Source organism: Schistocerca americana, chromosome 3 (assembly GCF_021461395.2).
Source record: "Schistocerca americana isolate TAMUIC-IGC-003095 chromosome 3, iqSchAmer2.1, whole genome shotgun sequence".
Classification (NCBI taxonomy): domain Eukaryota; kingdom Metazoa; phylum Arthropoda; class Insecta; order Orthoptera; family Acrididae; genus Schistocerca; species Schistocerca americana.
The window spans coordinates 548,966,309-549,110,487 of NC_060121.1; the positions used below are offsets into that span (position 1 = coordinate 548,966,309).

General features: G+C 43.8%; 1 protein-coding gene across 1 annotated transcript; it reads left to right on the forward strand.

Annotated features, from left to right (window-relative positions):
* Positions 1-473: 473 nt before the first annotated feature.
* LOC124606663 (protein yellow-like) lies at positions 474-119,028 on the forward strand. The gene is made up of 7 exons (XM_047138674.1): positions 474-574; positions 25,941-26,123; positions 77,406-77,539; positions 84,091-84,372; positions 96,984-97,214; positions 110,070-110,258; positions 118,317-119,028. Exons 1-7 carry the CDS (start codon positions 502-504, stop codon positions 118,695-118,697), a joined length of 1,473 nt encoding a protein of 490 aa, XP_046994630.1. The 5' UTR covers positions 474-501; the 3' UTR covers positions 118,698-119,028.
* Positions 119,029-144,179: the final 25,151 nt, after the last annotated feature.

Genomic DNA, 144,179 nt, shown 5'->3' on the forward strand with positions numbered 1-144,179 from the left:
AACTGCTGCCAGCCCGCCCCCTTCGAGGGGGAATCGAAATTAAATAAAGAAAAAAAAACTTAATTCCACGACTGATTGCTGCTCTATTTAACCCAATGTGTAACTTACTTTTTGAGGTCCCACCGTGTTACAGGTTGCCTGTTTTAGGCACCTCTCCCTGTATTGCTCGGAGGTGTTCACTAGGAAACAGATACGTATGCGTTGCCACATAGCAGAGACGATTTGTCCCATCAGAGGTTTTGACAGCCTGCGGTCCAGCACCTGTGATTGGCCGGCCGCTTCCACTTCCGGCGGCTGCGGCCCGCGATCCTCGCCGGCGGCACAGCACACAGGGCACGGCGCGCTGCTGCCGCAGCCTCCGCCCCCTCCGTTTCGCAAGGCGTCGCTTTCCCGCGGGACGCCCGTCGCTGCCCGCCGGCCGCCTATTTAACGCCAGCCGCCGGCCGGCCGCCGCAGTTCGCAGCGCGCGCCCTCACACGCAGACCCACGACCGCCCCCGGGATGCTGCGCCACGCCACCTCCACGGCTGCCGCCGTGGCGCTAATGTTCTTCTGGGTCGTCGCAGTTTCCGACGGTAAGCGAGCGCCTCACTCACTACCGTATGAATAAAGATGCTGCTTCTTGACTCTCACGGAGATGTAGCTTTTTCGCTTACCTCTAGTAAGGGCTTCAGTGGGAGTTCTCTTGTTTGCCATACTCTTTCTACACCATGACAAACTTTTTCGTTGGTTGGTTGATTTGTGGGAGGGGACTAAACAGCGAAGTCATCGGTCCCATCGGCTTAGGGGAGGATGGAAAAGGAAGTCGGCCGTGCCCTTTCAAAGGAACCATCCCGGTGTTTGCCTGAAGCGATTTAGGGAACTCACGGCATACCCAAATCAGGATGGCCGGAAGCGGGTTTGAACCGTCCTCCCCCCGAATGCAAGTCCAGTGTGCTTACCGCTGCGCCACCACGCTTGGAATAAATTTCTTGAATGAAGTCAGTTCGCCACAATGACTCTTACTGTTAGTGCTGAACCACCCTATTTTGACGGCGAGCTGAAAAGTTATGCCTCCGAATTTTTTGTGTCAAAACCCTGACAGTTTTTTAAATAAAACGAACGTTTTTAACATTTTACATCTTCATTCTTCATGTCTAAATATTTATCATCCTAGCGACGAACACATTTCTGCCTACGAGAGACCAGTTTGTTTATACCGTCACTGTAGGATGTTTAACATTATTGGCGGAGCCACAGACTCACCTCAGCTTGCACCGCAACCTCACTGTCCAAGCGAAATCCTCGAAGGTGTTCTTAAGTTTTGGAAATAGATGAATATGACATGGGGCTAACTCGATGATTGTATGGAGCATGATCAGTTACAGTGGAACACAAGGCGTCGGATTGTTGCAGATGTCGCAGCGTTCGTGTGTGGTCTGGCATTGTTATGCTGCAGGAGAGGTTGCTTCATGTGTGGATGAACTCTTCACGTTCGAAACTCAATTACAGTACGTTGTTTATCACACACCGGCATAGTTAAGTTACACATCGATATTTTATACGCTGCAGTTCGGAGTCTTCTGTCCCCAGAGCGTGGCAAATATGTAGACATGAATGCTAAAGACGTAGAATGTTAATAACGTTTGTTTTATTTAAAAAAACCTGAAGAGTTCTGACACAAAAATTCCGAGGCACTACTTTTCAGCACGTCCTCCTATTTTATGTTGTTAACTAGTACGTTGTTTCGGCTGTGTAACCATTCTAAACTATCTGCAAGACGTATGAAGGATAGCAAAATAAAAAAAATTATAAAATTTTTAAATACTTTCTATAAAACATTTTCTATATATTATCTCAATCGCATTTAACATTAAAATTTTTTACAAAGTAATGACCAGTTTCCGTAGCTTAACTACTATCTTCAGATCAGACGTAGTATTATAAATGGAACTAGCAGTGTAAAACACCGTTGTGTCGTAAAAACTTTTATGTTCATCCACGCTATCAGTGACAGCAATTGAAACATAGAGCCTGTGCATCGTTCTAAAAACCTTTTATGCAGTGAAGCGTCTATGCAATTATTCCTTTGAATTAAAGTGCGGCTTACACAGCAAATCTCTATTTGCAGCTACTGATTGTAGCGTAAATAATTACATAAGCGCTTCGATATACACATTTTTGTTCAGCTGCTGTCACAGATAGCGTGGCTGTAGTAATAGATTTTAATCTGGCGGTTCTAAAATGAGATTGTCCTGGTGATGCAACAGTGTTGTACATTGCTACTGTATTTATAACACTACGTGTGACCTGAAGATTGTAGCTACGATACCGAAATTGATAATCAGTTTGTAAAAATGTTTAATGTTAAATACGATTGAGACAACCTATAGCACGAAAACTGCGAAAACATTCGCATGCCAAAATTCTTGTTGAAGAAAGCGGAATGACGACTGAGGCAGCTGGTTCCCCTCTTTTCTCTTAGTCTTTTAAGGAGTTACATATTCTCTCTTTTTTTAGCTCCAGCATGAGCATTTTTCCACTGTTTCCCTTCTTTTTCCTGTTACAACAGGGTGTGCTGCTTGTATGAAACGAATTCTATGAGTCAATACAGTATTCACGATTTATTTACGTACTTCGACCTATTTATATACTTTGACACATATAAACTATAAATATGAGGTCTACACAAAATCGTTTCCTTTATATTTTAGTTCTGCGTTCTTTCCACATAGTTTACACTTCACTGAAAACTCCCAGCTTAAGATTTGTGTCCTACAAGACTAAAAGTTTTACTAGAAATATTTCACTGAATTTGCAGTATTTCCAGTTTTGTATTAGCTTTTTCAGTCGTTTTACTTCTTTTTCAGGCATCTTAAGACCCCTTTTAGTCCATTTTTGTCATTGCATTATTAGGTGTATTTGCGTAGGCATACAGTGCCCATTAAAAGAGACGGCGCGTTACGAAGTTTTATTGGTGAAAAAATGGTGACTAAGGACATAGTTTGCGATGACCCTAGAACCCCTGTCATATGTTCACTACGTCAGCTAAAAATACATTTGTTCCTCGGACCGAGTACCATGTGCAAATTTTACGTGCAGAAGTACGGTTACTTTGAACTTCTGGATCTCGATAACGGATAATGATACAAAAAAAAATTTCAAAGTCCTCCCAGAATATTGTTTTAAGTAGTAAGTAGATATGGTAAAAATTTCGACAATTTGCCGTGAATAGAAATTATAGAAGTGGCTGTCCCCACTACTGGTAATTTTCGTACCCAAAACTCATGGTTTTTCAGATTTTCTAAAATGGGAAAATGGCTATTCTTGTTAAAGTCTAAAGAATGTACAGTTACAGCTTGAGCCATTTGCTCAGTTTAGTTATATAATTATTTGGTTATTTAGATAACTGCGGCCCACGGTATGAAAACGTCTGTTTTCTTCGTAAGTACGGTAACTTTGAGCCTCTGGATCTCTGTAACGGATAACGATATCGAAAACAGTTTAGAAGTTCACCAGGAACATCAGCTTAAGAACAAATGGTAAATATTTCGACAATATCCTACGAATAACAATTATACAAATGGCCATTACCACAATTGGGCCGGCCGGAGTGGCTGAGCGTTTCTAGGCGCTACAGTTTGAAACCGCGTGACCGCTACAGTCACAGGTTCGAATCCTGCCTCGGGCATGGATGTGTGTGATGTCCTTAGGTTAGTTAGGTTTAAGTAGTTCTATGTTCTAGGGGACTGACGACCTCAGAAATTAAGTCCTATAGTGCTCAGGGCCATTTGAACCCACAATTGGTGCTTTTCGTACCCAAACAACATGGTTTTTCGGGGTTTTCTCAGGAACCGCCCATGAGAAAATTGTGCTGTTAAAAGCCGCCGAAGGTCCATCCTAGACCACACCCACTGCAAAAGAACACCCGATTTGCTTATTTTCGTTTGATGGAGGAGGTGTTATGTTTAAATTTTGATCCTATGCAGTAGGATAGCTACAATATGCCAATTCTTCCGATACGTAGAGAAACGGTCGCCACGCCAAGGGCTGTTCTAAGCACTTGACCACTGTGATCAATAGGACCAGAGATATGCCTCCCTGAAAAATCACGTTATCTCGTGCGGCTTTTTGGAATATACAAGTACCGTGCACTGTTGTGCTCAGACCGATACAGCGTGAGCTGGAGCGTACGTAGTGTACCTAAACATTCTTTCTCTTCCTCAATTACTTTAGTAAAAAGGCTTGAGAATTTTTGACTCCCACGAGACGTTCGTCACAAACTATCTTGACTATGATTCTGCTGTCGTTGAAGCTATACTTTTTCATAGAAAGATTTCAAAAGCGGTGAGCCACGAGGGAATTACGTTGCCTACAAGAATGTATAGTACGAGCATATTCCCAGCCACTTTCCATCCAGCGCCAACATTCTTTGATGACACCCTAATTATAGGCTCATCTCTCTTAGTTAACTAACCTTTTTCTTTTCCTTTTGTTCTATCAATAGTGAGTAACTTCTGCCTGGCACTCCACTGACAACGACGAAGAAGCCTAGAGAGATTCAGGCTTCCAGAGCTTGATAAGGACCAGAGAAATATTACACGCTCCAATCACATCGAAGGGACCACAGCCTATGTTCGACGCTAATGTGCAATAACCAGTTACAGATGGCAGGTGGCAGCACAAGCAGTGGCAGATATAAGAAGCATGTCGGGGGTCGCGGAAAACAGTGCAGTCGATGTCATAATGCGGAAACCGACCGATTTATCTGACATCCAAAAGGGAATGATCACTGGCTTTCCAAGGGTGGAAGCGTTTCCGAAACGGCTAAGTTTGTAAACAGTTCGCGTGCCGCCGTGGTTAAAGCATGCATGGCAAAATGGCGCTATCGAAAATCGGAGCCGAGGCAACAGCGGTGCACTAATGGCCATAGATGACATTGATGAACGACAGCTGCGGAGTTGTGTACCAACGAATGGACGTGCAAATGTTGAGCAACTGACCGCCCAGATGAACCAAGGACTACCAACTACTACATGCAGTTTGTTTTTTCTCAGCACGTTGGCATCTACCATTAGGACAGTCCAACAGGTCCAACAGGTCACACAGCTCGCAGTGCACATCCGTGCCTCGAAGAGATTCAGGATCAGTTTGCAGTACTCCCTGGTCACCAAACTCCACAGTTTCAATCCAGTCAAGAATCTGTTGGACCGCTTCGATCGGACTGTTCGTTCCATGGACCTTCAACGGAAAAACTTAGTAAAGATGGCCACAGCACTGGAGACGGCATGTCACCGCATCCCTGTCGGCAGTCCGCAGCTCGTGGTCGTGCGGTAGCGTTCTCGCTTCCCGCGCCCGGGTTCCCGGGTTCGATTCCCGGCGGGGTCAGGGATTTTCTCTGCCTCGTGATGACTGGGTGTTGTGTGCTGTCCTTAGGTTAGTTCGGTTTAAGTAGTTCTAAGTTCTAGGGGACTGATGACCATAGATGTTAAGTCCCATAGTGCTCAGAGCCATTTGAACCACCCAACCTGTCGGCACCTTCCAGAACCTCACTGATTCTCTATCTGCACGGGTCTCAGCGGTCCGCCCTTCAAAAGGTTATTATTGAGGAAATTTAGAAATCTGTGGTAAGTTCCTATGGGACCAAACTGCTGAGGTCATCGGTCCCAAGATTATCGAGGCTTTTAACAGGTGGTCACACTAGTGTGACTGAACAGGTTGGAACCCACGGCTGGATCAGATCGCTGCCCCATCTGCTGAGTAGGTCCGCCCCATTTCAAATTTAATGAAGTAAGGAAAACCCCACTCTCTAAAATTAATCTTCTTGTAACCATTTTACAATATTTTAGTGGGACATCAGTTAGTTACGCCGATAGCTTTGTACAAGACGATTCTCTCAAATGCTCCTCATTTTCTTCAAGACATGCGTTCCTAATGAATGTTCAAAAAAGACAAAATGTTCAAATGTGTGTGAACTCTTATGGGACTTAACTGCTAAGGTCATCAGTCCCTAAGCTTACACACTACTTAACCTAAATCATCCTAAGGACAAACACATACACCCATGCCCGAGGGAGGACTCGAACCTCCTAATCAATGTTACGTATACAATGCGTATCTGTAACCAGTCCTGAAGACAGTGGAGCAGACGGAACTTGATTTGTAGGAACTATTATTTGTGATTACTATTACTAGGAACTATTATTTGTGATTACTTCACATAGGACGAATATGTTAAACGGTACAAAACGCTTCAGAGCTTAGTAGGTGTTCAGATGTTCCTACAAACACATGGGAGAAAAACTCGACGCTGTAGATTACCAAATCGCGAGGGAATCCATGGATGTATGCAAACTGATGGAGCAAGCATGGATAAATTTATTCCCCTTTGCATTCCATTTCTATGCCATTCAGGAGACCTGTTATGTGCAATTGAGAGAATATATGGACGGATAGGGCAAAAAGAAACACAATTTATCAAAAACACGGTGCTTATTATCGCTCTTCTCTTGAGAGTCTCGATAGACAGAGTTCTTAGAATGGAGCAGTGCACACTGAATTTTCTGTTCTCTGCCAGCCGGATTGCAGGGCTTGTGATGCTAAGATTCCGGCATGCGAAAGTTTAAGCGTATGCGTAGTAGATCTTCTAGAAGTGTGTCCATAGGATGAATGTTACATGTTTTTTTCAAAATTTATGTGTAGTTTCTGGTATCCTTCCTTATCTATTTGAAAGTAAGTTTTAGTCTCCTTTCCATTATTCGCTTTCTCCACAATTGTCATTATCTGACATATTAACTCAGATTTGTTCCCTGTGTGGTCATTTGGTGATATTTTTGCGGCATAATTAACATTCTACTTGTGTGTAACAGTTTGTATACGTGAAAGAGAGGTATTAGCAAGGTGACAGAACATTGCTCAGCGAGCAAGTGTGAATCAAGAGAAAAGTTGTAGAATATGTTTTATGTTAACATTTAGCGTTTTAACTGACTCAGTTGAGAAACTTCATGCTTAATCTACACCATTAGCTCACAGGCGCTAAAGGCTTCTTAGTTAAATGTCCAAACACAAAACCACCGTCACCATTTCAAATGTGCCAAAAATCCAGTAACGCTAGAAACTGAGTCTTTAATAATCTGAGGCAAGTGCAAGGAAGTAAAGTCGTTGTCAGTTTGGATGCTGCTTTTAATATTGCTGTCTTTCACTGCTCGTAGTCAGTGCCTGTGTCATACTTGCGAACAAATTTGACCAGACAGCAGTTGGATATTAGCGTTGAATACCAAGCACAGAACGACTAGCCAGTCCTTCACACATACCTATAGACAGAGGTTGAAGCCGTGTTAAGTACCAATAAAAATATAGGAAAACCTGAAGATTTCGATGAGTAACCTAGAAATATTACGCCAGAGAAAAAACTTAAAGAAATGTGTCTTTCTTTAATTACTCACTTGTTTGCACTATTGTAACTATTTATGAAAGATACATCTCTTGCGGCAATTCAGACCATGGGGTAGTGACTGCAAACAGCGGAACTACTTCGAATCTTCTGCCATAAATGTCGCTCTCGGTACCTGTAATGCCTAACAACGTTTTGCCAAGTTTAGCTAACTCGAATCGCTGTCACTTCGCCAATAGCTCTACGTATTCAGCTATATTCATTCAAAAAATATTAAACAACAACAACTACTACTCAAAATTAGACTTTTTTGTATTAATACAGAGTATAAATAAACTAACCATACACTAAAGTCATTGAGACTTGATGAGCATTCACCCGTATTAACCTGTGTTGAAAGATACTATCATAAATCGAGAAACTAATGAAGGATAATTAGGAAGAAAAGAGTTTTATGTTACAACTTGTTGATAGGACGCGTCGTGATGCATAAAGTAGTATCTAATTTGGTAATGGAAAGAAATACCGTGAAAAAAATCGTAGAGAGATCAAGGCCTGATTACAGTAAACAGAGTCAAGAGGACACAGGTTGCGTTAGTAATGAAATGAAGAATGAAGTGCTGCATCAAATCAGTCTTTCCAGTCTTCGAGTTGAAGATCACAGTGGCAACACAGTGGCACAACTTTGGTAATCAGATTCGGTGTACTTTATTTTTCTCCAGTTTCTCCTGTTATTTCAGTTTATCATTACTTGCACTATCGTAATTACTCGCACTGTACCAGGTCTTTTTTTAAGGAAGTAATCATCTGCAAACCTTTTTCGTTCTTCTACATCTCGGTAAGTCAAAGCTTTCTCGTGGAACCGTAAGGAACATAGTTCCAGCACCTCGAAGTTAACCACTTTACACACCTGGTTTAATTTTTTTTCCAAACAAGACGGTAGCAAGACGTATTTCTTACTGTCTCATCTTAATGCAGTTATTAATGTTCTTGTCAATTAAATGCAAATCATAGTTCAGTGCGCTTAGTAAGTTTATTGCTTTCGATTTGGAATGAATATTCTCTGCGGAGTAACATAAATCAAATCTTTAGAGATGCACTGAGGCATTTTTTTTCATTACTTTAGAGGTGCTTACAGACTTCCTAAAACTATGAAATACAAACGCCGGAAGCGTTATATAACGGATTTCTCCCAGAAAGCGCCTTGTTTGCACAACGTGCCGAACAGAACACGACTGTGAATTGAGATAAGATCTGGAGGCATCGCGTGGAAGCAGCGTTCGCGTCGCCAGGAACCCCGAAGTTCTTAATGAGTTTACGTGCGTGTGGGTCCTTGAGAGACAGCGGCGCTGTAACGACTGGCCGATACCATCCTCCGCGCGGCCGCCTTCCGGCTCCAGAACGTCAGCTGTTGGCAGCCACATTCCTCAACCTCAGCGCTCCTGATGCGTGCAGAACCTCAGGTCTGACAATGGTCTGGTTCTATCCTTTCTTGATGGCGCTTTCTTGTATAAAATATTCAGACTGATTTCATTATGCGTATTATACTCACCCTTTTCTCTAGTATTTATCAAGTTCGCCCTCTTTCCCTGGAAACCGACCCTGGACGTTACCCGCCATGGTTTTTATATCTGATATTATTAATTAAAAGCTAACGGATATTATGTATCATGAATAAGACATCGTTTGCAACTCATCTGACTTGAGTGAAATGGAATATGCGTGAAATTAAAAGAATGATGAAAATAAATTTAAATACAGACACATCCATCGTTGTATAAGCAACGATTGTGCATGAATTGGACAAGTAGCAGTCAGTCAATAAGACAAATATTAGCATAAGAGTCTGCCATAAACTCACGAACAGATTGGTCCAAAATGGAGGGATAATACGATGGAAACGTAAAATAACAGACCTTAGAATATTTTGTACAAGTTAACCGTAGCTCGTGGTTTTAAATATGTCATCGAGGATTTGCGTCCTTCCTATGGGGCAGTGATTCCAAGAGAATACCGATATATGGCATACACAAATCGTTACATAATCTTGGATCGTTGAAGAGAATCACAACATCTAGCACACAACAAAGGGAAATTTCAAAAATTTCAAGATAAAGTAAATGGTGTTTAGCTTTGTCACAACCAGAATAATTCACTTTCGGTTAATAGAGTGTTTCGGACAATATTCTAGTAGATTCCATCAGAAATACTATTTCATTTTCGGGAAAACGGCTATATAATGCACAGTTACCTGCCAAATTACGTACATGAAGGAATTTCTACAAAATCTGAATACCGTCGGCTTTTAAAATTTTAGTTTCCAGTGGATTTTCATTCGACAGTGTCGTCGCTTCTTCAAACAGTTTGCTGTTTTAGTCGTAAGACTATTATGTAAAAAGATACTTGATACATCTGTAAAAGTTTATATACCAACAAAATTTCCAAACTGTTACTGCCAATTTGAAACCAAGAAACAGATCAGCGGCCAACCAAACGATGTTATACAGGGGATGGACGAAAATTTGGAAACACGAAAAACAGAACACATTACCACGGACTATTCGGTGTAAGAAAACCGTTGGGATTGAATATAGCTTCCAGTCGTTTCGGACTAGATAAATATAGGTCCTATAGGGATGTCAAAGGATCTTGTACCATTCTTACTGTAAAATAGAGGCGAGTTTAGGTGACGATGGTGGAGGTGAATAGCGATCACGTCCTCTTCTTTCCACAGTAGACCACAAATACTCAATAATATTGAGATGGGGTGACTTTGATGGCAGGGGGAGATGCGACAGTTCATCGTTATGCTCACGAAACCAGTCCTAGGTCATACGAGCTGTGTGCGTAGCGTCTCTGTGGTCTTGGAACACAGCGTCACCAATGGGGGACAAATGTTGTACCACGTGGTGGACCTGACCAGCTAAAATAGTCACATAATCCTTTGCAGTAATTGCGACCTTTCAGAGTAAACATGGGACCCATAGGATATCACCAAATGGCTGTCCCAGTCATCACAAAACCGCCGGCAAGTTTCACTCTTGGCAACAAGCAATCCGCACTCTAGGCTTTGGACAGCACAAGCAGGATACAAACTCAGCCAGAAGTTAGAAAATGTATGAAATATGTCTCGTCCGACCAAATGCCTTTTTCCCACTGCTCTGTAGCCCAGGTCTTGTGGCTTCGACACCACGTTTTCCTATTGCAGGCATTGGCATCAAAGATGAGTGGTTTTGGAATCCCAGCGCGCCCTGCAGTTCCTTGCTTATGGAGCTCCCTTCGTGTTGTTTTGGTGCTGGTTCGAGAGTGCGACAGTCAGTTCTGCAGTGACTTCTGCCGCTGAAGTCTTCTTATTTTTCATCACAATCCTGTTCAATGACTTCCGTCAAATTCACTCAAAACAAACTTTCGTCCATGTTATGACTTAGCAAGGGAAGCTTTGCTGCTTTCGTTATATGTGGAATAAATCTTCGATAAGTTGCCTCTTGAAACGCCAGACATTTCGCCTATCTTGGTTACGGAAGCACCAAACATGCGAGCACCAACAATTTTTACACGTTCGAATTCACTTAGCTCCGACATAACGCACTCACATCTACACGGAACGCAGATTTGACCACAACTGACACTTGTAACGTATTGAGGAAATCCGTTCGTGGTCAAATAAAACAGTGCAACCTGCAGATTTGACTAGCTTCTACATTTATGATCAAGTATGCATTTCTTGCGTGTTTTCATCTATTTCTCCAATATCTGTAAGTGGTGGTGACGATACATTTTTTGTAACCCCTCCGAAGCTTTAAACAATTGTGTGAATCATAAAATTATACTACGGAAACTAAACCAATATAGCACTGAAGGCATTCACCTTGCATGGAAGGAATCGTATCAGTAGAAAACAGTGAACCAAATTCATAAATGATAACACAGGAATAAGGCTAAATTCCGCGTGTGGTAACATTAAATCTGGAGGTCCACAGGGCTCGGTGCTGTAGATACGCCTCTTCGTTACCCACATAAATAATTTACCAAAGACTTTGCAAGTTTCAAAAACTGTGATATTTACTAATAACATTAATATACTGATAAAATTCCCAAATACTATATTAAATGCGACCAGTTTTACAACTTCGTCATTTGAAATAATTCAACACTTCACCATACAAAAGCTCACGTTATTCAGTTCCAAACAAAACAACAGGTACCAGAATGAGGCGTCTAGGTGGATAATAAGCTTAGGTGGAACCAGGCATATGGATAATTTAATCTAAAAGCCCAGTCCTACCTACTATTTGTTCACAACGCTCTGAATCTGAGCTCCCTAGCTCTGCATCGGCATAAATCAATAGAAGTCGGTCGACTTTGTCCCACTGATGTTTTGTGTCAAGCCGCTGCCAACTGTGGCGATCGTACAATAAAGTATCCCAGTGTACCAGTTTTTTTTTTTTTTTTTGGGTCATCAGTCTACTGACTGGTTTGATGCGGCCCGCCACGAATTCCTTTCCTGTGCTAACCTCTTCATCTCAGAGTAGCATTTGCAACCTACGTCCTCAATTATTTGCTTGACGTATTCCAATCTCCGTCTTCCTCTACAGTTTTTGCCCTCTACAACTCCCTCTAGTACCATGGAAGTCATTCCCTCACGTCTTAGCAGATGTCCTATCATCCTGTCCCTTCTCCTTATCAGTGTTTTCCACATATTCCTTTCCTCTCCGATTCTGCGTAGAACCTCCTCATTCCTTACCTTATCAGTCCACCTAATTTTCAACATTCGTCTATAGCACCACATCTCAAATGCTTCGATTCTCTTCTGTTCCGGTTTTCCCACAGTCCATGTTTCACTACCATACAGTGCTGTACTCCAGACGTACATCCTCAGAAATTTCTTCCTCAAATTAAGGCCGGTATTTGATATTAGTAGACTTCTCTTGGCCAGAAATGCCTTTTTTGCCATAGCCATTAGGAAATGAATGTCATGACGTCCGGAACCAAACCAGTAAGCACATGTGTAGTGGCATGACGGTATCGCGGCTTGTGCCCCCCCCCCTCCACCCCCCCACCCCACCCCCGCCGCACTGCCTCGTCCTCCTAGGCTACCAGGTGGGCGGAGCTTGCATCGTCCGATCCCTGCACTCTCCCCGTCCTAAGAATCCGTTCAGGACGCTGTCAACATACTCAGTTTTTCACTTGGTAATATTTCTCATTGTGTCGACTTGCAGATGGAATCGCTAGCATACTTGGCAAACTTTTATTCAAAACTGCCCTATGACATAATCTTCTGGGGCAGATCAGTTAAGGTCAAAAAATTATTTATGGTGTAGATCTGTGCTTACACGTACGTCCCAATACACACGCTCCATAACGCGACTTGCTTTTACTCTGCTGGTCCTACAAACCGCAGTCGGTTTTTGATCTCCTGAAGTAACCTCCTAGTCAACGTTCTGTCCTTGGCATCGTCTTCCCTTCCTCAATGTATATGAAGAAACTTGACCGCTAGTCTCCCCATCTTATTTTTGTTCTACCCATAGGTTTCGTCCTTTGCGTCTTGATCCCTCCTCACGTCCATAGACGTGACTGGCCCATCTTAGCCTCCTCATCTTGGCTTCCGCAACAAGATTTGGTTCATTATATGTTTCTTTGAGCTCCCTGTTCTTTCTTCTTCGCCATTCTCCTCCCTTAAAAATAGGTCCAAAGATCTTCCACAGGATTTTATTTTCAAAAGCGATTGTCTTTCTCTCTGTATGCTTATCTATTCTCCATAATTCTGCCCTGTATAGCAATACTGAGATGATTTTAGCTTCACATGTCCTCCTCCTCTTGAAAAATATTTGGATGACGGAAATTCGTTGAATGAATATGACGCTCTGGATGCCGCTTTGATCTTTGTTTCTATTTCTTGTTTACCATGATTTCTGTTATTACTGCTCTCAGATATTTAAACTCTTCTGCTTCTCGAAACACGTCAATCTGCATGGATTCCAGTGTTTTGTCTTGTACCTTATATCCAAGCGCATGAATTTTTTTGTCGTCATTTACCTCTAATCCAACTTCCTCCGCTTCCTTGCAAGTATTTTCAGGTCATCTAGATTTTCAGTAGTTAATGTTACATCACCTGCAAAGGGCGGTACAATCGTTTTTATTTCGATGTTAATTCCTTCTTCTGCTTCGCTTGCTGCATCCAGTGCTTCTTTTATTATTATGTTGGAGTTGTGATAATCCATCCTCTTGCGTGAGTCACATTTCTATGCCAAAAGTCATGGAATATTCTCCATCAATTTCACTATCCCTTTCGAGGCTTCCAGGATAATATTCCTTGTTATTCCAAACTTCAACACTATTAGGTTTGCACTACCATGGTCGCTCTTAAAATCATGACACAATCGCCATGAATTTGTTGTATTCCCAATATTTTGACATGGCTTCTTTCAGTGCAAATATATGATATGTGGTGGTTCGATTCTTTATAAAACACGCTTGTCCTCATGCTATTTGTAGTTAAAAATAAGACTGAATTTTGGATGTACTGTGCAGTTCAGAACAATAACAGAAGCAAAAATAAATGTTATATATCTCATGTAGATTTCACAGCAGAGTATTTTATTCTGGTGCAAAAGGCTGTAACAGATCGCCAGAATAGTTAAGAACACAGAAAAATTTCGTATACTATTTTTTAAAAATATTTTTCCAGCTGAACATACTGTCTTCAACCACAAAAAAGTATCCCTGAGTTGTTAAGCAGACACTGGCCCGAGACAGATTTTATCCCTGCCGTATAAGCCACCAAAGTATAGTAATTGCGATGTCAGCTTGAAATGACAACTGCAATCAACAGATGTGCATTCGACCAGTTAGTTGAGAGCAGGCAGTGTTACGTCATGGACGTGCGGCCGTAGTGTGTCAGCGTTGTTATGTCACAAATCACAATAAAGCACCGAACTGAACATCTCTAAATCAAATGTCCTAGAGGTTCTTCGGATTACTTTGAAGAAGAGAACAGTGTGTGCAAAGTTTGTACCGCATACCTGGATCCCGACCAAACACAACGCATGGACGTCTGTCGCGACTTGATTGAAATGCAAGACGCAGACAATTCCTTTTTGAGTTTTCAATACGAGTCTAACACAATACGACAAAGTGTAGAGTTTCACATGTGTGTGAGTTGAACGACATTCTAAAGGAGAACTTTCCTGGGACAGACTACCTGAAGCATTAAAACACCATCTTAACATTTCTCTATTTTCTTATTAATCCCGTCTCTAAATTATTTGAATTGACTGGGTATGCATCAGACCGTATACGGGAGGTTCAAGGAATATTTTCCATCCTGTAACGAAATACATGTTTACTCGTTTACCGAAAATCAATTTACAGAAAAGCTTACATGCCGTTATAAACGAAGAACATCCTCGATCTCATTCTCTTTCTTTCTCCCCCCCCCCCCCCCCCCCCGTCTCTCTCCCTCTCCCTCGTGTGTGTGTGTGTGTGTGTGTGTGTGTTTGTGTGTGTGTGAATTTATGGGTATGTTTGGCATAAAAATACCACTGAGTCGGTATTTTCCATGGAGACACCTTAATCCTTTCCGTTTTTCTCATAACTGTTGCATCTGCGTCAACGCCCTTGCCGCAGCGGTAAAACCGGTTCCAATCAGATTATCCAAGTTGAGCACTGTCGGACTTGGCAGCACCTGGATGGCTAATCGTCCGGGACTGCCGAGAGCTTTTGTAATAGGGATGCATTCAGCCCTTGTGAGGCCAATAGAGGAGCTACTGGATTGAGAAGTAGCAGTTACGGTCACGAAGACCGACAACGGTCGGGAGAGCAGTGCGCAGATCTCACGCCCTTCGGTATCCGCAGCCACTTACACCTCTCGGCAGAGCTTGAAACTGCGGCCAGTCAGTACCGTTGGCCCTTCCGAGGCCTGTCCGGACAAAGTTTGAGTTACGTACGTCCTGCTATACGTGTAATTGATTCTTATGTTGACCACCTAAAACATAGCGATCAAGTGTTCAATAGAGTGTTGTGGCACAATACAGCAGTGATGCTATGTGACATTGATTCGAGAAGTTCTTGGTAGGTTTCCGCAAATTTGTGGCTCCAGACGTCTATGCACAGGTCATGCAGTTACCATTGATAGCGTTCCAGATGATTTCCGTCAAGTTAACATAAGCCGAGTTTGGTGGCCAAGGCATCACTATGACGCTCCTCGCACCACTGCAACACGATTCTGGCCTTGTCATATGGGCAGTTACCCCGCTGGAAGATGTCGTTACCGTCGGGGAAGGCATCAAGCATGAAGCGAAGCAGCTAGTACGCAATAATGTCCATCTAGTCCTTCGATTACGATGCCTCGTCCCATGGAAGTCTAGGTCAATGTCTACCACAGCATAACACGCTTCCACCGGTTTGCGTTCGTAGTGTGGCGCATATCCCGAGCAGCTATCTCCTGTACGACTGCGTATCTGGTAGGACCATCAACGTAGTATAACAAGCAACGTGATTGATCGAATCAGGCGACACGTTTCCATTCATCCCCGATTAAGTCTCGATGATCCTGTGCCACTCCAGTCGTAATCGACGATGTCTTTGGGTCAATACGGGAACGCGTAGGGGTCGTCATGTTCAACAATATGCTTCGAAAACGTAGGAAATCACTTTTACCTGTGCTCTATCGTCAGATCTATTGTATATCGCTGCCTATCCTCTTTTAAAGAGTGAGCAGATCTCCGAACTCCACGTTCTGTTGACGAGACGTGGACTTAATGCATCTAGTTGCTGACTTCATCATCCTTCATCGATTTTCCATAGATGCTCACTACAGTATCACTCGACAGCTGTTCAGCTACGCAGTTTTCAAGATGCTCGTTTTGAGGCGACGTGCCATAGCAAGGTGCACCTTGTCGAAGTCAACCATGTCAGAGGATTCTCCATTTGTGGCCAGTATCGTCGATAGAATAATTCCACATTCGTCTCTGCTGAGCTTATATAAACCTGTATACTTTACTATGTCATGTGGTCGCTACGCCACTATGTGGCGTTCGATCTTGCGCTGGGCTGGGGTTATAGAATACTGACTCACCAGTGTAAAATATATCTAATTTAATGTTGTCCAAATAATCGAAACCAAAACATCACTTTCTTATTTTCAGTAGTGCAAAATTTTTGTGGATCACAGCATTCATTAATTAACGCGATAATGAATAAAATATAGGCTTAATTATATGGCAGTAAGCAAAACACGGGTCCGTCCTCCGGAGATGGTCATTTGGTGACACATTTTATTCAACTTAATGGCTGCTAGCAGCCAGACTACTAGCGGATGTGACGCTCGCAACTATTATTTCGCTCGTGCAACGTTCTACTATGTATATGAAGCAAATCACTCAGACTGCGTTCCATTTGACTCGTTACAATTTACTTTCCTGCCCGTCAGTACTGCAGACATTTATGAATAACAGGATGCATTGGCACGAGAATGTGAGTTATAAAATGCAGTTTTAATAACACGAGACTAAACAAAATACTACATTAAGTCGTTGTACCCCGTGTATGTAGAATAAGTGGATAGTTTCCATTGGAGGAAATCTAAAAGAAAATTTCATTTTGTACGAAGGGCTTGGAGTCGATGAAGTAATGTCAGTACCAGTTAATGAGAATGGTGATCAGCTTATTAACTGGAAACACTACCGTTTTACATAACTGAACGCACATGTTAAAGCAGGAGTCGACCGTGCTACCTGCGCCTCATAAATCAACAACACTACCACTAGACTTCGGCGGTCTGCAGGGTTACTAGAGAGATGGTTATGCCAGGAGGTGAAATTGTTAAGATTTAGTTTGAGAATTCGTTGGGATAAATGTAAGGTCGGATGGACTGCAAGGAAAGCCGGATTCGTCAGCATACTGGACTAGCCATACAGGGATAGGTCTCGGGACGTCGGCTGTGCGTAGGAAATAAAACAATTTCTTTTGTTGATTTATGGTTCAAATGGCTCTGAGCACTATGGGACTTAACATCTGAGGTCATCAGTACCCTAGAACTTAGAACTACTTAAATCTAACCAACCTAAGGGCATCACACACATCCATGCCCGAGGCAGGATTCGAACCTGCGACCATAGCGGTCGCACGGTTCCAGACTAAAGCGCCTAGAAACGATCGCCACGTTGGCCGGCTGTTGATTTATTTTTGGCTTTGAGCAGCAAAGACCATACAGCCTACAGTAGTTATAAAAGTACCATGTTAACATAATTGAATTTTCAACACTTGAGCAAACAAAAGAGTTCGGCATACAAACGTAAGTTCTTAACATAAAGTAAAAACAATAAAAGACGAAGACCATACATCCAGCAGTAGTTACAACAGTACCATGTTAACATCAGCGCCATTTTCACAAAAGAATAATAGTAAGAGTTCGAAGTACAAAGACAAGTTCGTAATATAAATTAAAGAAACAAAATTACTACCCAGGTTTCGAACCGGGCCGGTTCCCGTAGAGGAATGACATCCACAGTAGTTCATAAAGCTGGAAACGCCGTGATTTACAAAAGTAAGTTCTCAATGCAAAGTAGAAACACAAAGAGACGTCCCAGGTTTCGAATCTGGATGATTCCATGGGAGTACAAGATCCACACAACTAATAGGTCAAAGCTGGATGCCGGCGTCTTTTCAATAGCCCACGGGCAAATAATATTTATTTGTATCGAACCGGTGAAGTAAAGCTGTTAGACTTGCAGATGGGGGGTAGCACCTCGAAAACAATTTCTTGTATAGGACCACGACAATATGAAGTGGTTCAAATCCGTCACCGTCGTTGTGTCCTGATCTCAGTGTCCAGAAGCGATGGTTTTCAAACGGTGTAGGTTGGCGGGGTAAAAACAGCATCCCAGCCGCATGCTGATGAGACGTCACACGACGCCTACTACGCCGCACCGAGATAAAACCATTGTCGATGAGAGGCGTTCGGTTGTAGGGCTGGCAGGTGGCCGCTTTTATCGTGCTGGGATACTTCACAGTTCCAGAGCGTCGAGTTGAAATCTATTTAAGGGATCGGTGTTGAGTGGAACGGTCCTTCCGTAGTACTCCTCTCTTAGCGAGGCGACTAACAGTCGCTTTATGCACAATGCTATGATGATCTTTTATCTAAAGTAAGCGTAAGTCAGTGCCCAATGTCCGCGCGTCTGTTATGACCTCTAATTTTTTGTTTATCAAACGCCTTATTTTGTAGTTCCTGCAAGACACTTTGGGAGACCGTAAGGATCAATACGAGCCGCGTACCACTATAAATAGCTCTCTGATGGTCATATAAAAGAAACTGTGATGACAACTAAATATTGGAGCACGCTTGCAGATGGATGGATAATTTGGAAGTACATGTTGGTGTGTTGTTCTTATACACTGAACAGCCAAAGAAACTGGTACACCTGTCTAATATCCGTGTAGGGGCCCCGCAACCTCGCAGAAGTTCCGCAACACGACGTGGCATGCACTAGACTAATGTCTGAAGTTGTGCTGGAGGAATGAGACCATGATTCCTGCAAGGCTGTCCATAAATCCGTAAGAGTATGAGGTGTTGGAAATCCCTTCTGAACAGCACGTTGCAAGACATCCCAGATATGCTCAATAATGTTCATGTCTGAGGAGTTTGGTGGCCAGCGGAAGTGTTTAAACTCAGAAGTGTGTTCCTGGAGCCACTATGTAGCAATACTGGAAGCGTCTGGTGTCGCATTGTCCTGCTGGAATTGCCGAAGTCCGTCGGAATGCAAAATGGACATGAATGGAACCAGGGGATCACATAGGATGCTTAAGTACGTGTCACGTGTCTGAGTCGTATCAAGATGTGTCAGGGGTGCCATATCACTCCAACTGCACACGCCCCACACCATTACAGTCTCTACAAGCCTGAACTGTCCCCTGCTGACATGCAAGGTCCATGGATTCATGAGGTTTTCTCCATACCAGTACGCATTCATCCGCTCGATATAATTTGAAACGAGACTCGTCCGACCAGGCAACATGTTTCTAGTCATCAACAGTCCAATGTCGGTGTTGACGAACCCAGGCGAGGCGTAAAGCTTCTTGTCGTGCAGTCATCAAGGGCACATGAGTGGGCCTTCGGCTCCGCAAGCCCATATCGATGATGTTTCGTTGAATGGTTCGCACGCTGACACTTATTGACGGGGCAGCTCTGAAATGTGCAGCAATTTGCGGAAGAGTTGCACTTCTGTCACGTTGAACGATTCTCTTCAGTTGTCGTTGGTCCTGTTCTTGCAGGATCTTTTGCCGGCAGCAGCGATGTCAGAGATTTGATGTTTTACCGGATGCCTGATATTGACGGTACACTCGTGAAATGATCGTACGGGGAAATCCGCACTGCATCGCTACTTCGGAGATGTTGTGTCCCATCACTCCTGCTCCGACTATAACACTACGCTCAAACTCACTTAAGTCTTGATGATTTGCCACTATAGCAACACTAACCAATCTAACAAGTGCGCCAGACATTTTTTGTCTTATATAGGCGTTATATTTGAATATGCATGCCTATACCAGTTTCTTTGGCACTTCAGTGTATAAGATGGACGGTTAGTCAGAAAGGAAGCAATTAGGTGAATGTAACTGACTGGAAGCGCATGCCAGTGGAGTTTCAACAAGTGATCAGAACGCCAACACGGTTGTAGGCGTTTCCTAAGTGAACCAGTCAAGGGCCTGCTACGTCTTATTGGCCTTCATCGGTAAAACATGGTGTTCACGCCAGATTTCGGAATGATGCTTGGTTTGAGTTACGAAACACACCCCGGTATCTAGAAACGGTTTGTAACGTACGTAATCGAAAAAATTTATTTGGCCTTCATAATATCAGAGCAGCTTTCTTTTGATTAAGCAACGTGCCCCGCTACGCAGCCCACCAATTGGTGGTGTAGCAGACGAGGAAAACTGCAGCAGACGAAAGTGACCTGCCTTGCCCTTATTTCGGCGGCAAACCACGCCCGCTTGCGTGTTTGTCGGAGAACCTGGTCCGCAGAGAAAGTTAACGTCCGGGCACCTGCTACACGTAAGGCACGCAGCGCTCCACTCTGCCGTCGCCACTGGTCTGATGTCACCGGCCGGAGGCTCATCTTTGTTCACACTTTTCGTGTGGGCTGGAGCCTACATAAGCACTGGCTTCTCTCTGACTGATGTTAAGTCCGGAAGCAGAAATCTCTAGTGATCTTTGTCTCAACTGGAGCTACCGTTCTTGGATTGTGTCAGCCGAAGTTCCTCGAACTTGGTTTCTTACCTAACAAGAAGATGGCGGCCACGATGTATCACAAGAACACAAAAGCAAATACTTCTCGATTCCAACAAGAGCGTATTACATCTTATGTTTTAGGTTTTTGGACAAGCACAAGATCAACTGCTTCAAAACTAGTGTAAGAAACGATGACAGTTCTGCTACATTATTACAAAAGTCTTGTGTGACCCAGGCATGGAATGTCTGATCACATAAACGCTTATGCTTCACTTCAATTATCCTTTACTCGTACATTTTGTTATGCAAAATAATGGCACGAGATATAGGACTAATTTATAAATTAGACAATGTATTAGCCAAACTCTTGAGTACGTGTAATTCGTAAAATCTCGTTTCGTAAGAAACGCAGACGCCTCTTCATCAAACTAAGGAGGAGGAGGAGATTAGTGTTTAACGTCAACGAGGTTATTAGAGACGGAGCACAAGGTCGGATTAGGGAAAGGAATCAGGGGAAGGAAATGGGCCGTGCCCTTTGAAATGAACCATCCCGGGCATTTGTCTGAAGCGATTTAGGGAAATCGCTGAAAACCTAAATCTGGATGGCCGGATGTAGGTGTTAATTGTCGTGCTCCGAAATGCTAGTAAAGTGTGCGATCAAAGTAAGCATTGTTTGCTTTGGCATGCGAATGCTGATAATAAAAATTGAAATTAAGAAAATAGTCAATAAGCGTAAATAACATTAAAATGTGCGAGGGCACGTACTTGAAATTCTAAAGCTAAATACAGTTTCACGTACTTTGGATCTGACGTGATACTTTGCCTACCAGCATTTATACTGCCGTTTAAAGTCTTCGAGACACGTGCTGAAAATACGGCAAAGCGTTTCTCTCAACAGTGCAGCAAAAGTCGACTTTTCAGGAAGATTACCTACAATTCTTATTTGTACAAGTGGCCTATTTTGACAGCAGGGACATGTACGAGAAGACGTACAACAAATTTTGACAACAATATTGCAAATGTTTGTGACTTTCCTGCAGATATATATTGTATACATGAAAAACACGAAATGTTGTGGAAGGAAAAAAATTTTCTATTGCAATTTTCAGGAATAAAATCTCGTAGCTTACGTGAAGAAAGATATGGTGCGCAAAACTTAAGGGCGAGAGTAACTTTCGCCTCAGTGTCACTGCCACGAAATATTGCTCGATGGAAGTTGGACCACACATACAAAGACCTGCAATAGCATAGTGCAGAAGGTAAACGAAGGAAATACGCAATGAAACAAACAGAAGTGACACTTTCTTTCAAGTACGTTAGTTACATTGAAGTCACCGCGATTTGTTTGGTCCTCTGGACATTACAAAAGACGGAACATGGTTCTTAACAGGGTGTGTAATCACCACGGTTGCGATGCATGCTGAAAACATTGCCGGCCACAAGGTTGTTACGAAGTTGTTGTGGCAGGGCGAATCATTCCTCCACCAGCGCTAGTGACAACTGCTGAATGCTCGATGGTGCATGTGGTCGTGCTGCAATGAGTCTCTACAATGCATCACACACGTGTCCGATAGGACTGAATTCGGGGGAATGATCAGGCCAGTCCATTCACCCAGTATTTTCTTGTTCCAAGAGCTCCTCTACCTGCTCAGTTTGATGCGGTCGCGTGTTGTCATCCACAAAAACGAAGTCATGGCGGAACGCACGTGGGGAAGCGGCACCGTATCACAGTGGCGATTACCGGTGACGGTATCGCGTTCAGAGGCATTGTGGCCAGTACGCCCTTGCAACATTATGCCTCCTCCCACCTAAACCACCAAAACGATCGTGTTAGATAATGTTCCTGGGAGAATTACGTGTCGCCACCTCTCTCCGTGTGAGAGCACATCCAGATTCACTGCTCAGACTGAATCTTCTCTCACCCGAGAAGCGACCACACTCCTCACTTATCCGGTCCCTATGCTCTTGGCCTTCACTGCAAAACGGTGCCACTGATGTGCAAGGTGTCAACAGAACACAGCGCACTGGTCACCGTGCAAAGAGACACAGTCATATAGTCGCCGTGTCGCTGTGCAGCGTGATTTGCAGTCCTGTTAAATGTGGTTATAACTGTATGATAAGGGTTCCTTCTTTGTTGTTGCACAATACAGTTGTAACCTGCTGATGTACTTGACCGTGGTCTGCCACCTCCTCTCCTCAGGGCAGCAGTGCCTGAGGTTCGCAACGCTGGCCATGCACGTGAAACAATGCTGTGAGCAATACCAAACTTCTGAGCTGCACTCGTCACCCTTCCTCCTTGTTCCAGTTTCCCGATGATTCTTCCTCATGTGAAGTCATCCGAATGTTGCCACCGAGCCATGTTGTAATGAAGAACACAACCACAGTGCATCCTAGCTGCTCGCTGACTGATACACACTATCTTCTCCCGTTCCTTCAACTGTCTCGTGTTGCCGAGCCAGCCCCATTTGGCACTATAGCCAAACTGACGTCACGCCAAGTGACATGCAACATACTGTGCGGCAGTGGGAGACCTCTGGCAATATGCTCCTGCACTTTCAATCGTTTCCACCGAATAGTTAATATGATATGTTCTTTTATCCATCTCATCCCTATGTTTCTCAAAACAGTGTAACTATTCTGGTTACATTGGCGTCTTCTAATGGAAATGAAAATGCCGTGTGGCTAGGGCCTCCCGTCGGTTAGACCATTCGCCTGGTGCAAGTCTTTCGAGTTGACGCCACTTCGGCGACTTGCGTGTCGATGGGGATGAAACGCCGATGATAAGGATAACACAACACCCAGTCCCTGAGCGGAGAAAATCTCCGACTCAGCAGGGAATCGAACCCGGGCCGTTAGGTATGACATTCCGCCGCGCTGACCACTCAGCTACCAGAGGCAGAAGGCATCTTCTAATGAGGTATTGCAATATTGTGGTCAGATAGTTCACTGCTTCAGACGCTGTTACAGTATATTCAATGAGGCTCTTAACAACAAGTAAGTAAACAATTCCTTATGACGTATCGACTGATGATGAATTTTCCATAACTACAATATAGCAGATTACACAGACGAAAGGAATCTGCAGGAAGCCTGCAGTTCAATGTTCATAGAGTTGCACATGGAGGTAATGTAGAGGTCATTACACACCTGTTACTTTCTCTCCAGCGGAAGATAATATTGGCGCTTATTTCGCGGGAACGTTATTTCTCATGAATGAATTGTGCGCTTTGGTCACTTGAGCTCGCCTTGGGGAGTTTACCAGGTATTCGGTTGTGTTTAAATGTGGAAATTAGGGAGCGTCTCGTCAAAGAAGTTGGCGCAAAGACAAAATGCTGAGTTCAGAGTATGGAGGAGTCCAATTTAAATTTCGATCCCGACATTCTTGCTTGACTTTTCCGTGGTTTCTCCGAGCCTAATAAGGGGTTTGCGATACTTCCTCCGCTAACGAGCTCGCCAACGACAGGATAAAACGAAAAGTGAAAGGTGCAGGTTGCGGTTACAGCGGCACCGACACCGACACCGGTGGATTCCGTCAACGAATAACATCGGCTGAAGAAGGACGATTTTCATATTAGTGCGCCAATTCGTGCGCGGTGACAATGCAGCCGATCTCATAGTCCCGACGCACAGAATTCGGTGGGAAATTCAAATCAGTTTGTTTTCCTTCGGCCGAATCGGCCAACTTTTTCACACACGAAACATAAACAGTCAGAAACCGGTAAGTTTACTCCAAGAAAGAAGGATTTTGCGGTACTTTGATCATGCAAAATGACAGAATAGGGATATAACTTGGAACCTATGGACTGGTCTCACAACTGCTATAGCAACAACAAGTAGGTTGAATCTCTGTCGGAAATTTTAGGCATAAACTATAATATCAAAAAAAAATCTGTTCAAGTGAGAATGGTGGGGTATCTTGTGCATAAGGTTACAGTAATGAATCTCTTTTGAGTTGCTGCACTTGGGCGTTAACTGTCTAGGATTTATTTGCACTCCTTACTAGCGTTTTTATGCTTGTTTGGTTAATGATTCTGTTACATGAAGTGGTTTTCAAATGAGGTTATTGGTTTCAGCTTTTCAGTGCTTTAGGTGTTCAGAGAATCTTATTCGAAAGTTAACGTTCGTCTTTCGTACTTACGCTGTTAAGTTTGATTGCTTTTATTTCACAATTTCGCAATCAACAGGTTATCTGTAGGTAAACGGTGTATAATTTTGGTACATTACTTCTAATTTTTCAGGTAATAATTAAATTGGTTGCATTATTATATAGCTACACTTTTACATACGTCTGATTTGTTTCGATAACCATGCGATATCGGTTATTGTGTAATTTGCTTGTTATTTACATTGTGTTGTTGTCAATATAGTAATAATACTTGGTTATCAGTACATCTGACCTACTACTTTATATTGATGTCAGGTTATATTCTTTTCACTGGTATTTTGGGGACTGCTTCTTGGACAGATAATTCAAAGGTATTGTATGGTTACAGGTAGTATTATTTATCATTGCTGTTGTGTAGGTGCATGTCCAGCATGTCCATATGGCATAGCTGGATGCTGTCATTGTAATCTATTTTCGTAGACGTATTTCGGTAGAGGCTATTTCTTACGGGCATGCAAAGATCAATACCTGCATAACAGTTCACTAGTTGCATTTGTGAAGCATTTTCTAATGACCGCCAGGAAGATATTTTGTGGTTTCATTATTATAGAGGTAAATGTGATTTTCATTTGGGTTTTATGGCTAAATATTTAACGTACCTCCACAGCACCATGTAACCAGGAAGTGTAAGTCAGTAATTTTCTTTTTTTTTACTTTTGCTTTATACCTATATTTTAACACGTATATAACGTTAACTATTTTAGATGTTAGTCATTGACCCTTCTGGAGATAAAGTTTTCAAACATGTCGAAACCTAGGTGGAGAAGTTTTAAGTAAACCTTGTGCTATTTCAGATGATTTGGCCGTTTATCACCTTTTTCTATACGAAGAGTGCATTATATTTGATGTCTCTACCCATTTTCAAGATTCTAAACTTATGTGAAGTAAAATGTTTTTACAGTACAGCAGCAATTTCATTTTGATTTACTTCAATGAAAAAGTACCGTTACCGGTTTCGAGTTTACACATTCGTCGTCACACAGCTCGCATACTTTTATGAAAACGCTGTCGATGTGACAATGTACAGCGGATGAGCGCCTCCTAAAGAATTTAGCACCCCTGTCGAAGCTGTACTCTTTCGAGAGTGTTTTTTCTTGCAGTGAAAGAAAGGCGCTGCAGCACTGACAACAAGGCAGCCATCCGCAGGTGAATGACGGCCAGGTGTTCACTGTGCAGGTACGGAGACGGGCAAGCTGGTGGAGCGGTTCGCGTGGCGGCAGCTCGACTTCGCCTACCCTGACGCGCAGTCGCGCCAGAACGCGCTGCGGACCGGCGACTTCATCCCAGAGAACAACCTGCCCGTCGGCATCGAGGTCTGGGGCGACAAACTCTTCGTCACGGTGCCGCGTTGGAGGCAGGGTGAGTCGCAGCGACAGCCAGCTGAAAAAAAAAAAATCACTTGACACATCCAGGGCTAGACCGGAAATGGACGTGACAGAAGTAGGAGCTACAGATCGCCGAGCGTTTACAAAAACATAACTTTTTTGGCATGAGTTAGGCAAGATATGAGCCATTTATGTTAGCGCAGCTTATAGACAGCGGATGAGAATAACAATCTGAGATTAGCATGATGAAGTCCTTATGCGAGAAATTTCTTTTATTTTCAACTTTTACATGTGGAAGGAGTATACAGAGGGTCTATACAAGGGCGATTTTCTTGAGGACAATATTATAGAAATGGGAGAGAATGGTAGATGAAGATGAAATAGGAGATATGATACTGCGTGAAGAGTTTGACAGAGCACTGAAAGGCCTAAGTCGAAACAAGGCCCCAGGAGTAGAGAACATTCCATTAGAACTACTGACAGCCTTGGGAGAGCCAGTCCTAACAAAACTCTACCATCTGGTGAGCAAAATGTATGAGACAGGCGAAATACCCTCAGACTTCAAGAAGGATATAATAATTCCAATCCCGAAGAAAGCAGGTGTTGGCAGATGTGAAAATTACCGAACAATCAGTTTAATAAGTCATGGCTGCAAAAAACTAACACGAATTCTTTACAGACGAATGGAAAAACTGGTAGAAGCCGACCTCGGGGAAGATCAGTTTGGGTTCCGTAGAAATGTTGAAACACGTGAGGCAATACTGACCCTACGACTTATCTTAGAAGACATATTAATGAAAGGCAAACCTACGTTTCTAGCATTTGTAGGCTTATAGACAGCTTTTGACAACTGTTGACTGTAATACTCTCTTTAAAATTCTGAAGGTGGCAGGGGTAAAATACAGGGAGCGAAAGGCTATTTACAATTTGTACAGAAACCAGATGGCAATTACAAGAGTCGAGGGGCAGGAAAGGGAAGCAGTGGTTGGGAAGGGAGTGAGACGGGGTTGTAGCCTATCCCCGATGTTATTCAATCTGTATATTGAGCAAGCAGTAAAGGAAACAAAAGAAAAATTCGGAGTAGGTATTAAAATCCATGGAGAAGAAATAAAAACTTTGAGGTTCGCCGGTGACATTGTAATTTTGTCAGAGACAGCAAAGGACTTGGAAGAGCAATTGAACGGAATGGATAGTGTCTTGAAAGGAGGATATAAGATGAACATCAACAAAAGCAATACGAGGATAATGGAATGTAGTCGAATTAAGTCGGGCGATGCTGAGGGAATTAGATTAGGAAATGAGAGACTTAAAGTAGTAAATGAATTTTGCTATATGGGGAGCAAAATAACTGATGATGGTCGAAGTAGAGAGGATATAAAATGTAGACTGGCAATGGCAATGAAAGCGTCTCTGAAGAAGAGAAATTTGTTAACATCGAGTGTAGATTTACGTGTCAGGGAGTCGTTTCTGAAAGTATTTGTATGGAGTGTAGCCATGTATGGAAGTGAAACGTGAACGATAAATAGTTTGGACAAGAAGAGAATAGAAGCTTTCGAAATGTGGTGCTACAGAAGAATGCTGAAGATTAGATGGGTAGATCACATAACTAATGAGGAGGTATTGAATAGAATTGGAGAGAAGAGAAATTTGTGGCACAACTTGACTAGGAGAAGGGATCGGTTGGTGGGGCATATTCTGAAGCATCAAGGGATCACCAATCTAGTATTGGAGGGCAGCGTGTAGGGTAAAAATCGTAGGGGGAGGCCAAGAGATGAATAAACTAAGCAGATTCAGAAGGATGTAGATTGCAGTAGATACTGGGAGATGAAGAAGCTTGCACAGAATAGAGTAGCATGGAGAGCAGCATCAAACCAGTCTCAGGACTGAAGACCACAACAACAACAACATTACTTACACTGAAAATAAACCGAAATAATGCTCAGTATATTGGGTTTTTTAATATTTTTATAAAGTGCATGAAAAGGAAACGCAAAGAAAAATATGAAATTGCAAACAAATTTCCAAGAAAGCTTCAGTTACTATGCTTTCTTGTAAATTTACTTGCACAGTCCTCGTGAACGCTTTAGGTGCAATCCAGTCTTGGAAATTTATTTGCAATCCCAAAATTTCCTTTGCCTTTCCTCTTAATGCCTTTTATTTCTTCTTTTTTTTGTGGTAAGGTCCTATGGAACCAAATTACTGAGACCATCGGTCCCTAGGCTTACACACTACTTAATCTGACTTAAACTAACATACGCTAAGGACAACACACGGAGGCCTCGAACTTCCGACGGGGAGAGCCGCGCGAACCGTGGCAAGGCGCCCTAGACCGCACGGCTACCCAGCGCCATGCCTTTTATGCAAGCATACTAACGCCACTCCACTATCCTCGGATTACCGTTCAGTACTCTTTCCGCTGCGCCACCTGCTGGCTGGAAACTACGCTAACCTAAGTGGCTAATGCCTTGCCCGATCAGCTCTAAAAATGCTATTTTTTTACGTTTGGCCATCTGTATCTCTCACTTCTGTCGCCTTAATTTCTGGCCAAACCCTGCATATACCATAAATTTGGACGAGATCGGTGACGACGAGTAGGAGCGGTCACCTTGTCAAGTGATCTGAACGGCTTCAACAACAAACAGGAAGTATGCTTAACGTTTGTTTATTATTTTTAGCCTACAGCACAATATAAAACTCACGTATCTGCTCAGATTCATTGTGTCCGCCACCAGTGTTGCCACCTCGCTATTACTCAGAAACGAATATACGCGGCCGTCAAGCCACCAGCTGTTACTGCAGTCACTCTGCTAGTGACAGCGAAAATTTACTGAAAATATGCCCAATTTAAGCTCAGAAACTGCTTTTACTAAAAAAGTGGTCCGCGAAGTCTTTCTTTATTGTGTCACCCCATTCAGAATAAAAAAAGGTGTATTTTAAACCAAATTCTCTGGTGGGAGGAATGGAACGGGGTCCATTGAACTTCATGGTCCAACTGAGGAGCTACCTGAATGAGAAGTAGCAGCTCCAACGTTCGCAAAACCGAGAACGGCAGCGAGAGCGGTGTGCTGACAACATGCCCTTTCATACAGCATGTGTATGACGCCAGATGGCAGAGGATGACACTGTGGACGATCGGCAGCGCAGAGTCCTCTGCGTCTGATGGCGGTGTTACAGCAGAACGAAACAGAATCTGGAGGCCCCCACAGATTGACGGTTTGTTCACATGTAAATAATGTTTCTAACATAAATCGTGTAACAGGAACAAGTACAGACATTTTTATATGTGGTATCGTAATGCGTACTCACCTCCATCTGTTGGTCGTTTTTTATTTGCATCGAACGGTCTTGCCACAAACACGTCACAAACTCTACGACCTGATGTTTTCAGCATGGCCGTAGGTGCTCCTCTAAGTCGACTACACTTGTCAATATAGACTAGCCATTTTGCGCCCACGTCTCCACACTTCAACACCTGACTTGCTGCCCAAGGGAAAATTAGCATTAATGGTTTGCTCTTGCCACATGCTCTTGGAGGTACCATCCAACCTATAAACATATGATTTGTAATGGCTATAATTACTGGTCCGTAAATGACGTAAATACTGATGTAACGTTGTTCAGTATACCGTCCTCAGTCACTAATGGAAATATCTGCTTTTATGCCGCCTGTATTGACTGGGCTACATGGGAATAGAAGGGCTAGAAGCAGACAGAAACTAAACTCATTACAAAAAAGAAAAATAAAGCAGAATAGTATCACATGCATACCAAATTATTGCATTTCATTATTACATTACATAGGTGGATTCCAATTTTGCTAAGGCTAAGAATTTCAAAAGAAATCAATGCATTTTTACTGTTTTAATTAGTTAATAGAGGAGAAAGTGTAAACATGGGCACAGGTGTAATTATGGGCATTCCTCTCCAAGGAAATATGCAATTAATGCATATTAGAGGATATGACTGTAAACAATGCCGCTTCTTGATAGAAGGTAGCAGTGAGAAGGTGGAACCTTTACGTATTTCAAGTAGTGTGACTGCAACGTCAGTTATTGTGTGAATAGGTGTTCGTTCTGTATTGCAAAGGTTTGACAGCTGTGTCAAATCATTTTCTTTTCTTGTCCTAATGCTAAGTTTAAAATAGTTTCCAGTGATACGCAGAAATCAGAATCCTTCGCTACTCTTAGAAGCATGTCTTTAGTCACTCATGCCTTTTAGGTTGCATGTGACAGTGGTCACATTGCTTAGGCCGGGTTGGCGGAAATGTGGCCTCTATCTACAGGAGGGAAGGGAGCATAATTACACCGTCTTCTAGTCAAGTTTACTTTAGTACTCAAAAAGCTGAGGTAGCAATAAATGTGTTCAAAGTAAGTGGGTTATACCCTACGAACCACTATATCTTCACCGAAGCTGGCTTTGTGCCTACTGAGTTGGTTACTCCACAGTAGAAAATTAAGTTTCTAAATAACTGGCTCCTGCCCTTGCTTTCCTGGACCGTCCAAATCATCTGCCTCTCCTTCAATTTTTCCTGAAAGACAAGCACTTCACGTTTTAGCTATGCCAGTTGATGAGGCTATTGGATCACTACAATGTTCCCCACAGACATCAAACATAGTTTTTCCATTTCCTGCCCCCAACATAAAGAAGAGAACCACGACTCGGGGACGCAAATCAGCAAGAGCCTGCCTCATCACTGGAGTGCCATGCACGGGTCAGTTAAGTCGCTTGAAAAAAGTGCTGTTAAGAAGAGACCGTTCAATTTCTCCGAGGCTGAAGGCCACTCAGTGATCAGCTGTGAGAAGACATGAGGCATGCAGATTTGATGTTCATTCAAAATAATCTGTAGACTAGTCTACCGTTGGTACTGTTTTGTCCAGTTTGTCAAAACATTTAAAAAGATTGAAGTTCCTCATAACGTTAACATGGCATGAGTAATAAATGAACACTGGAATATGACATCAAACCAAAGAAGTTTTCAAAGAACTAAAATGACAGTCTTACCTATGCAAGCTGGTCAGTAAAAACAGTTTTGAACTTGACCTTTGCTATAAAAAATTTATTTACATTTAAATACTTTTATTATTAGGGCCTCTATTTGCCCTCCCTTTTTGATAGTGCTGTTTCGTGAAGTTTTCGACTATTTCGTTGTAGAGTAGAAATAATTTATATTTATCACCGTTTTGCCGCCTATCATTTAGTAAACTTCTTATAATAGTTAACAAAGGCCAAAAACCTATAAATTCTCCAAAATAAATTATCTTTAAGTCAAAAACAAAAGATGGCGTCTATATTTCCATCTTTTTTCTCTACAAATCAAAACATTGTCTTTTAGATGAAACAAGCTAGCTGTATTGATGTAATTACCTCTTACATCGACTGCGAAGCCTCAATCGCTTTAGAATACTTTTTTAAAGAAATTGTCAAAAAGTAATCTGAGTAGTGCTGTCGTATGATCCTCGGTGTAATTAGTTCATAGGGGTTGTCCCCCTTGTCTATCACGTCTGTGAGAATGAGAGGTGGTTCTGAGCTTCATTAAATGTCAATAATGTTAGGGATCGTTTCGAAAAACGAAAGAAATTGCGGAAACCTGGCTCAAAGGATGCAAGCTGATAACGTAAACATAAATATAAAGACTAGTACGAAAAAAGATAGATAATTTCAAATAATTTTATGATGAACTCGTGTCTGTTATGTTCCATTCTAACTAACATTTGTTATGGTGAACCGAGAGCCTTCGATCTGAAGCAGTCGATTAGGTGTAAATAGAACAAATGAAAAAATCTCCTTTCATAAAAAGGAGAGAAAGAAAACGTATAGCTAGTGGCACTGCTACAACGCATTACATGGTACATGACGGCCGCCGATAGCAGAAACGAATTTTTTTCTCCATAAGGGAAAACTGTGTCCGATAGAAAAAAATAGAAGCAGCACACACCAGCCAAACTACAGTGACACATTTGGAAAAACTAATTATTTTGTCTTACATGTATCCATATATTTAGGCGCTAAATAACACTCATCTCGTGGATTTCACTGAGCCCGCAAACTAAAACTAATCATTCCTGAATGTCATCTTCGAAGCCTAGACATACCGCTGTAAACAGCCATAGGAATCTTTCATCTAATTCGCCACATGTCGTCCTTTCTAGATCTAAACAAGAAAACAATATGTAAGCCTGCTGACGAAAGAAATATTCGTTTGGGCCACAAATGGCAAAAAATTCAGATATTAAATTTAAATATGGCCGAAAAGATAACTTAAACAAAACATGCTTGTGACAAGTATTTACGAAACAAATTTATCCTTCGCTTGTAGAAAATTTATAGTAGGTGAACTAACAGTATCAGACTTCTCTCTGAAACTTTCCTTCTCTCGCCCCAGTCTTTCATTCTCTCAAACAACGCACAGTAACCTGGAACGAAGTGTCTGAACGTTGCGCTGGCGAAACGAAGTCGTCCCCAGTAAGAAGACACGGCACGTACTTCCGCATAGCACAGGTGTCTCAATATAGGTGCACGTAACACTTAGGTCCAAGGCTTCCGAACACTAAATGCTTCATGGAAAAAAGAAAGAGAAATACCCACCTAGCGCGTCACCGACTATGTACCACAATCTACGCACTGTGTGAATGTGTGTGTTTTTCACACTGTTTCCTTGAAGTGTGGTTGGAGGCAACTGTTTTACCGGGATAGGTTTCCTAGACGTGCCATTAACATTTTCTTTCAGGAACGGTTTGGGCACTGATATCTGATTTAGTGCCTTAAGTAAAAGCGGTATTGGTTAGTAATCATCTGACCCTACACCTCACTGAAATAATAGGAGGCGATCAAAGGATTCAGTTGAAGAAAATTACGTCACTGAACAAAACATTAGTTATAGCTTTAAACGAACACCCTCGTTGCTTTGTGTATCTTTTATACCTTGCGTAGGTGTCCGCCCCCGGTAGCTGAATGGTAGCCGGCACGGTAGCTCAGCGTGTTCGGTCAGAGGGTTAGCAGCTCTCTGTAATAAAAAAACTGAGTTAATCGTTCAACAACGAACTTAAACGGATGTCTCACGACGTCCGTCCCGAGCAGATACAACGAACGAAAGCGAACAAAATGAGATTTAAAAAAAAAAAAAAAGAAAAAAGAAAAAAAAAGAAAGGGGGTTCAGCGTGACGGAGTGTCAATCCTCTGGGCCCGGGTTCGATTCCGAGTTGGGTCGGGGAATTTTCTCCGCCCACGGACTAGGTGTTGTGCTGTCTTCATCATCATCCTTTCATCCTGATCGACTGCAGGTCGCCGAAGTGGCATCAGAGTGAAAGACCGGCACCCGGCGAACGGCCCGCCCGACGGGGGGTCCTATCCATACGATAAAATAACAAATAAGAAAATAAAATCATTGTGTATGCGATACTACAGCCTTCTGTTTATGTGCACATCGCTTTCTCGTGACGTTTGTCACCTCAGTCTAGAAGCGTACGGAATATCACGCCAACCTTGTGATTGGATTGAAGAATTCCTAGCAAACAGAATACAGGATGTTTTTCTGAACAGCAAGTGATCTTGAGACGTGAGACTGACTTTGTGTGTGCTCTAGGGGAGTATTCTAGAACTATTACTTTTCACAATATGTAGAAATGAACTGGTAGATAATATCGGAAGTTCCATGGCGGTTTTTCAGGGATGATGCTCTTTTATACAAGTAAGTCGTGACAATAGAAAATTGTAGCGAAATGCAGGAAGACCTACGTCTGGTGCAGAGAGTAGCCATTGACCCTCAGCACTAACAGATGTAATGTATTCCAAATACGTAGACAGGATCACCTGCTATTGTACGATTACACAATTGCAGGACGATTGCTGGAAGCAATTACTTCAGTAAAGTACCTATCAGTACGCGTACGGAGCGATCTGAAATAGAACGACCACATAAAATTAATCGCGAGTAAGGCAGATGATACACTAACATTCAATGGAATAATTCCCTGGAAATGTCGTCCATCAACAAAGTAAGTAGCTTACAAAACACTCGTTCCACCAATACGTAAGTACTGCTCGTCAGTATGTGATCCGTATCACATAGGACTGTAAGAGGAAATTGAAAAGATTCAAAGAAGAGCTGCACGTTGTCAGTATGTGATCCGTATCACATAGGCCTGTAAGAGGAAACTGAAAAGATTCAAAGAAGAGCTGCACGTTTCGTTACTGGTTCATTTAGTAAGCACAAAAGTGTCACAGAGATGATCAACTAACTCCAGTGGCAGACGCTGCGAGGTGACTTGCATAATATAAATGTCGATATAGATAGAAAGAAGTCACTAATAAGTGGCTTGATTTGGCTGTACCACACTTGAAAGAAGTTGTGAACTTTCTTCTTCGTCGGGGTGAGGCCATTACGTAGGGTGAGGGCGGTATTATACGACAGAATCCCGGTGTCTTCTAGGAGTACTAATTTTTTTGTCCAGTGTGCTATGAACATGCATTAAAGCAGTACTTATCCGAAGTATTACAATTATTTTACTACACGTGCTAAGCATAGACACAGAAATAATTCATTCCAGGAAGCAGAACCGATATTACAACGTTTCAAGTCCAGAGTGTTCTTTTCTTCTGGGTCGTCAGTCTTCTGACTGATCTGACGTAGCCCGCCACGAATTCTTTTCCCGTGCCAGTAGCACTTGTGTCTTGCCTCGTCAGTTATTCTCTGCATGTATAGCAACCAGCTGGATGTATTAGCTTTAACTATCAGAAAATGTATGATATCTGTAAAATCCATCACACACAACGAAAATATCACATTTACTTTAATAACGTGTGCGTAACAAGATGGCATTATTTCAGAGCTATGATAAACTGTGGACTAAACTCACGGCAAGTGTTCTGCCCACCTGAAGACGTTCGAGTATGTTGAAGCTAGACGTTGCCTGTGGTGCTAGTGTAGGCACGATATCTGAGCAGTCCCTTACACACAGCTGTATGCTGACCGTGGCAGCACATAGTGAGTGAATCGACTTTGAAAGTGGGGTGTTAGCCGTTCCATACACGTGGGTCATAGCATATCGGCGATTTCTAAATAATCTGTGTTCCTGAGGACAACAGTGTATAGGCTGGATCTGCAATACCGTAGAGACAACGCTTCCACACGCTTAAACGCCCGCGCAGGACGACCGGAAAGTGTTTGACGACCAGACGTTTCGTTACTTCCACATTGTCATACGAGGCGATCGACGATCTGATATGACTCAAGTCTGCCGCCGACTTGAATGGGCGTCGTCAGGAACCCACTTCTGACTGTACGGAGACGAATGCGCACGTAAACTGCTTTAGCCGACGACCGACTCGTGACCCACTCACTCTAAGGTTGTGAAGTGCATCATAAATGATCTTGGATGGCGCAGAAACTCACATGAACGACAAATTCTTACCGCTACTACGTCCAGCATCGACATCAACGTTGACTTATGACGAGGACAGCTACAACGAATTTCAACAACGCAAAACAACTCTCCTTAACTAACAAACAAAATATGGACAGGTATAGGTACTAACGGAGATATAGTCTACGGGCACAGTAGATATTCTAATAAGCGTTAATTGCATTCCATTCATTTATTTTCCTACAGCCCCGAATTGGTTCAAATGGCTCTAAGCACTATGGGACTTAACATCTGAGGTCATCTGTCCGATAGACTTAGAACTACTTAACCCTAACTAATCTGAAGACATCACACACATCCATGCTACAGCCCCGAGAATAGATTTAGAAACGCCCTTCGTAAAGGAAATGAGGAGACTGCAAATTGGCTTCCATATTATTTGCGATTGGGCATTTCTTCTGTATCACATATTGGAACAGTATTGTAGAAATTAACGTGTCTGCAAAACAGATTGCTCCACTCGTTGCTGGTATGGAACGAGAAGTACAAAAAGAATCAAAACATATTATAAAAATGTATGTACGTACGCATGTATATTCGGCATCTCCTCCTAAACCAGTGGACCTATTTCAGACAAACTTAGTAGACATATCACTTATCATCTGGAAATCTTCTATTAGGATGGGGATATTAAGGTGGAGGGGAAGGCGGAGGAAAAAGTGGCAGAGGGAGGAGCAGGAGGAGATGAACAGAGTGAGTGGGAGGAGGAGATGGACAGAAAGACGGGGAAGGACATGGACTGATAAAACTGGAATAAATATATACGCAGGCATCGCTGGATACTTAGCTAGTAAATTAATTAAAGAGAATTACCTGTACCAGTGTTCCTCCATCCTGTTTGTTGAAATTTATCCATCTCTGTACAGACATGATAATTACAGAAACGCTTAAAGTGATAAGAATCTTGTAAATCAAAGAGTTCCGCTCACGTTGTATGGTTAACAACGAGTCGGCACAACGAAAAGAAAAAACATTACACCTTTCTTACGGTCGAATCCTCGCATATATTCGTAGACATTACCAAATCAGGGAAGTGTATTAACATGTAAGTATAAAATTTCTGTCACCAAAACAACTTTTAAAAATGCAAGAACTTTACTGAGTATGCAGTGTTAAGCAGGACGCCTTCGACAAAATATCCTACGTTGTTCAGGGGTATTCCGTGAATATTTGCAATGGACGCACAGTCTCTAGTGCTCCGTCACATGGTAATGGTATAATCATGATGTATTCGGTTCATTACGCCAAATACTTTTGTTTCAGACTGCAGTATTTCATCGCCACAAAACTTAGGGAACCGGTGTTTCGCAGGCGCCTTCGTACAAGTACGAAAGTACCCAGATGTGGCTGCCGTCGATGCGGAAACAGCTCGGCAGAACGCCGTTGCGTCGCTCTTACGTTGCATTCAGTGATTCCATAGATGAACCCACAGATAAGATGCAGGTCGGCCAACCTATCCATAGCACTGCTGTGTATCATTGTTAACGTACAACTAACACCGTCGGAAAAACAAACGCTAGGCGGCACCGAGTAGTACTGTATGCAAGCTTGAGAGCGAAGAGTAATGTAGGAATTTCTGTTGACGACAGCAAGATCGTAAGTGATCGGAACATGTTTTCTCCTAAACAAGACATACAACGCATATCGTCGACATCTGCACACTTGTGGAGATATGTTTAAAGCAATAGAGATACTAAAGCAATTGTATATTAGAAATCAAACGGAATGCAGTTGTGCTCTAATGGTTCAAATGGCTCTGAGCACTATGGGACTCAACTGCTGTGGTCATAAGTCCCCTAGAACTTAGAACTACTTAAACCTAACTAACCTAAGGACAGCACACAACACCCAGCCATCACGAGGCAGAGAAAATCCCTGACCCCGCCGGGAATCGAACCCGGGAAGCGAGAACGCTACCGCACGACCACGAGATGCGGGCAGTTGTGCTCTATAGAGGCACCAAAGATCACGAGAAAAATTCCCTGAACAACCCCCGAAATTTTGTCGATGGAGGACAGGTACCCCCTATAGACCTTACCGTCTCAGGGCTCTACATGAGATTTCAACTGTTACGTCTTTGTTTTGACGTTAGCTAAGAATTTTTGTCCATATTTCTATCCCCTGATCCTACTAACGAGAGCAGGGCGAATTGTTGTAGAACTTGGACCTTTTCAAATGATCATAGCTTCAAGAAACTAGACGACTATGGTCATCGTTCTCTGTTCACCCTCCCCGCCCCCCTCTCTCTCCCCAAGGACGGAATCTGTGAACTTAAAATTTGAGTGCGTCTAGAGTAAATCTCTTTATGTTCAAGTGTGAAAGCGTTTCCTAAATGTTTGCGTGACGTGTATCTGAGGCAGGACGTGGTTGACAGCCCAGTATTTACCTAGGGGTGTGTGGGAAACCGCCTAAAACCCACATCCAGGCTGGCTGGCATACCGGCCATCGTCGTTAACCCGTGAGACGGATTCGACACTCATTAGGGATCTTTTTATCTCAAGTTGGGTCAGGGTGGGCTGTTTCAGGCTTGGTCCATTGTACATCTGCGTTCTTTTCAGACAAATGCCATAAATCCGGATAGTGTGGCATAGGGAGGTCTCAGATTGTAAAATTTGGGATTTTTTCTTATACTGTTCATTCTCTGCCCAGAACGGTGAAGTAGGCTATTTGTTATTAAGCCCGTTGTATACCTTGGCCCTTTTCGGCCAAATACCAGCTAAGTGAGCATGGGGCAGTGGCCTTCCAGTTGGGAATACTGGGAAGTTCCCGCTTTTGCCTTACCGCCCAGGGAAACTTCCCAAAAACCTTTACTTGAAGGGGATTTTCTCATTTACTACTCCAGAATTTTAACACGAAAATGCGAACTAAAGTATTGTGATTGTGCTAAACTGCTTTAATCCACTGTTGCTGTGCTGTACATAAGAACAGATTACAATCTCCTTACTACACGAGTAACAGTGAACTTTCGGTTCCATATGTTCTGATCCTTTCCGTCTTATAATAAGTTGAGTCGACAATAATGAAAGTAACACCGATTGCTGGAACCCTTAGGGCAAGCGCTACGTGAACGGGAAATCAGTAAATTCCTTCTCTGTTGAGGCAGTCTCAGCCGTAGCTGCCGTGGCGACCACAGTACTCCTTAATAACACACAGTTTGAGAGAAACGCTTCAAATTTTGTCGATTAATGTATGTTTTGCACAACTTCTGCCCTCCCCGCTTACCTGAGAACCTGTTCTGCTGCGGTTTCCGTGGAAACGGCACCGTTCTTCTGGTTTTAGAGGTGTCTGGAGAGCAAGAATCAGCCGTTGTCAGGTGCTCGGGAACGAGACTTTCAGAGCAATAGTCGCCACTCACTGAGAGAAAGGGAAGCGACGTCTACAGCTTTTACTCTAATGATTTCAAAAAGCCTGTGGTCTAGGGAGAGCAGAAGCGAGTGACGGACTTCCTGCCGCTTTCTATTACTTGGAAAGAAAATGGTTTAAAAAATTCTCGAACATGACTACTAGATAAATTAGATGCCACTACCAGACTAGTTCTTCATGAGATGGTATCTTGCAGTTGGTATATGACTCGTCCAACGTTCGCTCACTAATTACTACACTGAAGGGCAAAAGAAACTGGTATGGGCATGCGTATTCAAATACAGAGATACATAAACTGGCAGAATACGGCGCTGCGGTCGGTAACACCTGTTTAAGGCAGCAAGTGTTTGATGGACTTGTTAGATCGCTTACTGCTGCTACAATGGGAGGTTATCAAGATTTAATTAGTTAGAACGTGGTGTTGTAGTCGGCGCACGAGCGATGGGACACAGTATCTCCGAAGTAGCGATGAAGTGGGGATTTTACCGTACGATCAATTCACGAATGTGCCGTGAACATCAAGAATCCGGTAAAACATCATATCTCTGATATCGATGCGGCGGATAAAAGATCCTGCAAGAGCGGGACCTACGACGACAGAAAAGAATCGTTCAACGTGAGAAGTGCAACCCTTCCGCAAACTGCTGCAGATTTCAATTCTAAGCCATGAACAAGTGTCAGCGTGCGAACCATTCAATGAAACATCATCGGTGTGGGCTGTAGGAGCTGAAGGCCCCCTCGTGTACCATTAATGACTGCACGACACAAAGCCTTACGCCTCGCCTGGGCCCGTCAACAACGACATTGGACTGTTGATGACTGGAAACATGTTGCCAGATCGGGCGTGTCTCGTCTCGTGCATCGGGCGGATAGATGTGTACGTGTAATGACACACCCTCACGAATCCATGGACCTTGCATGTCAGCAGGGAACTGTTCAAGCTCGTGGAGGCTCCGCAGTGGTGTGGGGTGTGTGCAGTTGGAGTAATATGGGACCCCTGACACGTCTAGATGTGACTCTGACGGGTGACACGTATGTAAGAATCCTATATGATCAACTGCACCCGTTCATGTCCATTGCGCATTCCGACGGTCTTCGGCAATTGCAGCAGTACAGCGCGACACCCAACACGTCCAGAATTGCTGCAGAGTGGCTCCAGGAACACACTTCTGAGTTTAAACACTTCCGCCGGCCATCGAACCCCTAGACATGAGCATTATTGAGCACATCTGGGATGCCTTGCAATGTGCTATTCAGAAGAGATCTCCATCCCCTCGTACTCTTACGGATTTATGGACAGCCCTGCAGGATTCATTGTGTCAGTTCCTTCCAGCACTACTTCAGACATTAGTCGAGTCCATGCCACGTCGTGTTGCGGCACTTCTGCGTACTCGCGGGAGTCCTACACGATATTAAGCAGGTGTACCTGTTTCCTTGATTCTTCGGTGTATAACGGTGCTAGTGTTCCTATGGCATCTCACAGCATATCGCATTCTGTCCATCTTCCCCAGAATATTTTTTCTCCAGCTACATACGACAGCATCCCAGCTGATAATTTTATCTTTATAAATCATAGATATTAATGTCCACAGAATGTGCTCCCTAGGGTTAGGGAAATTCGATTCGCAAAGTTTTTAACTTAAAAACTGACTTTTTAAGTTAGTTTTCAATGAGTATAGAGGAATGGCGCTTATAGATAATAAAGAAGTTGTTGTGGTCACAATAGGCCTGCGTATTTTTTAAGTTTCTGTTTGACTGTTTTTCTTTCATTTTCTTGAAATGTTTGTACTTTTTGTTAAGGGATTAGTAATTTTGTTTGAGTGTACCCTAATATCGTATGGAGCACTTGGTGTTTCTCGGGTTTTCGCAAAACAGAGGACGCATGCAGTGCTTGTAATAAAGCGTAGACATCACTGCGCCATTTGGCAGAACTTGTATAATGTAGCTGTTGTATTTTGTGTCACAAGTAAATATTGTTTTTGAATGTCGAAAATAGTGAACGCTGTAATTTTCACCATCGGTTTATACTTTTAAAGATAAGAAGAAATATCATCGTACTGGTATTAATATTTAAGTAATCTAACATAGACTGTATCGTAATAAAGAAAATCGTCTCCTTCAAGCCGTATTCTGTTCCTACCATCTTCCAACGTGCAGTGTCAATCGCTGAGGCTCGGGAGTAATAGTTCGCTGAGGAATAACTCGATCTATAACGAAGCAAATTGTTTCCTGAGTTTTGGAAGGCAGAATGAGCAGAATAGCTGTTGCCGATCGTTTTAATGTTCCTAGAACTACACTACAAAGGAGATTAAAATCGTTATAAGGAATCAACAGACATCTGTGACACCTCAGATGGGGTTCCTCAAAGCAAGAAAATTCCGAAAAAAATGCTTGTAGAACACATGTGATATTTTGATACCAGGTTAATGCCGTTAGCTGAGACCGAGTTTCTAAAGATGGCTTACTTACAGAAAACGTCAGTCCTCAAGTTTAATGCGTTATGTCCGTTTCAGTCGACCAAAAGCTGAAAGATTTTTTAACTAACTGTTTTTTATCAGTTTGTAATTTGTTATATAAACAGATTAACTTGGTTTTGAACCACAAAAAACCTTTTTGTATTTAAAAACATATATTTTGTTTTGTGGCCCGCACTATCCGACACTTTTCTAAGCATCTCGATTCGTAACTATAAGAAAATCTGTGTCATTTTGGTTATAAATCTTCGTTTCACCATCTACGTCAAACGTTTTACGCAGTTTACCTTATTCAAAACAATAACAAAAGTTTTATACCAAATTTAGCTTAAGCCGCTCATACTAGCCTCCATTCCCCTATATAGCACAACTCTTTTTTTTTCATTTTTATGGGCTTCAAATGTGAACTAAAATATTCATGTTTCTTCTGACCTACAGATACCGATGCTAGGAACATAAACTCACTGATGAAAATAATGATAATAATTATAACTTCTTTTAGTAAGCACGAACGATTACTGTACTTTTACTCATATTGTACTACTACTGTAGAAGCAAAATTAACTACTCCAACAACATTTCTGACTTTTTTCGGGGATGTTTTCTGGTTACTGACGGAGCAGTGGTCTAAGGTGGCTCGTTACTTAGTAGTAACGTAATTATAATTTACTAGCAACCCAGCCGGGTTTCACACGGGTACTTCTAAGTATCTATGGCTTGACGAATTGTCTCGTGTAGCGGTAATTTTGTTTATGAGCCAATGTGTAGAGTCAGATGACTGAATATTAACTCCAATTTCTAGACTCACTTCGATTAATTAAGCAGCACACACCCCAAAAGCTCCCTGGAGGCACGACTTAATCACCAAACGTAATCATAGTTCAGCCAATTTACTTAAATAATTTATAAATTATACACACAAAGCTTTTTGCGAATCAGTCCGCCTACTACGAAAATCGTATCAAAATCCCTACTGTAGATCCTGTGACTAGCCTCCACCTACAGACGGAAAAACGCTGCGAGGTTCTTTAACTTTTAACATGCACATACATCAGTGTGTTGGTTGTTTTTCTTTCTTTACATCTAACTGTCTTCTAACAAACGCGTCACAAACTTTACGACCTAATGTTGTCTTCACAGTCGTAACTGCATCACTAAATGGTCTACGCCTGTCAGTATAGACTGACGGTTTTGCATCCATGTGTCTACACTGGAGCATCTTATCTGCTGCCCAGGGGAAAATAAACATTAATGTCTTACTCTTGCCAAATCTATGTGGAGGTACCATCCAACCTAAAACGTAAGATTGTAACAGGTATTATTAGTTTGCAAATGACATAAATACTGATGTAATGTTGTTCAGCACACCGTCCTCAGTCACCTACAGAAATAACTGCTCTTACACCTATTACACCCCGTACATTCCGTTCGTTAGCGCAGTTACCTTTGTTTCTGTGATAATTACTTCTCGGCAGTGACAAATCCCTGTACTGTGTACTCATCAAAAAGAGCAACACAGAGCACAGAGTAAAGCAACAACATTCAGGTGCTAAAGTACTGTGATGTGGTTGCCATTGTTGTGGTAACAGCTCAGTCGAGCGGCGTTGTGCAACTCTTTCATTGCATTGAATGGGCCCATAGAAGAACTGCATATCGGAAAACTCTTCACCAGAACCGAATTTTTTTAAAAGTAATACTGAATGCGAGCTTTAGGGCAAACACCAAAGTGGACATTACTGTCGTCAACAATGAGTACCAGGAGAGAAAGGAAAAAGTTTTTTTTTCTAAACACTACACACAGCACATACCGTCAACATAATGGGCTATTTTGCAGAAATTCTCAGTGCAAACCAGATACAAATCAAACTGGGGGGTGGGGGTGGGGGGGGTGGGGGGGGGGGGTGGGTTAGAAATCAAAAGAAATGCGTCTATTCGACAATGAGCCACGGGAGACCACGGGTCAAATTCTCACAAGATAAATTCACCAGGCAACAAATTAGTCACCCCAGTGCGCATGCAGAACGGCCTCGCCGCATTGGAATACGGGTTGTCGTCAGAAGTTAGGCGTTGTCGGGTCGGGCTATTTCTTGGATGGGAGACCATCCGGTCTGCCGAGCGCTGTTGGCAAGCAGGGTGCTCTCATTCCTTGTGAGGCAAATTGAGGAGCTACTTGATAGAGAAGCAGCGGCTCCGGTCTCGTAAACTGACATAAGGCTGGGAGAGCGATGTGCTGACCACATGCCCCTCCATATCCGCTTCCAGTGACGCATGTGGGCTGCGGATTACACGGCGGCCGGTCGGTGCCGTTGGGCCTGTCAGGGCGGAGTTTAATTTAGTTTTTAGTGCGCATACACTCATGAATCGTTAAGGCTCTATAGACGGTTTAGCGATCGAGTCACGTGCTCAACCGTGTGCGCACTACCACTACCTGAGCGTAAGGAAGTAGCGATCATTGAGAAATTTATTTTTCAAGTATAGGTTTGACATAAACATGGGTAATTGTAAGGACGTGAGAGAGTGGCAAAAGGGGGCAATCGTGTTTAGCCGTCTTCATGGCAACACGGTACGTGAAGTTGCTGGTATCTTTGTGTTTCGCGGAGGACAGTTCAATACGTCTTCACGCAGTGGTGTAACCCATGTGGCTACGAAACACGACGTTTGAATCGTGGTCGGAAAAAAGAAAGTAACTGAAAGGGATTGGAGACGCATTTCACTGCCTGTGTATCAAAATCACTTCAAAATCCGACAAGAATTGTTGCAGGCCGTGAAATAAAGTTTATCCGAACTTAGCGTGAGAATATTACGACGGGGACTACAAACAATAAACATTTGGAGTCGATCACTTCGCAGAGGGCCATTGCTCATGCAGGCACATAAAAATGTGCGTATATGATGAAATCATCGAACTTGGACAGTAACTGAATGATGGGAAGTAATGTAGTCTGACGAGTCACGTTTCAGCTCATATTCAAGAGACTCACGTCGTCGAGTGCATCGAGGTGCAAATGGAGCATTTCATCCTGAATGTGAGCAAGGCCAGCTTACAGCTGAAGACGGATCTGTGACGTTTTGGGTGTGTTTTTCTTAACATGAATTGGGTCCACTAAGGTGAGGTGACCAACAACATGAACCAGCATGTTTATTTAAACATTCTGAATAATCAGGTGACGTTTTGTGGATGTTTATCTTATCATGAAATGAGCCATCTAACTGAGGTGAACAGAGATGACTACCAACGTGTAACAGCAAGTTTATTTAAACATTCAAGTGTCAGTAAGTCGTTTCTGAAAGTATTTGTGTGGAGTGTAGCCATTTATAGAAGTGAAACATGGACGATAAATAGTTTAGACAAGAAGAGAATAGAAGCATACGAAATGTGGTGCTACAGAAGAATGCTGAAGATTAGATGGGTAGCTCACATAACTAATGAGGAGGTATTGAATAGAAATGGGGAGAAGCGGAATTTGTGGCACAACTGACTAGAAGAAGGGATCAGTTGCCAGGACGTGTTGTGAGGCATCAATGGATCACCAATTTAGTATTGGAGAGCAATGTGGAGGATAAAAATCGTAGAGGGAGACCAAGAGACGAATACACTAAACAGATTCAGAAGGATGTAGGTTGCAGTAGGTACTGGGAGATGAAGAAGTTTGCACAGGATAGAGTAGCATGAAGAGCTGCATCAAATCAGTCTTTGAACTGAAGACCACAACAACAAATAATGAATGATCAGTTGTTGCCCTTCAGTAAACATTTGCATACTGAGTATGAAACTGACACCGCTGCTTTTCAAAACTGCAGCGAAGTTCATAGGGCTGGAAGAATACATGACTGGTTTCCCACTCTATTACGTCTTGATTCCCGACCCACAGAAAATCTGTGGGACATTTTGCAACAGCGGGTGAAACGCCGACATCGGCATCCCCGCAATTTGGGTGAACTCCGCGACCAAATCCTCAGCAAGTGACTAAACTTGGATGCAACGTACTTGCACAACCTTGTGCCCTCAGTTCCTAATCGAACCCAAGTCCAGTAGTGAATTAAACGGTATTAAATGATGCTTGTAATGATTTTGTAAGGGAGACTAATTTTTTTTCAGTGAGTCTATTCCGGAACAGCCTTCGAAATTCTGTTGGTAGAGTTCGGCTTCACCGTGTACTTGTGTAAATACGGCTTGAGTGTTTCAGTTCTATTTTTTCAATGGCGTTGATCTCAACTTCAAAAATATGTGTAATTTTAAGAGCCGGCCGAAGTGGCCGTGCGGTTAAAGGCGCTGCAGTCTGGAACCGCAAGTCCGCTACAGTCGCAGGTTCGAATCCTGCCTCGGGCATGGATGTTTGTGATGTCCTTAGGTTAGTTATGTTTAACTAGTTCTAAGTTCTAGGGGACTAATGACCTCAGCAGTTGAGTCCCATAGTGCTCAGAGCCATTTTTTTGTAATTTTAAGCGAATGCTATAATAGAGTAATATTATATGAAAAGAATAGAGAGTATCCTGCGTGAATCTCCACTTTTCAGTGGAGTGTGCGCTGATATGAAACTCCTTGACAGATCAAAACTTTGAAACTTGGAAGGTGGGCGACGAGGTACTGATGGAGAGGGCGGTTCGTGAGTCGTGTTCGGGTAGCTCAGGTGGCACAGCACTTGCCCGCGAAAGGCGAAGGTTGCAGGTTAGATTCCCAGCCCAGAACACAGTTTTATCCTGCCGGAAAGTTTCAGTACAGAGTATTATAATAATTAAAGTACGCTGACGGAAAAAATCGCAACACCGAAGAATAATTAATGTAAAGTAATGACATTTCGGGAATACATTTCTCTAGGTAACATTTTTAAGTGATTGACATTGCAAGGTCTCAGGTTAATGTAAGCACAAGATAAGCCAGTGCAAAAATGAAATGCCGGTCATTAATCTGGCGTAACCGCCAGAATGTTGAATGCAGGCATGAAAACGTGCATGCATTGTGTGGTACATGTGTGGGAAGTCCGTTTGTGGTATGGAGTTCCATGCCTGTTGCACTTGGTCGGTCGACACGGGGGCGGTTAATGCTGTTTTTGGATGACATTGGATTTCTCGTCCGATGAGGTCCCATATGTGCTCTACTTGAGATATATCTGGTGACACTGTAGCCCAAGGCAACATGTCGACTCTTTGTAGTACACAATTAATTACAATAGCGTTACTGAGTGAGCGTTATCCTGTTGGAAAATACACCCCAGAATGCCCTTCATGAATGGCTGCACAAGTTGAACCATCAGACTGACGAACAATTTTGCAGTCAGGATGTGTGAACAATTTTGCAGTCAGGATGTGTGAGATAACCACGAGAGTGCTCTTGCTGTTGTCCAATTCGCACCCCAGATCATAACTCCGGTTGTAGGTTCCGTGTGTCAAGTACGCAGATAGGTTTGTTGCCAGCTTTCAGATGGCCTCCTTCTGGTCAACTCAAGGCCATCACTAGCACTGAGGCAGAGCCAGTTTTCATTAAAAGACACAACAGACCTCCAACCTGCCCTCCAATGATCTCTCACCTGGCGCTACCGAAGTCTCTAATGGTCGTGATTTGGGGTCAATGGTATGCACGCTACAGGGTGTCTGGCTCGGAGCTGTCCTTGATGTAACCGATTTGTAATAGATCGTTGTGTCAGTGTGGTGTCAACTGCTGCTCCGATTGCTGTTGAACATGCAGTACGATGCGCCAGAGTCATACACCGAACACGATGGTCTTCCCTTTCGGTAGTGCCACGTGGCCATTCGGAACCTTGACTTCTTACAACCGTACATACTCGTAACCACCGCAGCCAGCATTCATGTACAGTGGCTACATTTATGACAGTTCTTTCTGCATTATAGCTGAAGGAACATCCAGCTTTTCGTAGTCCTGTTACACGACCTCGCTCAAACTCAGTGAGGTGTTGATAATGGCATCTTTGTCACCTTCGTGAATTCGTGAGTAACGGCAACCCACGACGTCCAGTCTCAAAGCCAACTAACGTTCAAGACCATTACAGCGTGTGTTTATAGCAAACCTTTCATCCTTATAGAGGCGCCGTTAGTGCCACTCTTAGTGAGTGGTGCGAAGTTTGAAGAGACATCATCTTTCAGATGTAGAAGCAAGCCTATCAACTTTCGTTTATATTACACAACTCCTTCTTGGTTTACGATTTTTTCGTCAGTGTAGTTTCGTAGACTATATGCAAAAGTACACCTCCTGTAATGAGAATACAGAAGCTGCGAGTTCAATAGTCGGTAACTGAAATTATCAGTTCAGACTGCGAGAACCAAAACAAAACATCTTCTTCTGGGGGTTGCATAGGTGTATCTAATAAGTAACTAATTCTGGAACGTTTCTTGTGTTTACAGTCCGTTTCAATAATAAAGGCTTATGTTGGCCTACATCACAAACAACTTCGTACTGAATAGACTTGTGCTCCACCACATCAACTGACTGGGCTGTACCATATAAGACGATAAACATAAAAATTTTCGACAGTTCCTATAACGTCTTGAAAATGCTTCAATGACTATTGGAACTGAGTTATTACCATGCGTTTTTTCAAGACTATTAAAGCAATATGAGTTTGTATTTTCTACCAGAATGAAGCACTCACCTTCAATTCATCTGCCGTACCATACATCGTCTACAGGGCTAAGCATAAGGCGCACAAAATCACGGCAGAAACAACTGCGGGAACAGTCGTAGTTCTTTCATATCGCAGACTCGCAAGCACAGGTGAAAGGAACAGGAGTAATACAATAATGGAGGCACTGATACCTCGTTTAAACGACGAAAGAACAGGAAACGATCATGTCACGTACACGGCCATAAACTGTTTGCTGGTGACTGCTGCTTACGGACCGTGCAAAAACTGGAAACCGCTGGCTGCTACGTGCAGTTATTCCGAAGAAGTGCCGCGACGTACCAAGAATATGGAAAGCACGGAAGAGAGCGTCGAAGAGAGAGAGAGAGAGAGAGACTGAGGGGATAGATTGCTTCCTCTTTCCTATTCTGTAGTGGATTTCAACAATTGGTACCTTTAAAAGTTTGCATATTGTCTCTGATAAGGGAACAGCGCGTGACAAAGATCTGGACTTATGGCATGTGGACACACCGAAAATGATGTAGCACGTAGGTGCGTAACACATTCCACTATGTTTTAATCACTAATAAACCATTCAAGTTGTCTTGGTCACCAAAATATTTATTTTTCACTCCTTATAACGCGTTTCGGTAGCGCCATCATGATGCCTGTAATACAAAATGTAAGATATGGTAAAAAACATAGAAAACAATTTTCTGTACGATGACGCAATAGGGTGAGTTACATACTTCAATTTATTCACCATATCAAGGCAACTGTAAACATTCTTCCTTAACGTCAGTGCCCAAACTGTCTTATGACGTATGGAACGATACACAGTATGCATCGCTTGTCAGAAGGTGGATCAGAAGCACCCACATTACTAGAACAATAAATATCTTGTGACATGCGAATGTTTCTTTCAAATAATATGTAAGAAATTTTACTTACTGAGCTTGTGCAGCACAGTAGGAGGAATACATGAATGCATTCAGTGGCGGTTTTAGGACGTACAGGTTGCTACAATTAGTACACATTGCTCTAACCGGGCTGGGTATCGAGTCGATCTGTGCTTACATCATACATTGTCAAGTCACATTAGTGTGATTACCTGTCAAAAGCCTGAATAATCACCTTTTGCAACGCGGACTGCTGCGACATGTCCAGGAAGAGAGTCAGTGAGGTTCAGGAAGATATCGACAGGTATGCGGAGCCATGCTGACCGCTGAGCAGCGACCAGCGGTGCCTCATTTTTCGGTTGAGGATCCATGGCGCGATCAGCCTGCTCGAGGTGGTCTCGTAGATTCTCGACTGGGTTTAAAACAGGAGAGATTCGAGCTCAAGAGAGAACGGTAAACTCGCCCTGGAGGTCTTCAAACCAAGCTTGTACACTGCGAGTTGTGTGGCACGTTGCGCTGTCCTGGTGGCAGGTGCAATCAAGTCGACGAAAAACAAACTGCATGTAGTGGTGGACGTGGTCCCCAAGGATGGATACATCCTAATGTTGATTCGCTGCGCCTTCCAGAATGACAAGGTCACCCAGGGAACGCCCTCCAGAGTGGACACTTCTGAGTTCCGACGATTGTTATAGTGTGATTGCTTCCAGACGTTTCACGCTGTGCACGCCAATGGCCACCTGTCCGATGGAGCATAAGACGTGATTCTTCTGGAAAGGCTGCCTGTTGCCACTCAGTGGACGTCCAATTGCGGCACTAGCGTGCAAGATCCAACCTTCGTCGCCTATGACCAGCGGTCGGCATGAGTGGATGAACCAGCATCTGCTGCGGATGTCCATACGCAGCAAAGTTCGCTGATTGTTCCTTGAGAAGAAACTGCCGGTAGCCTCTTACTTCATCCGGGTGGTCAGATGAATAGTTGAACGTCTGTTCGCCCGTACACATCTCCGAAGCCGACGTCCACCCTTGTCCCGGTTTTGGATGGCGCCATTTTGCCACATACGGCACTCTTTAACCACGGCGGCTGGCGAACAGCTTAAAAACTTGTCCTTTTCGGAAATGCTTCCACCCACCGCTAGAAAGTCAGCGATCATGACTTTTTGGATGTCAGACACACCGCTCTGCTTCCGCATTACGGCAACGAGTGCATTGTTTTCCGCATCCCCCTCGACACGCTTTCTATACCCTCCACTGCTAGTGCTGCCACGTGCCGTCTGTGAGTGGTTATTGCACGTTGACGTCGAACATAGGCGGTTGTCATTAATGTGACTGCAGAAAAATAGCATAAGCGCACCTAGCCTGAGTATACAGTACTCTTCTTCATTCTGTCGTGTAGTGTTATGACAATAACTCTAATTAATATCATATTGATGCTCTACTGCTTTAGTCCGCATCTCGTGGTCTAATGGCTAGCGTTGCTACCTCTGGATCACGGGATCCCAGGTCCGAGCCACTGCTTTAGTCCGCAGCTCGTGGTCTAATGGCTAGCGTTGCTACCTCTGGATCACGGGATCCCAGGTCCGAGCCACTGCTTTAGTCCGCATCTCGTGGTCTAATGGCTAGTGTTGCTACCTCTGGATCACGGGATCCCAGGTCCGAGCCACTGCTTTAGTCCACAGCTCGTGGTCTAATGGCTAGCGTTGCTACCTCTGGATCACTGGATCCCAGGTTCGAGCCACTGCTTTAGTCCGCAGCTCGTAGTCTAATGGCTAGCGTTGCTACCTCTGGATCACGGGATCCCAGGTCCGAGCCACTGCTTTAGTCCGCATCTCGTGGTCTAATGGCTAGCGTTGCTACCTCTGGATCACGGGATCCCAGGTCCGAGCCACTGCTTTAGTCTGCAGCTCGTGGTCTAATGGCTAGAGTTGCTACCTCTGGATCACGGGATCCCAGGTCCGAGCCACTGCTTTAGTCCGCATCTCGTGGTCTAATGGCTAGCGTTGCTACCTCTGGATCACGGGATCCCAGGTCCGAGCCACTGCTTTAGTCCGCATCTCGTGGTCTAATGGCTAGCGTTGCTACCTCTGGATCACGGGATCCCAGGTCCGAGCCACTGCTTTAGTCCGCATCTCGTGGTCTAATGGCTAGCGTTGCTACCTCTGGATCACGGGATCCCAGGTCCGAGCCACTGCTTTAGTCCGCATCTCGTGGTCTAATGGCTAGCGTTGCTACCTCTGGATCACGGGATCCCAGGTCCGAGCCACTGCTTTAGTCCGCATCTCGTGGTCTAATGGCTAGCGTTGCTACCTCTGGATCACGGGATCCCAGGTCCGAGCCACTGCTTTAGTCCGCATCTCGTGGTCTAATGGCTAGCGTTGCTACCTCTGGATCACGGGATCCCAGGTCCGAGCCACTGCTTTAGTCCGCATCTCGTGGTCTAATGGCTAGCGTTGCTACCTCTGGATCACGGGATCCCAGGTCCGAGCCACTGCTTTAGTCCGCATCTCGTGGTCTAATGGCTAGCGTTGCTACCTCTGGATCACGGGATCCCAGGTCCGAGCCACTGCTTTAGTCCGCATCTCGTGGTCTAATGGCTAGCGTTGCTACCTCTGGATCACGGGATCCCAGGTCCGAGCCACTGCTTTAGTCCGCATCTCGTGGTCTAATGGCTAGCGTTGCTACCTCTGGATCACGGGATCCCAGGTCCGAGCCACTGCTTTAGTCCGCATCTCGTGGTCTAATGGCTAGCGTTGCTACCTCTGGATCACGGGATCCCAGGTCCGAGCCACTGCTTTAGTCCGCATCTCGTGGTCTAATGGCTAGCGTTGCTACCTCTGGATCACGGGATCCCAGGTCCGAGCCACTGCTTTAGTCCGCATCTCGTGGTCTAATGGCTAGCGTTGCTACCTCTGGATCACGGGATCCCAGGTCCGAGCCACTGCTTTAGTCCGCATCTCGTGGTCTAATGGCTAGCGTTGCTACCTCTGGATCACGGGATCCCAGGTCCGAGCCACTGCTTTAGTCCGCATCTCGTGGTCTAATGGCTAGCGTTGCTACCTCTGGATCACGGGATCCCAGGTCCGAGCCACTGCTTTAGTCCGCATCTCGTGGTCTAATGGCTAGCGTTGCTACCTCTGGATCACGGGATCCCAGGTCCGAGCCACTGCTTTAGTCCGCATCTCGTGGTCTAATGGCTAGCGTTGCTACCTCTGGATCACGGGATCCCAGGTCCGAGCCACTGCTTTAGTCCGCATCTCGTGGTCTAATGGCTAGCGTTGCTACCTCTGGATCACGGGATCCCAGGTCCGAGCCACTGCTTTAGTCCGCATCTCGTGGTCTAATGGCTAGCGTTGCTACCTCTGGATCACGGGATCCCAGGTCCGAGCCACTGCTTTAGTCCGCATCTCGTGGTCTAATGGCTAGCGTTGCTACCTCTGGATCACGGGATCCCAGGTCCGAGCCACTGCTTTAGTCCGCATCTCGTGGTCTAATGGCTAGCGTTGCTACCTCTGGATCACGGGATCCCAGGTCCGAGCCACTGCTTTAGTCCGCATCTCGTGGTCTAATGGCTAGCGTTGCTACCTCTGGATCACGGGATCCCAGGTCCGAGCCACTGCTTTAGTCCGCATCTCGTGGTCTAATGGCTAGCGTTGCTACCTCTGGATCACGGGATCCCAGGTCCGAGCCACTGCTTTAGTCCGCATCTCGTGGTCTAATGGCTAGCGTTGCTACCTCTGGATCACGGGATCCCAGGTCCGAGCCACTGCTTTAGTCCGCATCTCGTGGTCTAATGGCTAGCGTTGCTACCTCTGGATCACGGGATCCCAGGTCCGAGCCACTGCTTTAGTCCGCATCTCGTGGTCTAATGGCTAGCGTTGCTACCTCTGGATCACGGGATCCCAGGTCCGAGCCACTGCTTTAGTCCGCATCTCGTGGTCTAATGGCTAGCGTTGCTACCTCTGGATCACGGGATCCCAGGTCCGAGCCACTGCTTTAGTCCGCATCTCGTGGTCTAATGGCTAGCGTTGCTACCTCTGGATCACGGGATCCCAGGTCCGAGCCACTGCTTTAGTCCGCATCTCGTGGTCTAATGGCTAGCGTTGCTACCTCTGGATCACGGGATCCCAGGTCCGAGCCACTGCTTTAGTCCGCATCTCGTGGTCTAATGGCTAGCGTTGCTACCTCTGGATCACGGGATCCCAGGTCCGAGCCACTGCTTTAGTCCGCATCTCGTGGTCTAATGGCTAGCGTTGCTACCTCTGGATCACGGGATCCCAGGTCCGAGCCACTGCTTTAGTCCGCATCTCGTGGTCTAATGGCTAGCGTTGCTACCTCTGGATCACGGGATCCCAGGTCCGAGCCACTGCTTTAGTCCGCAGCTCGTGGTCTAATGGCTAGCGTTGCTACCTCTGGATCATGGGATCCCAGGTCCGAGATGCTGCTTTAGTCCGCAGCTCGTGGTCTAATGGCTAGCGTTGCTACCTCTGGATCACTGGATCCCAGGTCCGAGCCACTGCTTTAGTCCGCATCTCGTGGTCTAATGGCTAGCGTTGCTACCTCTGGATCACGGGATCCCAGGTCCGAGCCACTGCTTTAGTCCGCATCTCGTGGTCTAATGGCTAGCGTTGCTACCTCTGGATCACGGGATCCCAGGTCCGAGCCACTGCTTTAGTCCGCATCTCGTGGTCTAATGGCTAGCGTTGCTACCTCTGGATCACGGGATCCCAGGTCCGAGCCACTGCTTTAGTCCGCATCTCGTGGTCTAATGGCTAGCGTTGCTACCTCTGGATCACGGGATCCCAGGTCCGAGCCACTGCTTTAGTCCGCATCTCGTGGTCTAATGGCTAGCGTTGCTACCTCTGGATCATGGGATCCCAGGTCCGAGCCACTGCTTTAGTCCGCATCTCGTGGTCTAATGGCTAGCGTTGCTACCTCTGGATCACGGGATCCCAGGTCCGAGCCACTGCTTTAGTCCGCATCTCGTGGTCTAATGGCTAGCGTTGCTACCTCTGGATCACGGGATCCCAGGTCCGAGCCACTGCTTTAGTCCGCAGCTCGTGGTCTAATGGCTAGCGTTGCTACCTCTGGATCATGGGATCCCAGGTCCGAGATGCTGCTTTAGTCCGCAGCTCGTGGTCTAATGGCTAGCGTTGCTACCTCTGGATCACTGGATCCCAGGTCCGAGCCACTGCTTTAGTCCGCATCTCGTGGTCTAATGGCTAGCGTTGCTACCTCTGGATCACGGGATCCCAGGTCCGAGCCACTGCTTTAGTCCGCATCTCGTGGTCTAATGGCTAGCGTTGCTACCTCTGGATCACGGGATCCCAGGTCCGAGCCACTGCTTTAGTCCGCATCTCGTGGTCTAATGGCTAGCGTTGCTACCTCTGGATCACGGGATCCCAGGTCCGAGCCACTGCTTTAGTCCGCATCTCGTGGTCTAATGGCTAGCGTTGCTACCTCTGGATCACGGGATCCCAGGTCCGAGCCACTGCTTTAGTCCGCATCTCGTGGTCTAATGGCTAGCGTTGCTACCTCTGGATCACGGGATCCCAGGTCCGAGCCACTGCTTTAGTCCGCATCTCGTGGTCTAATGGCTAGCGTTGCTACCTCTGGATCACGGGATCCCAGGTCCGAGCCACTGCTTTAGTCCGCATCTCGTGGTCTAATGGCTAGCGTTGCTACCTCTGGATCATGGGATCCCAGGTCCGAGATGCTGCTTTAGTCCGCAGCTCGTGGTCTAATGGCTAGCGTTGCTACCTCTGGATCACTGGATCCCAGGTCCGAGCCACTGCTTTAGTCCGCAGCTCGTGGTCTAATGGCTAGCGTTGCTACCTCTGGATCACGGGATCCCAGGTCCGAGCCACTGCTTTAGTCCGCAGCTCGTGGTCTAATGGCTAGCGTTGCTACCTCTGGATCACGGGATCCCAGGTCCGAGCCACGGCCGAGTTGGGGATTTTCTCTGCCTGAGGACTGGGTGTTTATGTTGTCCTCATCATTCCATCATCATTCATGAAAGGTAGCGAGATTGGACTGTGTTCAGATTAGGAATGCGTACGGGCGCTGATGACTGCGCAGTTGAGCGCCCCACAAGCCACACATCTGCTGCTTTGCGGTAGTATTCAGTATACGCGGCTCACGTAATATAATTGATACTCCCCTTTATCCGATGGCGATAGTACAAGGCTGTGTATAAGCACCTCTAGCATATCAGAAGGCAACTGCTCGAGAACTACACAGGATATATATTTATTTAACCTAATCTGACTAGGATCATCAGGCTCTCCCTTACATCGAACCAGATTTTCACAGGTGCAGTACATTTTTTTACGTCATAGTTTCCTGAGAATGCCGGCCAGGGTGGCCGAGCGGTTCTAAGCGCTACAGTCTGGAACCGCGCGACCACTACGGTCGCAGGTTCGAATCCTGCCTCGGGCATGGATGTGTGTGATATTCTTAGGTTAGTTAGGTTTAAGTAGTTCTAAGTTCTGGGGGACTGATGACCTCAGATGTTAAGTCCCATAGTGCTCAGAGCCATTTGAACCGTTTTTTCCCTGAGAATAACAATTTAAGTATTACTGCAGGAATATATCTGAGGATAGAGCAGCTCTCCAGGTTTTTAACTGACAGTTTAAGGCCCGACACATGTATCGTCTGTGGCGCCTAAAACTTCAGCATGATAGTCGACATCTTGCTATACACTTCCCAACAAGTCATAATCTAGATCATCTATCGCGTTAATTATTGTTCCTTGTCAGTCTTCCAAATTAAGTGGCAACGGATTTTTGATATAACCTACTAAGAGTAAGTCACAGGCAGTTAAGTCAGGTGACCGCGGGGGCCTATGAAAAACAGTATTTATTGTCGTGACGGGAAACACGTCCAATCCAGAGCTGAGGCAGTTCGGTATTGAGGTAATCACGAACGCCTGAAAAAAAAAGATGGAGCACCATCTCGTTGTAAAATGAAATCTCCGCTGTCTTTCTGTAACTGTAGTATAAGTCATAGGTGCAGCATGTCCAGGTGCATGAAACCAGTCACTCTGTAAAGAAAAATGGCTAATAAACACGCGAAGATAACATAACTCAAAGAGTTAAAATGAATCACGAATGTGTTCCATAATCTCGCGTGGATGCTCCGTCCTCAAACTCGCACGTTATGACGATCCATCTTTCCAGACACATCAAACGTAACATTGTCCCTGAAAACTGACTTTTGGGGAAAAACCTCTTCCTCCAGTAGACGCTGCGAGTTGTTACGAAAGTCAGAACTAAACTTATTATTCCGAATAGTCTGCACGTGTAACAAGTGCAATAGGTATGATTTGCCTTGTAAAAGTTCGCGTAGAATGCACCAGGCATTAACTGCGGAACTGCAGTTCCCTACTCCCGCGTGTTTTCGATTTCTTCGAACTCCAGATGAATGATTCCCACACATGCTCCACCTTCTTTGCCGATGGGCATGGCCGGCCAGTATTTCTTCGCACCACATTTGCATCAAGTCTCACGGAATGGATTGTTTTGTCTGTTGAAGCTTTTACCCGATATTTGGCACAAAAGCGTCTTGAATCGTCACAATTTACTCACATTTAGTGCATTCGACAACATAAAACACACGCAACGCTCCTTTATACCCCTAATTCTGACGTCCCTGTTCCTTACTGGTGGACTCTGCAATGACGCCAGGGCGCGTATAACGAATCGAAACAAGGGCAGATGCTCCATCCACTGACATGTGTCATTTTTATGGTGCCGTACCTCACTCGGTAAAAAGGGAACCGTTATAGGATAGTGGTGTGACCGCCAGACACCACACTTGCTGGGTGTTAGCCTTTAAATCGGCCGCGGTCCATTAGTATACGTCGGACCCGCGTGTCGCCACTATCAGTGATTGCAGACCGAGCGCCGCCACACGGCAGGTCTAGAAAGACTTCCTAGCACTCGCCCCAGTTGTACAGCCGACTTTGCTAGCGATGGTTCACTGACAAATTACGCTCTCATTTGCCGAGACGATAGTTAGTATAGCCTTCAGCTACGTCATTTGCTACGACCTAGCAAGGCGCCATGTTCAGTTGCTATTGATATTGTAAATAATGTACAGACAAGAGCGATGTTCACCATTTACGGATTAAAGTTAAGTATTCCACAGCTACGTCCTTTTTTGCTAGTCTCATTTCCTTGACCTGTTCCAGACCTCACGCCAGCCTGCGTGAGCTAAGACGCGTGCCTTTCGGCTTCCTCTCATAGTGGGTTGGCTCTCTCGCCAATCCACAACAAGAATCACTTTGTTGTCCATCTGTTCGTCATTCCAACAGTTATGACCCCTTTTTCTCTGGAACAGGTGGAGTTATGCTGTTGAAAGTTACGTTAGGTTGGGTTGGGTTGCTTGGGGAAGGAGACCAGACAGCGAGGTCATCGGTCTCATCGCATTAGGAAAGGAAGTTGGCCGTGCGCTTTCAAAGGAACCATCCCGGCATTTGCCTGAAGAGATTTAGGGAAATCACGGAAAACCTAAATCAGGACGGCCGGACGCGGGATTGAACCGTTCTCCTCCCGAATGCGGTTAAAATATATTGCCATTCATATCACATGTTTCGATACTCACAAACTCACTCATCATGATCTACACGGCACTTCCCTTTGACCTAGAATCATAAAATTTTGCAAGAAGCAATTTTTCACAGTACACGTAAAGGAAAAAATGCAAAGATTATTAATTTCTAATTAGGTCACATAAAAAATATTTTTTTTTGTTGTCCTTTTCTGTCCGTCTGTCTGTCTGCTTGTCCGTCTGTAAAGACCCCTGTTTCTCAGAAACGGGGAAAAGTATCAAGTTGAAATTTATGTCAAATACTACAGTCCACGCTCCCTTGGCGATATAGAAAATTGTAAGCTTGTAAGCCAGTGCAATCAATAGATACAGCTGCCTATGTAAATTCTATTTTCTCAGAGACGGGTAGAGGTCTCAGCTTGAAACTTGCGTCAAATACCAAGGTGTGCGGTTCCCTTAGCGGTGTGAATAATTTAACACTTCAGGTCAATGCAGTAAAAAGATGCGACCATATATGTCTCATATTTTCATACTCGCAAACTCACACATCAAAACCTATAAATGGATTATATTTATAGAAGTATCGGGCCCCGCACCGTGGTCAGAGTCTTAGCTGCTCTCTCTAATAAAAATATGAGAGAATGGATCAACAAATACCTTAAAAGGGTGTCATTTGACGTCCGCCCTGAACGAATTCAACGGTTAATAACGAACAAAATGATATCAACAACAATAAAAAAAGTGGTGAAATGCAGGATAGGAAACTGAGAGGTGGCGGGATCGAATTTCAATCGGAACTCATATTTTGGAGTCATCGTTTTATCCAAAGCTTTACCTCTCAATGACGAGAAGAAACACCAGAAACAATACGAGATTGAGAATCCACGATAAACTGAAGGTCCTATTTCCGCAGTTGATAACTGGGGTAGATTAGGGACACGCAAGTGGTCGAAGTGGCGTCCAATAGAAAGACTTGCATTAGGGTATCAAGCCACCACACGAAATTATCATTTATTAGTATTATTATCATCTATATATATAATTAAGTTTGTACAGAACCCTCAGAGTGCGAGTCCTAACCCAAGTTTTCCTGTTTCTTATTGTCTGTGTCTTACACTTTTCATGCAGGCGTCTTCTGAAACCCTGGAGGTACTTACTAATAACACTTTATTTAATTTGAGCCAATTATATGTAATGATATCACGCAATCACCGTATTACAGCGATTATTTCTGTGTGTCTGAGAAAGAGTTTTCGTCGACGGTGTGTCGTTTCACCATGTCAAATTGTGTAACTGACAGCACGACCAAATGACACTCCACAATGAGGCGTAAAACGCCGCAGTGAAAGCAGTCACCTTAATTTAATAGTCGTCACTCAATCCTCTGACAGAGTTTTACCTCTTGTGGCGAAAGCGATAATGTTACGGTTTGTGTGAGAGGTGGCCGACAAAGCGAAGGACAAACTGACGTACGCGCTTATCAGCATCGGCCGTCCTTATTTTCGGCGGCGCGTGATGGGGGTGAAAGCACGGACGACAGCCTATCGGCGCATTAGGTATTCGACGGAAGTTCAGCACGTGCTGTCACAAGGGGACATGCGGTGAAAGGATAAGAATCCGAGAACGGCAGAACATGAAAGCACTTCAGGGCAAAAACAGATTCAAGAAAGAAAAGTAAAAAGCTGCCCATGTTGATAACAGAAGCTACATTCTGCGACACAGTTGTTCAAGAAATGATGGCCTGCTTTCGGCATTGCACCGCTAAAGTACCTAATACAAAACTGAATGAAAATATCCAAGCCTTCATATCAAGCAAAATTACTGCGTATGGTATTCATGTACCACTATATGTTCCCACCTGTCTGTATCATTCGTGAATAGCATGTGCAATGAATGATTGTTGGTTTTCTTATAGGGTCACCAGTCTTCTGACTGGTTTGATGCAGCCCACCACGAATTCCTCTCCTGTGGTAACCTCTTCATCTCAGAGTAGCACTTACAACCTATGTCCTCTATTATTTGCTGGATGTATTCCAATCTCTTACTTCCTCTACAGTTTTTTCCTTCTACAGCTCCCTCTAGTACCATGGAAGTCATTCCCTGATGTCTTAACAGATGTCCCACCATCCTGTCCCTTCTCCTTATCATGTTTTGCATATATATATTTTATCTCCGATTCTGCATAGAACCTCCTCATTCCTTACCTTATCAGTCCACCTAATTTTCAACATTCGTCTGTAGCACCACATCTCAACTGCTTCGATTCTCTTTTGTTCCGGTTTTCCGAAAGTCCATGTTTCACTACCATATAATGCTGCGCTCCAGACGTACATTCTCAGAAATGTCTTCCTCAAATTAAGGCCGATATCTGATGTTAGTAGGCTTCTCTTGTCCAAGAATGCCCTTTTTGCCATTTCTAGTGTCCGTCATTCGTTATTTTACTGCTTATGTAGCAGAATTCCTTAACTTCATCTATTTCGTGACCATCGATCCTGATTTTAAGTTTCTCGCTGATCTCATTTCTACTACTTCTCATTACCTTCGTCTTTCTTCGATTTACTCTCAATCCATACTCTGTACTCACTAGACGACTCATTCCATTCACCAGATCATGTAATTCTTCTTCACTTTCACTCAGGATAGCAATGTCATCAGCGAATCGTATCGTTGATGTCCTTTCACCTTGAATTTTAATTCCACTCCTGAAGCTTTCTTTTATTTCCATCATTTCTTCCTTGATGTACAGATTGAAAGTAGGGGGGAAAGACTACATTCTTGTCTTACACCCTTTTTAATACGAGCGCTTTTTTCTCGGTCGTCCGCTCTTATTATTCCCTCTTGGCTGTTGCACATATTGTATGTGATCCGTCTCTCCCTATAGCCTACCACTACCTTTCTCAGAATTTAGAACATCTCGCACCATTTTACACTGTCGAAAGCTTTTTCCAGTTCTACAAATCCTATGAAAATGTCTCGATATTTCTTTAGTCTTGCTTCCATTATTAATCGCAACGTCAGAATTGCCTCTCTCGTGCCTTTACCTTTCCTAAAGCCAAACTGATCGTCATCTAGCGCATCCATAATTTTCTTTTCCATTCTTCGCATATTATTCTTGACAGCAACTTGGATGCATTAGCTGTTAAGCTGATTGTGCGATAATTCTTGCACTTGTCAGACCTTGCCGTCTTCGGAATTATCTGGATGATGTTTTTCCGAAAGTCAGATTCTACACACCAACGCGAATAGTCATTTTGTTGCCACTTCCCCCAACGATTTTAGAAACTCTGGTAGAATGTTATATATCCCTTCTGCCTTCTGCTTTATTTGATCTTAAGTCCCCCAAAGCTCTTTTAAATTCTGATTCCAATACCGGGTCCCCTATCTCTTATAAATCGACTTCTGTTTCTTCTTCTATCACATCAGACAAATCTTCCCCCTCATAGAGGCTTTCAATGTATTTTTTCTACCTATCCCCTCTCTCGTCTGCTTTTAACAATGGAATTCCCGTTGCACTCTTAACGTTATCACTCTTACTTTTAATGTCACCGAAGGTTATTTTGACTTTCCTGTATGATGAGTCAGTCCTACCGACAATTACTTCTTTTTAGATTTCTTCACATTTTTCATGCAGCCATTTCGTCTTAGCTTCCCTGCAGTTTCAATTTATTTCATACCTCAGCGACTTGTATTTCTGTATTCCTGAGTCTCCCGGAACATTTTTGTACTTCCTCCTTTCGTCGATCAGTTGAAGTATTTCTTTTGTTACCCATGGTTTCTTCGCAGTTACCTTCTCTGTATCTATGTTTTCCTCCCCAACTTCTGTTATCGCCCTTTTTAGGGATGTCCATTCCTAGGCCTCCGAAAAAGCTCCAGTTCTTCGGATCTTCTGGTTGGGGTCATTCTGCAAGACATATTTGGGAGGAAGTAGTACGTTCCGGAACGCATTCTGCTATATGAATAGTAAACCTCTCCGTGGTGTATAGCACCATCTCTTGTAGCGTCTACCACTGGAGTATTTTGTGCATCGCTGGTGCTCACTCGCCAATCAAACAATCCCGTGACGAAACGCGCCCTATTAATCCAATTTGACTCGTTGATGAGCAATACTCTAGAATCAGTCGAATAAGTGTTAAGTCCCCTCTTTCGCAGATGAATAACATTTTCATATGATTCTTCTAATGAATCTCAGGTTGGCATCTGCTTTTCCTGGAATTTGTTTTATGTTGTCATCCAATCTAGGTCGCACCAGGTGAATAACCCTAGGTTTTCTACGGTAGTTACTATTGCCGGTTATTTGTTACCACTAGTGTAATCGTCAGCTAGGGATTTCTTCGTCTTTTTACGCGAAAAACGTTACACTTACTCAAGACCAGGGTCATTTACCAGTCTCTGCACCAATCATCGATCTGCTATACATCTTCCTGCATTTCGCAAAAGTGTCCTGGAGTTGCTAGCTTCTTGTAGACAATTGTATCATCTGCAGCTAGCTTCTAGCAGCTACCGATGATATTCACTAGATCATTTCCATACAGGGTGTCTCAGATCTTTTGGGTCTGATTTAAATAAGTGACAGTGGGTCTAGAAACCATTATACTGAGATATGTGACCAATGGTCGGAAATGCTTGTTTATTGTGTTACGGGCGTCAAATAGAGTACACCGCATAACAACAACGTAGATCACGGTAGTTGTTCAAAGCGACGATTGCCAGTCTCAGTCATGTATTGCAACAGAGCATACATTTGGTGCCACAGTTCTTGGGGACTGTACGCCTTGAAGTCCATGAGATGTGATTGCGACACGACGGTCCACCAGCCCACTACGATGTTAACGTCCGCGAGCATCTGACAACACGTACCCTCGTCGTTGGATTGGAAGGAGATAGGATTGGAAGGAGAGATCTTGTCCCATGGCCAGCACGATCGCCGAATCTCAAAACTCTGGGCTTTTTCCTCTGGAATTACGTCAAGATGCTGGTGTATGAAATCCTCCATAGAAAATGGTGAAGACTGGCTTGCTAGGGTCCAAGCTGCCTGTCATCAGGTACAACAGACACCAGGGATCTTTCTAAGAGTGAGGCAGAACTTTATGTGCCGTTTGCATGCATGGATTGAGGCTGGCGGTCGTCTCTTTGAACATTTACTATGAGCTACGTTGTTGTTATACGGTGTCCGCTGTACATAACACAATAAATATGCATTTCCGACCATTGCTTCCTTAGCTCATTACAATCGCTTGTGGATCCACTATCACCTGTTTCTATGTGATCCAAAAGCTTTGTGACACCCCGTATGCTTTTTACAGTAACGTTCCGTCATACATTTGAACAGAGTTAACTTAAACTGGGAATACAATAATGATATTGGATTTTGCGCCAATAATATCTCTGTTGTAATCTAGGACTAAGTACTTCGAAACTGTCACGTGTCTTTAACGAAGTCGGTACCGTAACGCCAGACACGTTTTGCAGAAATTCCTGTTTTATGATATTTTCGCTATTTTATCAGAGGAGTGCCTTTGCCGTTCCGGCATGTATCCACCCACCTTCCGCTATGTCCTGATCCCAGTCTTCTCTTACCCCCTTGATTCCAGCAAAAAGTTTTTGATGCAGTAAGCATCAATTTGTTTGGCTATGGGTCCCATTAAAGTTATAGTTACGTTCTCCATTACAGTCTGATATTTCTCTCTTTCTTTCTTTCTTTTTTCCCTACTAATAGCGTCAAGAATTTCCACATCGCTCAACAAGTAATGCTCAGTTTTTGAATGATTTTCGCATTAAATGTGCAGGTCACGCAGTCAAAACTGGTACCGCACATAGTCCATCTTTACCTTTTCTGTTTATTTCTTTTGGGTTCATCCATTTGTTGTCTTCGACCGTACTAAATACAAAAACTCGTCCACTGGTTCTATAACTACATCGTTAATTTGAACTATTTTATTTTCCACGTGCTCATTTTACGTGATAAAATAACAATAAAGGCGATTTTTCTTTTGAAGGAATTTTACCTCTTCGTCCCCATCAGTAGCATCCTATCCTGTTCAAAATAGACCCACTTATGAAACTTGTTTTTTACAAACCCCGAAACACTTCTGAAACTCGATTTTTGTGATAGCTTTTAGCTCTCAAAGCGATCCGTTTTTAGTCTTATCTACGCTCGTAGAGCGACGGCTCTTCAAGGTTTTCTTTACCTTTGGGAACAGAAAGAAGTCAATGGGCCCATGTCTGAAGAATATGGATGCTGGGGCATCATTATAGTCTTGTTCTTGGCCAAAAGTAACACGAACATGCAATGAAGTTTGAAAAGGTGCATTATTGTTGTTGTGGTCTTCAGGCTGTACGCTAGTTTGATGCAGCTCTCCACGTTACTCTATCCTGTGCAAGCCTCTTCGTCTCCAAATAACTACTGCAACCTACGTCCTTCTGAATCTGCAACCTGTATTCACCTCATTGTCTCCCTCTACAATTTATAACCCCATAGTTTCCTCAAATACTAAAGTAGTGATCCCTTGATGTCTCAGAATGTGTCTTATCAATCCATCCCTTCTCTTTGTCAGGTTGTCCCACAAACCTCTTTTCTCCCCAATTCTATTCAGTACCTCCTCATGAGTAACGTGACCTACCCTTCAAATCTTCAGCACTCTTCTGTAGCACCACATGTCAAATGATTCTATTCTCTCCTTGTCTAAACTGGTTATCATCCCTGTTTCACTTCCATACCATTTTTCTTGACAATGCCAGAGTATGCTTTACACTCTGTCTACTTCAGCCATCATCAGTAACTTGGGGCCCATATAGTAATATCCATTACTGCTTTAAGTGTCTCGTTTCCCAATCTCATTTCCGCAACATTGCCTGATTTAATTCGACTACATTCAACCTGTTTCGCTTTTCTTGGTGTTCATCTTATATCCTCCTTCCAAGACACTGCCAGTTCCCTTCAACTGCTCTTCCAAATCCTTTGCTCTCTCTGACAGAATTACAAAATAATCGGCTAACCTCACACTTTTTATTTATTCTCCCTGAACTTTAATTCCTACTACAAATTTTTCTTTGGTTTCGTTTGCTGCTTGCTCAACGTATAGACAATAACATAGGGGATAGGCTACAACTCTGTCTCACTTGCTTCTCAACCACTGCTTCCCTTTCATGCGTCTTGACTCTTATATACGCCGTCTGGTTTCTACACAAGTTGTAAACAGCCTTTCGCTTCCTGTCTTTTACCGCTGCTACCTTCAGAATTTCAAAAAATGGTTCAAATGGCTCTAAGCACTATGGGACTTAACATCTGAGGTCATCAGTCCGCTAGACTTAAAAGTACTTAAACCTAACTAACCTAAGGACATCACACACATCCACGCCCGAGGCAGGATTCGAGCATGCGACCGTAGCAGCTGCGTGGTTCCGGACTGAAGCGCCTAGAACCGCTCGCCCACAGCGGCCGGCATTTGAAGCTGATCCCGAACGATTTTGCTGCCGCCATCATACATCGCTTGTATGGACCACGAAAATAAGATACACTATGTGATCAAAAGTATCCGGACACCTGGCTGAAAATGACTTCTGAGCACCCTCCATTGGTAATGCTGGAATTCAACATGGTGTCGGCCCACCCTTAGCGTTGATGACAGCATCCACTCTCGCAGGCATACGTTCAATCAGGTGCTGGAAGATTTCTTGGGGAATGACAGCCCATTCTTCACGGAGTGCTGCACTTAGGAGAGGTATCCATGTCGGTCCGTGAGGCCTGACACGAAGTTGGCGTTCCAAAACATCCCAAATGTGTTCTATAGGATTCAGGTAATGACTCTGTGCAGGCCAGGCCATTACAGGGATGGAATCATCAGTGTAGGCTTGTACTGTAGTTGTGACACGCAAAACAACAAGGGATGCAAGCCCCCTCCATGAAAAACACGACCACACCATAACTCTACCACCGAATTTTTATGTTGGAACCACACACACTGGTAGATGACTTTCACCGGGCATTCGCCATACCCACACCCTGCCATCGGATCGCCACATTGTGTACCGTGATCCGTCACTCCACACACGTTTTTCCACTGTTCAGTCGTCCAATGTTTACGCTCCTTACACCAAGCGAGGCGTCGTTTGGCATTTACCGGCATAATGTGTGGCTTATGAGCAGTCGTTAGACCATGAAATCTAAGTTTCCTCGTCTCCCGCACAACTGTCACAGTACTTGCAGTGGATCCTGATGCAGTTTGCAATTCCTGGGTGATGGTCTGGATAGATGTCTGCCTATTACACATTACGACCCTCTTCAAGTGTCGGCGGGCTCTGTCGGTCAACAGACGAGGTCGGCCTGTACTCTTTTGTGCTGTACGTGTCCCTTCACGTTCACACTTCACTATCACATAGGAAATAGTGGACCTAAGGATGTTTAGGAGTTTGGAAATCTCGCGTACAGACGTATGACGCAAGTGACACCCAATCACCAGACCACGTTCGAAGTCCATGAGTTTCGCAGAGCACCCCATTCTGCCCTCTCACGATATTTAATGACTACTGACGTCGCTGGTATGGAATACCTGACAGTAGATGGCAGTACAATGGACCTAATATGAAAAACGTTTGGTTTTGGTGGTGTCCGGATACTTTTGATCACATTGTTTACAAGAAATTGGGGCTCATACGCAGGCATATAGACAATCGTTTATCCCTCGTTCTGTTTACGAGTGGAACAAGAAAGGAAATGATTAGTTGTGGTACAGGGTACCCTCCGCCACGCACAGCTCGGTGCCTTGCGGAGTATCTATTTATATATAGATGCAGATGTAATATACGCCATGGTGCAGTTTTAAGCCGTGGAGAGGAGCCAGAGACGAGTTGCCACGATATCTCATTATTTCAGTCGTGTGTCGATAGCTTAATTTGAGGAGTACTGTGAGTGAAATGCATACTTCTAAATTAAGAGTTCCGATTTAGCAGACAAGTATAAATTGTCAAAATGTCGTAGCTAAATGAACATAGTTGCTGACCATCTGCAACGCCTCATGCCCGACTGCGATGAGGGCTTTCAGCAGGGTAACTTTCCTTGTCATAAGGACATAATAGTGCCACAATGGTTTCAAAAACGTGATAATGATGTCACGTGGGAGTTTTGGCCACCACATTCGCTTGTTCTGAACCCAACGGAACGAAGTTGGGCCGCTATCGGGTGCCAGCTCCTACAAACCATCGGCCCGTAATTTACGAGAACTGCGTGACCTGTGCGCATACAGATACCTCCGGAGGTCTACAGAGGGTTTGTCCAATCGTTGCCACGCGGAATAGCTCCTGTTCTGCATTCCTAAGGTGGACCAACGCGCTATTAAGCAGGTGAATGCCATGTTTTGGATCATCAGTGTATCTAAATCTACATCTAAATGATTAGTCTGCAACTCACAATTAAGTGTCTGGCAGAGGATTCATCGAACCACCTCCAAGCTACTTCTCTACTGTTCGACTCTCGAACGGCATGTGGGAGCAACGAACACTTATATCTTTCCGTGCGAGCTCTCATTTCTCTTATTTTATTATGATGCTATTTAGGCTGGCGTTAACAAAATGTTTTCACATTCTGATACTCATTTGTCACCCCAATTCACTTATCATTATCCATGACACCGTCTCCCCTATTTCCCGATAACACAAAGCGATGTGTCCTTCGTTGAACTTTCTCGTTGTCCTCCGTCAATCCTATCTGATGTGGATGCAACACCGTGCAGCACTACTCCAGCACAGTGTAAACAGTCTCTTTAGTACACTTGTTACATTTCCTAATTGTTCTGCCAACAAATCACAGTCTTTGTTTTCTCCACATCATTATCTATGTGACCGTTGCAATTTAAGTTATTCCTAATTGTAATCCCTAAGTATTTGGTTGAGCTTTTTGTGATTTATCGTGTAACGGAAATTTAACGGTTTCCTTTTAGTAATCACGAGGATGACTTCACACTTTTCATTATTCAGAGTCAATTGTCACTTTTTGCACCATATAGATATCCTGTGTAAACCATTTTGCAATTGGTTTAGATAATATGATGACTTTACAAGACTGTAAATGACAGCACCATCTGCAAACAATCTAAGAGGGCTGCTCAGATTGCGTGTCTAATCGTTTATGGAGACTAGGAACAGCACAGCACAGGGCCTATAACAATTCCTCGGAGAACACTAGATATCACTTCCGTTTTATTCGATGACTTTCCATCAGTTATTATGAGCTGTGGCCTTTCTGACAGGAAATTACGGATCCAGTCACACAACTGAGACGATACTCCATAGGAAAGTAATTTTATTACAAGTCGCTTGTGTGGAACGGGATCAAATCTTCCTGAAAGTGTATATTACACTCTGTGTATCACACGGATAAGAATGACTGAACAAGAGCGACTGCATTGACCTAATCAAACCTATAACAAGGCCATCAAGTGGGAAGAACCGTCCGTAGAAGGCCGCAAAACTAAGTAATCCAAAACGAGGTAGTGCTAGAGATTTTTTTAATACATGCAGTGATGATCACAGTTGTGGTCATAGATTACAATTAAAGAAACATATTCTGTACTACATGGAGCACTCTCTTTATTCGCGACTATGTCGCAGCTTGTAAGACTTGGCGCTAGTACCGAAAATATTTCACAGCAATATTCTCAGAAAATAGGAACACAAAAGCGAGAAGCCTGAACAGACACAAACCAGTCCAGTCCTTGACCCCTCTTCTGGAATATGCAAATAAACCTCGGTCATTCAGACCAGCTGGGAAGTGTAGAGCGGGAGACAGCAGGCCCCGTTGAAAGGCTTACGTAAGGCCCGCCTGAGGCCGCACACGCAACCACTGACCGCTGTAGGCATGCGTCGCCCTGCGCCCAGAAGCTCATTATATCCTTTCACTCCACCTCATAACAGGTCTCTTGCAAAACCTTCTGATCTGTGTGCTGGTGACACCAGCCGTGGTCGCTTAATTGCTTCTACGAGGAAAAATAATGCTCGACGAATCATCGTCTTTTTTCACTGGCCACCGCGGTGGGGATAAGCTGAGACTGCCACTCGTACGTTACGTGTTGCATGCCTTTCCAAAGGCAATTTAGGCCATTTCAAGACATGGCACGATTCGTGCATATGCCAGGTGGGCCTAGGGCGCAACCTAGGGCGCTGAGAAGAAAAGGGGCGCCTAGACACCTCCTTCCGTACATTTGGTTCCTGTATAACTGGTCACCCACAGAGAAAAAAAGTAACTGCATGTACAGTAAGTTCACGATTTTCTGTGGCGGGTTATCCTGTTTCTGTTAGTTAAATAAATAAACAGTGAAAAGTGAAGCGTTCTAATTAGAATGAATATCTTCATTTAGAATACACTATTATCCATGTTATTTCTGTTTTAGACATGTCGCGGACCCCAAAATCACAGTCGGAAATCCCTGAAATATTTTTCCATTGTTTCCCACTCTTCATGTAAACGCGGGGACTCCGTCCTTGTAACAGGGTCGCTGCCGATTTCCTGTCTATAAATTTTCCTAGAGCTTTCCATAGGGACTACAGGCTGATAATTTCCAGTACACTTGAAACCGGTACTTAAAGAGAATGATTCAGATTTTCTTCTGGGTCGGTTCACTTTAGAAATCGTACTTCTTTTTTATTCGAAATGAAAACACACTGTTTAACACTACAGTGGGGAATGCATTGTCCGAGTTCTTCTAGCCTTCAATAGATCTCAGTAACACCGTAGCTGCTAAAATGAATCATTGACAATGAGTCTTCACCCGTATCACATTTGTTGTTGTTGGTGAACGTAGGGATGGTATATACGTACCAAATGGTTCAAATGGCTCTGAGCAATATGGGACTTAACTTCTGAGGTCATCAGTGCCCTAGAACTTAGAACTACTTAAACCTAACTAACCTAAGGACAGCACACACATCCATGCCCGAGGCAGGATTCGAACCTGCGACCGTAGCGGTCGTATACGTACCAGGAAGGTAAGAGAAACATAAGCGTGTTTTCTACCGATCTAAAAGAAATTAAAATAAGTTGGGAAAAGGAAAATCTGCAGTAGAATTTTCTCTGGAGTTTGGGACAGACCTACAAATAGTTAGGCCCTAAGAGAAAATAAAGGAAAGGTGTTAAATTTTGTAACCAAAGCTGATAGCCAAATCTAACCATCACAGTTTAAGTGTCTTAAAACTGAATATTGCGCGAAACGAGATGAAGCACTGCACTTGTGATTACAGTAGAACAGAGCGGAAGGAGTTCCCGTATTAGACCCAACGTTGATGGAGAAAGCAAGATAATTTCATGGTGATCTCAATATTCAAGAAAAATTTAGCGCTCGCATTGAACAAGGCTGTGGGATTCAAGAAACTACCATTCAAGGCGAGACACTTAGCATTAACAAAAACGCAATTGGTCTTTTTTTTTTTTTTTTTTGCAATGAAGTCATCAGTTACATCGAACTGAACAGCTTTATCCCGAAATAAATTTACAAAGCTGACAATGCACTGCACTTGGAAGAGCAAGCCCACACGAACTTCACCCTCTCTGAAGTGCCTGCTAATCTTGGATTGCTGGAATTTTTTGGTTATGCGTACAGTCTAGGGTTCGAAATAACCCAAATAATTTGAACCTTCCTGTAATTTGAAAACTTGGAAGGCATGCCAGCAGCTAGTAACGCTGCCGCTAGAGTAACGTTTGGCTCATTCTTCAGTTCATTTTGAGGGTGAATATTGATGTCGCTGGCCGCTACTGTTGTACACTGCAGTTTCGCATCGATTCGTATACAGCCTGATATTATTCGAGCCTGTGTCCGGTTTCTAATGACCCCGTGGCCTACGTGACGCTTCACCTTAATCTTCATTCTTGTTTGCAGTGGCTACATTTCCCTGACTCAGAAGAATTTAAATGGCCTCAAAAAGTCTGAAGTTGAGTTTCAGATTTACAGTTGATGAAACGATGTAATTATTAGATTTACGCTTACGATTTTCATAAATTCTTTAATTACTGAATTAGTGCTGAAGTGGAGTTTTGAGGAAAGTTTGGCTCCACCTGATTGGACCCATTCAGGAATGTAGACCCACGATGTCTGAACAAAAGTACTTTAAATAATAAAATACAGCAACATCTTCAGAAATTGAGAGACTGAATGATTACCGACTATGGAAACTAGAGACGTTACGTAATACAAAATTGCAGGAGAAACGCACTGGGGTGACAAGCCACTGGATACTTCCTAATATCGTGGTGCACTTCCTTTTGCCCAGCATAGTGGAGTAACTCGACGTGGCATTGACTCAACAAGTCGTTGGAAGTACGCTGCAGAAATAGTGAACCATGCTGCCACTATAGCCGTCTATTACTGCGGAAATGGTACCGTTGCGGGATTTTGAACACGAACTGATTTCTCGATTATGTCCCAAGTAGGTCGATCTGGTTGGCCAAATCATTCGCTCGAATTGTCCATAACATGAAGCCCATGAATGGCTGCAAATGATCTCCAAGTAGCCGAACATAACCATTTTCAATCAATTATCGATTCAGTTGGACCAGAGGACCCAGTCCATTCCATGTTAGCCCACACCGTTATGTAGACACACCAGTCTGCACAGCGCCTTGTTGAAAACTTGGTCCCGTGGCTTCGTGGGGTCAATGACACGCTCGAACCCTACCATCAGTTCTTATCAACTGAAATCAGGACTTATCTGACCAGGCCGCAATCTTACAGTCGTCTAGGATCCAACCGATATGCCCAGGAGCCCAAGAGAGGCGCTGCAGGCGAAGTCGTACGGTTAGCAAAGGCACTCGTGTCGGTCGTCTGCTACCATAGCCCATTAACGCCAAATTATGCCGCTTTGTCCTAACGGATACGTTTGTTGTACGTCCCAAATCGATTTCTGCAGTTCTTTCACACAGTGTTGCTTGTCTGTTAACACTGACCACTCTACACAAACGCCGCTGCTCTAGGTCATTAAGTGAAGGCCGTTGGCCACTGCGTTGTCGGTTGGTGAGAGGTAATGCCTGAAATTTGGTATTCTCGGCACGCTTTTGACACTGTGGATCTCGAAATATTGAATAACCTAATGATTTGTTAAGCAGAATGTCCAATGCTTCTAGCTTTAGCTACCATTCCGCGTCCAGAATCTATTAATTGCCGCCTTGGTACCATAATCACGTCGGACACATTTATACATGAATCACCCAAGTATAAATAACAGCTCCGCTAATGCAGTGCCTTTTAATGCCTCGTGTACGCGGTACTACCGCCATCTGTATATGTGCATACTGCTTTCCCGTAATTTTTTGGATCTCAGTGTACAGTAGGACGAAGTGTAGAATCGGAAAAGGCATCTGCCTAATCCCTGCAATGCAAGATACGTAGAAAAAGAACACTGCAGCGTTTCCACGAGAGTGCCTCATGATCTAAGCGACTATCGTCACATATCTGCAGTCTTGAATACTTGATACTAAAATACACGTTGTTACTAATTTGAAATGTACTGCGTAGCTGTATTTAGTGTGGAAAAAAGAATGAAAACGGCAAAAGAATTAAATCTTAAATATTTATGCTGACATGAGGCAGTGAGTCGTGATCTTTCAGTCAGAAGATCTTTCAGAAAACGGAAATATCCATGTTGGGAATAACAAAGAACTGAGAAAGATATGTGAATCAGGGAACAGCCTGGACAGGGACTTGCACCTGTAATGTAAATGAAATAGACGTGGAAATGTAGGCAGGTGAATGGATAACGAATTTGACAAGAAAATTGTTAAGAGATATGAAAACAGCGAGATGATGATCTCAAATTGAGACATTATAAAACTTGTACGAGCGATAGGGACGAGTGTCGCTGAGTATAATGTATGGAGAAATATGAAGATGGCCTTTATTCATCAGTGAACAGCAAAAGGTTGTAGATGATGATAACGCACGCTTGTTTCCAAAAGGCAACTCCTTTGCAAGTGATGGAATGTCGTAATAAGCTGGCTTGCTGTACCTTTTTTTTTATTTGTCGTAGTTGTTTAATGTCACAACGAGAGTAAGATTAGGAATTGCTCACTGACACTAATGTGTACGATTAAAGATAAGAAGACTTGTTGAAATCACGACATCGACATGGTCTGTCTCGTTTGTATCATCCAGTAGATTGATTGACCATATAGTGACTTTTAATGTACAGTTATGTCAGGTTCGATGCTACCATGACCTGTCAGTAATGAAGTGCTCACGCGTTGATCGATGTGGTGCCTGGCTCAGCTAACTCACAACGTGCTAACAGCCAGTGCTATTCTGAATAGCGGTACCTGTTATTCAGACACACTGCAGGTGTCCAAATACGCGAAAGTGCAGATGTAGCTGCCTGTCCACGTGATGCTCTCAATTACACTCCTGGAAATGTATAGTGCCAACGATGAGATAACGAGGAGATTGTGTTATGCTATGGGAACGTTTTTCATGGTTAGAGTTGACCACTTATTGCTCTTAAGAAAACGGTAAACGCGGAGGGATATGAACATATTTTGCAGCATTGTATGCGGCGTACAGAAGAGGAGCAGTTCGGAGACGATGACTACACCAGCGTGACAACGCACCCTGTCAAAAAGCAGCATCTGTAAGGCAATGGTTTGTGGACTGACCTGCCCAGAGTCTCGACCTGAATATAATGCAGGACCTATGGGATGAGATAAAAGACGACTTCGCCCCAGACCTCAGCGTCCAATATCACTACTTTCTCCGGTTTCGGCTCTTGAGGGAGAAGGTGCTGCCATTCCACCATAAAATTCCAGAAGCCTTATTGAAAGTGTCCCCAGCAGAGTTGAAGCCTTCATATGGCGAAGGGTGGACACATCTCTTATGAATGTCCTCGACAAGATGTTCGGATAGTTTTGGACAGATAGTCTACCCAGTAGAATCACTTCACCTTTAGGACCAGTCATGCAGCTTCATCACGGTGGAGTGTTTAGCAGACCACTCTGAAACTAACCGAGACTGATCTGTGGTTCTTTGCTTTTCCTGAAGGCAGCGGTCTCCAACGAGGTGTCATAGACGCCCAAGATGCCACAGTAGGCCCATGTATCATTCGTCGGTGAAGGACGATGGCAGACACAAAAGCGTGTAAATAACCTGCACAGGAGAATAACTCTAGTTGCTAGCAGCATGGCACCCATTTTAGAGCGGTATGCATCACCTCATGTGTTTATAGACCTACTCTTATCCTGACTCAGTCTCGTACCAAAGCGCACCCGATTCATCAGGCCGGGAAAAGCTTTTCCAGGCTTTCTGCGTCCACACTGACTTAAATGCTTCTGTGAACGCTGTAATTGGTTTAATTTTGTCTTCGCGGTTTCTGTGGGATTCAGATGTAGGGGCTGTAGTGTGGTCCTAGATTTCTCACTTAATGCTGGTTCCTGAAACTTTCCAAGTAAGCTTTCGCAGGACAGATGGTGTCTATATCATCAAACGTCTGCCAGGTCAGGTTTACCAGAAATTCCCAGATGCTACGCCACGAATCGAACAGACCTGTGAACTAACGGACTGCCCTTTATTGTATACGTTCAGTATCCACAGACAGTGCTATCCGGTATGAGCCCCGCACATGTAAGCAATATTCTAGGATGAGACGCACCAGTATTCTCCGAGTAATCATCTCTGCGGACAGACTGCATTTTCCAAATATCCTAAAAACGAATCGAAGTTTGCCACCTGCTTCATGTACGAGTGAGCCTGTGTAGTCATTCCGTTTCATATTCCTTCAAATTATTACTACCGAATATATGTAGCAATTGACTTGCTAAGAAGTTACCCCTTGGAAACAAGGGTGCGTTATCATCATCTACAACCTTTTGTTGTTCACTGTTGAATAAAAGCCATCTTCATATTTCTCCATGCATCGTACTCAGCCACACTCACTCCTATTACTCGTACATGTTTTCTAATGTCAACCAGCTTGCATCGAATTTGAAATCATCATCTCGGTCTTTTCATACCTCTAAATAATTTTCTTGTCCAATTCGCTATCCATTCACCTGCCTACATTTCCACGTCCTTTTCATTTCCATTACAGCTGCAAATCTTCCTATCCAGGCTGTTCCCTGATTCACATATCTTTCTAAAATCTTGCCTATTCCCAATATGCATATTTCCGTTTTTTGAGCGTTTTTTCTCATTCAAAGATCACGACTCACTGCCGCAAGTCAACATAAATATTTGAGATTTAATTCTCTTGCCATTTTCATTCTTTTTTCCATAATAAATACGTATTATATTTCAAATAAGGACAATGAGTATTTTAGCATCAAATGAGCATTGTGATGGATTCCATTTGTGATTCTTCGGTGCTGTAGTGATGGGATATTACTTCGTACGGTCTTAACTTTCCGTAATTGAAAGCGAGTTGCCAGTCTTTGCACCACTTTGAAATCTTATCAAAATTGGACTAAATATTAGTGCTGCTTTTCTCAGACTATATTTCGTTACATACATCATTTGAGTAAAGTTTTGGGCTAACATTAATATTGCCTGACAGGTTCAAATGGTTCAAATGGCTCTGAGCTCTATGCGACTTAACTTCTGAGGTCATCAGTCGCCTAGAACTTAGAACTAATTAAACCTAACTAACCTAAGGACATCACACACATCCATGCCCGAGGCAGGATTCGAACCTGCGACCGTAGCGGTCGCTGGGTTCCAGACTGCAGCGCCTAGAACCGCTCGGCCACTCCGGCCGGCTGCCTGACAGGTTATTGATGTACAACGTGAACAGTAAGCTTCCAAAAACGTTCTCCACGGGTACGTCTGAATTTATTTCTACATTTGGAAAAGACTCTCCTTCCAGGATAACATGTTTCTTCGTCTTTACTGCGAAATCTTAGTGACAGATTTCACTTAATACCCTTACAGCCACATTTTCGAAACCAAACGTAGATGTGGTGTTCAGTCAAATACTTTTCGGGAGTCAAGTAATATTGCATCTGTCTGACTGCGTTAATCCATGGCTCTCTGGATGTCATGTAAGGAAAGTGTGTATTGGGTTTCGCATGAGCAATGTTTCGGAATCCAAGCTGGTTGGCACGGAAAAAGCTATTCTCTTCGAAATACCTCATTGCGTGCTCTCACTATATGTTGTAAGATTCTACAAGATGTGGATGTCAAAATATAGGACGCTAGCTTTGTGGCTCGCTTTTACCTTGCTTGTAGTAGATAAGTGTGATCTATGTTTCTTCCTAGTTACTGCGACAGGTTTTTGTTCAAGGGATCTACGGTATATTACCATTAAAACACGGCCTCAGTTATCGGCGGCTGTGTATCTGTGTCCATGTTATTCTGTGTGCCCTGGACGTGCCGTGACCAGAGACACCAGTGTGGAACAGTGCCTTCTGTACCTCATAGGGAGTGTGCGGCCCCAGATGGTATCGGTGGTCTCCACTCACTGTTGCTCAGCTCTGGGTGCAACCAGCGATATTCAGATGTGGTCCCTGGTAACTGTAAACTGTCAACCGCGGCAGTTGACTGGTAGCGGATTTCCACACACTGAGACACTCTCTTGACAAGCCGTCACGTATACACCCCAGTGACTGCACGACAAGGGAAATGGAATGTTCATGTGTCGGGCACCCACTATCTGACCGATAATCAAATGCAGTTATATCGGTGTTTCTCTCTCTCTCTCTCTCTCTCTCTCTCTCTCTCTCTCTCTCTCTAAGATAGCAATGATCTCTAATTCAGAAATATCTGTAGGTGGTGTTCAAAGCTTTAATGAAGGTTAGGAACTGCATCATGCTGTAACAGCTTTTTTTTATCCACTGCGTAGTATTCCAGTGCTCTTCCAATAACAGTTATTTGCAAATTCGCTGACTTGTCACTCTTGTTGGATACCTTTGCGCGTACAACTCAAAAGTTCCCTTCGGGTTCATTTGTATTCGTAATGATGTAATCAGTCTAGTTTCTCTTGGTTTGTGAAAGACATTTACTTTTACGAACTATTCACCACTCAACTCACATGAACGACACAGAGAGAATGAATGTACAGTTCCTCTGCGCCCTTTGTGTACCGTTAACGTGGAGGAGCAACACACTCCGTCCTCCTTATCCAACGTGATTTATTGCCTTATTTGGGTGTGAAATCACTAACTTCCGCACAGCACAGCAATCGGTTTCGTGTTCAAAACAGATAAACGTTAAGTTATAAGTATTGCAATGTCTCTGAAAATATTACAGAATTTGCTTCTTTTTGAAGCACGAAGCAAGCAGCGGAAATTATTATTGTTTGTGTGGGAAAGTGAAGTTGCTACCGATACCTTTGTAATGAATGTGGCTATGATAAGAGTCATACATCTTTTCGTGAAGACTTTTTCACAATTCATTTGGGTGTAAACAGAATTATGATATCTTAAATATTTCAGGAAATGTTTATGAAGTTTAGGCAGATATTTGCATTTTCGGCTTTGCACTGTATGGCTGGAATCGCAGCAGACTTCATACTGCTCATCACATCTTTCACGCGATGCCCAGTGTCGGCGGAAAACGTCGGTTTGTTTCCTATTACAACAAAATTATTTTAAAATGAGATTTCGCGTGCCGATTTGACAGAGCGGTCCCAAATTAGTCTAGAGCGATTTCGGTTTAGCAATATGTATTAGTAATGATAGCAAAACACGAGGCGCTTGCACTGTCTGATGTGCCGCCCTACCCTGCGCTGTTCGCTACCTCCACAGAGCAACGCTACTCAGCCCCTGTCATTGTCCTTGTTAATACGTGTTCCTAAGACGAATATCGCACTACACTAATCTAGACCGCTTTATTAAGTGGGCACGTAAAATCCCGCTTTAAAAATAATTTTGTTAGCAGTAGAAAGCAAACCCACACTTTCTGTCGACGCTGGACGTCTCATGAAAGAAGTGATGAGCAGAATTTATTTAGGCTGACGCTATCTTCGCACTGCAAACATGAAATTACAAATGTCTGACGGAGCACTGGAGAAAATGAGCCTGACGATTCTCAGGAGAGACATGGTTTGTCAACGTGCTTGCTTGTGGTTATGTGCAGGAATTCCGGCGACGCTCAACTACATCCCTCTGTCGACGGCGTCGCCCGACTCCCCGCAGCTGATCCCGTATCCCGACTGGGAGACCAACCGAGAGGGCAACTGCAACGGCCTCACCACCGTCTACCGAATCAAGGTACGTACACACTTACACGCCCTCCCTGTGACTCATCAGGCACTTCACGTCGCGGTTCTCAATGTTTACAGGGCAAAGGGAAACCCAAACTGCAGCTTTGTGGTGTTTTCACTGCAGCAAGTACCATGGGCGCCAACAGTGTCTTAAAAAAGGCCCTTCACTTGGGTTCCCTTGACGGAATTCCAGCGTTCAATTTACTCTCTGTTTACACTGGTCTCGCGTGACAAACGGATCCCATTGGAACATTGGTGAACTGGTGCTTTTCAGAAATAACGCTTTCGTATGAAAAAGAAATATAATTTCTGAAAAGCGTCGTTTCTACAGTACAAAGAGCTTTGTGACACGCCTTGACAACAAGGATGGATAGGTTTGTGGAACACGTTCTAGACACCAAAGAATAGTTAATTGTAAAATGGAGGGAAGTAAGGGGTAGAGGGCTGGAACTGTAGAGACAGACCCAAACTTGGCTGAAGTAAGAAGGTTCAAGTGGGTGTAGTTTGATGAATCTACTTGTATAGGACAGACTATCATGGTCGCCTGCATTAGATAAATCTTCCGTCTGGGCAGTCTCAGAAACAAGGGCGGTTTTCTTTGCGGCGAGATCTATTTACGAAATTTCAATCACCAACTTTCTCTTCCGAATGCGAAAATATTGTGTTGACACCCACCTAAGTAGGAGAAATGATCATAATAATAAAATAAGCCTCCCCATGGACCACGGACCTTGCCGTTGGTGGGGAGGCTTGCGTGCCTCAGCGATACAGATAGCCGTACCGTAGGTGCAACCACAACGGAGGGGTACCTGTTGAGAGGCCAGACAAACGTGTGGTTCCTGAAGAGGGGCACCAGCCTGTTCAGTAGTTGCAGGGGCAACAGTCTGAATGATTGACTGATCTGGCCTTGTAACACTAACCAAAACGACCTTGCTGTGCGGGTACTGCGAACGGCTGAAAGCAAGGGGAAACTACGGCCGTAATTTTTCCCGAGGGCATGCAGCTTTACTGTATGGTTAAATGATGATGGCGTCCTCTTGGGTAAAATATTCCGGAGGTAAAATAGTCCCCCATTCGGATCTCCGGGCGGGGACTACTCAAGAGGATGTCGTTATCAGGAGAAAGAAAACTGGCATTCTACGGATCGGAGCGTGGAATGTCAGATCCCTTAATCGGGCAGGTAGGTTAGAAAATTTAAAAAGGGAAATGGATAGGTTAAAGTAAGATATAGTGGGAATTAGTGAAGTTCAGTGGCAGGAGGAACAAGACTTCTGTTCAGGTGACTACAGGGTTATAAACACAAAATCAAATACGGGTAATGCAGGAGTAGGTTTAATAATGAATAGGAAAATAGGAATGCGGGTAAGCTACTACAAACAGCATAGTGAACGCATTATTGTGGCCAAGATAGATACGAAGCACACGCCTACTACAGTAGTACAAGTTTATATGCCAATTAGCTCTGCAGATGACGAAGAAATTGAAGAAATGTATGATGAAATAAAAGAAATTATTCAGATAGTGAAGGGGGACGAAAAATTTAATAGTCATGGGTGACTGGAATTCGGTAGTAGGAAAAGGGAGAGAAGGAAACGTAGTAGGTGAATATGGATTGGGGCTAAGAAATGAAAGAGGAAGCCGCCTGGTAGAATTTTGCACAGAGCACAACTTAATCGTAGCTAACACTTGGTTCAAGAATCATAAAGGAAGGCTGCATGCATGGAAGAAACCTGGAGATACTAAAAGGTATCAGATAGATTATATAATGGTAAGACAGAGATTTAGGAACCAGGTTTATATTGTAAGACATTTCCAGGGGCAGATGTGGACTCTGGCCACAATCTATTGGTTATGACCTGTAGATTAAAACTGAAGAAACTGCAAAAAGGTGGGAATTTAAGAAGATGGGAATTGGATAAACTGAAAGAACCAGAAGTTGTACAGAGTTTCAGGGAGAGCATAAGGGAACAATTGACAGGAATGGGGGAAAGAAATACAGTAGAAGAAGAATGGGTAGCTTTGAGGGATGAAGTAGTGAAGGCAGCAGAGCACCAAGTAGGTAAAAAGACGAGGGCTAGTAGAAATCCTTGGGTAACAGAAGATATATTGAATTTAATTGATGAAAGCAGAAAATATAAAAATGCAGTAAATGAAGCAAGCAAAAAGGAATACAAACGTCTCAAAAATGAAATCGACAGGAAGTGCAAAATGGCTAAGCAGGGATGGCTAGAGGACAAATGTAAAGATGTAGAGGCTTATCTTACTAGGGGTAAGATAGATACTGCCTACAGGAAAATTAAAGAGACCTTTGGAGATAAGAGAACCACTTGCATGAACATCAAGAGCTCAGATGGAAACCCAGTTCTAAGCAAAGAAGGGAAAGCAGAAAGGTGGAAGGAGTATATAGAAGGTATATACAAGGGCGATGTACTTGAGGACAAGATTATGGAAATGGAAGAGGATGTAGATGAAGATGAAATCGGAGATACGATACTGCGTGAAGAGTTTGACAGAGCACTGAAAGACGTGAGTCGAAACAAGGCCCCCGGAGTAGACAACATTCCATTAGAACTACTAACGGCCTTGGGAGAGCCAGTCCTGACAAAACTCTACCATCTGGTGAGCAAGATGTATGAGACAGGCGAAATACCCTCAGGCTTCAAGAAGAATATAATAATTCCAATCCCAAAGAAAGCAGGTGTTTACAGATGTGAAAATTACCGAACTATCAGTTTAATAAGTCACAGTTGCAAAATACTAACGCGAATTCTTTACAGACGAATGGAAAAACTAGTAGAAGCCGTCCTCGGGGAAGATCAGTTTGGATTCCGTAGAAATGTTGGAAAACGTGAGGCAATACTGACCCTACGACTCATCTCAGAAGCTAGATCAAGGAAGGGAAACCTACGTTTCTAGCATTTGTAGACTTAGAGAAAGCTTTTGACAATGTCGACTGGAATACTCTCTTTCAAATTCTGAAGGTGGCAGGGGTAAAATACAGGGAGCGAAAGGCTATTTACAATTTGTACAGAAACCAGATGGCAGTTGTAAGAATCGAGGGACATTAAAGGGAAGCATTGGTTGGGAAGGGAGTGAGACAGGGGTGTAGCCTATCCCCGAGGTTATTCAATCTGTATATTGAGTAAGCAGTGAAGGAAACAAAAGAAAAATTCGGAGTAGGTATTAAAATCCATGGAGAAGAAATAAAAACTTTGAGGTTCACCGGTGACATTGTAATTTTGTCAGAGACAGCAAAGGACTTGGAAGAGCAATTGAACGGAATGGATAGTGTCTTGAAAGGAGTATATAAGATGAACATCAACAAAAGCAAAACGAGGATAATGGAATGTAGTCGAATTAAGTAGGGCGATGCTGAGGGAATTAGATTAGGAAATGAGACACTTAAAGTAGTAAAGGAGTTTTGCTATTTGGGTAGCATAATAACTGATGATGGTCGAAGTAGAGAGGATATGAAATGTAGACTGGCAATGGCAAGGAAGCGTTTCTGAAGAAGAGAAATTTGTTAACATCGAGTATAGATTTAAGTGTCAGGAAGTCATTTCTGAAAGTATTTGTATGGAGTGTAGCCATGTATGGAAGTGAAACATGGACGATAAATAGCTTGGACAAGAAGAGAATATAAGCTTTTGAAATGTGATGCTACAGAAGAATGCTGAAGATTAGATGGGTAGATCACATAACTTATGAGGAAGTATGGAATAGGATTGGGGAGAAGAGAAGTTTGTGGCACAACTTGACTAAGAAGGGATCGGTTGGTAGGACATGTTCTGGGGCATCAAGGGATCACCAATTTAGTATTGGTGGGCAGCGTGGAGGGTAAAAATCGTAGAGGGAGACCAAGAGATGAATACATTAAGCAGATTCAGAATAATGTAGGTTGCGGTAGGTACTGGGAGATGAAGAGGCTTGTACAGGATAGAGTAGCATGGAGAGCTGCATCAAACCAGTCTCAGGACTGAAGACCACAACAACAACAAATAAAATAAGAGAAATCAGAGCTCGAACGGAAAGATTTAGGTGTTCCTTTTTCCCATGCTACATTCGAGAGTGGAATGGTAGAGAATTAGTATGAAAATGGTTCGATGAACCCTTTGCCAGGCACTTAACTGTCCATTGCAGAGAAACCATGTAGATGTAGGTTAGTTATAGATGAAGACCACAACAACAACATGCAATCGAAATGAATAGTAGTGGTTTCCTTCGTTGTTGTTGTTGTTGTTGTGGACATTCTACTGATCTATCCAGTGCAGATCTCTTCATGTGTGCATAATTTCTGCAAACTGCATCCATTAGAAGCTACTTTTTGCAATCCAGTATTCAGCCCATGGACTCACTCAACAATTACAGATCCGTTACCAAACTGACTATTCTTTGCTGCCTAATGAAGTATCTTAGCGACCGATCCCCTTTTTTAGTCAGGTTGTACCATGAAATTGTTTTCTCAGCCATTCCATTTTATTTCATTAGTTGTCAGATCCACCCAACTAATTATCAGCATTCTGTTATAGCACTACGCTTCAAAAGTTCTGATCTGTTTATCGCCCACGTTACAGTTCCGTATAAAGCTATACTCTGTAAAAGGACTTTCTAAAAAGACTTTCTAACATTTATATTCGTTTTTAACAAATCTAGCTTTTCAAAAAAACTTTTTTTCTTGCTATTGCCAGTCGTATTTTACATCCCCTCTACTTCGGTGAACCTCACATTTTTGCTGTGGAAAAAACGGGATCTCACCTATTGCTTTAAGTGTATCGTTACCTAAGCTATTTCTCTCTTCATCACCAGGTTTGTTTAGACTGCATTCCATTATTTTTGTTTTACTGTTGCTGATGTCCATCTTCCAACCTAGTTTCAAGTCAACTCCCATTCCGTGCGATTGCCCATCCAAGTCCTTTGTATTCTCTCACAAAATTACAATGTCATCGGCAAACCTCGAAGGTTTTATTTCTTCTCTCCGTGAACTTTAATTACCATCCCAAAGTTTTTCATTGTTTCCTTCGGATCTTGCCTAAAGTACAAATTAATGAAGATAGAGGATAGTGAACAACCGTGTCTCAATTCTTTGTCAACCACTCCTCCTCTTCCGTGTCTGAGTCATAACTGCATTGCTGCAGCAGTTACAGATAATCTGCCGCATCCCATATTTTATACCGGATACCTTCACAACTTGAATGTGTTGTTACCCATAATGTAGTGCATGATTTGCAGTAGGTTGGTACTTACAACAGAGTCATGGCGTCTGTTATAGAAAGCACTTCAGTACTAACTAACATCAAACTTCAAATTTAAATTTCGAAAATAATATTTTCAAGTTTTTGAATAATTCCTTTAAATGGTATTGTCGTAAAAAGGAAAGTATTTGTTTTAATTCTCTGTCCATAGCTCCCGGTTATAGTCTTTGTGATTTTAGGTCATGACAAAGCGTCGGTTTATTTGTGTTCTTAGATTCTCTGTTTTCACGTAGTCCTGTGATCTTACCAAGTAACAGATATTATTATTATCATTTATTACTGTCTGCCTCGGTAGCTGAGTGGTCGGCACGGCTGCCAGGCGGAGGATCCAGGTTCGATCCTCGTACTGCCAGGGGATTTTTCTTGGTAGGACTAGACTGGGATGCATTCAACCTCGTGATGCCAATTGAGAAGCCACTTGACCGAGAGGCTGCGGCTCCCGATTACGAAAACTGGCAACGGCCAGGACACCAGTGCGCTAACCTTATGCCCTCCATACCGCATCCGTGACGTCACTGGCAGAGGATTTTTTTTTGTTTCCATGAAGCTCTCATTTTTTTTCTCCATGCACTCTCTTTCTTTATTCAGTCCTCTTAGCTCCTCACAGTTTGGTACTCTGACTGCATTTCCCATGTGTCAATGTTTTGTCTGTATGTATTTCTATAAAAAACTTCCGAGTAATTTCCGAGGGCTATTTTTAGATTTTTATTTATTTATTTATTTTTTACTTTTTGAATCAAGGGTACAGTTTCGCTTGTTTTTGCTAAGTATTGTTGCTGGGAATCTGTGGACATGCCCATAAAATTTTAATGTTCTTTCTCTGAAGTTCTGTTGTCTTCTAGAATTTTTATCTGTAGGCACCTTCCGCACTGATTGGGCCGAGAATCTTTCTCACAATTTTGCGTTCCTCTGTCAGGGAGTTTCAGACGTCGCCTTTTAAGTGAGGTGTAAGAGCTTCGCTGGCGTACTGGGCATCTGGTTTGACAATCGTGTTGAAGTTCCCGAATTTCGTAGGAGTGCAGAGACATTTTTTGTTGTAAACGTCACGAGCTCTTCCGTTTAAGTGTTTGTGGAAAAGTTTTGTTACTGGGAGTCTGTGGATGTGTCCATAAACTGTTGATCTTCTTTTTATAATTAATTTTATTATTATTGTTATCATTATTGTTATAATTTACTTACCTTACCCTAGATCTGCTAGTGTTATACTAAACAAAATAATACTTGGTTTAGTACTAATCTGCAATTCTTTGTGTGGTTGCTGTCTTGAAACTTGAAAATCGCAAAATTAGCTTACTGTTTTACACAGGCTGATGCCTGTGACCGGCTGTGGGTGTTGGACGTGGGCACCGTGGGGTACGACAATACCACGGAGAACGTGTGCCCATACTCCATCAACGTGTACGACCTGCACACCAACAGGCGCCTCAGGCGCTACCAGCTGCGCCCCGACGACACCAACAGCGACACCTTCATCGCCAACATCGCAGTCGACATCGGCGCCAGCTGCGACGACACCTTCATGTACGCTTCTGACGAGTTGGGCTACGGACTCGTCATCTATAGCTGGGAGCAGAACACGTCGTGGCGGGTGAGTACTAGCGCTGTTGATAAAATGTCGATATATCGACATCTCGATATTTTTCCAAAATGATGGACATACATCGGCGACGTTTTTCCCCCGATCTATCGATATCGAAATGCCAATATCGAGTGTGTGAAGGATTCTTACTACTTTTTAGCTTTCATCATGTCCAGGCTTTCACTTTGACTGCTTGAAGCAAGTATATGTGGCGCAAAAGAAGTAGTCCGACTGCACTGTGGGTTGGCGGTGTCAATGGAATAACAAGGTTTCCGAGGTGAAGAAATAGCACACCAATGGCGTTAAGAACAGATTTTAGCGCATCCAGTGTCCTACTTGTTCACATCGGCGTTCTTCAAAAGCAATTGCTGAAAATGCCGAACAAAAAAGTAAATGACAAGATCGGTCTTTGCGCTGTGCGGAGACATGTGAGGGAAATGCTGACGTAATCGGCGCTCGACGATACCAACAGAAACTGCAACGTTTGGCTTCACCGTGCACTGTTGACACTACAACTGTTAGGCCACTGGCGTTGGCAGAAATGAAAAAATAAGAAAGTCTACATGAAGTGTTCCGGACAAATCCTATTTGTGACGAAACCGAACAACGGACCCAGCGGACACCTTTTATTGTGCCACATACGTGCAGTTAACGTTGTTAGCAAAGTGTTTATCGCCAAGCTTGAACGTACATTGTTTTCTTTTCAGTCCACATTCTAAGGGAGATAAGGAGGCTACCAGCTTGTTGATCTACAGAATATTTAATAATAAATCAGTACTGAAATATACAGCTCTAAAACTGGCAGCATGTTTACAATGTGCAGCTGATATATTTATACGCAGGTACGTCGATATTTTGTTCTTCAGTATATCGATACTTTTTCGAAACATCGAGGGGCAATAACGACTTTTTTAAATATCGAATTACCGGATTCCCGATTTTTTTTTAAATATTAACAATCATAGTGAGTACAGTCCCTATCTGCGTCCGTCACATGGCGGACAACTTGCAGACACAAATAACGTGGTTATCCCGCAACACAGTACTCGCTGTTAGTACTTTCTCAGCTCGTATTGCAATGCTGGTTCAAACCTTCCCCGTTCAATGTTTCGTTGATCTGTTTGGTGCTGAAACTGAGAACAACAAACAGAAAGTAAAAATATTAAACTGCGAAGTTTAAATCGTATTCACGCAGGAGAACAATACCATACCAATGTTTGACTGTATAACACTCTTTTACCAGGTTCTAACAAAAATTGTTCGATTAACATACTCATAGACTCAATCTGTGTTAAGTTCAGTGAAATGCTTGGAGTGTATGTACTTATCTTATAGGTTTCGACGACTTTTCTCCACCAATTCAATGTTAATTGGGATGTATAACATTAATTGCTTCATTGCGGAAATGCCAGAAGTCAATGTGAAAAGCCGATATCATTAAATAATTGGCATGAACACATAGTTTGCATGTTTTTATTAAAGTTTATAGTGTTCCAGAACATTCGTACAATGCACAGCTCAAAGAAACTGACTTCACAGATCACGTATTCGAACTATCTGAAAACAACTACGACTCCTGAGCTATTTGACTCACTACTTGTATAGTTTCTTAACAAAACCTGTTCTTCGAAAGTACTGTCCAATCACGCCACATTAATTGAGTTGCAATTAAAATCGGCTGTTCCATGAAAAACTACAGTTACAATTTTGAAGATAATAAACAACTAATTATAACAAATGAGATTTCTAAAATTGCTTTTCAAACTCGGTATCGAAATTCATGCTTGACAAACGTGACTAGTAACACTTAATACAAAATAATTAATATCTCTTTAATTACAACAGGAATTTTGATTCTGAAATATTTTGGAGTACTTTACATAACGTAGAAATAGATTTAGAAGTTCAAATTTTATATAATAATCTCATTTTAACCAAATGATAGAACTAATAGTTTGTTTATGACAGAAAGTGCTAGAACGCCTATTTACAGAACTAATTACAATCAACATGATTTGAGTTTTTGTAGAAACATAATCTCTTGAGAGCGAACGCAACTAAGTACATCAGTCAGCCAGAAATCTACAGAAAACTCTAACTTCGTCGTTTCATTAAATAATCGAATTTTACAATAAATTTCGCATTTAATGACTGAATTTATTTTAACACTAACATTTCTACATGATTATTTTCTGATAGTTACACAAATGAAATAATTAGTTTTCCTGTGAATTTCGTTAAATCGGTGATTACATTAAGATAATTTCCCACTAATTAAGGTTCGTGTTAATTTATTTAAATGAGTTGTACTTGACTAAATGGATGTGTTACATTTTATATATCTCGTGTACAATGCTGCTTGATACAACACAGAGCAACAAAATACGTATTTTTAGCATTTGATATACTGCGAAATATGTGTCGTATAATACGTAAAAACGTGGTACCGAAAACTTCATAAATGGGTCCCTGTACTATGTCCTATCATAACAGCCGCATACACTCACAATCAGAGACACAGATATTAGTGTCCGTCCTACTGGCAAACATTTAACACTACTTAAAGAAAATAATGCTTCAGGCTATGATGGAATTCCATTTAGATTTTTATTAAATACACTTAGGAGTTTGGTCTTTTCCTAGCTTATGTGTATCGAGAATCCCTTCCGCAACGGATAGTCTCGCCTGATCGGAAAAGGGTACAACTCGCTGCTGTTTACAGAAAATGTACAAGATCGTAACTACAGATCAACATCTTTGACACAGAAAGACAAACACCTTTTCCAAATTAACGAAAAATGACCTAGACAGAGTTGTTTGTCTTTAATACACATCCTGACAAAAAGAGTAAGACAGCCAGAAGACATGGTCTGTTGTTAACCTAACTTCGTACGGCCACATACATCATCAGCGGGTACATGCATGATTAGAATTGCAGTTTTCTGTGACAGTCAGATCGGCCACCAGAGTGCATTACTCTTGCTCCTGTTTAGCGTCGTTGCCAGTCTTGCTAGGGTATATAAGTGGCGTAACAGTGTCAGACGTTGGGTGATCACTGCGAAGGGCACAGAGATGCCGCGTAGGCCTGTGAGACAGCATTATCAGCAGCTGACAGACACTTAAAGGAGCCTCTATTTGGTCGGTCGGACCATATCTGCGGGGCATTCGGATGTGACAGTGGCCCGATGTTGGACTTTATGGAAAATTGAGGGCAGGCATACATGTCGCCAACGTTCTCGTCGCCCACGTCTGACCATCAAAAGGGAGGATCTCGGCACTGTGCACCAACCGCCTCGTAAACCTTTCACGTCTGTGCCTGTCATCCGAGAACAACAACTAGCAGCAACATTTTGTGTCATCCTACTCCACTGGTCGAAGACTAGCAACAGCCGGAATAGGAAATTAGCGTCACATGCGTAGGCTGCCGTTGCCACCACAAAACAAACGACTGCTTTCGGAGTGATACTGTGACTAAGAAGCACGGACTGCTGATGAATGGTGCCACATTGTGTTCAGCAATGAATCGCTGTACTTCACTACCCCGGATGACCATCATTGTTTAGTATGGCGGCGACCTGGGAAGAGGTCTTATTCTTCCAATGATCTGGAGTAGCACTGCCGTATTATTCCTAGCGTCAGAGTGTAGAGAGCCATCGGGTATAACTTAAGGTCATGGCTGGTAGTAACAGGGAACTCACGTCACAATGGTGTATCACGGACATCCTGCGTACTCGTGCGCTGTACACTATGTGATCAAAAGTATCCGGACACCAGGCTGAAAATGACTTACAAGTTCGTGGCGCCCTCCATCGGTAAGGCTAGAATTCAATATGGTATTGGATTTGATGACAACTTCCACTCTCGCAGGCATACGTTCAATCAGGTGCTGGAAGGTTTCTTGGGGAATGGCAGCCCATTCTTCACGGACTGCTGCACTGAGGACAGGTATCGATATCGGTCGGTGAGGCCTGGCACAAGTCCGCCTTCCAAAACATCCCAAAGGTCTTCTATAGGATTCAGGTCAGGACTCTGTGAAGGCCAGTGCATTACAGGGATTTTATTGAAAAGATGCAAACGCTATCCCCGAATTGCTCTTCAACAGTGGGAAGCAAGAAGGTGCTTAAAACATAAATGTAGGCCTGTGCTGTCATAGCAAAACAACAAGGGGCTCAAGCCCCCTCCATGAAAAACACGGCCACACCATAACGCCACCGCCTCCTAATTTTACTGTTGGCACCACCCACGCTGGCAGATGACGTTCACCGGGAATTCACCATACCCACACGCTGACATCGGATCGCCACATTGTGTGCCATAATTCGTCACTCCACACAACGTTTTCCCACTGTTCAATCGTCCAATGTTTACGCTTCTTACACCAAGCAAGGCGTCGTTTGGCATTTACCGGCGTGATGTGTGATTATGAGCAGCCGCTCGACCATGAAATCCAAGTTTTCTCACCTCCCGCCTAACTGTCATAGTTCTTGCAGTGGATCCTGATGCAGTTTGGAATTCCAGAGTGATGGTCTGGATACGTGTCTGCCTATTACAGCCGGCAGGAGTGGCCGATCGGTTCTAGGCGCTACACTCTGGAACCGCGGGACCGCTACGGTCGCAGGTTCGAATCCTGCCTCGGGCATGGATGTGTGTGATGTCCTTAGGTTAGTTAGGTTTAAGTAGTTCTCAGTTCTAGGGGACTGATAACCAAAGAAGTTAAGTCCCATAGTGCTCAGAGCCATTTGAACCATTTTTTTGCCTATTACATATTCCGACCCTCTTCAAATGTCGTCGGTCTCTGTCGGTCAACACACGAGGTGGGCTTGTACTCTTTTGTGCTATACGTGTCCCTTCACATTTACACTTCACTATCACATCGGAAACAGTGGACCTAGGGATGTTTAGGAGGGTGGAAATCTCGCGTACAGACGTATGACAGAAATGACACCCAATCACCTGCACGCGTTCGAAGTCCGTGAATTCTGCGGAGCGCCCCATTCTGCTCTCTCACGATGTCTAATGACCACTGAGGTCGTTAATATGGAGTACCTGCCAGTAGGTGGCAGCACGCTGCACCTGATATGAAAAACGTACGTTTTTGGGGGTGTCCGGATTCTTTTGATCACATAGTGTATCTCTGGCAGTGATGCCATTTTTCAAAAGGAAAATGCTCGTTCACACATAGCATGTGTCTCTATGAATTGTCTGCGTAGTGTTGGGCTACTCCCATAGTCAGCAAGATCCCTAGATCTGTCGGGTGGTTTATGGTAACAGGTAAACAATGAATGTATAGTGGTGATCCAATTCGTGACCGCAGACTAACTGAAGATATGGTGGATGTACCTACAGTGACGATGCAGTTCGGCCGGCCGAAGTGGCCGTGCGGTTAAAGGCGCTGCAGTCTGGAACCGCAAGACCGCTACGGTCGCAGGTTCGAATCCTGCCTCGGGCATGGATGTTTGTGATGTTCTTAGGTTAGTTAGGTTTAACTAGTTCTAAGTTCTAGGGGACTAATGACCTCAGCAGTTGAGTCCCATAGTGCTCAGAGCCATTTGAGCCATTTGACGATGCAGTTCCTGACCACAGACTAACTGAAGATAAGTTGCTTTCTTCAGTGTTCCTAAATGCATTCGAAGCGTATTAAAATCAAAGCTTACATAGCAACAGACTAATAACAACAATATAATAATATAGTTAATATTATTATTATAGTAAAATGTTTAACAGGTGACACCACTAGGAAAAAAAACGCAACAGTGTAAGTGCAAGAGACTTCTTAACTGCGGATAAAATCCACAGTTGTCATGAGAAAACGATGTTCCTGTGGACATAATTTTGCAAGTAATAGCAATTAACGGATTAAATTAAGTAGTTATACATTTAGTTGCGTTCTCTGTGCGGAAAATGAGAGTGTAATAAATGACTCGGCAGATCTACCCAGTTTTCAACGAATCGATAAAATTAAAGTTGCTTTATTACAATGCAATAGTCTTCTAGTTCACATTGCGAATTTAGGAGCTGCGTGAACGATAGGGAAAGAGAACAAAAAAGGTGAGTAACGTAAAAATGATGTCGCTCGCCAACATTTCAGGCGTATTCTAACTGTTACTGAGTAATCGTTTACGTTTTTTTTCTTTCGTCCTTCAAGACATCAGTAAAAACTTTCGAATTAATCTCTCTGAGAAACGGAGAGGTGAACTTGAAGTTTATGACTGTCCTAGAGACATGTCTAGAATAGGTGATAGTAGTAGAAATTCCAGAACGGTTTGAGTTAACAGCGCACTCTGCGCCGCTGCGAACCATCAATGCTCTTTGTCAGTGTTACCTGCAGGTATTTTTCAAGTATATGACATTCTCATTCGCGTCGAAGATACGTCTCTGAATATACATGAAAAATCCGTCAGTGTGGGAGATACTGGAACGTAAGTGAATCTGCCAAATTTCAACAGGTTAAATGCTAGACAAATCTAATAATATTTCATTATTGTGCTGGGGTTTTCGTGTTTCATCTCGCGTACTTCCTCAGCAGTCACATTAATAGATATTCATTTAAGGGTTCGTGTCCTTTTCTTCTAGAGGCCGTGTTCTTGTGTGAAAGCGTCGTAGATATAATGCGATGCCTTATTGAAGTTTCCAGACCCTTTCCGTCACAGTTGTCTAGTAACCGTGTTGCAGTCACTAGCACCGATTTAGTGGTGAATGTGTCCGTTTGGTATAGCTACACAGCAGTCAGTACCATGTAATGCTCGGCAAAGATTGTCGTAAGTTAGCCAATTTACGAAGTAATGAGCGAGCCAAACAATATTCAGTAATACGCGTAAGACAGAACATCGGGTACATTCGCAGTAGTATAACTAAAAGCCATAGGAAAAGAAAGTAGAACTTTAGACAGAGGAAAAGCAGCCGCGTGAATATAAAGAGCATAAATGGCAATTCGCTACCAAGTGAAAAAGACAAGCCTGGGGGTGAAAGAAGCATACAGAAGGGCCGTGTAAAAGAAACAAACTTAAAAACAATGTTAAGGAAATGGAAGGTATGTAGAGCGGATAGGTGATGTAATATTGCGAGAAGATATTGACAGAGATTTGAAAGACCTAAGCTGATCCAAGGCTCTGGTAGTAGACGATATTCCTTCAGAATTATTGGGACAAAATTATTCGATCTCGTATGCAAGATACGCAGGGTAAATATAATCAGACTTCAAGGATAACGCAATAATTGCCATACCAAACACCGCAGGTGCTGACTTGTGTGAGTGTTACCGAACTACCTGTTTAATAAGTCTTGCTTACAAAGCACTTATAAGCTATGCGTAATTTATAGACAACTGGTAATGCTGGTAGAAGCTGATCTTGCACGAGGAATTTAGGAACGAGCGAGGCAGTATTGACCCTACCATGTATACCAGAGGAGAGACTGGAAAAAGCTAACCTATGTTTACCTACAGTACTTGTAGATTTAGAGAATGTTGGTTCAAATGGCTCTGAGCACTATGGGACTTAACTTCTGAGGTCATCAGTCCCCTAGAACTTAGAACTACTTAAACCTAACTAACCTAAGGACATCACACACAACCATGCCCGAGGTAGGCTTCTAACCGTAGTAGCAGCGCGGTTCCGGACTGAGGCGCCTAGAACCGCTCGGCCAGTGCGGCCGGCTTGCTATTTGGGTAGATGGCCGAAGTAGAGAGGATATAAAATGTAGACTAGTAGTCATAAGAAAAGCCTTTTTGAGAAAAAGAAAACTGTTAACATCTAATGTAAATTTAAGTGTTAGGATGTCTTTGTGAACGAATTTGTCTGGAGCGTAGCCTTGAACGACAGTCAAATGCGGACGATGAACAGTTCAGACAAGAAGTGCTTTTGAAATGAGTGCTACAAAGAACGCTGAATACTGGTTTGGTAGATCGGATAACTAATAAGGAGGTACTGCAAAGAATTAGAGACCAAAGATGTTTATGGCACAACAAAAGAACAAAGAGCGGTTCGGTTGATAGGACACATCCTGAGGCGTCGAGGAATAATTGATTCGGTAGCGCATCCGGGAACGCAGAGAAAAGCACATACTCGGAGTGGAATCTATGATACATCCAACACCATAAAGTTGGCTATGTCGCGACCGACAACCGCCGTTGTCGTGCCTGCACTAACACATCCCCACCCCCATCGTTCCACATCCTATCCCAAGCAAAATTGAACACATCCCCCATCCGTTACGCAGAACGTGCTGACATCTACACAACCTAGCAACTACAGTCTACAATTCGTAGTAATAGACGGAAAGTCACCGAGTAAAACAGAAGTAATATCCGGCGTTCCCAAAGGAAGTAAAACAGAAGTAATATCCGGCGTTCCCCAAGGAAGTTTTATAGGCCCTCTATTGTTCCTGATCTATATTAACGACGTGGGAGGCAATCTGAGTAGCCGTCTTAGATTGTTTGTAGATGATGCTGCCATGTACCGTCTTGTAAAGTCATCAGATGATCAAAACGACTTCCAGAATGATTTAGATAAGATATCTGTATGGTGCGAAAAGACTAACTGGCCCTGAATAAAGAAAAGTGTGAAGTTATTCACATGAGTACTAAAAGAAATCAGCTAAATTTCGATTACGTGATAAGTCACACAAATCTGAAGGCTGTAAATTCAACTAAATACTTAGGGATTACAATTACATATTTGTAATTGGAACGACCACATAGATAATATTGTGGGTAGAGCGAACCAAAGACTGCGATTCATTGGCAGAACACTTAGAAGGTGCAACAGGTTTACCAAAGAGACTGCTTACACTACGCTTGTCCGCCATATTCTGGAGTATTGCTGTGCGGTGTGGGATCCGCATCGGGTGGGACTGACGGATGACATCGAAAAAGTACAAAGGGCAGCTCGTTTTGTATCGCGAAATAGGTGAGATAGTGTCACAGGCATGATACGTGAATTGGAGTGGCAATCATTAAAACAGAGGCGTTTCTAGTTGCGAGGGAACTTCTCATGAAATTTCAATCACCAGTTTTCTGCTCCGATTGCGAAAACATTCTGTTGGCACCCACCTACATAGCACGAAATGATTATCACGATAAAATAAGAGAAATCAGGGCTCGCACAGAAAAATTTAAGTGCTCGCTTTTTTCCGCGTGCCGTTCGAGAGTGGTTCAAATGGCCCTGAGCACTATGCGACTTTACTTCTGAGGTCATCAGTCGCCTAGAACTTAGAACTACATAAACCTAACTAACCAAAGGACATCACACACATCCATGCCCGAGGCAGGATTCGAACCTGCGACCGGAGCGGTCGCTCGGCTCCAAACTGTAGCGCCTAGAAGCGCACGGCCACTCCGGCCGGCGTTCGAGAGTGGAACGGTAGAGAGACAGCATGAAGGTGGCTCATTGAACCCTTTGCCAGGCACTTTATTGTGAATAGCAGAGTAATCACGTATGTGTAGATGTAGGAGTAGTCTCAGAATCCCTACACTTACATCAAGGCTCCAACATACCAATCAAACTTTTATTAGTACAGCCTAGCCACCTCTTTTTTAGCTGCTGTCTCTTTCTCACACGTATACTTTCCGATGCTCAACGGCTCGACAGAGTCACCGATCCATTTTGTTTCTCATCCTCCCATCCTGCTCTCCCAGCCCTACCACGACTTACAATCATACGCAACAGTTTCCATCTCCTAGCTTCTTCACCCGCTCAGCAGTGCAGCGTGGTCGATACCTCGTGTTCAGTGAGTGGTACACTGTCCTTGCTCATGAGAGAATCTTTGGTTAGCGGACTCTGGGCTGGAGAGAGAGGTTCCGATGGGCGGACGGGAAGTGGAAGCTGAGCGGACGGTGTGAGCAGCCGTGCAAGGCCATTATTTCCGGCGCTGGCATTTTTCTAACGGAGTGCTCAGAACTGGCCTTGTGGGACTGAGCAATGTGGATGTTGTCGCAACGTGCTTGCCGGTGTTACTGCTGCCCCGTGCTGCATCAGACCTGTGTCTTCCTTGAATTCCCTGCGCGGGGACAGACCCCGCATTTGAGAAATCCTTCACGCAGGAGGATCGTACAAACATACCGCCGTTTGAGCCTCGTACAGATTCCCGTATGGAGGACATAGTGATAGGCATCCCAGGGTTTGTGAAGCAGCTGAATGGGTTGAAAATAAATAAATCGCCAGGTCCTGATGGGATTCCAAATCGGTTTTACAGAGAGTACTCTACTGCATTGGCTCCTTACTTAGCTTGCATTTATCGAGAATCTCTTGCCCAACGTAAAACCCCGAGCGACTGGAAAAAAGCGCAGGTGACGCCTGTGTATAAGAAGGGTAGAAGGACGGATCCTCAAAATTACAGACCAATATCCTTAACATCGGTTTGTTGCAGGATTCTCGAGCATATTCTCAGTTCGAAAATAATTAATTTCATTGAGACAGAGAAGTTGCTGTCCTTGCATCAGCACAGCTACAGAAAGCACCGCTCCTGCGAAACGCAACTCGCCCTTTTTTCACATGATAGCTTGCGAACCATGGATGAAGGGTATCAGGCGGATGCCATATTCCTTGACTTCCGGAAAGCGTTTGACTCGGTGCCCCACTGCAGACTCCTAACTAAGGTATGAGCATATGGGATTGGTTCCCAAATATGTGAGTGGCTCGAAGACTTCTTAAGTAATAGAACCCAGGACGTTGTCCTCGATGATGAGTGTTCATCTGAGGTGAGGGTATCATCTGGAGTGCCCCAGGGAAGTGTGGTAGGTCAGCTGTTGTTTCTATCTACATAAATGATCTTTCGGTTAGGGTGGATAGCAATGTGCGGCTGTTTGCTGACGATGCTGTGGTGTACGGGAAGGTGTCGTCGTTGAGTGACTGTAGCAGGATACAAGATGACTTACACAGGGTTTGTGATTGGTGTAAAGAATGGCAGCTAACTCTAAATATAGATAAATGTAAATTAATGCAGATGAATAGGAAAAAGAATCCTGTAATGTCTAAATACTCCATTAGTAGTGTAGCGCTTGACACAGTCACGTCGATTAAATATTTGGGCGTAACATTGCAGAGCGATATGAAGTGGGTCAAGCATGTAATGACAGTTGTGGGGAAGGCGAATAGTCGTCTTCGGTTCATTGGTAGAATTTTGGGAAGATGTGGTTCATCTGTAAAGGAGACCGCTTATAAAACACTAATAAGACCTATTCTTGAATACTGCTCGAGCGTTTGGGATCCCTATCAGGTTGGATTGAGGGAGGACATAGAAGCAATTCAGAGGCGGGGCCGGCTGGTGTGGCCGAGCGGTTCTAGGCGCTTCAGTCTGGAACGGGCGACCGCTACGGTCGCAGGTTCGAATCCTGCCTCGGGCATGGATGTGTGTCATGTTCTTAGGTTAGTTAGGTTTAAGTAGTTCTAAGTTCTAGGGGACTGATGACCTAAGATGTTAAGTCCCATAGTGCTCAGAGCCATTTGAACCATTTTCAGAGGCGGGCTGCTAGATTTGTTACTGGTAGGTTTGATCATCACGCGAGTGTTACAGAAGTGCTTCAGGAACTCGGGTGGGAGTCTCTAGAGGAAAGGAGGCGTTCTTTTCGTGAATCGCTACTGAGGAAATTTAGAGAACCAGCATTTGAGGCTGACTGCAGTACAATTTTATTGCCGCCAACTTATATTTCGCGGAAAGACCACAAAGATAAGATAAGAGAGATTAGGGCTCGTACAGAGGCATATAGGCAGTCATTTTTCCCTCGTTCTGTTTGGGAGTGGAACAGGGAGAGAAGATGTTAGTTGTGGTGCGTGGTACCCTCCGCCACGCACCGTGTGGTGGATTGCGGAGTATGTATGTTGATGTAGATGTACCCTTGAGTTTATTGTGCCGCCTGAGGGCTTGCGCCGCGTTCCGACTTCGGCCTGACCGACTGTAATTTATTCATGTTCGATATACTTCCTTCTTGTGAGAGGAAAATCTTGAGTCATGACTAAAGATTCAAAAGAGAGAAATGTATGCCTTGCGTTCGTTAAAAGTTTATATTGTTGTAAAGAAAAAGAGACATTAATGCTAGGATTAGATTAGATTTATTTTCATTCCAATTGATCCATAGTGAGGAGGTCCTTCAGGATGTAAAACATGTCAGAAAAACAATAATACATGACAAATATTTACAACTAAAACAAATAAGCTTTTTTGACATTGTAACATGTTAGTAAAGAGTTTTGCTGTTCAGGAAATTAGTTGTATGGATTTCTAAGTAACAAGTGATGTTCAGTAAGTTTCTCACGGCCTTCCTCCAGGATCTTCTGCTGGTGTGCTTAATCTTGGTATAGGTCCTCGTTGACTACACCACCCACATCACAGCATCAGTCACTAACTGTAATCTGGGTGTCCGAGGGGAACGAAATTAAAGGGAAAGAGACACCGGAAGGCAATTCGTTATTTGTGTAAAGCCAACGCCTCACGTCTTCAACAGTCGAAGAAAAAGTGCCCGATCATATATTTGGTATTTGTGTGCTTACTACTTGGACAGCTACTTGCAGAAATGGAAACACCTAGGTGTACTAGTGTACAGGCTAATCTGTGTGTAGTGTGCTGCGGATCCATTCCATCCCTGGGCGTGACGGTAATCAGTGCCGGTGTATGTGTTTGGACAGGTGACGCACCCTTTCTTCCTGCCGGACCCGCTGCGCGGCGACTTCAACATCGCGGGCATGAACTTCCAGTGGTGGTCGGAGGGCGTGTTCGGCATGGCGCTGACGCCCCCGCAGGAGGACGGCTTCCGCGTGCTGCTCTTCCACCCGCTGGCCAGCCACAGGGAATTCGCCGTCTCGACACGCGTGCTGCGCGACCGATCGCTCGTCGACAGCAACTTCCACTACTTCCAGGTACCAGCTGGCGCCGCTCTCTAGACTACTCGAAAACAGTTCTACGAAGAGGAAAAGCCATTCTCTTGACGCTGAAGATAAAGGCATACACAAAGATTATTTCTTCCAAAAAGAATTTTCACTCTGCAGCGGAGTGTGCGTCGATTTGAAATATCCTAGCCGGTTACAATTGTATGTGGGACCGGATCTCGAACCTGCGACCTTTGACTTTCGTGGTCAAATGCTTTACTGTATGACCCTCTCTTCGAGGGGTGGGGGGTGCTCCCTTCTCTCCCAACAGCCCTCACCAGTCACTGACCAGCCTTCTCCCGTCTGAATTCGCCAACGTCTACATCTACATCTACATCCATACTCCGCAAGCCACCTGATGGTGTGTGGCGGAGGGTACTTTGAGTACCTCTATCGGTTCTCCCTTCAATTCCAGTCTCGTATTGTTCGTGTTCAGTTATAAACAAGTTTCCTTAGTGAAAAAAATGTTTTCTTGGTGTTTAACAGATTTACTGGGAAATTAATTCCTTCTTCATCTTCTTGTGAAGCTCTTTTGAAATCCCCACTGTTAGCTAAATGTAATTTATAGAGAAGTATATATTTTCATGGAACTAAAGTCTTTCCGTACACGGTATTTCTCACAATTAAAATGAATATGGAGAATTTGTTCTTGGAAAATGAGAAAAAAAATAGAGAACCCGCTGGGAAAACAAATTTTTGTCTGCAAAATGACTAAACCGAGACACATTCTTAAAATGAATAAATAAAACAAATTGAATTTTCCTCAGTGTGAGAAGGATCGTTCTCAGAAACTGAGGTAATCTGTTGAACTGCTGCAATTAAGTCCTGTTCCATTGCACCCAGAACGTGTTCCCCTTAGCACTCCGTTCTCAGGCTGGCTTGTAATTCTCCGAAGTAGATCACATGAACCAAAAGTATTCAATATCGGAGGGTTGGGTCGAGGCAATCCTGTATCCACTCTCTGTACTTGGGATTTTGAATCATCTTTAAATATTCATTGATTAAAAATTAAATGCTGTCAAGGTATGAGTGTAATTCGTTCTCTACTGTGCGAAGCACGAATTGCTCCAGTAACCAAGCGACGCTGTTGTTTCGACCTGTTGGATGAGAGTGCCAGTGTCAGGGCCATTCCAGTTTGGTGATAAGATCTATTGTAGCGCCTAGAATCGCTCGGCCAATCCGGCCGGCTGATTGGGTTGTTAATGTTCGTTCACACTCATATTATTCCATGTGCAGATATTTTTGTTAGATAGAGATGAATAAGCTGTGTTTCATGAACTCCGTATAGAATTTTTTCGTTGAAGTTTGAAGTAACTACATTTCAAACAAATCTCTTTGCGTGGGTTCTGCATCAATTGGTGCCATGCGGTTTGTAGGGTTAAGTTCCTTGAAGTGTCATTTTCCTATGTCGTTATTGTTGAAGTATCCAAACACAACTCACTGCTCGTCCTCACAGCTGTACTTCGGTCAGAAGCTCACTCCTACCGTGAAAATTTTTCGGAAGTTCAAGCACTGGTAGTCCCGCAAGGTATTCAGGACAACTTCTGTGAAGTTTGCAGGGAAGAGAAATTTACTGACGAAAGTGAAGCTGTGAGGGCGGATCGTGGGTCTAGCATGAACAGCTCAGTCAGTAGAGCAGTTGCCCGCAAGAGGTAGACGTCCCAGGTTCGAGTCCCAGTCTAACATACAGTTTTTATCTGCCATGAAGTTTCAGTTTAATTCTTACAGTTAAGTAAGACTAGTAATCATCCGTGCTAATAACGCTGTTTATTAAGAACAAACGGCGCCATTCCCGGTTTCGAACCGATAGGATCACCATCAGATGGCATTCACGTTTAAAATTGCGTACAGCTTATTTTAAAACGTGAACAGTGCTCAGAGGATGAGCCTGTCGATTCGAAATCGACAACGGTATTATTTGTTTTTAATAAATGGCATCATCAGCGGTAACTGCTTAATATTTTTATTTTATTGTAAGAATTAGCCTCTAATTTTTTACATATTAACGGTCTTACCATGCCAGCTTTCGAGAAAACAGTGAAAGGAATGACAGTTGCATAACGAATGGAAGGTGTCTCAAACAGACGCACGGGACTTTTGAAATTCAAATTCAAATTTGTGGTAAGGTCTTATGGGACCAAACTGCTGAGGTCATAGGTCCCTAAGCCTACACACTACTTAATCTAACTTAAAGTAACTTACGCTATGGACAACACACATACATACACACACCCATGCCCGAGGGAGGACTCGAACCTCCGACGGGGCGAGCCTCGCGGACCGTGACAAGGCGCCTAAGACCGCACGACTACCCCACGTGGCACACCGTATTTTTCAAGAATATATCTTCTACGTCCCCCCCCCCCCTCCCCTGAACCATGGACCTTACCATTGGTAGGGAGGCTTGCGTGCCTCAGCGATACAGATGGCCGTACCGTAGGTGCAACCACAACGGAGGGGTACCTGTTGAGAGGCCAGACAAACGTGTTGGATGATTGATTCATCTGGCCTTGCAACATTAACCAAAACGGCTTTGCTGTGCTGGTACTGCGAACGGCTGAAAGCAAGGGGAAACTACAGCCGTAATTTTTCCCGAGAGCATGATGATTATATGATGATGGCATCCTCTTGGGTAAAATATTCTGGAGGTAAAATAGTCCCCCATTCGGATCTCCGGGCGGGGACTACTCAAGAGGACGACTTATCAGGAGAAAGAAAACTGGCGTTCTACGGATCGGAGCGTGGAATGTCAGATCCCTTAATCGGGCAGGTAGGTTAGAAAATTTAAAACGGGAAATGGATAGGTTAAAGTTAGATATAGTGGGAATTAGTGAAGTTCGGTGGCAGGAGGAACAAGACTTTTGATCAGGCGAATACAGGATCATAAATACAAAACCAAATAGGGGTAGTGCAGGAGTAGGTTTAATAATGAATAAAAAAATAGGAGTGCGGGTAAGCTACTACAAACAGCATAGTGAATGCATTATTGTGGCCAAGATAGACACAAAGCCCACGCCTACTACAGTAGTACAAGTTTATATGCCAAATAGCTCTGCAGATGATGAAGAAATTGATGAAATGTATGATGAGATAAAAGAAATTATTCAGATAGTGAAGGGAGACGAAAAATTTAATAGTCATGGGTGACTGGAATTCGGCAGTAGGAAAAGGGAGAGAAGGAAACGTAGTAGGTGAATATGGATTGGGGCTAAGAAATGAAAGAGGAAGCCGCCTGGTGGAATTTTGCACAGAGCAGAACTTAATCAAAGCTAACACTTGGTTCAAGAATCATAAAAGAAGGTTGTATACATGGAAGAATCCTGCAGATACTAAAGGGTATCAGATAGGTTATATAATGGTAAGACAGAGATTTAGGAACCAGGTTTTAAATTGTAAGACATTTCCAGGGGCGGATGTGGACTCTGACCACAATCTATTGGTTATGAACTGTAGATTAAAACTGAAGAAACTACAAAAAGGTGGGAATTTAAGGAGATGGGACCTGGATAAACTGATAAAACCAGAGGTTGTACAGAGTTCTAGGAATACCATAAGGGAACAATTGACAGCAATCGGGGAAAGAAATACAGTAGAAGAAGAATGGGTAGCTCTGAGGAATGAAGTAGTGAAGGCAGCAGATGATCAGGTAGGTAAAAAGACGAGAGATAATAGAAATCCTTGGGTAACAAAAGAAATATTGAATTTAACTGATGAAAGGAGAAAATATAAAAATGCAGTAAATGAAGCAGGCAAAAAGGAATACAAACGTCTCAAAAATGAAATCGACAGGAAGTGCAAAATGGCTAAGCAGGGATGGCTAGAGGACAAATGCAAGGATGTAAAGGCTTATCTCACTAGGGGTAAGATAGATACTGCCTACAGGAAAATTAAAGAGACCTTTGGAGAGAAGAGAACCACTTGTATGAATATCAAGAGCTCAGATGGAAACCCAGTTCTAAGCAAAGAAGGGAAGACAGAAAGGTGGAAAGAGTGTAGAGAGGGTTTATACAAGGGCGATGCACTTGAGGACAACATTATGGAAATGGATGAGGATGTAGATGAACACGAAATGGGAGATAAGATACTGCGTGAAGAGTTTGACAGAGCACTGAGAGACCTGAGTCGAAACAAGGCCCCGGGAGTAGACAACATTCCATTAGAACTACTGACAGCCTTGGGACAGCCAGTCATGACAAAACTCTACCATCTGGTGAGCAAGATGTATGAGACCAGGGAAATACCCTCAGACTTCAAGAAGAATATAATAATTCCAATCCCAAAGAAAGCAGGTGTTGACAGATGTGGAAATTACCGTACCATCAGTTTAATAAGTCACAGCTGCAAAATACTAACACGAATTCTTTACAGACGAATGGAAAAACTGGTAGAAGCGGACCTCGAGGAAGATCAGTTTGGATTCCGTAGAAATGTTGGAACACGTGAGGCAATACTAACCTTACGACTTATCTTAGAAGAAAGATTAAGAAAAGGCAAACCTACGTTTCTAGCATTTGTAGACTTAGAGAGAGCTTTTGACAATGTTGACTGGAATATTCTCTTTCAAATTCTGAAGGTGACAGGGGTAAAATACAGGGAGCGAAAGGCTATTTAAAATTTGTACAGAAAGCAGATGGCAGTTATAAGAGTCGAGGGACATGAAAGGGAAGCAGTGGTTGGGAAGGTAGTGAGACAGGGTTGTAGCCTGTCCCTGATGTTATTCAATCTGTATATTGAGCAAGCAGTAAAGGAAACAAAAGAAAAATTCGGAGTAGGTATTAAAATTCATGGAGAAGAAATAAAAGCTTTGAGGTTCGCCGATGGCATTGTAATTCTGTCAGAGACAGCAAAAGACTTGGAAGAGCAGTTGAACGGAATGGACAGTGTCTTGAGAGATGTGTTGTGTCGGTAGCTGGGCCGACACCGTGAAGTTGAGATGGCTGAAAAGGCAAGCTAGACTAACGCAGACGGGCGTGAAGTACTGGAACAGGATACGTAATTAATGTTAGGAAGAAAAGTACGGAGCAGGTTTAATACTTAACTTTACTCATTGATTGAGGTACATCGATCTTGACGATACACAGGAGGCTTTAAGTACAATCACTGTATGGCTAATGGCGCCTTGCTAGTTCGTAGCCATTAACTTAGCTGATGGCTATTCTGTCTCTCGGCTAATGAGAGAGAAAGGCTTCGTACATCTGGTCGGTAGCTAGGTTCGCGTACAACTGGGGCGAGTGCTCTCTCGTATCACGAGACCTGCCTTGGTGGTGGCGCTAGGTCTGCGATTACACAGTGGCGACACGCGGGTCCGACATGTACTAAATGGACCGCGGCCGATTTAAGCTACCACCTAGCAAGTGTGGTGTCTGGCGGTGACACCACAAGATGAACATCAACAAAAGCAAAACGAGGATAATAGAATGTAGTCAAATTAAATCGGGTGATGCTGAGGGAATTAGATTAGGAAATGAGACACTTAAAGTAGTAAAGGAGTTTTGCTATTTAGGGAGTAAAATAACTGATGATGGTCGAAGTAGAGAGGATATGAAATGTAGACTGGCAATGGCAAGGAAAGCGTTTCTGAAGAAGAGAAATTTGTTAACATCGAGTATAGATTTAAGTGTCAGGAAGTCGTTCCTGAAAGTATTTGTATGGAGTGTATCCATGTATGGAAGTGAAACATGGACGATAAATAGGTTGGACAAGAAGAGAATAGAAGCTTTCGAAATGTGGTGCTACAGAAGAATGCTGAAGATTAGGTGGGTAGATCACGTAACTAATGAGGAGGTATTGAATAGAATAGGGGAGAAGAGTAGTTTGTGGCACAACTTGACAAGAAGAAGGGACCGGTTGGTAGGGTATGTTCTGAGGCATCAAGGGATCACAAATTTAGCATTGAAGGGCAGCGTGGAGGTTAAAATCGTAGAGGAAGACCATGAGATGAATACACTAAGCAGATTCAGAAGGATGTAGGTTGCAGTAAGTACTCGGAGATGAAGAAGCTTGCACAGGATAGAGTAACATGGAGAGCTGCATCAAACCAGTCTCAGGACTGAAGACCACAACAACAACAACAACGTAAAAGAAGATGTTAACTTGAGGTTAATTTTAACTTCTACCTTGAAACTATGTACAGCATTTCCCCTAGTGTAAATTGTAAGTCGCTGGTTCATGTGGTTACCAATAGGTGTCTCCCAGGTGCAGCTCGCTAGTTCGTTCACTACCCGTCGTGCGCCGAGTCCAGCTGGTCATAACGAACTATAAAAGACGTTTCGCACTCACCCTTTCAATAGGTGCTGTTCAGTTACAGCTGTTCGACGTGGTTTTCGTCGACAGACGTCACTGCACCCCCTATAGAGAAAGGGGTGTACGGATCTCGCGTTTCACCACTCGCCACCAAAGTCATATTATTTCATTGTACACGCATTTTTATGGATATTTCAAAGAAAATGTCTGTGTGCCTCGCCTTCCAACATATTTTGGTGAACCGAGACTCCGCATTTCAACAGCAATGAACACAGTAACTCCAAACATGATCGTAAAAATATGATGCGAGACTATCATCTGGATGTTTGCCTTACCTCCGTACGACTTCCACACAACGTCTGTGGAAGGTAAACGAAAACATTTATCGCAAACGTAACTGTAAAAAGTAGTTAAAGGATCTGTGTGCATGCCTGTAACAAGATATGCCCTTGTAAATCAGATGGTTCCTTTGGAAATAAAATTTTGCACTACGATGCGTAAATTAAATTTTACCCCAAGTGTCCCTCTTCATTCATGTAGAAGATATAGTCTTGAGACATCGAATGAATGTTTTCCAAACTCTCTGTGTAGTTGAGTGCAGCGATACAGCAGCACCGTTAATTTGTACTATTGGATTTTATCTGTACATCTGTCTCGACTTTAAATCAGTCACATAGTGCTGGAGATTAAAAAATAAGAAATGTTCCAAGAGGAATTATATTTCAGGGTTCTATTGCAAGACTACATTGTGCTGGCGGTATGATTCGAAAAGCTACACGCGACTATGAGTTTACTTCCCTACCTGGCCCATGTGTCTGCTAAATTTATTTTGCCATTTGATTGTGTTTGTTGTCGTTAGCCTGCATTAGAGGTTATAACATTTTTCAGAGTCTAAATGAACTTGAATGCTGAAATAATATTGATGAAATGGTGGCCCTGATATTATTATAGTCAGCCGTTGATGGGTGATTAATATAACACTACGGGCTTGATCTTTTATAAGTTATGGCACAAGTTTAGTGATGAAAAAATTGGGCAAGCAATCCATGTTAAGCATGATGGCAAATAAAACATGAATTGTTGGCAACACAAATAAACGCAACAAACAGTTAACACTTCAGTAGGTAGTGACTGATTGGGAAAGAGTAAGGTTTGTCTGATTCAACTATTTATTCTGGCTCAAAACATGGATAACCTAGTCTGAAATTATCTAACATTGTATGGACTTTGATGGGTATATTCTACCCAGAAGTTATACAACGTTGGTGCAGCTGAGAACAGTGGTGACACTGTGATTCTGTTTGCCCTAACAATCCAGAGCAGCAATACATCTCCCCTTTCTCGATGTGTAGCGCTGTCTCAGCTGCCGGTTGCAGTCGTAGCGTTTGCAGAGCAGCGATGTGCGACGCCTGTGATTGGCTGTCACCGGCACGAATTATGTAAAGTCGCAGCTGGCAATCTGTTAGACGGATCACAATTACCTTCTAATGGAGCCCCGAAATCTCGGCAGATTCCAGAGTGGGACACTCCCGTTCGCCGGTCATATCATGGACCAATTTGACTCATACAGCCGGCCGCGATGGCCGAGCGGTTCTAGGCGCCCCAGTCCGGAACGTCGCGACTGCTACAGTTGCAGGTTCGAATCCTGCCTCGGGCATGGATGTGTGTATGATGTCATTAGGTTAGTTAGGTTTAAGTTGTTCTCAGTTCTAGGGGACTGATGACCTCAGATGTTAAGTCCCATAGCGCTCAGAGCTATTTGAACCATTTGACTCATACAGCAATTTGCACAAGGAGATCAAACGTCAAGGCAGCAGACCTGTCACAAATATGACTGCCCTCGGCACAGCGAGTTGTCCGAGATGACTGAGATCTAAACTGCTGGTACAGCTAAGTTCTCAACACAGGCTGCCCAGTCAAGACCAATGCTAGCGCGAAGTCAGGACAAGTGTCCGCGCAACCCACTCATAATAAGAGTCAAGATCAGTATCCACTCCAGACCAGAGACTGAATCAGAAGTTCAAGTCTCTCCTCTTCTCACTTTCCATCAAACCTTGGTGAACTCCACAAAAGCACTCTCACAACCATCCCTGCAAGGGTTTCGTGCCAATCACCAGACTCCATGAGATCCAGGTCTTCCCTCTAACTCGTCTGCTCTACCCCTAGGCCAGTCCTTAAAGTTAACAACATTCTTCTCTTTTTTGGAGAAGCAAATTCCCAGACATGGAAGAGAAGACATTGTGCTCCTGACTTCTTTTCTTCCTCGGCCACTGTAGGCAGCATATTTTGAGTTTCCGTTTAGCTCTAAAGCGAACAACACATTTAGCACAGAGATCATTATCTCGACGGCTCGAACGTTATAGCGTGTCTGACAAGAGGCATCGCTCAAACTAAGGGAACTGCCTTTGTGTCCCATCCTGGACCATCTCAGAGCTCCAAAAGTGTTGCGCTCCATTCTAAGATTGTTCCAAAGACCTAATGGTTCAAATGGCTCTAAGCACTATGAGACTTAAAATCTGAGGTCATCGGCCCCTAGACTTAAAACTACTTAAACCTAACTAACCTAAGGACCTCACAAACATCCATGCCCGAGGCAGGATTCGAACCTGCGACCGTAGCAGCAGCGCGGTTCCAGACTGAAGCGTCTACAGGGTGTTACAAAAAGGTACGGCCAAACTTTCAGGAAACATTCCTCACACACAAATAAAGAAAAGATGTTATGTGGACATGTGTCCGGAAACGTTTAATTTCCATGTTAGAGCTCACTTTAGTTTCGTCAGTATGTACTGTACTTCCTCGATTCACCGCCATGATTTCATACGGGATACTCTACCTGTGCTGCTAGAACATGTGCCTTTACAAGTACGACACAACATGTGGTTCATGCACCATGGAGCTCCTGGACATTTCAGTCGAAGTGTTCGTACGCTTCTCAACAACAGAATCGGTGACCGATGAATTGGTAGAGGCGGACCAATTCCATGGCCTCCACGCTCTTCTGACCTCAACCCTCTTGACTTTCATTTATGGGGGCATTTGAAAGCTCTTGTCTACGCAACCCCGGTACCAAATGTAGAGACTCTTCGTGCTCGTATTGTGGACGGCTCTGATACAATACGCCATTCTCCAGGGCTGCATCAGCGCATCAGGGATTCCACGCGACAGAGGGTGGATGCATGTATCCTCGCTAACGGAGGACATTTTGAACATTTCCTGTAACAAAGTGTTTGAAGTCACGCTGGTACGTTCTGTTGCTATGTGTTTCCATTCCACTATTAATGTGATTTGAAGAGAAGTAATAAAATGAGCTTTAACATGGAAAGTAAGCGTTTCCGGACACATTTCCACGTAACATATTTTCTTTCTTTGTGTGTGAGCAATGTTTCCTGAAAGTTTGGCCGTACCTTTTTGTAACACCCTGTAGAACCCCTCGCCCACAGAGGCCGGCCCAGAGACCTGAAGCTTCCCAAAAAAACTCTTCAGGCAAACGGGCAACGCCACCTGACTGTTCCATCGAAAGTGTCCAGTCCACGGGGAACATACAAACGCGCTAATTTTTATGGCCACCATCCATGTTCACAAAGAGCGTTTACGACACTTTACAGACGCTCTGGCTAGGCGACCTAGCTTTCTCTAGCGCCCTTGTTCCAGCTGCGGCTAGGGGCAGGTCCAGGTAGGCCGTTTTTATCCGACTCTTCCGCCGAAAGCATTATCTGCACACTGGTGCGAGAAATTCTTGGTAAAAGAATTCTGTCCCTCGTAAGTGTTTTGAGATGCACTGCACGTGGCTTCCAAGGCCCAAACATCCATTGCAAGATTTACTGTTAAATGACCACACTACCTGCTTGTTCTCAACTCCAGAAAAGTACTATTCGATGGAGAGCCACCATAAAGATCCCGCATGCGTTAACAACATACATGCTCAACTTTCTGTTGTCACAAAAATGATGTCTCTAGGATTGAAAAATACATACTCAGTTGTAAAATGATTGATAAGGTAAATGGTGACTTAAAAAAGTTACACATTATGATGGCAGGCCAACTAACTTTATTACATGCGGCATTTCACTTCAGAGCGACACTATTTTTCAACATAGTCACCAAGACTCTTCAAGCAACGGTCAGACCGTTCTACCAATCATTCACTTCCTCAATGACAGAAATCCACTCCTTGGGCATGAAGCTTTTCGACAACCACCGTGTGAAAGTCCTTGCTGTTGGAATATCTCTTCTTCCCCTCACCCCTTCCGAGATGTTCTCTCTTGATTGCCTGGACATTGTCGTCCATGGTCGATGTGATTGCCTTCCTTCCTTATCAGCACGACCCGCGTCTGTGCAGTCTTGGTCAAAGTGTTAGCACCATTACACTAAGGCTGGACACGAAATTGCATACGGACCATATACTGTCGGATTTTCGCTGTGAATCTGTGAACAGTTCAGACGTTTTTCCTGCAAGAATTGCAATATCCCACATATTTTCCAGTTCCTGTACCATTTCACTCCCGCGATACGGTGCACCAATTATCCATAACACAACAGAACTGTGCCTGTAGGAAACCCACAACATATATTCTCGTATGACAGTGTGTCACTACTGTTGCACTATAGTCTCAGTGTGGAACGACACGCATAACTTACTTTCTGTGTCGCTACGTAAGTAAATAAGAATGTAACTACAAACATAAATTTTGAAGATATTAATCATACGGTTCTGAACGAAGTTTGTAAAGGAAGGTGATAGGGAGATAGGCTGCAGAAGTCGATAATGTGTTGTGGAACCTTTACAAAACCAAGGCACCTTTTATTGGTGGACGGAGAACATAAGAAGGGGGACAGACTCGGAAATGAATCCGACGAGCTGGTGGATTGTAGACAATTATTTCTAATCTCTACAGAGAAACACATATTTCTCTTTATTTTGTCCTGTGGCTCACATGATAGTGGATGTCCTAGTTCAACGAAATCCATCTCAAGTATATTATAAACGAAGCTCCGTCATGTTGGTGCCTGTGATAGAATCATGTGTGGTTAAATGTCGTGTTCGTGGTGTTAATGATGATGAACAGAAGGCGGGGAGTAAAAATTTACTTCACTTATTCTACTCCTCATGAAGAGTTCCAAGGTAAGGTGACAATTCGTGATAAGCGGGAAATCCGGGTTCATGCCCCGGTGTGGCATAAACTTCTATTGTAGGCATTCCATTATAAAGCTAACGGTTGTCCATATTCGCAACTGCGAACACAATTCTTTTATTTCATTGTTTCTGTCCACTTCCGAAAATTTGCGTAATCCATAAACAATGCCAAGTCTGTCGAAAGCGAACCACTGAAGGAAAGGCAATAATGATAAGTCCAGATACAATGCAGTGTCGCAGTCACTAAGTACAATGGCGTGACTGATAACAGCTCACGCAATGGACTGCACTAGACTGAACCACACCTGCCTGTCCGTCTCCGCTGCTGCAAGTAGCTGTGCCCACATGACATGCCGAGCGCGCCCCCGTTAGCAGTAGTCCGCAATCTGTAGCGCCTCTCAGTCGCAGTCGAAGTCGATATTGGCCGCAGGTGGAAATATGAAAGACAGGGAAGGAGGGAATAATTATTTCCTTGTTTTTTATCACTGATGTAAACAATTATGGACTGTTCCTTGCAGATACGACTTGAAAATCGCATGACAGACGGGACTGGCCAATAATAAAAAATAAGCAACGATTACACTTGAAGGTGTAAAATATTATCATTTCATATGTACAGATCAATTCACCTTGAAACACACACGTGGGATAATACTGTGAGGACACTACTTGTGAATCATCAACACCATCCCTATCACGAACGACACCCGCAAGCAATGGAGACAAACGATTGTGATGCCCCAGTTTTTGTTACAAAGCTTGCACTGAGGCTGACATTCCTCAGTAAGTATTTATGTTGTTGCAATGATGGTTAAGTAGTTTATGTCATTAAAGAAAATGTGTTAATTTCCGACCGTTAGCTCCTTATCTCAAAACATTCGACTCTTTCTTCATTCATTGTGATCCCACTTCACGTCACATCTGGAATTAGATCTTCTGGTCCTGCTGAAAAAGCTGTAGATCTTTCTTTCCAATCAGTGCTTTCCAAAGCGCTCCGTGAAACATGTGTCAGACACTTCTAGAAAGAAGTCACCTTTGAAAACCACAGAGTACTGACTATAAAATATTTTTTTTTTATTTACTGCCAGTTTAGATCTTCTGATCATCTTCACGTATCATTAAGTTTACAACAGCGTACATGGCAACGTTCTGAATGTGATGCCACACAAAATAAAGCCATGCTCCGATCACAGTCAATCAATCTTTCGAATACTTCACCACAAGGCTTCACTTCACTATGTGGAGGTAGACTACCAAAAGGCACATTTCAGCTCTTGGAGATTTTCAAATGTGACTTTTTCCAAATACTATTTATAAGGTATCAATTACACAAAACGTGTAAACAAACTAGCCTAGACGGATACTTTGGGAATTTACATTCACAAATATTACTCAGAGAATTCTTCCCACCTCGAGTTTGCTCCTGTCAGTGCTCGTATGCGGCCATAACCGGCGCTTTGTTTGCTCAGAACCTCGGCGAGCGCGGACCCAACGGTCACGTGACGGCGCAGTACATGGGCGACGACGGAATCCTCTTCTTCAACCTGATCGACCAGAACGCCATCGGCTGCTGGGACGGCCGCAAGCACTATAGGCCGCACAACATGGCTGTCGTCGACAAGGATGACGAAGCGCTCGTCTTCCCCAGCGACGTCAAGGTACGTATCTGCACCTCCCGCTCTTGTACACTAACGCCATCCGCATCGCTCATACTCTACAGTTTCAGCAGGGGGAGGACAAGAACTCTTATCCACAGTTACACCCCACCATGTGATATTAGCAATGACAGGGAAGAAGAAAAGAGGAAGTATTGCAAACGACTTCACAGTGAATGTTTTTGTTCATCGTAAATTGTTGTGGAAGGAACGTGGCATTCCGACAGGTAGACGCATTGAGTATCAGGGAACATTATATTTTCCTTGCCGCAGAGGGCTGAAAAGTATTAGGATAAAAGTGAAAATTTTTGGAATTCCTGTTTTCCTCCACCGCAACAAATACGTTTATAATGTACACTCCTGGAAATTGAAATAAGAACACCGTGAATTCATTGTCCCAGGAAGGGGAAACTTTATTGACACATTCCTGGGGTCAGATACATCACACTGACAGAACCACAGGCAACAGAGCATGCACAATGTCGGCACTAGTACAGTGTATATCCACCTTTCGCAGCAATGCAGGCTGCTATTCTCCCATGGAGACGATCGTAGAGATGCTGGATGTAGTCCTATGGAACGGCTTGCCATGCCATTTCCACCTGGCGCCTCAGTTGGACCAGCGTTCGTGCTGGACGTGCAGACCGCGTGAGACGACGCTTCATCCAGTCCCAAACATGCTCAATGGGGGACAGATCCGGAGATCTTGCTGGCCAGGGTAGTTGACTTACACCTTCTAGAGCACGTTGGGTGGCACGGGATACATGCGGACGTGCATTGTCCTGTTGGAACAGCAAGTTCCCTTGCCGGTCTAGGAATGGTAGAACGATGGGTTCGATGACGGTTTGGATGTACCGTGCACTATTCAGTGTCCTCTCGACGATCACCAGTGGTGTACGGCCAGTGTAGGAGATCGCTCCCCACACCATGATGCCGGGTGTTGGCCCTGTGTGCCTCGGTCGTATGCAGTCCTGATTGTGGCGCTCACCTGCACGGCGCCAAACACGCATACGACCATCATTGGCACCAAGGCAGAAGCGACTCTCATCGCTGAAGACGACACGTCTCCATTCGTCCCTCCATTCACGCCTGTCGCGACACCACTGAAGGTGGGCTGCACGATGTTGGGGCGTGAGCGGAAGACGGCCTAACGGTGTGCGGGACCGTAGCCCAGCTTCATGGAGACGGTTGCGAATGGTCCTCGATGATACCCCAGGAGCAACAGTGTCCCTAATTTGCTGGGAAGTGGCGGTGCGGTCCCCTACGGCACTGCGTAGGATCCTACGGTCTTGGCGTGCATCCGTGCGTCGCTGCGGTCCGGTCCCAGGTCGACGGGCACGTGCACCTTCCGCCGACCACTGGCGACAACATCGATGTACTGTGGAGATCTCACGCCCCACGTGTTGAGCAATTCGGCGGTACGTCCACCCGGCCTCCCGCATGCCCACTATACGCCCTCGCTCAAAGTCCGTCAACTGCACATACGGTTCACGTCCACGCTGTCGCGGCATGCTACCAGTGTTAAAGACTGCGATGGAGCTCCGTATGCCACGGCAACCTGGCTGACACTGACGGCGGCGGTGCACAAATGCTGCGCAGCTAGCGCCATTCGACGGCCAACACCGCGGTTCCTGGTGTGTCCGCTGTGCCGTGCGTGTGATCATTGCTTGTACATCCCTTTCGCAGTGTCCGGAGCAAGTATGGTGGGTCTGACACACCGGTGTCAATGTGTTCTTTTTCCATTTCCAGGAGTGTAGGTTGGAAGAGTATGAAATAGATACTTTCTCTTCAGCTTTTTGCGGAAAGCTCATCTCTCACGTCGGCCAATAAAAAATGTTATATTAACACATAAAGTGGCTAATGAGAAAATCGATTGGGCTAACGACGTAAAATATCAGCATGGCAATAAGTGGGCTTAATATAAAGGAGCCCATTTTATAGTGTGATTAAAATATGGTTTTTTTCCAACAAAAAGCCACATTTTCTTCTGGATCGTAACTAAAAAGAAAGTGATTTCTCGTATCCATTCAGGCAACCACCTAAATGCTTTACCAAGGTACTTTTTATTACTACAGGTTTTTCGTATGAGTAAGTGTTCTCCATGTATGAAGAAAGCAGGCAGTGTGTGAGGAGTTCTAAAGATAAAGTGTTTTCTACGTAATGTGTGGCTCAAACCGTGAACCAACCAATTTCTGTTATAGTGTGAGCAATCGTATGTGCACATGGTACAGACAGTCTCTACATAGTTGAATGAACCACCAACAATGCAGACACATACTGTCCTGCATATTTCTAAAGGAAATCCGACTACAGTTTTCTATACTGGGCCTCAATCTCGCGGCTAAAAATTAGTTCTCTTATGTTTTCTACGTTTAGCATCCCTCGCCGGATTTCTGCAAGGCCGTGGTTATCAGCGCTCACATTCAAGAGTTTCCCAGTGACCGTTTCCATGGCTTGGAGCGTCTGCTCAAGCTATTCAGTCCTAAAAACCCACTACTAAAATATCGAAATCGTGACCTAATCCAGATTTTTTTCTATATTTTTCAAACTATGAAAGCTAGGCAACACCAAATCTTATTTATAAGCGTTTCTGAACTACCTAGCTGACGCTGTGCGCAAGGCAGGCCTCAGTTCAGAGTTACCAGCCGTAAGCTGCACTCGACCACTGTTGGTCGTCATACTGAACTCTGTCCTTTCACAGTACAGCATACACTGTACGTTTCTTATGACCTTTGCATCCTTGATCCAAATTACATATATAGATGCGTGATCAACTGCCAATTAAGATACAATAGATCCGAAACATAAAATTACTTAAATGCACATAAGAATTTTATAAGTTACAAATATTTTTAATTGTCATGCCTAGTACACACATTTCGCTGCCACTAATTGGCAGACTACTATACCCACAGAGCAGATCATTATCCATACTGAACAGCCTAGGCCTGCTCTTGCAAACGAGAGTAGTCCTTTGTTCAGATCTTTATTGGTTCGGGCTTATTCATTTCGGCAGCAGTGAAATTGTGACTTGTGTTCACAGATTCACCATTAGGCAACTGTCCAACCATCGCTGTTGTCTGAGAAGTCCTTTTCGCAGAAACCTTTCCGCTTAGTTGCTGGTTTATGATCTCTGGCTAACTTCGTGCATGCTCCTATCCACCAACTGACTGTGCCTCAATAAGCAAATTTTCTGTTTGTAGACTGACAGCTAGTACATCTGTCACCTCTGCAGAGCACAGTGCTCCAGATCCTAGCCTGTTGTCCATTATCACGAGCAGAATAGCCTGTATTTACTGTCACAATCCAGGGGTTAGACAAAAATATGGGAAAACCTAAAATTCAAATTTTTTAAGTTCAACGGTCGCTGCGCACAACAGTATCATATTCCAATCTATTTTCAACACATTTCCATGCCTAATACAGCGTAGTAAAATCTAAGGTATTTAAAAAGACTTCCATTCGTCTCTGAATGTTAAATACAGGCACGGTACGGCTTTCAAGGGAATATTGAACCATTCCGTCTTACAACATAGTGGCAAGTTCGGTTAGCGATGATGGAGGCGAATAGCAGTCACGGACCCTTCTCTCCAAAGCAGGCCACAAAGGCTCAATGAGACTTACCTTTGGTGGTCAGGGGAGATACGACAATTCATCCTCCTGCTCACAAAGCCAGTATTTGACGATACGAGCTGTGCGTCCACGGGCCCTGTCGTCTTGAAACATAATATCACCATTCGGGACCATCCATTGGATGGACCTGATCGGCCAAAATGTACATATAACTTGTGTTTCGGTCTTGGGATGAAAATCCCGCCAGAAATAGGAAACAGTGCAACGTGACTCATCCGACCAAATGACTTTCTTCCATTGCTTCATAGTGTAGGTTTTATGTCTTCAACACAACGTTTTCCTTGTGCGGAAATTTTCGTCCTGATGATCGATTTTGGACTTCCAGCTCGCCATGCAGTTCTTTGCTTATTAAGCTCCCTTCGTGTTGCTTTGGTGCTGACAGGGTTCGTGAGTGCGAATTTAATTTCTGCAGTGACTTTTTCAGCTGTCGTCCTCCTATTCTTCGTCACAACCCTCTTCAATGACCGTCTGTCACAACCCGTCAACGCCATTTCTCCCGCATTGTGACTTTGCGAATGGTATCTTTTCCGCTTTCCCTATATTTGGTATAAATCTTCTACGCGGTGCCTCTTGAAATACTAAATACTTCGACTACCTCGATTACGGGAGTACCTATCATACGAGCACCAACAATTTGCCCATGTTCGAGTTCACTTAGTTCCGATATGATGCAGTCAAAACTACAAAGTGCACTATTCTGACAGCGACTGACTCTTGCAACATATTGAGGACATTGCACAGGTACTTTTTGTGGTCAGGTACAACAGCGCAACTACTAGCATCTGTACTTACGTCGAAGCGTGCATTTCTCGCAATGTTTCCATATTTTTGTCCAACCTCAGTATATACATAACACGTCCCGTCCACAGAGCCCAAGGTGTACTGTGAGACAGATCACCGCCTATTTGAATAGGAGGAACCCATACCATCAGGAGTAAATTGAGACAAATCCACCACATAGACTTCCATAGGCGACGACCAATGCGTGTCACACTTCCTTTCCATGGCTTTTCGATAATCGCCGTAGAATAGGAAAATGCTTCATAAAGACGGTGTTGGAAAAAAAATGTTCAAATGTGTGTGAAATCTTATGGGACTTAACTGTTAAGGTCATCAGTGCCTAAGCTTACACACTAAGTAACCTAAATTATCCTAAGGAAAAACACACACACCCATGCCCGAGGAAGGACTCGAACCTCCGCCGGGACCAGTCGCACAGTCCATGAATGCAGCATCTCTAGACCTCTCGGCTAATTCCGCGCGGCACGGTGTTGGCCTCCCACCACAAACTGAGGGTTTTATCAAGGCTAGAGCCAGTGTGATGTCTGCTGTGGGTAACTGGATTTTTTTTCGGTTCGCTTAGGTTTTTCGTCTCTAAATCTCTATCTTATCACGACGTAGCCCAGCTGACTGGAGGCGGCTACTCGGGTAGCAGGGGCTGTGTGGCGTGGACTGGGCGGTTCTTTAGGTTAGAGGGTCTCGGTAAAACACAAGAAGGATTTCAGTCAAAAAGGGTGCAGGCTGAACACAGGAATTACGTAGATACAAGAACCACTGGTATAACAGGTGTAAATTGTCGTAGCTGTGTTGAGAAAGTACCAGAGCTCCAAGCGCTAATAGAAAGCACTGATGCTCAAATCGTTATAGGCACTGAAAGCTGGCTAAAGCCGGATATAAGCTCAGCCGAAATTTTTGCGTAGAACCTAACGGTGTTCCGAAAGGACACGCTAAACACGGTTGGCCGTGAGGTATTTGTTGCTGTTAGAAGTAGTTTAACTTGTCACGAAATTGAAGTAGATACTTCCTGTGAGTTAGAGTGAGCAGAGATCATTGTTGGCAACCGGAATAAAACAATAACCGGATCCTTTTACCGACCTCCCAATTCAGATGATACAGTTGCTGAAAGGTTCAAAGAAAACTTGAGTTTGATTTCAAACACGTACCCGACTCGTGCGGTAATATTTGGTGGTGACTTTAATTTACCCTCGATATGTTGGCGAAAATACATGTTTAATTCCGGAGGTACACATATAATATCATCTGAAATTGTGCTAAGTGCATTCTCTGAAAATTATTCCGAGTAGTTAGTTCATGAGCCCACGCGAATAGTAAACGATTGTGAAAACACACTTGACCTCTTAGCAACAATTAAACCTGAGTTGATAACGAGCATCAAAACCGATTCAGGGATTAGTGAACACAGGGTTGTCGTAGCAAAATTGAATAATGTAATTCCCAAATTCTCGAAAAATAAGCGAAAAATATACCTATTCAAAAGAGCAGATAAAAATTCACTTGACGCCTTCCTGAGAGACAATCTCCACTCATTCCAAATTAATAATGTAATTGTAGATCAGATATGGCTTAATTTCAAAGAAATAGTATCGGTAGCAATGGCGAGATCTATACAAAATAAATTAACAAACGACAGAGCTGATCCTCCTTGATACACAAAACGGGTTAGAACACTGTTGCAGAAACAACGAAACAAACATGCCAAATTTAAACAAACGCAAAGTCCGTATGATTGGCGATCTTTTACAGAAGCTCGGAATTTAGCGTAGACTTCAATGCGAGATGCTTATAACAGTTTCCACAACGAAACTTCGTCTCGAAAACCGGCAGAAAATCCAAAGGGATTCTGGTCGTATGTGAAGTATGTTAGCGCCAAGAAACAATCAGTGCTTCCTATGCGCGATAGCAATGGAGATACTATCGAAGACAGTGCTGCCAAAGCAGGGTTACTAAACACAGCCTTCCGAAATGCCTTCACAAAAGAAGACGAAGTAAATATTGCAGAATTCAAATCAAGGACAGCTGCCAACATGAGTAATGTAGAGGTAAATATCCTCGGAGTTGTGAAGCAACTTAAATCACTTAATAAAAGTATGTCTTCTGGTCCAGACTGTATACCAACTAGGTTCCTTTCGGAGTGTGCTGATGCCTTAGCTCCATACTTAACAATCATATACAACAGTGTGCTGATGCCTTAGCTCCATACTTAACAATCATATACAACCGTTTGCTCGACGAAAGATCCGTACCCAAAGACTGGAAAGTTGCACAGGTCATACCAATGTTCAAGAAAGGTAATAGGAGTAATCCACTTGATTACAGGCCCATATCATTAACGTCGATATGCAGCAGGATTTTGGAACATTATGAATTACCTCGAAGGAAACGGTCTATTGACACACAGTCAACATGGGTTTAGAAAACATCGTTCCTGTAAAACACAACTAGCTCTTTATTCACACGAAGTGTTGAGTGCTATTGACAAGAGATTTCATGTCGATTCTGTAATTCTGGATTTCGGGAAGGCTTTTGACACTGTACCACACAAACGGCTCGTAGTGAATTTGCGTGCTTATGGAGTATCGTCTCAGTTATGTGACTGCATTAGTAATTTCCTGTCAGATAGATCACAGTTCGTAGTAATTGAGTCACCGAGTAAAACAGAAGTGATTTCTGGCGTTCCCCAAGGTAGTGTTGTAGGCCCTTTGCTGTTCCTTATGCATATTAACGATTTTGGAGACAATCTGAGCAGCCGTCTTCGGTTTTTTGCAGATGACGCTGTCGTTTATCGGTTAATAAAGTCACCAGAAGACCAAAACAAACTGCAAAACGATTTAAAAAATCTGTCTGAATGGTGCGAAAAGTGGCAGTCGACCCTAAATAACGAAAAGTGTGAGGTCATCCACATGAGTGCTCAAAGGAACTCGTTTAACTTCGGTTACACGATAAATCAGTCTAATCTAAAAGCCGTAAATTCAACTAAATATCTAGGTATTACAATTATGCACAACTTAAATTGGAAGGAACACATAGATAATGTTGTGGGGAAGGCTAACCAAAGACTGCGTTTTATTGGCAGGACACTTAGAAAATGTAACAGACCTACTAAGGAGACTGTCTACACTACGCTTGTCCGTCCTCTTTTAGAATACTGCTGCGCGGTGTGGGATGCTTACCAGATAGGACTGACGGAGTATATCAAAAAAGTTCAAAGAAAGGCAGCACGTTTTGTATTATCGCCAAATATGGGAGAGTGTGTCACAGAAATGATACAGGATGTGGGCTGGACATCAATAAAAGAAAACGCTTTTCGTTGCGACGGAATCTTCTCACGAAATTCCGGTCACCAAATTTGTCCTCCGAATGTGAAAATATTCTGTTGTCACCGACCTACATAGGGAGGAACGATCGCCAAGATAAAATAAGGGAAATCAGAGCTCGTACGGAAAGATAGAGGTGTTCATTCTTTCCGCGGGCCATACGAGATTGGAACAATAGACAATTGTGAAGATGGTTCGATGAACCCTCTGTCAGGCACTTAAATGTGATTTGCAGAGTATCCATGTAGATGTAGATGTGGATGTGGATGACACCTTCCAGTGTCCACTTAAAGTATGCCCTGTACAATGACAGGTGGATCGCGCTGGCAACCTGTGGGTGATGTCTGACCGCATGCCGGTGTTCCTGCTGGCGGAACTGGACTACTCCGACGTGAACTTCCGCATATTCTCCGGCCCGGTCAGCACGGCGATCGCTGGCACCCCGTGCGACCCCTCCGTCGGCGAGTTCTCCGGCCCCCCGCTGGTCTCCAGGTTCCAGGAGGACGGCGCCGCCCGCTACACGCAGGACCTGTACCAGCGACAGCCCTTCGGCACGTTCGACCAGCCGCTGCCCTCATACGGCAAATGGACGCTGCCGCTCTCTAGCTCCAGGTCACCGTACGTGGCGCCATCGCCGCGCGTACAGCACCCACGTTTTGGAGCGCCCACGGCGGTGGGTCACTTCACCCTCTAGGGATGATCTGAGAACGATCGGCAGGCGCACGTGATATGGGAGCTGGCGTATGTCTGGAACAGTGCTCTTTTGTACCAGCGCGTTGGAGTGTTGAGTAAATAACAACTGCGTCATTGGCGTGTGTCAAGATACCAACTTGTGCTATAGTCGGAAAATCCCGTCATGTACATGACATTCAGTGAGGATCTATTAACAGCCTCAGTTATTGTGTCAAACAGGGTAAGGTCAAATTACGTATGCGCCAAACTGAAGTTTCATGCTCACCAAAGATCGAAAAACTTAACCTCTTCCGTCATCTTTCAATCATATCTCTTTACAATAATAAAAACATTCATGTTTTGTTTTTTTTTTATTTCTAGCTTACGTTTTAATTTCGTTCAAAGAAAGTTTCCTGTGAAATAAAATGTTTCCCTTTGTGTAACTGAAATACACTCTCAATTTTCTCTGTTACTTCGTAAATATGTAACAAATGTCCTCTTAGAAAGTTAATTCCATGCAGGCGATCAGTCTGTTTTTCTTTCTTATTACTGAAATATGTGCTAGGACCACTACGCAAAGGACCACTGTTACTTCGATGTCATGATAAGTATTATAGCATTATACTTTCAGGTTCCTTAAGTACTTCACGGTTAACGGGTATCTTCTCCATAGTTAGTATTGGCTAGTATTGCGAAAATTGCTCAACCGTAATAAATCTCTACTTCACCTTCATCACACAACGGTTGTTAAAAACTTTCGAAATGTGCTAGAATTTTGAAGAGCATTGTAGACATTATGCCATATTAGCACGGTACTCTTCTGTCAAACAGAGAGCAGTTTACAAAATAATACAATGTGCACATTTCTGAAAGGACTTCCATTTTCTGTTACTACAGATGTCTCACACAGTTGTTTTTTGTATGTTTATAAAAAGGTGATACATAAAGACTATGTATTTTGTTTTCTTCTAATAAAGATTTAATACAGAATATCGAAATGCATGATATTATCTAATACTCCACTAACCCTCTCACTCTTATCTTTGCTCTTTTTATTTTATTTACTTGAGAATTTATTAGCCATGTGTGGTATAGAGTACACTACCATCTGACGAATGCTTCATATTGCTGCAGTTTTTCATTCTGAGTTTTAATCACCACCTCAAAAATAAATTATGTAATTATTTTTATTTGCTTTTCGACAAATATTTGCAGTCGCGCTACACACACATATTTTTATTTATTTTTTGACGTGATAACTGAAATTGTATGACTACTTCTCGTACATACTGTGCTTCATCAGTCGGCTACAAAACTTCAACTGGTTCCTTGACAGCTTACTACGGTAATGGTAACGTGGTACGCAGATTTCATTGTGAATCAAATATTAAGATAATACTTTTTCCAGCTGATAGTTAAAGTTATGGCCTGCTGATGTGGCCGAGCAGTTCTAGGCGCTTCAGTCTGGAACCGCGCGACCACTACGGTCGCAGGTTCGAATCCTGCCTCGGGCATGGACGTGTGTGATGTCCTTAGGTTAGTTAGGTTTAAGTAGTTCTAAGTTCTAGGTGACTGATGACCTCAGATGTTGAGTCCCATAGTGCTCAGAGCCATTTGAACAATTTTGAATTAAAGTTTTGTGACTATCTTCATAATCTGATACCATCGCACCGTCTTTAATGACCTCAATGTCGACGGGACGTTGAACCCATTCTTCCTTCCTTCTTTCCGTGATACCATCGCATGATGTTTCTCCGAGGGTATTTTTTAAAATAAAGGTACCTTGGAAAGGGCCAAAATCACAGTAAACTAGCTGAGTACGTGGTTTTGCTCAAGTGTGTTTTTATTCCACTGGCCCATCTCCTCCTTCCCATTCTCTTTGTCCATCTCTTCCGCCCTCCTTTCTACCCATCACCTTCCCCCCTCTCTCTGTCCATCTCCTTTACTCACCTCCCTCTCTATCTGCCTCCTCCTGTCCCTCTCTTTGTACATCTGGTCCTCCCTCTCTCTCTTTCTGTCCACCTGCTCCTGCCCCAGTGTCCATCTCCTCGTTCCCCTTCTGCTTATATTCCCTTCCCTCTCCGGTCCATCTCTTCCTGACCCACCTCATTACCTTTAAGTCCCCCTCCCCTCTCCCTGTCAATCTCCTCCTGCCCCCTTCTCTATCTCTCTTTTCGTCTTTCCTTCCTTCTTCTACCCATCTCCTCATCTTTCTTTCGTCTATCCATTTCTTCCTTCCCCCTCTCTCTGCCCGTCTCTCCCTCTTTCCTTTCGCTGTCCGTTTCCACCAGCCTTTCACTGTGTCTACTTCCTTCCCCCTCATATCAGTGTCCGCTTCCTCCCTCCCCCCTTCTGCCTTCATGTTACTGATCACCCCTCCCCCCCAATTGCAGGTTGCTGGTCCTTATCTCCATAGTATTTATTTCCAGATAACATGTGCGCTAAGTTTGGTTGTGAAGTGTTGGCAGAAGAGCCAACACCGTGTTGCTAGAGGAGGCCGAAATGAACGCTTTTAAGCTCACGCAGATTGGCGTGACGTCTGAAACAAGGTAAACTAATTATCCTATAAAGAAAAGAACGTAGTTCTTGGAATACTTAACTTTAATCCACAACTGGAGAACATCGCTCTTGCTTAGACATTATTACAATCTCAATATAAACTGGTAATGGCGCCTTGCTAGGTCGTCGCAAATGACGTAGCTGAAGGCTAAGCTAACTATCGTCTCGGCAAATGAGAGCGTATGTGGCAGTGTAGCATCGCTAGCAAAGTCTGCTGTACAACTGGGGCGAGTGCTAGGACGTCTCTCTAGACCTGCCGTGTGGTGGCGCTCGGTCTGCAATCACTGACAGTGGCGACACGCGGGTCCGACGTATACTAACGGACTGCGGCCGATTTAAAGGCTACCACCTAGCAAGTGTGGTGTCTGGCGGTGACACCACATTCCTTCCCCGCAAATCGGCGAACGGTTGTGTTATAAGGCTTCCGCCCGCCGTGGGGAGGACCCCATGTTGACGTATGCGACGAGGTGGGGAGCCTAACAACAGGCGAGGCTGTGCCACCCGTACCCTGCCATTCGGTCCGAGGGGAGCTAGGAAACGCCTGAAAACCTAGTCCAGGGTACACGCCAACATGCAGTGTAGGCGCCCGGAGAGAGACAGGAGGGGCCGAAGGGACGACCTCCATCGCGTCGGGGCACCCGACGGGAAAAGACGACATCTGGTCCGGAGCGGGCAAGAGTTCCATGTCGGAGGACAGCTGGTCACGGGAAGCGATCGGCGGCGCATGACCCAGGGAGGCGCTTGGCGGCTGCAGCGAAGCGTCCATTGCGGGCGTCGCCGGCGGGAGAACAGGCGGCGGCGGCGGCGCGTCGCCATGGGGCAAAATGGAAGGCAGCGTCGGTAACACCTGGGCATGAGGCGAGCCAGTAGATGGGTCCCCAGGGTGCTGACCGGACGGCACCGTCGCTGAAAGCAGACGGGGAGCGGCAGAACCCGTGCGACGACAGAGGCGCAGCTGATTGAGATGCCGACGCACCTCACCAGAGGCCCCCAAAACAAGATACATAGGGCGGCCGAGGCAGCGAAGAATGCGCCCTGCGAGCCAACGCCGTGAACCTCGATAGTTGCGATAGTATACAACGTCGCCTGGGGCAAAAGCAGGTGGCTGCCGCTGCACAGGAACCTGATGCGGCGGATGTAGCAAAGATATCAAGGTTCGATGAGGACGACCGTGGAGCAACCCAGCTGGCGAGCGACCATATCGGGGCTGAGAGCGATACGCGGACAAAAAGAGCAATAACGCGTCCTCCCGAGAATGCGACTCTTTCAACTTCAACATCTGGGACATGAAAGTCCGGACCAATCGTTCAGCAGCACCGTTTGACTGAGGCGAAAACGGCGCGGATGTCAGATGTTGAATACCATTGGCCTTGCAGAATGACTGAAATTCTGCGGACATGAATTGTGGGGCATTGTCGGAAACAATAGTCTGTGGAAGACCTTCAATGCAAAAGATAGCGGATCACGCTTGGATGGTGGCAGATGACGTCGTGGAAGACATCCGGACAACAAAAGGAAAATTACTGAATGAATCTACCACAACCAACCATCGAGCATTTCAGAATGGACCAGCAAAATCGATGTGTAAGCGTTGCCAAGGGGAAGTGGCTTTCGGCCATGCAAAGAATTTCCGTGGTGGTGCGGATTGTTGCTCGGCACACGCCATGGAAGAAGAGCACATATTCGTAATCGCAGCATCGATTCCGAACCAAGTACAGTGCTGACGAGCAAGTTGTTTCGTTCTCACTATACCCCAATGTCCTTGGTGGAGAAGCCGTAAGACAGAGGACTGTAATGAACGTGGGACCACGACCCGGGACAGATCATTATCAGAACGCAACAGCAAAACACCACGTCGAACAAAAAGTCTCTCCTTGTGTGCAAAAAATCGGCGAACCAACGGATCCTCGATCCGTGACTTTGACAACGGCCATTGCGTAGCAACAAAACGCAGAACGGTAGCAAGGGCAGGGTTAGCAGCTGTGGCTGTAGCTACATGACGAAAATCAATCGGAAACGATTCGACCACGTCATCGGTTTCCGCATCAATGAACATGCAAGCAAGTTCGGAAGAATCGAATGCTCTATCCTCAGCAACAGGCTAATGGGACAACGCATCGGCGTTTCCGTGCTTAGCAGTGGACCGATTCAAGATATCGTAGCGGTACTACGAGAGGAAAATAGACCAGCGAATGAATTTCTGCGCTGTACGTGGAGGTACAGGCTTGTTCGGATGAAAAAGCGATGTCAAAGGTTTGTGATCTGTGATGATGGTAAAGTGACGACCATACAAGAAATCATGAAACTTAGTAACACCAAAGACGAGAGCCAAAATTTCTTTCTCTATCTGTGAATAATTTCTTTGCGCAGACGAGAGCAATTTGGACGCAAAGGCAATAGGGCGATCATGCGATCCATCTTTGTGCGCAAGCACAGCACCGATCCCGAAACCCTATGCATCTACCATCAACAAAAGGGGTTTCTGGGGATCGAATGGCGTAAGGCAAGTAGTGGAAAGCAACGCCGATTTCAACTGGCGAAAGGCGCGTTCGCATTCCGTCGTCCAGACGAACGGAACACCTTTACGGCGTCAGCGATGAAGCGGAGCTGAAATGGAAGAGGCGTGGCGCACATATCTGTTATAGTAATTTATTTTGCCCAGCACACTCTGTAGCTGCTTCAAATTCTGCGGCGTAGGCAAGTCTTGTATGGCATGGAGGCGCTCGGGACTGGGATGTATGCCTTGGGCATTGATTACATGTCCCAGATAGGGTAAGTCACGAGCAAAAAATACACATTTGTCCTTCCGCAATCGAAGACCATTTTGTCGCAAGACCTGAAATAATGTTCGGAGATTGACTAAATGTTCTTCTTCCGTCTTTCTGGAGATCACTATATCGTCCAGATAGTTTGCTGCAGTAGGGACCGAGGCACAAACGGTTTGCAGATATTGCTGAAACAATGCAGGGGCGGATGCACACCCGAATGGCAGTCGTTTGAAGCAATACAAACCAAGATGCGTGTTAACCACCAAAACGCGCTGGGATTCTTCGTCCACCGGTATTTGCAAGTACGCATCTGCGAGGTCCAACTTCGAAAAATATTTACCCGGGCACAGTTTGTCAAAAAGATCTTCCGGGCAGGGTAAAGGAAAAGTTGCAATCACTAGTTGTGGATTCACTGTTGCCTTGAAGTCCACACAAAGTCTCAATTTTCCGGAAGGTTTTGGCAAAATTACTAAGGGTGATGCCCAGAGAGAAGCCTGCACACGTTCAATCACACCTTGTGATTCCAAATCGTTTAACGTTCTTGCGACCTCATCACGCAATGCGTGGGGAACATTGCGCGCTCTGAAACATTTCGGTTGCGCATTTACTTTCAGTTCCAAATGTGCTTTATAGTTCTTAGCGCAACCAAGGCCCGGTGCAAATATGTCTGCAAATTCGTCACATAGAAGAGAAACACTGTCTGAAGGCACAGTCTGGTTCTCTGATAGGACCTGATTTACTATAGACAAGTTAAACAACTGGTATAAATCTAAACCAAACAAGTTCACAGCAGAAGAAGAATGAAGAACGTAAACAGACACAAGTTTTGTTTGTCCCTTGTATGTTGCAAGAAGGCTGCACTGTCCTAACACAGGGATATTCTGAACGGAATAACTATTTAACTTAACATTTGCGGCACGCAACGGAGGTGTGCTCAGTTGTTTGTACGTGTCTTTATTGATCAATGAAACTGCAGCTCCGGTATCAAGCTGGAATGGTATCACGGTGCCATGAATGTCCAAATCTACAAAAAGTTTATTGTCCTGCTGACGACAAGAGCGACTGTCTCGTGCAACGTGAACTGACACTAGTACAGAATCACTTGCGACTTGACGAGATTTCCTGAGACGTCGATGCACACTATTTGCTGGACGAACACAGTCACTGTCAGAGAAAGTGGCACTGGGCGGAGTGGAATTAACCACATGAATGTCCATGGGCAAAGGTTCACGAGCCTGAGTATTCTTGGTTCGATTCCGATTCCGGCGCGAAGCAAAGGGCCTGGAATGGTTGTGAGCGTCCGATCTAAGCTTTTTCTGGCAAACACTCTGAACATATCCTTTTTTATTACAGAAAAAGCAAATAGCTTGGCGCGACGGGCAATTCTCACGCAAATGTCTAGTAGCACACTGCGGGCATGAGTTAGCACTGCATTTGCGTGCTTGCACGGCACACGTAGCGGAGAGCTTGGCGGCAGCCGCGCGGACGGGCGCGAGGGCTGTTTACTGTTCCGTACAGCGCGCCCGGCGGGCTGGTTAACGTGACACATGGCTGGCGAAGTGGCAAACGATTCCTGAGCAAAGTCAAGTGTGTCTTGCCGATCCAATATGTCCATCACTTGTTGAAGGGAGGGATTGACTAGTTTCAAAATCTTTTCCCTTATACAAACATCAGAAACGTTCTGTGCAATTGCATCACGCACCATAGCATCGAAATAAGGAAGGCCACATTCACACTCAAAAGCACAATCCCTAGTAAGGCATTGCAAAGTTGTAACCCACTCCCGATTAGTTTGACCGGCCGTACGTTTTGTACGAAAGAACGTATACCTTTTGGCAACTACATTGACTGATTCCTTAAAGTATGCATCTAATGCAGACAAAATTTCGTCGTAGGACAGAGTTGCTACGTCGCGTCGGGGAAATAATTTCACTATCAGACGGTACGTGTGCACCCCTATGGAGGATAACACTCCGACGCATGCCAACAAAAAAGGCTGCCGCTCGTTACCTTGAATTCTGTAGGCGGCGAGATGGAATCCAAATTGGCGGGACCACTCCGTCCAGCTTTCCAGTGCCGCATCAAAAGGACGAAAAGGTGGTGCAACAGCATGTTGTGGCTGCGGTAGCGGTGGAGCGGCGGCTGCCGCATCGTTTTGCATTGCACGTTGACCCTAGACGAGCTGTCCAAGGGCATCCAATAAGGCCTGCGTCTGCTGATTCTGCAAGCGATAAAATTCGGACAGTACATCTGGAGATTGTGGCGAAGCCATGACACAAGTAAATTAAGCAAGTATAAAGAAGACCGTTTTCAGACTCGTCGCCATATGAAGTGTTGGCAGAGCAGCCAACACCGTGTTGCTAGAGGAGGCCGAAATGAAAGCTTTTAAGCTCACGCAGATTGGCGTGAGGTCTGGAACAAGGTAAACTAATTATCCTATAAAGAAAAGAACGTAGTTCTTGGAATACTTAACTTTAATCCACAATTGGAGAACATCGCTCTTGTTTAGACATTATTACAATCTCAATATAAACTGGAAATGGCGCCTTGCTAGGTCGTCGCAAATGACGTAGCTGAAGGCTAAGCTAACTATCGTCTCGGCAAATGAGAGCGTATGTGGCAGTGTAGCATCGCTAGCAAAGTCTGCTGTACAACTGGGGCGAGTGCTAGGACGTCTCTCTAGACCTGCCGTGTGGTGGCGCTCGGTCTGCAATCACTGACAGTGGCGACACGCGGGTCGACGTATACTAACGGACCGCGGCCGATTTAAAGGCTACCACCTAGCAAGTGGGGTGTCTGGCGGTGACACCACAGGTTCAAATAAATTTCAAGGGTTTTGAGGAGCTTTGACTGCTGACTTTGTTACAGTACGCTAATGTCACATATAATGAACATATTGAACACATATTTGCACACACATTTCACCTATATCTTTAGCAAATTTCGTCCTGCAGTTTCGTTTTCACGCAGCTCAATGTTTATGACGTAATATCTCCAATATATCGTACAATGAGAAATTTTGTAGGCTCATTCAGTGACATACTTACATACTGCCTACGAAATGTGTTCCAAATAGAGTTGGTAGTAAATACGTAATAAATTAAAACGTTATGCATGACGCGGCAGTTCTTCATGCTTCTCAGTTTTTATGACGTCATATCTCATAGAATATCTGCCGTCCCCTGAGCGTATCGCGAATACAGCTAGTAGTAAATAAGCAATAAATGAAAACGTCATTCATGATGCCCCAGTTATTTAGGCATTTCAGTGTTTATGACGTCACATGTTCTGACCTGCGTGTCGTACAATGATACAGTTTTGTAGGTAAATTCATCGGCAGATGCGGATACTCTCTGCGAAGTTTCTTGTGAACAGAGTTGTTAGCGGAGGCATAATAAATTAAAACGTCATGCCTGATGCGACAGTTTTATTACATGAACAGCAAAAATGTAGTAAGCGATAAACGTTTTCCCTTTCACTATTTTGTGCGTCTTATCAACGAGAACAAGTTTCGTATAGGTTTATAATCATATGTAAAGTTTGGTGCAAGTCACTAAGTGCTCTCACTCTGCAATACTGGATGAACAAACTCAGTTGAATATCCGCATCATCAACTACTCTATTTTTTCAGCCTCGCCCTAGCTCCCTTGATAGGCTTCCTACTCTCTCCAGACAGTAAGTGATATGTGTACCAAGTTGGACTGAAATCGATACGATGTTTTATGAGGAGATGTGGGACAGATACGCTTACATGCATACATACACACAAGCTAAGACAAATAAGAAAATGTCTGTGGCGTCTCCATAAATGTCTTCGCTTGTCGTCGGGACTCAGTTCGAGGAGGACCTCATCAATGAAGACAATTCTACTTCATTCAATGAGATTCCAGGTCTAAGACGTGTCTGGAGACGCTCCAGACACCGGTGGGACGCCAACCTGAGTGTCGCCCGCCCACACTGGAGTGATGGTCTGAGTGCCATTTATTTTCATAGCAGGACCACTTTCGTCGTCATCCGCGGCACCCTTACAGCACAGCGGTACGTCTACAATATTCTACGTCCCGATTTGTTGCCCTTCAGTCATCCTCGGCTTATATTTCAGCAAGATAATGCCCGTCCACACACAGCGAGAACTTCTAATGCTTGTTTTCATACTCGGCCATCAAGGTTGTCGCACCTCTCCCCAGTTGGATCATTTGGAGTATCACAGGCAGGGACCCCAAACCATCTCGGAATTTTGACGATCTCACGCGCCAATTGGACAGAATTCGGCACGATATCCCTCAGGAAGACTTCCAACAACTTTATCGATCAGTGTCTAACCGAATAACTGCTTGCATAAGGTCCAGAGGAGGATCATCGCATTATTGACTTTCTCAATTTGTGGAGCTCTATCTGTTGAGTAAATCATCCGTTTTTTTTCTGTTTTTCTGTACATGTACATCATATATGCCGATTTCCGTCCCATTCGGATAATTCCCTCGTTGTGCGTCATTTTCTTGTCTTAGAGTATTTGTATATCCATTTTTATAATATGTGTGGATGTAGAGATCACAAAGACGCCGGTCGTTGTGGCCGAGCGGTTCTAGGCGCTTCAGTCCGGAACCGCGCTGCTGCTACGGTCGCAGGTTCGAATCCTGCTTCGGACATGAATGTGTGTGATGTCCTTATGTCATTTAGGTTTAAGTAGTTCTAAGCCTAGGGTACTGATGACCTCAGATGTTGAGTCCCATGGTGCTTAGAGCAAATAAAAAAAATGAAATGTTTTTCGTAATTTTTACCGTCTTCTCTGCAAATAGACTGTAGCTTGTTGAAGCCATGTCTCACGGTGAATGGCAGTTCCTCACATAAAGTAGGACTTCGTCCAACCGATTACTTCATCTATGGAAAAAGGTTGAAGTTACTTGACGCCAAATCTTGACTGCCCGCACTTCACCTCCCACTTGGATCGCTAAAGCAGTTGCCGAGTTCTTGCAGTACCGAGCAGCTATACAGTGTCGTGGGCAAGAACGACAATAAAGGACAGCATGCTTGTGTCTGCTTTGAATGAGCCAGCGTAGCCTGTGGCTTCCTAGATACCGTCCACATCTCTTGATAGAGCGTATATGACAGTTGGTACGCCGTAAGAGCAAATGCCTTTCCAAATATTCAATGTTAATTTCTAGTACTTGTACACAAATCCTTTCAACTACTCACGATGGCTTCCATTTCTGGCCCCGTCTGAGACTGTTTGGAGAAATCTGATAATGTAGACTGGAATACACTGTTTAAAATTTTGAAGATACCAGAGGTAAATACAGAGAGCGGAACGTTATCTGTGACTCGTTTCAGAAACCAGACTGCAGTTAGACGTGATAGGAAGAAAGTCAGTATGGGTTGTAGTTTATCCTTGATGTTATTCACTCTGTACATTGAGCAACCTGTGAAGGAAACCAAGGCAAAAGTTGAAAAGGGAACTGAATTTCATAGAGAAAACATTAAAACTTTGACTTCTTTCTGGTGACTTTTTTAATTCTGAGACGGCAAAGGACTTCGAAGAGCAGTTGAACGAAATGGTTAGTGTCTTAAAACGAGATTATAAGATGACCATCAATAAAGTAAAACAATGGTCACGGAATGCAGTTGAATTAAATCAGGTGACGCAGAGATTAGGAAAGGAAACACTAATACTCATGATGAGTTTTGTTGTTTGGGCAGCAAAACAACTGACTATGGCCGGTGTCGAGAAGACATAAAATGCAGATCTGCAATAGCAAGGAAAGAACTTCTGAAGAAGAAAAATTTGTTGATACTCAATACGAAGTTAAATGTTAGGAAGTCTTTTCCGAAGGTATCTGTGCGTCGAGTCTTGTGTAGAAGCGAACTGTGGAAGATAAACAGTTATGACAAGAAGAGAATAGAAACTTTCGAAGTATAGTTCTACAGTGGAATGCTAAGGATTAGATGGGTAGATCAAATAATTAATGGGGAGATACTGAATACAGTCGGTGAGAAGATATATTTACGGCAAAGACTTGACTAAATGAAGGTATTGGTTAACAGGCCAAGTCCTCGGGCACCAAGGTATCGTCACTTTGTCAGTGGAGGAGTGTATAGGAGATAAGAACTGTAGATGGAGACCACGTCTTGACTTTAGTAAGCAGCCTCAGACTAAGTAGGTTGCAGAAGCTGTGCAGAGATGAAGAGGCTGACACCAAGTAGGCTAGCGTGAAGGACTTCATCAAACCAGTCTTCGGACTGAAAACCAAACCAACAACATCAGAGAATGAAAAATTATTATGAGATACAGTTAACCTCCTTTGTTTCAGGCAGTGAACCAACAGAAGTTAGCTGGATGACCTTTGACTTTTCCGCGTCTGATCTTTATCGGAACATTTCTCTTGGCGATGCAACCAAGCTTACTGGCAAAACATGACGTATATATTGTGTTCTTGCTTCTTCTCACTCAAAATTGATAGTCGTGTTTCCCGTATCTATTAGTCTTATATGAATGTATGGCCACTTAATGATACAGAGGTTAAAAATGATCCAAAATTTCTTATTTTATAGAATTAGCAATTAATTACAATCCCCATTCTCTGTTCGTGAAATCTCTGTTGTCGACTAAAATGTGTGCATTTGGTGTGCTACTACATAATAGTCATACATTAACTTCTGATCTCTCTGAGTTTACCAAACGTCGTATGACTCATATGCTGACGAATCAAACATCATTCTACTACAGGGCGTTTTTTTGGTGCCGAAACGTGTGGCTACCTCTTTACTTTGTTAAATACAAGTGTGTTATGCATGAACATTGATGCAACAACGAAAAAAATATCTTCCAACAAAAATTACAAAAATTATCCCTGCATATTCTCTTTATTTTAGCAGCAACAGTTCCCTCCAGTAGAGCCAAGCACCATTAATACATTCTAAAACAGAAGAAACGTCGTACCACGAAAGAATTATCCAAATTGAACGCAAATCGGTAGATGTGGTGTGCACGTACAGGCAAACCAATGTTTACAGTTTCAGAAAAATTGACTGATTTATTCAAGAAAAAGAACTGCACAAACTGAGCAAGTCAATAACGCATCGCTACATCTGTGGGATACCATTGCATTTTATAAGAAAATACTTTGTTTGTCATCGGCGGCACCCTTACAGCACAGCGCCCCGCCGACGATATCCTACGCCTCGTCTTGTTGCGCTTCATGGCAACCCATCCTGGCCCCACATTACATCAACATAATGCCCGTTCAGGTTTCTACTGCTGGTTTCCGTGCTTGCAAACCATACCTTGACCAGCAAGATAGCCGGATCTCTCCCCAACTGAGAACACCGGCTCCGAATATTGACTGGCTATCGCGCCAATTGAACAGAATTTGGTACGATATGCCTCAGGAGGACATCTAACAACTCTATCAATCAATACCAAGCCGAATAACCCCTTGCTTGAGAGTCGAGGTGGACTAAAGCTTTACAGACTTGCTCATTTGTGAAGCTCTTTCTCTTGAATAAATCATCCAATTTGTCTGATATTATGTCCATTATTTAATTTTTTACAGTGTATATACGTTTCATCTAATGTTTATTCCGTTACATTTCCTTTAACGAGACTTTTGAGCAACAGAGTTCCGTTCTCCTAGCGTTTATTATTTGCACCACAATACTTCGGCTATCGTTTTTCTTACTGTGCATCTTAATTCACTGCAGACTGTTTATTTTATTACATTGTACCATTATGAAGCACATTAATATTGACGACAAGTACTCAAATGACATCATGAGGAAGTTGCCGTACTGAGCTACGATGGGACTCCGTTAACGACAGACTGATGATCTAATTCTGTTTTCGTCCTCAAAATAAGTCCATTATGAAAATAATAGATGGCGCTGACGATCGCTGATACCTCGCAACTTGGATCTCTGTACATTACTCCAACCTAGTAAATGAACAGTTAGAAGCTTGGTGCCCCCTGCAAAAATGACCTGTTTAAGACAACATTAGCTCAATTAAAACGACAATGACATTTGGCTAAGATAACATATGACGTATCAGTGGGTATTTTAACTAAATCTGAAACATACAGAGAATGAAGAAGTTAAAAATTGGATTCTTGAAATTTTCCTTTATCAGACGTTTCTAGCCAAGCTACATCGTCTCCAGATTCACACACATGACATTTTCGTGATGAACTGAGTTGACTAACAGACGAGCAATAAGGGATTGACTTCAAAGAAAATATGTCATCTTTCCACTCCATTTCAACTGTTTGTGTCTCATTTCCTCGTATTTTTTTTCCTTTATATTACATTTATTGTGGGCAACACCGGCAGTCGTCAACTAATATTTAAATAGCGCTCGGACCTCTCACTTCTTTTCTATTGATTTCCCCATCCTGTAAGCTGGCGCCAAATTGTATCCTCTTACACAGAAACAATACAAGAAACTGTTAATAATTCTTCCTTTCTCTTAATAAAAATGAACTTGGGCACAGTAATTAGTATACATAAAAGAAACGAAAATTATTTTTATGAGGGGTAGTCATAAAGTTTTAATTATCACCTCTAAAAATTAAAGTTATGTAATTAATTTTGGTAACCTTATCTTGTGGTAGTGGTGGGGCTTGCGTGGTCGATTGATCCTTAGATCTAAGTCTGTGGTAGCTGTGCTGCTGTTACGGTCTGAAAAGCCGGATACGTCGAAGGTGATGATTCAGATTAACAGGGATGTCCTGACCATCCACGTTGGGGATTCGGCGTGGGGCCAGGCCTCTCATACCGTAAAAAAGATAGCTCTTACGAAAAACCAAGAAATAGCCTCGCGTTCGGTAGGGACCAACAATTGAAACGATCACAGAAAGTCAAAGGTTAACGCTAGAACATCATGCAGCAATCACAAAATGAGATGTGGCACTTGGAATGTATGATCACTACACACTTGGAGTGTTGAAGGTGCTGGATGAAGATCTGAATAGGTACAGGGTAGACATAGTGGCACTGAACGAAATGAGATGACCTGTAGAAGGCATGCATAAAGATAAGTGCGAGGGCTACTACTGTAGTGGAAATTAATGTAAACATTAACTTGGAGTTGGTTTTCCAATAACCAACCAAATAAAAGGAAATATCACGGACTTCAAGACTGTCAATGAAAGAATATGCTGCACAAGAACAAAAGGAAAGTTTTACAGCCTAACAATGGTCTCATACCATGCACCTACAGAAGATAAAGACGATTGTGAAAAAGACAGTTTCTATGAAGACCTGGAATCAATATATGAAGATGCATTGTCGTAAGATGTGAAAGAGTTCCTGGGTGATGCCAGTGACGAAGTAAGAAAAGAGATCCTTCTGAGACCTTACGCTGCTCGCCATAGTCTACGTGATTCCTCCAACAATAACCGAATGAGGCTGGGCAATCTGGCGACTTCAGATATCCTAAGATTTATGAGTACCTCCGTTCCTTGCAAAAAATTTGTAATATAACTTGGAAATAACCCGAACAGAAGACTCAGAACCAGATAGACCACATATTAGTAGATGCCAGACACAGAAACGTTACTGAGAATGTAAAATCTCAAGGATGTGCAGAAATAGAATCAGACGGCTGTCATGTAATGACAATTATTCGTGAAAGTACAGAACGCAAAAACTGCAGGAGAAGAGAGGCAGACTGAAAATAAACACAGATCTACTGAAAAGAGGACCGCTTTAGGGCAGATAGCGAGGGAATTTCGGAACAGCTATGCTGTCCTGGGAGCACAGGGACATTATCAGATAAATTATAGTCCAAGCTCAAGATCGAAGTCAAATACGACGCAGATGAAGAGCTGGAACATTGGATAGGAAGCGGAAAAGCAGAGAAAGGCTGCCGGCCGCTGTGACCGAGCGGTTCTAGGCGCTTCAGTCTGGAACCGCGCGACCGCTACGGTCGCAGGTTCGAATCCTGCCTCGGGCATGGACGTGTGTGATGTCCTCAGGTTAGTTAGGTTTAAGTAGTTCTAATTTCTAGGGGACTGATGACCTCAGATGTTAAGTCTCATAGTGCTCAGAGCCATTTAACTTAACTTCATCAAAAGATGGTTTACCGTTAGGTGTAGAAATGCAGTCAACGAGAGAAAATCGACCAAAAATGCTATGTCTGACAAACACTCAAAATGAAAGAGCGTGGCTGAGATGCATGGAAGCAGCTAGATGAGTAAGAAAAGTCCTCCGAACAGAAAAGCGAGACTATATAAACAATAAGATAATACTGGCAGAAAAGGATCGAACATAGCTTGTACATGACATTCAGGTTCTTCAAGAAAGAATATAACGCAAGGATTGAGGTGGCAAATGGTCAAGCAGGCCAAATGATAAGAAATGAAACGAAAGCTGTGGAGGAATGGAAAACTATTTTGAGAATCTACTAAATGTGGATGACAGCATCAACAGCGTTGCGACAGCAACATGAGAAGAAGAGGAAGGGGAACTGTACAGGAAAGATAGAGTGACAGTACCAACATCATGGAATGGCTCTGAGCACTATGGGACTTAACATCTGTGGTCATCAGTCCCCTATAACTTAGAACTACTTAAACCTAACTAACCTAAGGACATCACACACATCCATGCCCGAGGCAGGATTCGAACTTGCGACCGTAGCAGTCGCGCGGTTCCGGACTGAGCAGCATGGAGTGAACTGCCGATCATGGAAGAGGTAGAAAAAGTCATAAAAATGCTGAAGAGATGAAAGGCACCGCTAGTAGTCAAAATACCTGCTGAGATGCTGAAAGAGGGAAGAAATGTCCGACAGGTGAGAGTGTACCATAAAAAGTTTTTAATGTGGAGGAAAGAAAGGATCCTGGCGGAACGGAGGCAGTCCGTCATCTACCCAACATTTAAGAAAGGAGACCCAATGAGATGCAGCAACTATAGAGTAATTTCCTTACTATTCAGAGCTTATAAGTTCCTGAGCATGCCGTTGTTGAAGCGGCTAACACCATACATCGAGGAGGTACTTTGATTCGAACAGGAAGGGTTTAGAAAGGGAAAATAACCCTAACTGTATACGAGGGACGCTCAATAAGTAATTCGACACAATTTTTTTTCTTTGCCAAATTCAGTCGAAAAAAGGCGGAATTTGTTGTGTGAGGTGCTGGAATGTTGCCGTTGCGGCCGCTATAATTTCCTGAAGTTCCGATACGTGGCGGCGATGTACGTAGTCTTCAAAATGGTGTCTGTGACGGAGATGCGTTCCAAGCAGAGCGCAGTCATTGTCAGAGCAACGCGGATATTCATAGGAGCTTTCAGAATGCCTACGGAGACCCGGCAATGAATAAAACCACGGCAAATCGTTGGGCGAGGTGTCTGTTATCATCTCAAGGTCACGCAATTCTCTCCCGCACGCAGCTATGACTCCTACAATGTTGGGACGTGTGGCACTCTCATTCGAAGTAGTCGACGGATCGCAATCAAACACTTCGCTGCACAACTGGACGTCTCTGTTGGTAGTGCTGACACACTCGTCCACCAGTTGAAGCAGTCAAAGATGCGTACCCGTTGGGTTTCTTGGCCCCCAGCGGAAGACCATAAAGAGCAACGAGTTTGGCCCTATGAAGGATGCACTTGGTGGGAAGCAGAAAGTGGGTGACGGAGAGGTTGTTGATGCACCAAGACACTAGCTCGACGTCGACCGCTAGAGTGGCCAGGAGAGTGGCAGCCTCCCAGTAACGTGGCATAAGGCCGTGGCATTGAACGGAGATTATACTGAAAAATAGGGATGGTAGCTAAAAGAGTGGGAAATAATATGGTATATTGGAATCTTGAATAAAACCAACCTGCTCTCAGAAAAAAAGTTTTGCATTACTTACTGAAGGCCCTCGTATACGAGGCAATTGCTGTCAAACAGCTGAGACGTTCACTGTATTTTTGTTGACTTTCAGCAAGCAAAAATTGTTCAAATGTGTGTGAATTCCTGAGGGACCAAACTGCTGAGGTCATCGATCCCTAGACTTACACACTGCTTAAACTAACTTGTACTAAGAACAAGACACACCAAGACACACACCCATGCCCGAGGGAGGACTCGAACCTCCGGCGGGAGTGCTCGCACAATCAGTGACATGACGCCTCTAACCGCACTGCCACTGCACGCGGCTTCAGCAAGCATATCTACTGCGAACAGGCAAGTAATATGGCAAGAACTGGAAAGGACGCAGGTCCCCAGAAAACTAATTAAAGTAACACAAGCATGTGCACAAGAGACAACATGCACGGTGAAAGTGAATGGAAAGATGTCAGAGAAGTTCAAGGTGAAGACTGAGGTGCGACAGGAAGACTGCCTCTCTCCCCTATTGTTTAATCTTTCCTGGAAAGAGCACTGAGAAAGGTAACAAGCCTCGAGGAAGGAATACAGCTGCGTAGGATCAACACCCTGGCCTGTGCGGATGATGTAGTATTAATGGTACAGAATGAGCAAGGTTTGGTTTGGACGCCAAGCGTATTAATGGAAGAGACAATGAGGGCAGGCTTGAAGATGAAAACCAAATACATCATACTGAACAGAGAGAACGATGACAGGCCTATATATGTGGATGGTAAAATCTTTGAAATGGTAAAAGAGTTCAGATATCTGGGGGCAGTACTCAGTGAAAGGAATGAGAGAGACCAGGAAATAATGGCAAGAATCAAGGTAAGGAACAGGTCTAGGTTCGCACTCGGAAAGCTGCTGAAGTCCCGGCCTCTATCGAGGCCTACGAAGGTTAGGATCTACAGGATAGTAATACAACTTATCATGCTATATGAAGCCGAGACGTGACCTATGGCACAAAAAATAGAAAGAAAACACCGATATTTGAGAATGCTGTTCTGAGATAGATTTTTGGACCAGTGAAGGACGGAAACGACTGAAGAAAAAGGAAAAGCCACCAATTTCTGGAGTTGTATAAATTGCTGGACATTGTGGCTGTGATTAGAGAGAGGAGACTTAAGTGGTGTGGACACGTAATGCGTCTAGAAGTCCAGATCAGCAGGCAAGTGGTGAAAGGAGACATCAGTGGCAACAGATAGAGGGGGAGGGCATGATTGAGGTGTACTGATGGGATCAGAGAGGACATGAGTACCATTGTACTCGCTGTGGAAGACGAAAGAAGCTAGAGGAGGCTGATTGGCGAGGCCAAAGACCGACTGCGGTTTGTATGGCCAACCTGGTAAGTAAGTAATTAATTTTTGTTCGTTTGCTGTGTCCACTACTATCTGGGGCGTTGTTGGTTTCTGGTAAGTGAAAACCGACACAGTGATACGTCTGCCAGCAGTACAGCCCTCAGCAGATGGAGTCGAACCACCGAGGCAGACATGTCCAGACCCGTTGCAGTGATCAAACTCAAACAGACTCTGTGGACGAAGCCGCTCTGTGCGTTATGGCTATGCGAACATGATGGTGGTCATCCCGCGCTGTAGTCACAATGTGTGGTCCAGCATCCGCTCATCGCTGTATACGCTCCTCTTCCATCCATTAGATTCACACTAGGCATCATTGCCGTAGCAGCGTGCCCTGTAAGAGCCACAGTGTCGCAGTACGAGAAACCCGTTTCCCTAAGACTGATCAACCCGCCCTGTTCGAATTAACTGACAAGCTGATATTAGGCCCTTTGACATCGACTACGTCTGCCAACGCACGTATCCACATCGTATGACGGCTCTGCCCCTACTGAGCGTGGAGTAACACAGACCCTTCCGATCACACAAAAGAGGAAGCTGCTGGACCGACGTGCACGCCATCTCTCTGCAGTCTTAATAACGTATCATGGTTCGACGGCTCTACATATCCTCCTATTTTAGAGTGATTCAGACCTTTCCTTCTGGGTGTTGCAATTTTCAGAACCATCAGCGTAATTCAGAAGTTACAGAGAGAAATGTGACTGCGCTAAAGCGATTCAACCACATTGGATAGAGAGAGAGAGAGAGAGAGAGAGAGCGGGGCACTGTTTTTCAGCACCAATCGTTGCTGGTTAATCGATTGAAACAATAGCCAGGAAAGGGGACCAGCTTCATTTAAGGCGCCTTTTCACTGGCCGGCGCACGGATTCTTCATAGTTTAGCCAGTTAAAAAGAAGTGACAAACATAAAACTCTGGGACGTGAGCCTCCTTTTAGGAAGCAGACGGCACGAAATTACTCTGCTCTGCAACCAGGAGCCATCACGGGCCGATCTTTTCCACTGAGCATCTCTACAGCCAGGCGCATATGCCAGCAGATGAGCAGGGGACTTAGATTTTATGCTGGCTGATCTGAACTTAGCCGAAAACGCAAGTTGTTGGTAGGTACAAACCAATGACTGACTTGCAGACAGTTCAGATTCCATCTGCGTATTAACATGGTGAGCTGCATTACGAAGTGTAGGGACAGTCAAATCATTTTTATTGACAAGGTAACCATCAGACATGTTAATTATGTATTATGACGAGTCTTAGGTTTGCTGTAGAGAGTCCTTTTCGGAGTACCTAGCTAGCGGATTTTCCTAGGAAATCGATCCTGAAATTTTATTCACATCTCTTATACCCGTAACGTTAAATACATCTCGAGCGAACGAATATAGTGCAGGAGCTAAGGTTCACCGCTACCACGCTGGCAGTACAGCTTTAGACCCTACTAATTTACTTTTTATTTCAATTTCATCGTACAGAATATCATTGAATACTATGTCATTCAAAGTTATTTAAAATGGTCATTTTTTGCTGTAGTAGTTCCATTAATAAGTGAGATGATTGCAGCACACTTTCTTCAAATGTGTATTAAGTTGTTACAGAATACTATAGCATCTTGCTAATCCGTCCCCTACGGGACTGGGAGCATGGTCGGAACGCAAAAAAGGCCGGATTGTCAAAGGAACACTTTTATTGACCCACAAAGTCTCATTACTGTACAGCACAACTTTAATTTTCATTTGGAAATACTGTCTGACATAGTCTTTTGTGTTATAACACTAACAAAACGAAAAGAAAACATTTACACACACAAAATCTTACACGAAAGTGTGATGTACAGCAGAGCATGTACAGCAAAATACATGGTATCGTACGGCAATATATTGTTACTGTTAGTGAAAGTTCAACATACGTAAATGTTGTTGTTGTCGTGGTCTTCAGTCCTGAGACTGGTTTGATGCAGCTCTCCATGCTACTCTATCCTGTGCAAGCTTCTTCATCTCCCAGTACTTACTGCAATCTACATCCTTCTGAATCTGCTTAGTGGTCTCCCTCTACGATTTTTACCCTCCACACTGCCCTCCAGTGCTAAATTTGTGATCCTCTGATGCCTCAGAACATGTCATACCAACCGGTCCCTTCTTCTTGTCAAGTTGTGCCACAAACTCCTCGCTTTCCTTGCCATTGCCAGTCTATATTTTATATCCTGTCTACTTCGACCATCATCAGTTATTTTGCTCCCCAAGTAGCAAAACTTCTGTACTACTTTAAGTGTCTCATTTCCTAATGTAATTCCTTCAGCATCACCCGACTTAATTCGACTACATTCCATTATCCTCGTTTTGCTTTTGTTGATGTTCATCTTATATTCTCCTTTCAAGACACTGTCCATTCCGTTCAACTGCTCTTCCAAGTCCTTTGCTGTCTCTGACAGAATTACAATGTCATCGGAAAACCTCAAAGTTTTTGTTTCTTCTCTATGGGTTTTAATACTTACACCAAATTTTTCTTTTGTTTCCTTTACTGCTTGCTCAGTATACAGACTGAATAACATTGGGGATACGCTACAACCCTGTCTCACTCCCTTCTCAACCACTGCTTCCCTTTCGTGCCCCTTCACTCTTATAACTGCCATCTGGTTTCTGTACAAATTGTAAATAGCCTTTCGCTCCCTGTATTTTACCCCTGCCACCTTTAGATTTTGAAAGAGAGTATTATAGTCAACGTTGTCAAAAGATTTCTCTAAGTCTACAAATGCTAGAAACGAAGGTTTGCCTTTCATTAACCTGTCTTCTAAGATAAGTCGTAAGGTCAGCATTGCCTCGCGGGTTCCAACATTTCTACGGAATCCAAACTGATCTTCCCCGAGGTCCGCTTCTACCAGTTTTTCCATTTGTCTGCAAAGAATTCGCGTTAGTATTTTGCAGCTGTGACTTATTAAACTGATAGTTCGGTAATTTTCACACCTGTCAACACCTGCTTTCTTTGGGATTGGAATTATTATATTCTTCTTTAAGTCTGAGGGTATTTCGCCTGTCACATACATCTTGCTCACCAGATGGTAGAGTTTTGTCAGGACTGGCTCTCCCAAGGCCGTCAGTAGTTCTAATGGAATGTTGTCTACTCCTGGGGCCTTGTTTCGACTCAGGTCTTTTCAGTGCTCTGTCAAACTCTTCACGCGGTATCGTATCTCCCATTTCATCTTCATCTACATCGTCTTCCATTTCTAAAATATTGTCCTCAAGTACATCCCCCCTCTACATACTCAATCCACCATTCTGTTTTCCCTTCTTTGCTTAGAACTGGGTTTCCATCTGATCTCTTGATATTCATACAAGTGGCTCTCTTTTCTCCAAAGGTCTCTTTAATTTTCCTGTAGGCAGTATCTATCTTACCCCTCGTGAGATAAGCCTCTACGTCCTTACATTTGTCCTCTAGCCATCCATGCTTAGCCATTTTGCACTTCCTGTCGATCTCATTTTTGAGACATTTGTATTCCTTTTTGCCTGTTTCATTTACTGCATTTTTATATTTTCTCCTTTCGTCAACTAAATTCAATATTCTGTTACCCGAGGATTTCTGCTAGCCCTCGCCTTTTTACCTACTTGATGCTCTGCTGCCTTCACTACTTCATCCCTCAAAGCTACCCATTCTTCTTCTATTGTATTTCTTTCCCTCATTCCTGTCAATTGTTCCCTTATGCTCTCCCTGAAACTCTGTACAATCTCTGGTTTAGTTAGTTTATCCAGGTCCCATTTCCTTAAATTACCACCTTTTTGCACTTTCTTCAGTTTTAAGCTACAGTTCATAATTAATAGATTGTGGTCAGAGTTCACATCTGCCCCTGGAAATGTCTTACAATTTAAAACCTGGTTCCTAAATCTCCGTCTTACCATTATATAATCTATCTGATACCTACTAGTATCTCCAGGATTCTTCTATGCATACAACCTTCTTTCATGATTCTTGAACCAAGTGTTAGCTATGATTAAGTTATGCTCTGTGCAAAATTCTACCAGGCGCCTTCCTCTTTTATTTCTTAACCCCAATCCATATTCACTTAATATTTTTCCTTCGCTCCCTTTTCCTACCTTCGAATTCCAGTCACCCATGACTGTTAAATTTTCGTCTCCCTTCACTACCTGAATAATTTCTTTTATCTCATCATACATTTCATCAATTTCTTCATCCTCTGTAGGGCTAGTTGGCATATAAACTTGTACTACTGTAGTAGCCATGGGCTTCGTGTCTATCTTAGCCACAATAATGCGTTCACTATGCTTTTTGTAGTAGCTTACCCGCACTCTCATTATTAAACCTACTCCAGAATTACCTCTATTTTATTTTGTATTTATAACCCTGTATTCACATGACCAAAAGTCTTGTTCCTCCTGCCACCTAACTTCACTAATTTCGACTATATATAACTTTAACCTATTCATTTCCCTTTTTAAATTTTCTAACCTACCTACCCGATTAAGGGATCTAACATTCCAGGCTCCGATCCGTAGAGCGCCAGTTTTCTTTCTCCTGATAACGATACCTTATTATCTTACTGCTTTGGCGTGCCACTGATTTGCACATAGCTGTTAAAACCATGAGATATCACAGGGTAAAAAGACTGTTCTCATGTTGAGAAGGACGAAAAAGATGTCTGCAATTTCCTTTTGGTTAGCGGACGACAACTTTAATTTCGCTGCTATGTTCCGCCATTTCCTGATCCACAGAATGTCTATAGGGGTAAATCTAGGGCTTTGTTCGATATATTGAAGGGCTATATCAAGTGCATTTTTAGCATCTGTATGTGATACTCGATCGGCAAAGCTATTGTCTTCGTTGAATTCATTTTTATCGTTCTCGTCGTTTGTTCAAGTTATAGCGTCAGTGAGTTGGTCGTCAGTTCATTCCGCTTCCGTTGTGCACTCAACGTCAGTTCACTTATGTCACTCGGCTCAACGTCCGTTTGTAAAGACAGCATTGGCCATGTAAGAACAACGTAATCACTAATTTATAAATTAATGTGTGCACAATAACACTTTTTGATGTAGTTATTTAATTCTAAAAGTGATGTAACTATCGCACCTAGCAACCATCAGCTATCTACTGATTGATATTGCAGACAATAAGCCATTGGTAAGTGCAGTCCTGAATTAGCAGCGGCTAGTGCAAGTAAACAATCGCGGGAAATGGTATGGTCGGACTGAGCGAGGAATCGGACCATCCGAGAACGTACTTAGCGAATTTCAACTGTACACTGCAGAATCGTCTCACTCGCTATCGCTTGCTGTGCTAGAAGAGAATTCCGGATGATATTTGTCTCAGAAGCGACCGAAACACAAATTCGGAGAGGATCATGCACTCTTAATGAAAACTGCGCGGACTTTTCAGATGTAATATTGGGAAACACAGTTCGTTTGAATTCAAAAAGATTGTTCTCTCTTCGATCAACTTCAATGCGAACCTCACACATATGTGATCATTCCTGTGAGTGTAGATGAACAAAATTGATGCAACATTAAACAATGTATCTATCCTCAGTCTATACTATACTGTGCTGTGAAAGAGTGCCTAAGCTTGTTCAAATCGATTTTCGCTCCTTGTTCCGCAAAGGATCTATTGTACGTCGATTGGTACTTTTAGCCTGTTTGGTCGGTATTCATTGGATAATCAAGGTCAAAACTGGGAATGAGTACTGTCATCGGGATTTGGAATCCTTCTGAAACTGCCGATATTTCGTATATCGCTGACAACTCTTTGGAGATGTCCAAACATTCGGAATTTTAACTACAAACAACAAATGGAATACAGATATGAAGATAGTGTGCTGTAATGATTTGAATTATTATTGAAATTGCTACAACGACAATGACTACTTTTGAATAACTTTGCTTGACATACACTGTTTAACGATGCTCTGTACGATGAAATTCACGAAAAAAAGGCACACGTGCAGGATTTGAATCCGCACCGCCAATGTGGAACCCGTCATCCATAGCCCCTGCACTACGCTCACTCGCTAGAAGCCTAATTTAATGTTACGGATATAGAACACACGCATAAAACTGAAACACTGATTTTCTCGGAAATTGGAGCGTCGCAGGAAAAGTCGATAGCCGGGTACTCAGGACAGACCTCTATATAACACACGTAAGAATCATCAAAATCAGTGAGTAACAGGTCTGATGCTCCTCTTGTGTGATTCACTAATTTCATACTTCACTATGACGATTTGTTTACGGATTTCACGATTAATATGCTTTCAACTCCGGCCTTAGATACAAACGCATACCTTACTATAGCGCTATACGCCTCAATACTAACATTTCCGCAAACACGGTACAACTTGGCGAATATAATGGTTTTCTGCTGATCGTTGATTATTAGAATCAGACCCCCGATCGTTAACCAGGCTTGCCACTAGCACTGTCAATGTTTGTCATACGATTTATCATGAACATTAATGTATTAAACTTAGTTTTCATTCTTAATTAATTTCGTACTTAACGAATTCCTTGTTCGTCATTTCGGAGGATTTTTGTCACGTTCAGATTTTCGTTATAGATGTCGAAAGCTGAACCGTGACTGATTTTCCACACTGCGATCCATCCAAGACGCCGACAGAAAGGAGCTATCAGCGAAAATGTTGTAGGTCTGTCAGGCGAATTCAGATGACTTCTTTAGCTGCCTTATCACTACGGACGAGTGTTGGGTCATCACTACGACCAAGAGACAAAGGAGCAAAGCAAGCAGTGGGAACATGTGGATCCAGCCATCATCAGGAATGAAGATACTGAGTATTCTGCGGGACTGGAATAATGTGAAGCTAATAGATTTTGCTCGTAAAGGCAAATCGTCGCGGGAGCATATTACCGAAATCAACTAACGAGGTTACAGGACAGTGCAAAACGAAGCGTCTGGAGGAAGCTGTCCGAAGGGGATTTTTTGCTCTACGAGAGCGCCTCATCTTGTTCTTAACACATGCTGCTTCTTTAGGCTATGAAAG

Coding starts and splice junctions, on each gene's coding strand:
- LOC124606663 (XM_047138674.1), top strand. CDS start 502: ATGCTGCGCCACGCCACCTCCACGGCTGCCGCCGTGGCGCTAATGTTC. Junction 26,124..77,405: donor GGTGCCGCGTTGGAGGCAGG/GTGAGTCGCAGC, acceptor GGTTATGTGCAG/GAATTCCGGCGACGCTCAAC. Junction 84,373..96,983: donor AGCAGAACACGTCGTGGCGG/GTGAGTACTAGC, acceptor GTGTTTGGACAG/GTGACGCACCCTTTCTTCCT.